The sequence below is a fragment of the Phalangium opilio genome, unplaced genomic scaffold, assembly GCF_054372755.1.
Source record: "Phalangium opilio isolate 3A_F unplaced genomic scaffold, DU_Popi_V2 ptg000017l_1, whole genome shotgun sequence".
Classification (NCBI taxonomy): domain Eukaryota; kingdom Metazoa; phylum Arthropoda; class Arachnida; order Opiliones; family Phalangiidae; genus Phalangium; species Phalangium opilio.
Window position 1 is genome coordinate 11,783,430 of NW_028324151.1, and position 144,179 is coordinate 11,927,608.

At 43.5% G+C, this 144,179-nt stretch overlaps 1 protein-coding gene, 1 long non-coding RNA gene and 29 other non-coding genes across 31 annotated transcripts; 7 read left to right on the plus strand and 24 right to left on the minus strand.

Moving 5' to 3' along the window:
- Window positions 1–14,476: 14,476 nt before the first annotated feature.
- On the plus strand, window positions 14,477–14,549 carry TRNAN-GUU (transfer RNA asparagine (anticodon GUU)). Its single transcript has one exon. It is a non-coding gene; the product is annotated as a tRNA-Asn (tRNA).
- Window positions 14,550–15,209: 660 nt separating this feature from the next.
- Window positions 15,210–15,282, plus strand: TRNAY-GUA (transfer RNA tyrosine (anticodon GUA)). The gene has a single exon. It is a non-coding gene; the product is annotated as a tRNA-Tyr (tRNA).
- A 1,048-nt stretch (window positions 15,283–16,330) lies between these two features.
- TRNAY-GUA (transfer RNA tyrosine (anticodon GUA)) lies at window positions 16,331–16,403 on the plus strand. Its single transcript has one exon. It is a non-coding gene; the product is annotated as a tRNA-Tyr (tRNA).
- A 17,817-nt stretch (window positions 16,404–34,220) lies between these two features.
- Window positions 34,221–34,293, plus strand: TRNAD-GUC (transfer RNA aspartic acid (anticodon GUC)). Its single transcript has one exon. It is a non-coding gene; the product is annotated as a tRNA-Asp (tRNA).
- A 2,357-nt stretch (window positions 34,294–36,650) lies between these two features.
- Window positions 36,651–36,723, plus strand: TRNAK-CUU (transfer RNA lysine (anticodon CUU)). The gene has a single exon. It is a non-coding gene; the product is annotated as a tRNA-Lys (tRNA).
- A 661-nt stretch (window positions 36,724–37,384) lies between these two features.
- On the plus strand, window positions 37,385–37,457 carry TRNAK-CUU (transfer RNA lysine (anticodon CUU)). Its single transcript has one exon. It is a non-coding gene; the product is annotated as a tRNA-Lys (tRNA).
- A 12,737-nt stretch (window positions 37,458–50,194) lies between these two features.
- LOC149703978 (uncharacterized) lies at window positions 50,195–51,591 on the plus strand. The gene is made up of 3 exons (XM_089867181.1): window positions 50,195–50,222; window positions 50,423–50,972; window positions 51,132–51,591. The coding sequence occupies exons 1-3, from the start codon at window positions 50,195–50,197 to the stop codon at window positions 51,589–51,591; spliced, it is 1,038 nt and encodes a 345-aa protein (XP_089723307.1).
- Window positions 51,592–52,412: 821 nt separating this feature from the next.
- Window positions 52,413–54,180, minus strand: LOC149703979 (uncharacterized). The gene is made up of 2 exons (XR_016381934.1): window positions 54,009–54,180; window positions 52,413–53,694 (listed from the first exon to the last, which is right to left on the minus strand). It is a non-coding gene; the product is annotated as an uncharacterized LOC149703979 (long non-coding RNA).
- Window positions 54,181–63,684: 9,504 nt separating this feature from the next.
- Window positions 63,685–63,757, minus strand: TRNAK-CUU (transfer RNA lysine (anticodon CUU)). The gene has a single exon. It is a non-coding gene; the product is annotated as a tRNA-Lys (tRNA).
- A 951-nt stretch (window positions 63,758–64,708) lies between these two features.
- TRNAK-CUU (transfer RNA lysine (anticodon CUU)) lies at window positions 64,709–64,781 on the minus strand. Its single transcript has one exon. It is a non-coding gene; the product is annotated as a tRNA-Lys (tRNA).
- A 1,391-nt stretch (window positions 64,782–66,172) lies between these two features.
- Window positions 66,173–66,245, minus strand: TRNAK-CUU (transfer RNA lysine (anticodon CUU)). The gene has a single exon. It is a non-coding gene; the product is annotated as a tRNA-Lys (tRNA).
- A 513-nt stretch (window positions 66,246–66,758) lies between these two features.
- On the minus strand, window positions 66,759–66,831 carry TRNAK-CUU (transfer RNA lysine (anticodon CUU)). The gene has a single exon. It is a non-coding gene; the product is annotated as a tRNA-Lys (tRNA).
- Window positions 66,832–68,223: 1,392 nt separating this feature from the next.
- TRNAK-CUU (transfer RNA lysine (anticodon CUU)) lies at window positions 68,224–68,296 on the minus strand. The gene has a single exon. It is a non-coding gene; the product is annotated as a tRNA-Lys (tRNA).
- Window positions 68,297–69,835: 1,539 nt separating this feature from the next.
- Window positions 69,836–69,908, minus strand: TRNAK-CUU (transfer RNA lysine (anticodon CUU)). Its single transcript has one exon. It is a non-coding gene; the product is annotated as a tRNA-Lys (tRNA).
- Window positions 69,909–72,179: 2,271 nt separating this feature from the next.
- TRNAK-CUU (transfer RNA lysine (anticodon CUU)) lies at window positions 72,180–72,252 on the minus strand. The gene has a single exon. It is a non-coding gene; the product is annotated as a tRNA-Lys (tRNA).
- A 1,539-nt stretch (window positions 72,253–73,791) lies between these two features.
- Window positions 73,792–73,864, minus strand: TRNAK-CUU (transfer RNA lysine (anticodon CUU)). Its single transcript has one exon. It is a non-coding gene; the product is annotated as a tRNA-Lys (tRNA).
- Window positions 73,865–76,429: 2,565 nt separating this feature from the next.
- TRNAK-CUU (transfer RNA lysine (anticodon CUU)) lies at window positions 76,430–76,502 on the minus strand. The gene has a single exon. It is a non-coding gene; the product is annotated as a tRNA-Lys (tRNA).
- A 1,539-nt stretch (window positions 76,503–78,041) lies between these two features.
- On the minus strand, window positions 78,042–78,114 carry TRNAK-CUU (transfer RNA lysine (anticodon CUU)). The gene has a single exon. It is a non-coding gene; the product is annotated as a tRNA-Lys (tRNA).
- A 1,685-nt stretch (window positions 78,115–79,799) lies between these two features.
- On the minus strand, window positions 79,800–79,872 carry TRNAK-CUU (transfer RNA lysine (anticodon CUU)). The gene has a single exon. It is a non-coding gene; the product is annotated as a tRNA-Lys (tRNA).
- A 3,495-nt stretch (window positions 79,873–83,367) lies between these two features.
- On the minus strand, window positions 83,368–83,440 carry TRNAI-GAU (transfer RNA isoleucine (anticodon GAU)). Its single transcript has one exon. It is a non-coding gene; the product is annotated as a tRNA-Ile (tRNA).
- Window positions 83,441–83,806: 366 nt separating this feature from the next.
- Window positions 83,807–83,879, minus strand: TRNAI-GAU (transfer RNA isoleucine (anticodon GAU)). Its single transcript has one exon. It is a non-coding gene; the product is annotated as a tRNA-Ile (tRNA).
- A 1,100-nt stretch (window positions 83,880–84,979) lies between these two features.
- Window positions 84,980–85,052, minus strand: TRNAK-CUU (transfer RNA lysine (anticodon CUU)). The gene has a single exon. It is a non-coding gene; the product is annotated as a tRNA-Lys (tRNA).
- Window positions 85,053–89,095: 4,043 nt separating this feature from the next.
- On the minus strand, window positions 89,096–89,168 carry TRNAK-CUU (transfer RNA lysine (anticodon CUU)). The gene has a single exon. It is a non-coding gene; the product is annotated as a tRNA-Lys (tRNA).
- An 809-nt stretch (window positions 89,169–89,977) lies between these two features.
- TRNAK-CUU (transfer RNA lysine (anticodon CUU)) lies at window positions 89,978–90,050 on the minus strand. Its single transcript has one exon. It is a non-coding gene; the product is annotated as a tRNA-Lys (tRNA).
- A 1,982-nt stretch (window positions 90,051–92,032) lies between these two features.
- TRNAK-CUU (transfer RNA lysine (anticodon CUU)) lies at window positions 92,033–92,105 on the minus strand. The gene has a single exon. It is a non-coding gene; the product is annotated as a tRNA-Lys (tRNA).
- A 3,600-nt stretch (window positions 92,106–95,705) lies between these two features.
- On the minus strand, window positions 95,706–95,778 carry TRNAK-CUU (transfer RNA lysine (anticodon CUU)). The gene has a single exon. It is a non-coding gene; the product is annotated as a tRNA-Lys (tRNA).
- An 809-nt stretch (window positions 95,779–96,587) lies between these two features.
- Window positions 96,588–96,660, minus strand: TRNAK-CUU (transfer RNA lysine (anticodon CUU)). Its single transcript has one exon. It is a non-coding gene; the product is annotated as a tRNA-Lys (tRNA).
- Window positions 96,661–97,174: 514 nt separating this feature from the next.
- TRNAK-CUU (transfer RNA lysine (anticodon CUU)) lies at window positions 97,175–97,247 on the minus strand. Its single transcript has one exon. It is a non-coding gene; the product is annotated as a tRNA-Lys (tRNA).
- Window positions 97,248–106,286: 9,039 nt separating this feature from the next.
- TRNAK-CUU (transfer RNA lysine (anticodon CUU)) lies at window positions 106,287–106,359 on the minus strand. The gene has a single exon. It is a non-coding gene; the product is annotated as a tRNA-Lys (tRNA).
- Window positions 106,360–106,873: 514 nt separating this feature from the next.
- Window positions 106,874–106,946, minus strand: TRNAK-CUU (transfer RNA lysine (anticodon CUU)). Its single transcript has one exon. It is a non-coding gene; the product is annotated as a tRNA-Lys (tRNA).
- Window positions 106,947–124,031: 17,085 nt separating this feature from the next.
- On the minus strand, window positions 124,032–124,104 carry TRNAY-GUA (transfer RNA tyrosine (anticodon GUA)). The gene has a single exon. It is a non-coding gene; the product is annotated as a tRNA-Tyr (tRNA).
- Window positions 124,105–144,179: the final 20,075 nt, after the last annotated feature.

The following is a 144,179-nucleotide window of genomic DNA, read 5'->3' on the forward strand; positions in this document are numbered from 1 at the left end:
TGTCGATAAAAAAGTGCATTCAAAAGTGTACCGAAAAAATCGCATGTTTTTTTCTTCAAGATACAAAATCCGTGACAACGATTTATTATTGAAAATTGAATTTAAACAGTTTTTAGAATGAATATCGTTACATTTGCTTTATTTAAAGCAAAAAGTACAAAAATAATGGTTTCAGTGGTCATATTTGAAAATAGTGAAAAAATGCTCAAAATGTGCTTCTCTGGTCGAGAAACGTCGAATTTGAAAATGGTATTAAAAATCGAGGTACATTTTTATTTATTGATCAATCGAGATGAAATCACTTTTAATGAGTATTTTATAGGTAATTAAGCTGAATTCGGTCAAAAATTTGTCGAGAAAAAAGTGCATTCAAAAGTGTACCGAAAAAATCGCATGTTTTTTTTCTTCAGGATACAAAATCCGTGACAACGATTTCTTATTGAAAATTGAATTTAAACAGTTTTTTGAATGAATATCGTTACATTTGCTTTATTTAAAGCAAAAAGTACAAAAATAATGGTTTCAGTGGTCATATTTGAAAATAGTGAAAAAATACTCAAAATGTGCTTCTCTGGTCGAGAAACGTCGATTTTGAAAATGGTATTAAAAATCGAGGTACATTTTTATTTATTGATCAATCGTGATGAAATCACTTTTAATGAGTATTTTATAGGTAATTAAGCTGAATTCGGTCAAAAATTTGTCCAGAAAAAAATGCATTCAAAAGTGTACCGAAAAAATCGCGTGTTTTTTTTCTTCAAGATACAAAATCCGTGACAACGATTTCTTATTGAAAATTGAATTTGAACAGTTTTTTGAATGAATATCGTTACATTTGCTTGAATTACAGCAAAAAATACAAAAATAATGGTTTCAGTGGTTATATTTGAAAATAGTGAAAAAATACTCAAAATGTGCTTCTCTGGTCGAGAAACGTCGATTTTGAAAATGGTATTAAAAATCGAGGTACATTTTTATTTATTGATCAATCGAGATGAAATCACTTTTATTGAATATTTTGTAGGTAATTAAGCTGAATACGGTCAAACATTTGTCCATAAAAAAATGCATTCAAAAGTGTACCGAAAAAATCGCATGTTTTTTTCTTCAAGATACAAAATCCGTGACAACGATTTCTTATTGAAAATTGAATTTAAACAGTTTTTCGAATGAATATCGTTACATTTGCTTGAATTAAAGCAAAAAGTACAAAAATAATGGTTTCAGTGGTCATATTTGAAAATAGTGAAAAAATACTCAAAATGTGCTTCTCTGGTCGAGAAACGTCGATTTTGAAAATGGTATTAAAATTCGAGGTACATTTTTATTTATTGATCAATCGAGATGAAATCACTTTTAATGAGTTTTTTATAGGTAATTAAGCTGAATTCGGTCAAAAATTTGTCCAGAAAAAAATGTATTCAAAAGTGTACCGAAAAAATCGCATGTTTTTTTTTCTTCAAGATACAAAATCCGTGACAACGATTTCTTATTGAAAATCGAATTTAAACAGTTTTTTCAATGAATATTTGCTTGAATTAAAGCAAAAAGTACAAAAATAATGGTTTCAGTGGTCATATTTGAAAATAGTGAAACAATACTCAAAATGTGCTTCTCTGGTCAAGAAACGTCGATTTTGAAAATGGTATTAAAAATCGAGGTACATTTTTATTTATTGATCAATCGAGATGAAATCACTTTTAATGAGTATTTTATAGGGAATTAAGCTGAATTCAATCAAAAATTCAACCAAATGTAACGATATTCATTCAAAAAACTGTTCAAATTCCATTTTCAATAAGAAATCGTTGTCACGGATTTTGTATCTTGAAGAGAAAAAACATGCGATTTTTTCGGTACACTTTTGAATGCATTTTTTTTGGACAAATTTTTGACCGAATTCAGCTTAATTACCTATAAAATACTCATTAAAAGTGATTTCATCTCGATTGATCACTAAATAAAAATGTACCTCGATTTTTAATACCATTTTCAAAATCGACGTTTCTCGACCAGAGAAGCACATTTTGAGAATTTTTTCACTATTTTCAAATATGACCATTGAAACCATTATTTTTGTACTTTTTGCTTTAATTCAAGCAAATGTAACGATATTCATTTAAAAAACTGTATAAATTCAATTTTCAATAAGAAATCGTTGTCACGGATTTTCTATCTTGAAGAAAAAAAACATGCGATTTTTTCGGTACACTTTTGAATGCATTTTTTTCTGGACAAATTTTCGACCGAATTCAGCTTAATTACCTATAAAATACTCATTAAAAGTGATTTCATCTCGATTGATCAATAAATAAAAATGTACCTCGATTTTAAATACCATTTCTAAAATCGACGTTTCTCGACCAGAGAAGCATATTTTGAGTATTTTTTCACTATTTTCAAATATGACCACTGAAACCATTATTTTTGTACTTTTTGCTTTAATTCAAGCAAATGTAACGATATTCATTCAAAAAACTGTTTAAATTTAATTTTCAATAAGAAATCGTTGTCACGGATTTTGTATCTTGAAGAAAAAAACCCTGAGATTTTTTCGGTACACTTTTGAATGCATTTTTTTCTGGACAAATGTCTGACCGTATTCAGCTTAATTACCTACAAAATATTCAATAAAAGTGATTTCATCTCGATTGATCAATAAATAAAAATGTAAATCGATTTTTAATACCATTTTCAAAATCGACGTTTCTCGACCAGAAAAGCACATTTTTAGAATAATTTCACTATTTTCAAATATAACAACTGAAACCATTATTTTTGTATTTTTTGCTGTAATTCAAGCAAATGTAACGATATTCATTCAAAAAACTGTATAAATTCAATTTTCAATAAGAAATCGTTGTCACGGATTTTGTATCTTGAAGAAAAAAACATGCGATTTTTTCGGTACACTTTTGAATGCATTTTTTTCTGGACAAATGTTTGACCGAATTCTGCTTAATTACCTATAAAATACTCATTAAAAGTGATTTCATCTCGATTGATCAATAAATAAAAATGTACCTCGATTTTTAATACCATTTTCAAAATCGACGTTTCTTGACCGGAAAAGCACGTTTTTAGAATTTTTTCACTGTTTTCAAATATAACCACTGAAACCATTATTTTTGTATTTTTTGCTGTAATTCAAGCAAATGTAACGATATTCATTCAAAAAACTGTTCAAATTCAATTTTCAATAAGAAATCGTTGTCACGGAATTTTGTATCTTGAAGAAAAAAACATGCGATTTTTTCGGTACACTTTTGAATGCATTTTTTTTGGACAAATTTTTGACCGAATTCAGCTTAATTACCTATAAAATACTCATTAAAAGTGATTTCATCTCGATTGATCACTAAATAAAAATGTACCTCGATTTTTAATACCATTTTCAAAATCGACGTTTCTCGACCAGAGAAGCACATTTTGAGAATTTTTTCACTATTTTCAAATATGACCATTGAAACCATTATTTTTGTACTTTTTGCTTTAATTCAAGCAAATGTAACGATATTCATTTAAAAAACTGTATAAATTCAATTTTCAATAAGAAATCGTTGTCACGGATTTTCTATCTTGAAGAAAAAAAACATGCGATTTTTTCGGTACACTTTTGAATGCATTTTTTTCTGGACAAATTTTCGACCGAATTCAGCTTAATTACCTATAAAATACTCATTAAAAGTGATTTCATCTCGATTGATCAATAAATAAAAATGTACCTCGATTTTAAATACCATTTCTAAAATCGACGTTTCTCGACCAGAGAAGCATATTTTGAGTATTTTTTCACTATTTTCAAATATGACCACTGAAACCATTATTTTTGTACTTTTTGCTTTAATTCAAGCAAATGTAACGATATTCATTCAAAAAACTGTTTAAATTTAATTTTCAATAAGAAATCGTTGTCACGGATTTTGTATCTTGAAGAAAAAAACCCTGAGATTTTTTCGGTACACTTTTGAATGCATTTTTTTCTGGACAAATGTCTGACCGTATTCAGCTTAATTACCTACAAAATATTCAATAAAAGTGATTTCATCTCGATTGATCAATAAATAAAAATGTAAATCGATTTTTAATACCATTTTCAAAATCGACGTTTCTCGACCAGAAAAGCACATTTTTAGAATAATTTCACTATTTTCAAATATAACAACTGAAACCATTATTTTTGTATTTTTTGCTGTAATTCAAGCAAATGTAACGATATTCATTCAAAAAACTGTATAAATTCAATTTTCAATAAGAAATCGTTGTCACGGATTTTGTATCTTGAAGAAAAAAACATGCGATTTTTTCGGTACACTTTTGAATGCATTTTTTTCTGGACAAATGTTTGACCGAATTCTGCTTAATTACCTATAAAATACTCATTAAAAGTGATTTCATCTCGATTGATCAATAAATAAAAATGTACCTCGATTTTTAATACCATTTTCAAAATCGACGTTTCTTGACCGGAAAAGCACGTTTTTAGAATTTTTTCACTGTTTTCAAATATAACCACTGAAACCATTATTTTTGTATTTTTTGCTGTAATTCAAGCAAATGTAACGATATTCATTCAAAAAACTGTTCAAATTCAATTTTCAATAAGAAATCGTTGTCACGGAATTTTGTATCTTGAAGAAAAAAACATGCGATTTTTTCGGTACACTTTTGAAAGCATTTTTTTCTGGACAAATTTTTGACCGAATTCAGCTTAATTACCTATAAAATACTCATTAAAAGTGATTTCATCTCGATTGATCAATAAATAAAAATGTACCTCGATTTTTAATACCATTTTCAAAATCGACGTTTCTCGACCAGAGAAGCACATTTTGAGTATTTTTGCACTATTTTCTATTATGACCACTGAAACCATTATTTTTGTACTTTTTGCAAGCAAATGTAACGATATTCATTCAAAAAACTGTTTAAATTTAATTTTCAATAAGAAGTCGTTGTCACGGATTTTGTATCTTGAAGAAAAAAAACATGCGATTTTTTCGGTACACTTTTGAATGCATTTTTTTCTGGACAAATGTTTGACCGTCTTCAGCTTAATTACCTACAAAATATTCAATAAAAGTGATTTCATCTCGATTGATCAATAAATAAAAATGTACCTCGATTTTTAATACCATTTTCAAAATCGACGTTTCTCGAGCGGAAAAGCACATTTTTAGAATTTTTTCACTATTTTCAAATATAGCCAATGAAACCATTATTTTTGTATTTTTTGCTGTAATTCAAGCAAATGTAACGATATTCATTCAAAAAACTGTATAAATTCAATTTTCAATAAGAAATCGTTGTCACGGATTTTGTATCTTGAAGAAAAAAAACCTGAGATTTTTTCGGTACACTTTTGAATGCATTTTTTTCTGGACAAATGTTTGAACGTATTCAGCTTAATTACCTACAAAATATTCAATAAAAGTGATTTCATCTCGATTGATCAATAAATAAAAATGTACCTCGATTTTTAATACCATTTTCAAAATCGACGTTTCTCGAGCGGAAAAGCACATTTTTAGAATTTTTTCACTATTTTCAAATATAGCCAATGAAAACATTATTTTTGTATTTTTTGCTGTAATTCAAGCAAATGTAACGATATTCATTCAAAAAACTGTTCAAATTCAATTTTCAATAAGAAATCGTTGTCACGGATTTTGTATCTTGAAGAAAAAAACCCTGAGATTTTTTCGGTACACTTTTGAATGCATTTTTTTCTGGACAAATGTCTGACCGTATTCAGCTTAATTACCTACAAAATATTCAATAAAAGTGATTTCATCTCGATTGATCAATAAATAAAAATGTAAATCGATTTTTAATACCATTTTCAAAATCGACGTTTCTCGACCAGAAAAGCACATTTTTAGAATAATTTCACTATTTTCAAATATAACAACTGAAACCATTATTTTTGTATTTTTTGCTGTAATTCAAGCAAATGTAACGATATTCATTCAAAAAACTGTATAAATTCAATTTTCAATAAGAAATCGTTGTCACGGATTTTGTATCTTGAAGAAAAAAACATGCGATTTTTTCGGTACACTTTTGAATGCATTTTTTTCTGGACAAATGTTTGACCGAATTCTGCTTAATTACCTATAAAATACTCATTAAAAGTGATTTCATCTCGATTGATCAATAAATAAAAATGTACCTCGATTTTTAATACCATTTTCAAAATCGACGTTTCTCGAGCGGAAAAGCACATTTTTAGAATTTTTTCACTATTTTCAAATATAGCCAATGAAACCATTATTTTTGTATTTTTTGCTGTAATTCAAGCAAATGTAACGATATTCATTCAAAAAACTGTATAAATTCAATTTTCAATAAGAAATCGTTGTCACGGATTTTGTATCTTGAAGAAAAAAAACCTGAGATTTTTTCGGTACACTTTTGAATGCATTTTTTTCTGGACAAATGTTTGAACGTATTCAGCTTAATTACCTACAAAATATTCAATAAAAGTGATTTCATCTCGATTGATCAATAAATAAAAATGTACCTCGATTTTTAATACCATTTTCAAAATCGACGTTTCTCGAGCGGAAAAGCACATTTTTAGAATTTTTTCACTATTTTCAAATATAGCCAATGAAAACATTATTTTTGTATTTTTTGCTGTAATTCAAGCAAATGTAACGATATTCATTCAAAAAACTGTTCAAATTCAATTTTCAATAAGAAATCGTTGTCACGGATTTTGTATCTTGAAGAAAAAAACCCTGAGATTTTTTCGGTACACTTTTGAATGCATTTTTTTCTGGACAAATGTCTGACCGTATTCAGCTTAATTACCTACAAAATATTCAATAAAAGTGATTTCATCTCGATTGATCAATAAATAAAAATGTAAATCGATTTTTAATACCATTTTCAAAATCGACGTTTCTCGACCAGAAAAGCACATTTTTAGAATAATTTCACTATTTTCAAATATAACAACTGAAACCATTATTTTTGTATTTTTTGCTGTAATTCAAGCAAATGTAACGATATTCATTCAAAAAACTGTATAAATTCAATTTTCAATAAGAAATCGTTGTCACGGATTTTGTATCTTGAAGAAAAAAACATGCGATTTTTTCGGTACACTTTTGAATGCATTTTTTTCTGGACAAATGTTTGACCGAATTCTGCTTAATTACCTATAAAATACTCATTAAAAGTGATTTCATCTCGATTGATCAATAAATAAAAATGTACCTCGATTTTTAATACCATTTTCAAAATCGACGTTTCTTGACCGGAAAAGCACGTTTTTAGAATTTTTTCACTGTTTTCAAATATAGCCAATGAAACCATTATTTTTGTATTTTTTGCTGTAATTCAAGCAAATGTAACGATATTCATTCAAAAAACTGTTCAAATTCAATTTTCAATAAGAAATCGTTGTCACGGAATTTTGTATCTTGAAGAAAAAAACATGCGATTTTTTCGGTACACTTTTGAAAGCATTTTTTTCTGGACAAATTTTTGACCGAATTCAGCTTAATTACCTATAAAATACTCATTAAAAGTGATTTCATCTCGATTGATCAATAAATAAAAATGTACCTCGATTTTTAATACCATTTTCAAAATCGACGTTTCTCGACCAGAGAAGCACATTTTGAGTATTTTTGCACTATTTTCTATTATGACCACTGAAACCATTATTTTTGTACTTTTTGCAAGCAAATGTAACGATATTCATTCAAAAAACTGTTTAAATTTAATTTTCAATAAGAAGTCGTTGTCACGGATTTTGTATCTTGAAGAAAAAAAACATGCGATTTTTTCGGTACACTTTTGAATGCATTTTTTTCTGGACAAATGTTTGACCGTCTTCAGCTTAATTACCTACAAAATATTCAATAAAAGTGATTTCATCTCGATTGATCAATAAATAAAAATGTACCTCGATTTTTAATACCATTTTCAAAATCGACGTTTCTCGAGCGGAAAAGCACATTTTTAGAATTTTTTCACTATTTTCAAATATAGCCAATGAAACCATTATTTTTGTATTTTTTGCTGTAATTCAAGCAAATGTAACGATATTCATTCAAAAAACTGTATAAATTCAATTTTCAATAAGAAATCGTTGTCACGGATTTTGTATCTTGAAGAAAAAAAACCTGAGATTTTTTCGGTACACTTTTGAATGCATTTTTTTCTGGACAAATGTTTGAACGTATTCAGCTTAATTACCTACAAAATATTCAATAAAAGTGATTTCATCTCGATTGATCAATAAATAAAAATGTACCTCGATTTTTAATACCATTTTCAAAATCGACGTTTCTCGAGCGGAAAAGCACATTTTTAGAATTTTTTCACTATTTTCAAATATAGCCAATGAAAACATTATTTTTGTATTTTTTGCTGTAATTCAAGCAAATGTAACGATATTCATTCAAAAAACTGTTCAAATTCAATTTTCAATAAGAAATCGTTGTCACGGATTTTGTATCTTGAAGAAAAAAACCCTGAGATTTTTTCGGTACACTTTTGAATGCATTTTTTTCTGGACAAATGTCTGACCGTATTCAGCTTAATTACCTACAAAATATTCAATAAAAGTGATTTCATCTCGATTGATCAATAAATAAAAATGTAAATCGATTTTTAATACCATTTTCAAAATCGACGTTTCTCGACCAGAAAAGCACATTTTTAGAATAATTTCACTATTTTCAAATATAACAACTGAAACCATTATTTTTGTATTTTTTGCTGTAATTCAAGCAAATGTAACGATATTCATTCAAAAAACTGTATAAATTCAATTTTCAATAAGAAATCGTTGTCACGGATTTTGTATCTTGAAGAAAAAAACATGCGATTTTTTCGGTACACTTTTGAATGCATTTTTTTCTGGACAAATGTTTGACCGAATTCTGCTTAATTACCTATAAAATACTCATTAAAAGTGATTTCATCTCGATTGATCAATAAATAAAAATGTACCTCGATTTTTAATACCATTTTCAAAATCGACGTTTCTCGAGCGGAAAAGCACATTTTTAGAATTTTTTCACTATTTTCAAATATAGCCAATGAAACCATTATTTTTGTATTTTTTGCTGTAATTCAAGCAAATGTAACGATATTCATTCAAAAAACTGTATAAATTCAATTTTCAATAAGAAATCGTTGTCACGGATTTTGTATCTTGAAGAAAAAAAACCTGAGATTTTTTCGGTACACTTTTGAATGCATTTTTTTCTGGACAAATGTTTGAACGTATTCAGCTTAATTACCTACAAAATATTCAATAAAAGTGATTTCATCTCGATTGATCAATAAATAAAAATGTACCTCGATTTTTAATACCATTTTCAAAATCGACGTTTCTCGAGCGGAAAAGCACATTTTTAGAATTTTTTCACTATTTTCAAATATAGCCAATGAAAACATTATTTTTGTATTTTTTGCTGTAATTCAAGCAAATGTAACGATATTCATTCAAAAAACTGTTCAAATTCAATTTTCAATAAGAAATCGTTGTCACGGATTTTGTATCTTGAAGAAAAAAACCCTGAGATTTTTTCGGTACACTTTTGAATGCATTTTTTTCTGGACAAATGTCTGACCGTATTCAGCTTAATTACCTACAAAATATTCAATAAAAGTGATTTCATCTCGATTGATCAATAAATAAAAATGTAAATCGATTTTTAATACCATTTTCAAAATCGACGTTTCTCGACCAGAAAAGCACATTTTTAGAATAATTTCACTATTTTCAAATATAACAACTGAAACCATTATTTTTGTATTTTTTGCTGTAATTCAAGCAAATGTAACGATATTCATTCAAAAAACTGTATAAATTCAATTTTCAATAAGAAATCGTTGTCACGGATTTTGTATCTTGAAGAAAAAAACATGCGATTTTTTCGGTACACTTTTGAATGCATTTTTTTCTGGACAAATGTTTGACCGAATTCTGCTTAATTACCTATAAAATACTCATTAAAAGTGATTTCATCTCGATTGATCAATAAATAAAAATGTACCTCGATTTTTAATACCATTTTCAAAATCGACGTTTCTTGACCGGAAAAGCACGTTTTTAGAATTTTTTCACTGTTTTCAAATATAGCCAATGAAACCATTATTTTTGTATTTTTTGCTGTAATTCAAGCAAATGTAACGATATTCATTCAAAAAACTGTTCAAATTCAATTTTCAATAAGAAATCGTTGTCACGGAATTTTGTATCTTGAAGAAAAAAACATGCGATTTTTTCGGTACACTTTTGAAAGCATTTTTTTCTGGACAAATTTTTGACCGAATTCAGCTTAATTACCTATAAAATACTCATTAAAAGTGATTTCATCTCGATTGATCAATAAATAAAAATGTACCTCGATTTTTAATACCATTTTCAAAATCGACGTTTCTCGACCAGAGAAGCACATTTTGAGTATTTTTGCACTATTTTCTATTATGACCACTGAAACCATTATTTTTGTACTTTTTGCAAGCAAATGTAACGATATTCATTCAAAAAACTGTTTAAATTTAATTTTCAATAAGAAGTCGTTGTCACGGATTTTGTATCTTGAAGAAAAAAAACATGCGATTTTTTCGGTACACTTTTGAATGCATTTTTTTCTGGACAAATGTTTGACCGTCTTCAGCTTAATTACCTACAAAATATTCAATAAAAGTGATTTCATCTCGATTGATCAATAAATAAAAATGTACCTCGATTTTTAATACCATTTTCAAAATCGACGTTTCTCGAGCGGAAAAGCACATTTTTAGAATTTTTTCACTATTTTCAAATATAGCCAATGAAACCATTATTTTTGTATTTTTTGCTGTAATTCAAGCAAATGTAACGATATTCATTCAAAAAACTGTATAAATTCAATTTTCAATAAGAAATCGTTGTCACGGATTTTGTATCTTGAAGAAAAAAAGCCTGAGATTTTTTCGGTACACTTTTGAATGCATTTTTTTCTGGACAAATGTTTGAACGTATTCAGCTTAATTACCTACAAAATATTCAATAAAAGTGATTTCATCTCGATTGATCAATAAATAAAAATGTACCTCGATTTTTAATACCATTTTCAAAATCGACGTTTCTCGAGCGGAAAAGCACATTTTTAGAATTTTTTCACTATTTTCAAATATAGCCAATGAAAACATTATTTTTGTATTTTTTGCTGTAATTCAAGCAAATGTAACGATATTCATTCAAAAAACTGTTCAAATTCAATTTTCAATAAGAAATCGTTGTCACGGATTTTGTATCTTGAAAAAAAAAACATGCGATTTTTTCGGTACACTTTTGAATGCATTTTTTTCTGGACAAATTTTTGACCGAATTCAGCTTAATTACCTATAAAATACTCATTAAAAGTGATTTCATCTCGATTGATCACTAAATAAAAATTTACCTCGATTTTTAATACCATTTTCAAAATCGACGTTTCTCGACCAGAGAAGCACATTTTGAGAATTTTTTCACTATTTTCAAATATGACCATTGAAACCATTATTTTTGTACTTTTTGCTTTAATTCAAGCAAATGTAACGATATTCATTCAAAAAACTGTTTAAATTTAATTTTCAATAAGATATCGTTGTCACGGATTTTGTATCTTGAAGAAAAAAAACCTGAGATTTTTTCGGTACACTTTTGAATGCATTTTTTTCTGGACAAATGTTTGAACGTATTCAGCTTAATTACCTACAAAATATTCAATAAAAGTGATTTCATCTCGATTGATCAATAAATAAAAATGTAAATCGATTTTTAATACCATTTTCAAAATCGACGTTTCTCGACCAGAAAAGCACATTTTTAGAATTTTTTCACTATTTTCAAATATAACCACTGAAACCATTATTTTTGTATTTTTTGCTGTAATTCAAGCAAATGTAACGATATTCATTCAAAAAACTGTTCAAATTCAATTTTAAATAAGAAATCGTTGTCACGGATTTTGTATCTTGAAGAAAAAAAACATGCGATTTTTTCGGTACACTTTTGAATGCATTTTTTTCTGGACAAATGTTTGACCGTCTTCAGCTTAATTACCTACAAAATATTCAATAAAAGTGATTTCATCTCGATTGATCAATAAATAAAAATGTACCTCGATTTTTAATACCATTTTCAAAATCAACGTTTCTCGACCAGAGAAGCACATTTTGAGTATTTTTGCACTATTTTCTATTATGACCACTGAAACCATTATTTTTGTACTTTTTGCAAGCAAATGTAACGATATTCATTCAAAAAACTGTTTAAATTTAATTTTCAATAAGAAGTCGTTGTCACGGATTTTGTATCTTGAAGAAAAAAAACATGCGATTTTTTCGGTACACTTTTGAATGCATTTTTTTCTGGACAAATGTTTGACCGTCTTCAGCTTAATTACCTACAAAATATTCAATAAAAGTGATTTCATCTCGATTGATCAATAAATAAAAATGTACCTCGATTTTTAATACCATTTTCAAAATCGACGTTTCTCGAGCGGAAAAGCACATTTTTAGAATTTTTTCACTATTTTCAAATATAGCCAATGAAAACATTATTTTTGTATTTTTTGCTGTAATTCAAGCAAATGTAACGATATTCATTCAAAAAACTGTTCAAATTCAATTTTCAATAAGAAATCGTTGTCACGGATTTTGTATCTTGAAGAAAAAAACATGCGATTTTTTCGGTACACTTTTGAATGCATTTTTTTCTGGACAAATTTTTGACCGAATTCAGCTTAATTACCTATAAAATACTCATTAAAAGTGATTTCATCTCGATTGATCACTAAATAAAAATTTACCTCGATTTTTAATACCATTTTCAAAATCGACGTTTCTCGACCAGAGAAGCACATTTTGAGAATTTTTTCACTATTTTCAAATATGACCATTGAAACCATTATTTTTGTACTTTTTGCTTTAATTCAAGCAAATGTAACGATATTCATTCAAAAAACTGTTTAAATTTAATTTTCAATAAGAAATCGTTGTCACGGATTTTCTATCTTGAAGAAAAAAAACATGCGATTTTTTCGGTACACTTTTGAATGCATTTTTTTCTGGACAAATTTTCGACCGAATTCAGCTTAATTACCTATAAAATACTCATTAAAAGTGATTTCATCTCGATTGATCAATAAATAAAAATGTACCTCGATTTTTAATACCATTTCCAAAATTGACGTTTCTCGACCAGAGAAGCATATTTTGAGTATTTTTTCACTATTTTCAAATATGACCACTGAAACCATTATTTTTGTACTTTTTACTTTAATTCAAGCAAATGTAACGATATTCATTCAAAAAACTGTTTAAATTTAATTTTCAATAAGAAATCGTTGTCACGGATTTTGTATCTTGAAGAAAAAAAACCTGAGATTTTTTCGGTACACTTTTGAATGCATTTTTTTCTGGACAAATGTTTGACCGTCTTCAGCTTAATTACCTACAAAATATTCAATAAAAGTGATTTCATCTCGATTGATCAATAAATAAAAATGTACCTCGATTTTTAATACCATTTTCAAAATCGACGTTTCTCGACCAGAGAAGCACATTTTGAGTATTTTTGCACTATTTTCTATTATGACCACTGAAACCATTATTTTTGTACTTTTTGCAAGCAAATGTAACGATATTCATTCAAAAAACTGTTTAAATTTAATTTTCAATAAGAAGTCGTTGTCACGGATTTTGTATCTTGAAGAAAAAAAACATGCGATTTTTTCGGTACACTTTTGAATGCATTTTTTTCTGGACAAATGTTTGACCGTCTTCAGCTTAATTACCTACAAAATATTCAATAAAAGTGATTTCATCTCGATTGATCAATAAATAAAAATGTACCTCGATTTTTAATACCATTTTCAAAATCGACGTTTCTCGAGCGGAAAAGCACATTTTTAGAATTTTTTCACTATTTTCAAATATAGCCAATGAAAACATTATTTTTGTATTTTTTGCTGTAATTCAAGCAAATGTAACGATATTCATTCAAAAAACTGTTCAAATTCAATTTTCAATAAGAAATCGTTGTCACGGATTTTGTATCTTGAAGAAAAAAACATGCGATTTTTTCGGTACACTTTTGAATGCATTTTTTTCTGGACAAATTTTTGACCGAATTCAGCTTAATTACCTATAAAATACTCATAAAAGTGATTTCATCTCGATTGATCACTAAATAAAAATTTACCTCGATTTTTAATACCATTTTCAAAATCGACGTTTCTCGACCAGAGAAGCACATTTTGAGAATTTTTTCACTATTTTCAAATATGACCATTGAAACCATTATTTTTGTACTTTTTGCTTTAATTCAAGCAAATGTAACGATATTCATTCAAAAAACTGTATAAATTCAATTTTAAATAAGAAATCGTTGTCACGGATTTTGTATCTTGAAGAAATGGTAACGTTAAAAGCCAAAGTTTTTCCTCAATACCTGACGACCTTTTATTTTTTGGCTTCCGTGGCGCAATGGTTAGCGCGTTCGGCTGTTAACCGAAAGGTTGGTGGTTCGAATCCACCCGGGAGCGGTGTTGTGAGATCTCAAATGTAACGTAAAAAGTCAAAGTTTTCCCACAATACCTGACGACCATTCAATTTCCGGGCTTCTGTGGCGCATTTTCAGCTCGTTCGTCTGTTATCGGAAAGGTTGGAGGCTCAAGCCCACCCGGGAACGTAGGTGTTAAGTTTTATAAGTAACGTAAAAAGTCATAGTTTTTCCACAATACCTGAAGACCATTTAATTTTTGAGCTTCCGTGGCGCTAAGGATAGCGCGTTCGGCTGTTAACCGAAAGGTTGTTGGTTCGAGCTCATCCGGGAGCGGTATTGTGAGGTCTCAGATGTAACGTAAAAAGTCATAGTTTTTCCACAATACCAGAAGACCATTTAATTTTTGAGCTTCCGTGGCGCTAAGGATAGCGCGTTCGGCTGTTAACCGAAAGGTTGTTGGTTCGAGCCCATCAAGGAGCGGTGTTGTGAGGTCTCAGATGTGACGTAAAAAGTCAAAGTTTTTCCACAATACCTGACGACCATTCAATTTCCGGGCTTCTGTGGCGCATTTTCAGCTCGTTCGTCTGTTATCCGAAAGGTTGGTGGCTCAAGCCCACCCGGGAACGATGGTGTTAAGTTTTATAAGTAGCGTAAAAAGTCATAGTTTTTCCACAATACCTGAAGACCATTTAAATTTTGGGCTTCCGTGGCGCAATGGTTAGCGCGTTCGGCTGTAAACCGAAAGGTTGTTGGTTCGAGCCCATCCGGGAGCGGTATTGTGAGGTCTCAGATGTAACGTAAAAAGTCATAGTTTTTCCACAATACCTGAAGACCATTTAATTTTTGAGCTTCCGTGGCGCTAAGGATTGTGGCGCTAAGTCATTGTTTTTCCAGAACACCTGACGAACATCTAATTTTTGGACTTCCGTGGCGCAATGGTTAGCGCGTTCAGCTGTTAACCGAAAGGTTGGTGGTTCAAGCTCACCCAAGAGAGGTGTTGTGGGGTCTCAGATGTAGCGTAAAAAGTCATAAGTTTTCCACAATACCTGACAACCATTGAATTTCTGAGCTTCCGTGGCTCAATGGTTAGCGCGTTCGGCTGTTAACCGAAAGGTTGATGGTTCGAGCCCACCCGGGAGCGGTGTTGTGAGGTCTCAGATGTAGCGTAAAAAGCCAAAGTTTTTCCACAATACCTGACGACCATTTAATTTTTGGCTTCCGTGGCGCAATGGTTAGCGCGTTCGGCTGTTAACCGAAAGGTTTGTGGTTCGAGTCCATCCGGGAGCGGTCATGTGAGGTCTCAGATGTGACGTAAAAGTTTGATAAGTAAGGTAAAATGTCATAGTTTTTCCACAATACCTGAAGACCATTTTATTTTTGGGCTTCCGTGGCTCAATGGTTAGCGCGTTCGGCTGTTAACCGAAAGGTTGGTGGTTTCAGCCCACCCGGGAGAGGTGTTGTGGGGTCTCAGATGTAGCGTAAAAAGTCATAAGTTTTCCACAATTCCTGACGAACGTTTAATATCTGGGCTTCCGTGGCGCAAGGGTTGGCGCGTTCAGCTGTTAACCGAAAGGTTGGTGGTTCGAGCCCACCCGGGAGAGATGTTGTGGGGTCTCAGATGTAGCATAAAAAGTCAGTGTTTTTCCACAATACCTGACGACCATTCAATTTCCGGGCTTCTGTGGCGCATTTTCAGCTCGTTCGTCTGTTATCGGAAAGGTTGGTGGCTCAAGCCCACCCGGGAACGATGGTGTTAAGTTTTATAAGTAACGTAAAAAGTCATAGTTTTTCCACAATACTTGAAGACCAGTTAATTTTTGGGCTTCCGTGGCGCAATGGTTAGCGCGTTCGGCTGTAAACCGAAAGGTTGTTGGTTCGAGCCCATCCGGGAGCGGTGTTGTGAGGTCTCAGATGTAACGTAAAAAGTCCGTGTTTTTCCACAATACCTGACGAACGTTTAATTTTTGGGCTTCCGTGGCGCAATGGTTGGCGCGTTCAGCTGTTAACCGAAAGGTTGGTGGTTCGAGCCCACCCATGAGAGGTGTTGTGGGGTCTCAGATGTAGCGTAAAAAGTCAGAGTTTTTCAGCAATACCTGACGTCCATTTCTGAGACCCCACAACACCTCTCCCGGGTGGGCTCGAACCACCAACCTTTCTGTTAACAGCTGAACGCGCCAACCCTTGCGCCACGGAAGCTCAGAAATTAAATGTTTGTCACGTATTGTGGAAAAGTTTTGACTTTTTACGCTACATCTGAGACCCCACAACACCTCTCCCGGGTGGGCTCGAACCACCAACCTTTCGGTTAACAGCTGAACGCGCCAACCCTTGCGCCACGGAAGCTCAGAAATTAAATGTTTGTCACGTATTGTGGAAAAGTTTTGACTTTTTACGCTACATCTGAGACCCCACAACACCTCTCCCGGGTGGGCTCGAACCACCAACCTTTCGGTTAACAGCCGAACGCGCTAACCATTGCGCCAAGGAAGCCCAAAAAATAAATGGTCGTCAGGTATTGTGGAAAAACTTTTCTTTTTACGTTACATTTGAGATCCCATAACACCGCTCCCGGGTGGGCTCGAACCACCAACATATTGGTAAACAGCCGAACGCGCTAACCATTGAGCCACGGAAGCTCAGAAAGTAATGGTTGTCAGGTATTGTGGAAAAATTATGACTTTTCACGCTACATCTGAGACCCCACAACACCTCTCCCGGGTGAGCTCGAATCACCAACCTTTCGGTTAACAGCCGAACGCGCTAACCATTGCGCCAAGGAAGCCCAAAAAATAAATGGTCGTCAGGTATTGTGGAAATACTTTTCTTTTTACGTTACATTTGAGATCCCATAACACCGCTCCCGGGTGGGCTCGAACCACCAACATATTGGTAAACAGCCGAACGCGCTAACCATTGAGCCACGGAAGCTTAGAAATTAAATGGTTGTCAGGTATTGTGGAAAAAGTATGACTTTCCACGCTACATCTGAGACCCCACAACACCTCTCCCGGGTGGGCTCGAACCACTAACCTTTCGGTTAACAGCCGAACGCGATAACCATTGCGCCAAGGAAGCCCAAAAAATAAATGGTCGTCAGGTACTGTGGAAAAACTTTTCTTTTTACGTTACATTTGAGATCCCATAACACCGCTCCCGGGTGGGCTCGAACCACCAACATATTGGTAAACAGCCGAACGCGCTAACCATTGAGCCACGGAAGCTCAGAAATTAAATGGTTGTCAGATATTGTGGAAAAATTATGACTTTTCACGCTACATCTGAGACCCCACAACACCTCTCCCGGGTGGGCTCGAACCACCAACCTTTCGGTTAACAGCTGAACGCGCTAACCATTGCGCCACGGAAGCCCAAAAATTAAATGTTCGTCAGGTATTGTGGAAAAACACTGACTTTTTACGTTTTATTTGAGACTTCACAACACCGCTCCCGGGTGGGCTCGAACCAGCAACCTATTGGTTAAAAGACGAACGCGATAACCATTGCGCCACGGAAGCCCAAAAATTAAATGTTCGTCAGGTATTGTGGAAAAACTCTGACTTTTTACGTTACATTTGAGATCCCACAACACCGCTCCCGGGTGGGCTCGAACCACCAACCTATTAGTTAACAGCCGAACGCGCTAACCATTTAGCCACGGAAGCTCAGAAATTAAATGGTTGTCAGGTATTGTGGAAAAGTTATGACTTTTCACGCTACATCTGAGACCCCACAACACCTCTCCCGGGTGGGCTCGAACCCCCAACCTTTCGGTTAACAGCCGTAGCGCTAACCATTGCGCCAAGGAAGCCCAAAAAATAAATGGTCGTCAGGTATTGTGGAAAAACTTTTCTTTTTACGTAACATTTGAGACTACAGAACACCGCTCCCGGGTGGGCTCGAACCACCAACCTTTCGGTTAACAGCCGAACGCGCTAACCATTGCGACGGAAGCCCAAAAATTAAATGGTCGTCAGGTATTGCGGAAAAACTCTGACTTTTTACGTTACATTTGAGATCCCATAACACCTCTCCCGGGTGGGCTCGAACCCCCAACCTATTGGTTAACAGCCGAACGCGCAAATAATTGAGCCACGGCAGCTCGGATATTAAATGTTTGTCAGGTATTGTGAAAAAGTTATGACTTTTCACGCTACATCTGTGACCCCACTATACCTCTCCTGGCTGGGCTCGAACCACCAACCTATTGGTTAACAGCCGAACGCGCTAACCATTGAGCCACGGAAGCTCAGAAATTAAATGGTTGTCAGGTATTGTGGAAAAATTATGACTTTTCACGCTACATCTGAGACCCCACAACACCTCTCCCGGGTGGGCTCGAACCACCAACCTTTCGGTTAACAGCTGAACGCGCTAACCATTGCGCCACGGAAGCCCAAAAATTAAATGTTCGTCAGGTATTGTGGAAAAACACTGACTTTTTACGTTACATTTGAAATCCCATAACAACGCTCCCGGGTGGGCTCGAACAACCAACCTATTGGTTAACAGCCGAACGCGCTAACCATTGAGCCACGGTAGCTCAGAAATTAAATGGTTGTCAGGTATTGTGGAAAAGTTATGACTTTTCACGCTACATCTGAGACCCCACAACACCTCTCCCGGGTGGGCTCGAACCCCCAACCTTTCGGTTAACAGCCGTAGCGCTAACCATTGCGCCAAGGAAGCCCAAAAAATAAATGGTCGTCAGGTATTGTGGAAAAACTTTTCTTTTTACGTAACATTTGAGACTACAGAACACCGCTCCCGGGTGGGCTCGAACCACCAACCTTTCGGTTAACAGCCGAACGCGCTAACCATTGCGACGGAAGCCCAAAAATTAAATGGGCGTCAGGTATTGCGGAAAAACTCTGACTTTTTACGTTACATTTGAGATCCCACTACACCTCTCCTGGCTGGGCTCGAACCACCAACCTATTGGTTAACAGCCGAACGCGCTTACCATTGCGCCACGGAAGCCCAAAAATTAAATGGTCGTCAGGTATTGTGGAAAAACTTTGGCTTTTTACGTTTTATTTGAGACTTCACAACACCGCTCCCGGGTGGGCTCGAACCAGCAACCTATTGGTTAACAGACGAACGCAATAACCATTGCGCCACGGAAGCCCAAAAATTAAATGTTCGTCAGGTATTGTGGAAAAACTCTGACTTTTTACGTTACATTTGAGATCCCATAACACCGCTCCCGGGTGGGCTCGAACCACCAACCTATTAGTTAACAGCCGAACGCGCTAACCATTGAGCCACGGAAGCTCAGAAATTAAATGTTTGTCACGTATTGTGGAAAAGTTTTGACTTTTTACGCTACATCTGAGACCCCACAACACCTCTCCCGGGTGGGCTCGAACCACCAACCTTTCGGTTAACAGCCGAACGCGCTAACCATTGCGCCAAGGAAGCCCAAAAAATAAATGGTCGTCAGGTATTGTGGAAAAACTTTTCTTTTTACGTTACATTTGAGATCCCATAACACCGCTCCCGGGTGGGCTCGAACAAACAACCTATTGGTTAACAGCCGAACGCGCTAACCATTGAGCCACGGAAGCTCAGAAATTAAATGGTTGTCAGGTATTGTGGAAAAATTATGACTTTTCACGCTACATCTGAGACCCCACAACACCTCTCCCGGGTGGGCTCGTACCACCAACCTTTCGGTTAACAGCTGAACGCGCGAACCATTGCGCCACGGAAGCCCAAAAATTAAATGTTCGTCAGGTATTGTGGAAAAACACTGACTTTTTACGTTACATTTGAAATCCCATAACAACGCTCCCGGGTGGGCTCGAACAACCAACCTATTGGTTAACAGCCGAACGCGCTAACCATTGAGCCACGGAAGCCCAGAAATTAAATGGTTTTCAGGTATTGTGGAAAAGTTATGACTTTTCACGCTACATCTGAGACCCCACAACACCTCTCCCGGGTGGGCTCGAACCCCCAACCTTTCGGTTAACAGCCGTAGCGCTAACCATTGCGCCAAGGAAGCCCAAAAAATAAATGGTCGTCAGGTATTGTGGAAAAACTTTTCTTTTTACGTAACATTTGAGACTACAGAACACCGCTCCCGGGTGGGCTCGAACCACCAACCTTTCGGTTAACAGCCGAACGCGCTAACCATTGCGACGGAAGCCCAAAAATTAAATGGGCGTCAGGTATTGCGGAAAAACTCTGACTTTTTACGTTACATTTGAGATCCCACTACACCTCTCCTGGCTGGGCTCGAACCACCACCCGATTGGTTAACAGCCGAACGCGCTTACCATTGCGCCACGGAAGCCCAAAAATTAAATGGTCGTCAGGTATTGTGGAAAAACTTTGGCTTTTTACGTTTTATTTGAGACTTCACAACACCGCTCCCGGGTGGGCTCGAACCAGCAACCTATTGGTTAACAGACGAACGCAATAACCATTGCGCCGCGGAAGCCCAAAAATTAAATGTTCGTCAGGTATTGTGGAAAAACTCTGACTTTTTACGTTACATTTGAGATCCCATAACACCGCTCCCGGGTGGGCTCGAACCACCAACCTATTAGTTAACAGCCGAACGCGCTAACCATTGAGCCACGGAAGCTCAGAAATTAAATGTTTGTCACGTATTGTGGAAAAGTTTTGACTTTTTACGCTACATCTGAGACCCCACAACACCTCTCCCGGGTGGGCTCGAACCACCAACCTTTCGGTTAACAGCCGAACGCGCTAACCATTGCGCCAAGGAATCCCAAAAAATAAATGTTCGTCAGGTATTGTGGAAAAACTTTTCTTTTTACGTTACATTTGAGATCCCATAACACCGCTCCCGGGTGGGCTCGAACAAACAACCTATTGGTTAACAGCCGAACGCGCTAACCATTGAGCCACGGAAGCTCAGAAATTAAATGGTTGTCAGGTATTGTGGAAAAGTTTTGACTTTTTACGCTACATCTGAGACCCCACAACACCTCTCTCGGGTGGGCTCGAACCACCAACCTTTCGGTTAACAGCCGAACAAGCTAACCATTGCGCCAAGGAAGCCCAAAAAATAAATGGTCGTCAGGTATTGTGGAAAAACTCAGACTTTTTACGTTACATTTGAGATCCCATAACACCGCTCCCGGGTGGGCTCGAACCACCAACCTATTGGTTAACAGCCGAACGCGCTAACCATTGAGCCACGGAAGCTCAGAAATTAAATGTTTGTCACGTATTGTGGAAAAGTTTTGACTTTTTACGCTACATCTGAGACCCCACAACACCTCTCCCGGGTGGGCTCGAACCACCAACCTTTCGGTTAACAGCCGAACGCGCTAACCATTGCGCCAAGGAAGCCCAAAAAATAAATGGTCGTCAGGTATTGTGGAAAAACTTTTCTTTTTACGTTACATTTGAGATCCCATAACACCGCTCCCGGGTGGGCTCGAACAAACAACCTATTGGTTAACAGCCGAACGCGCTAACCATTGAGCCACGGACAAATAAATGGTTGTCAGGTATTGTGGAAAAGTTTTGACTTTTTACGCTACATCTGAGACCCCACAACACCTCTCTCGGGTGGGCTCGAACCACCAACCTTTCGGTTAACAGCCGAACAAGCTAACCATTGCGCCAAGGAAGCCCAAAAAATAAATGGTTGTCAGGTATTGTGGAAAAACTCAGACTTTTTACGTTACATTTGAGATCCCATAACACCGCTCCCGGGTGGGCTCGAACCACCAACCTATTGGTTAACAGCCGAACGCGCTAACCATTGAGCCACGGAAGCTCAGAAATTAAATGTTTGTCACGTATTGTGGAAAAGTTTTGACTTTTTACGCTACATCTGAGACCCCACAACACCTCTCCCGGGTGGGCTCGAACCACCAACCTTTCGGTTAACAGCCGAACGCGCTAACCATTGCGCCAAGGAAGCCCAAAAAATAAATGGTCGTCAGGTATTGTGGAAAAACTTTTCTTTTTACGTTACATTTGAGATCCCATAACACCGCTCCCGGGTGGGCTCGAACCACCAACCTATTGGTTAACAGCCGAACGCGCTAACCATTGAGCCACGGAAGCTCGGAAATTAAATGTTTGTCACGTATTGTGGAAAAGTTTTGACTTTTTACGCTACATCTGAGACCCCACAACACCTCTCCCGGGTGGGCTAGAACCAAGGTCCGTAAAATCGCAAAGCTCTATTTAGGTTAGCTTGTAAAGCGGTTTGTAGAGAGGAAAATTTTCAAAATCGTCGGGGGGCAAGAAAACGGTGTATTCCCTGCCGCGTGACGCACTTGGTTACGGATTTTCGAAGAACAAGAAGTCGCTTTGAAAAACCTGAATCCGATGACAGCCCAGCTTCTTTGGAGTCGCAGTAACGGCAATATCACGGGAGTTCTCGGGAGGGAAGCCGGGAAGTTCGGGAACTTCAGTAACGTGAGCGGCGGCAGTTATCCCTAACGGCTTGAGCAGATGGTTATTTATTGTGAGTAAGTTGAAATTGCTTCTTAAATTTTCTTGCAATATACCTGTAATAATATCTAATGGGTATATTTCTAGATGCGAATCAGATCATGTGCTAATCAAATTCACCTTCAAGTTCCTTCAACATTCGGAGTCTTTTTCTGACAAAAAAACAAAGGCTTAACCCATCCGGATTGGATATTTCAAATTGCGACGGATTCGGCTAAGGCTTCTCGTGGCTTCACTTAACTTTGATTGGAAGGTGATCAAAATCAAAATGCCTCTTAAATGCGCCGTTATTGAATGTAAAAACAACTTCGTGTCAACCAGAAATCAAGATGTTTCATTTCATAGATTCCCTTCTGATAATGTTATCAGACAATCTTGGTTAAGTAAGTGTAACTTACTAATAAATGAGAGAAGCAATTTCAACGTAAAACATGCCAGAATATGTTCGCATCATTTCACTATTTATGATTATGAAAGAGACTTCAGAGCTGAACTTATGAATACTAAGCCAAAGAAAACATTGCTAAAATCGGCCATTCCGTCAGTTAATTTACCAAGTTCAGGGGTTTTGCCAGTTTGTCAACCCATGGGGAGAGTATCGAGAGACACTTCCCGCAAGGTTTCGAGAAACAGTATGGCCTATGTTAATTGCCGTTTGCTACAGGGTAAAAGTGATACATGTTTTGATATTGAACATGAAGAAATTTCTAATGAAGAAATCCTTCAAAAACGCAATAATTCACCTGAAACGTCATTCAACAGTTCCTCCTTACAAACTCAAGTACCTAACTTGCCAGACACAAATAGAGGAAATGAATTGGAAAGCTGTGATACGACAAAGAAAAACTGTGATTATACAGAATCAGTTACTAAGTCACTTAACCATGATAGTATTATTGAAAATTCTCAAATTTCATCCATGAACAATAACTGTGATACTTCTACTCCAGTTAAAGGCTTTAAGCATTTTTCTAGAATTAATCTATTTCATAATGGTTCTCCCATTATTACCTCTAAAACCCATGTTCTAAATACAAGCTCACTATTGGATGTAACCTTAAATAGTTCAATTGTGTCAGTCAGTGAAGATTTACAAAATGTTCAGGCGTAAAATCACAAGAGTCTCTGGATTTCAATTCACAAGGGGCATCTGGCTTAACAGAGGCACAAACATTTGCTTCTGATCGTCCGTTAGGTTCTATTCCAAAAGAAGGATCCCAAATTAAGAGTAAATTTAACAACCATGATTTAGTCAATACTTTTTTAAGTAGAAAATGCACACGTTGCCCTAAAAACTTTTTTCATTTGAGAAGGAATTGCCCTTGCAGAATTAGGGAGGTTTTAGAGAATGAGAAATTAAGAGCTGGCCTCAAGAAACGAGACAAATGGGTCAGTAAAATTTGTCATAGGTTAAAAAAGAAAGATAGTAAACTAAAAGATATTAGCGTTAGTTTTAAAATTGGAAAAATTGAAAACCGTTCAATTTGAAAAGACAATAAGAGACTTACAAAAAGAGTATTAGAATTAGAAAAATTAATGAACGAATATGAAGCAATTCTTGCAAAGGTTTACAGCGAGAGCCAAATTAAAATTTTGAAAGGTAAAAAGAAAGTTAGATGGAGCAAAGAGGACTTGGCCAACGCATTTGCCTTGAGGTATTTGAGTAAAAGGGCTTATGTTTACCTACGAGAAAAGCCAAAGCTCCCTTTGCCCGGCTTGTCTACTCTTAGACGTTATGCGGCAAAATTAGATCTAAGGCAGGGTTTGCTCCATGACGTCCTTAATATAATGAAATCAAATGCAACCCACATGGAAAAATTAGAAAAATTGGTAGTTTTAACTTTCGATGAGGTGCACGTTAAGTCAGTAATGGAGTATGATGTTAAAGAAGACCAAGTTATTGGTCCACATAGCCAATTACAAGTCATCATGGCCCGTGGTCTGTTTCACAGTTGGAAGCAACCAATTTATTTAGGGCTAGACCAGAAAATGACCAAAGCTATTCTATCATCAGCAATTATTGAACTTGAAAAATCAGGATTCACGGTAGTAGCTTGCGTAAATGATATGGGTGGAGGCAACCAAGGTCTTTGGAGAGAACTTGGAATTTCTGTTAATAAAACCTGGTTCACTAATCCAGCTTTACCTCCTAACCCTGATGGACTTGATGACGTCATCTATTGCTTTGCCGATGCCCCACATCTTCTTAAGTTGATCAGAAACTGGTTCCTTGATACTGGTTTTATGTTTGATAATAAAACCATTAGCAAGGACCCTGTGGTGGAAATATTTAAGAAAGACTCTGGAGAAATTAGAGCTTTACCAAAATTGACGAAACTTCATTTCGATTGTATAAAAACCCAGCGCCAAAACGTAAAGCTAGCAGCTCAACTACTGTCCCATAGCGTGGCCACAGCTGTTAAGAGAATGGGTTTGGAAAAGACCAATGGCACAGCAGAATTTATTGAAACAGTGAATCAGTGGTTTGACGTCATGAATAGCTACGTAAAGGAGAGTACTCCAGTTACTAAGAGTGGTTATGGTATTAGTTTTGAGGAGCAGAATGAAGTTTTGGATAAAATGACAGATATGATGAAAAAATCAATGTGTGTAGGAAAGAAGACTTTACAAATTTTCCAAAAAGGTGTTATCATATCAAATAAGTCTCTTCAGAGCCTGTGGTATGACCTACACAATAAGTACGGGGTTAAATACATCCTCACACATAGGTTAAACCAAGACTGCCTTGAGAATTTTTTCTCGCAACTTCGAAGTAGAGGCGGCCTAGATGACCATCCTACTCCATTAAATGCAATTTACAGAATTAGAATGATAATTTTAGGTAAAAATCCAGGAATAGTCCAGTCTAATACTAATACCATATCGCAATTATCTGATGAGTATTTCGTAACCAATATGCTAAAGATTTCAGAGATAGAAATTGACGATAATGACATAGATTTAAATGAATACATTGATGATACGTTAGATACGGTTTCTCCAGTATGTAATTTGATTACCCCAACCAGTTCACCACAGAAAAAATATCCTAGGTCAGGTGTTTGTACTGTTCTAAAGGACCTCCCAGTTAGTAATAACTTTATTTTGAAATCTTGTAATAGCAATTTTTTCTCTAATCAAAAGATCCTTTTGAAATCCCCCAATAAGAATCTGGAGAATGTCAGTGTTTTGACTTCTCACGTAGAGGGAGGAATGCAATATCTTGCAGGTTGGGTTGCAAATAAGTTTTTAGCTAAATACCCAAATATTGATCTCAAATGTCAAACTGATTCTGTGATAGACCACGACTATGGTATTCCCTCTTGGGTAGCCCATTTAAGTTATGGAGCCATTGTAGCTCCTTCTAACCAATTTTTAAAAGATACCAAATTATTTGAACACTATTTTTGCCAATATCATAAAGGTGAACAGGATTCAAAATTGCTCTTTCTAAGAAAAAGCAAGTGTGTTGTGAATGATCTTACAGATCAAATATGTCTCAAGATCTCACTATATCCTAGGGATATTATATTTTGTTATATCAAAATGCGAACCTTGATTAGGATGAAATTTATCAATATGAGTACAACCAATGAAGCTCAGGAAAGACAGAAAAATAAAAAAATTAAAAAGCTCACTAAATAATTGAGTTTCTAAGGTTTTGCTTATCAAAATGTGTTGGTTAAAAAACTATATCTCATTAAAAAAAACTAAATATCTCATTAAAAATAACTAAATATCTCATTAAAAACTAAAGACCTCATTAAAATGTTCCTCAATTTGTGAATGAATATTTATAAATTGTTAAAAAAATTAAAGTTTCTCTTGTTAAAAACTTTTTATATTAAATAAAATGTTCCCTAATTTGTGAATAAATATTTCTTAATTGTTAAAAAATTAAAGTTTCTTTTGTTAAAAATTTTTTATATTAAATTGGTCATTAATTTTTTAAAGTGTTAATTTATTTTATACTATAGGCCTAAATACCGTAAAACAATTATAGCTAACGTCTAAACTTTATCACGGCTAACGGAGTTCAGAGACAGACGAAATTGCTAATATAAATAAGCCTCCCCGAAATCGTACAGCTCGTAACCAAATACGTCATTCCCAGAGGCACGAGAGCGAACTAAGAGATTTCGAAAACTGGTCTTACTCGTTGGGCGAAAGAGCACCCGTTGGGCTAGAACCACCAACCTTTCGGTTAAAAGCTGAACGCGCTAACCATTGCGCCACGGAAGCCCAAAAATTAAATGTTCGTCAGGTATTGTGGAAAAACTCTGACTTTCTACTTTACATTTGAGATCCCATAACACCGCTCCCGGGTGGGCTCGAACAAACAACCTATTGGTTAACAGCCGAACGCGCTAACCATTGAGCCACGGAAGCTCAGAAATTAAATGGTTGTCAGGTATTGTGGAAAAGTTTTGACTTTTTACGCTACATCTGAGACCCCACAACACCTCTCTCGGGTGGGCTCGAACCACCAACCTTTCGGTTAACAGCCGAACAAGCTAACCGTTGCGCCAAGGAAGCCCAATAAATAAATTGTCGTCAGGTATTGTGGAAAAACTTTTCTTTTTACGTAACCTTTGAGACTACACAACACCGTCCCGGGTGGGCTCGAACCACCAACCTTTCGGTTAACAGCCGAATGCGCTAACCATTGCGCCACGGAAGCCCAAAAATTAAATGGTCGTCAGGTATTGTGGAAAAACTCTGAATTTTTACGTTACATTTGAGATCCCATAACACCGCTCCCGGGTGGGCTCGAACAACCAACCTATTGGTTAACAGCCGAACGCGCTAACCATTGAGCCACGGAAGCTCAGAAATTAAATGGTTGTCAGGTATTGTGGAAAAGTTATGACTTTTCACGCTACATCTGAGACCCCACTACACCTCTCCCGGGTGGGCTCTAACCACCAACCTATTGGTTAACAGGCGAACGCGCTTACCATTGCGCCACGGAAGCCCAAAAATTAGATGGTCGTCAGGTATTGTGGAAAAACTTTGGCTTTTTACGTTACATTTGAGATCCCACAACACCGCTCCCGGGTGGGCTCGAACCACCAAACTATTGGTTAACAGCTGAACGCGCTAACCATTGCGCCACGGAAGCCCAAAAATTAAATGTTCGTCAGGTATTGTGGAAAAACTCTGACTTTCTACTTTACATTTGAGATCCCATAACACCGCTCCCGGGTGGGCTCGAACAAACAACCTATTGGTTAACAGCCGAACGCGCTAACCATTGAGCCACGGAAGCGCAGAAATTAAATGGTTGTCAGGTATTGTGGAAAAGTTTTGACTTTTTACGCTACATCTGAGACCCCACAACACCTCTCTCGGGTGGGCTCGAACCACCAACCTTTCGGTTAACAGCCGAACAAGCTAACCGTTGCGCCAAGGAAGCCCAATAAATAAATTGTCGTCAGGTATTGTGGAAAAACTTTTCTTTTTACGTAACCTTTGAGACTACACAACACCGTCCCGGGTGGGCTCGAACCACCAACCTTTCGGTTAACAGCCGAATGCGCTAACCATTGCGCCACGGAAGCCCAAAAATTAAATGGTCGTCAGGTATTGTGGAAAAACTCTGAATTTTTACGTTACATTTGAGATCCCATAACACCGCTCCCGGGTGGGCTCGAACAACCAACCTATTGGTTAACAGCCGAACGCGCTAACCATTGAGCCACGGAAGCTCAGAAATTAAATGGTTGTCAGGTATTGTGGAAGAGTTATGACTTTTCACGCTACATCTGAGACCCCACTACACCTCTCCCGGGTGGGCTCTAACCACCAACCTATTGGTTAACAGCCGAACGCGCTTACCATTGCGCCACGGAAGCCCAAAAATTAGATGGTCGTCAGGTATTGTGGAAAAACTTTGGCTTTTTACGTTACATTTGAGATCCCACAACACCGCTCCCGGGTGGGCTCGAACCACCAAACTATTGGTTAACAGCCGAACGCGATAACCATTGAGCCACCGGAGATCAGAAATTAAATGGTTGTCATGTATTGTGGAAAAGTTATGACTTTTCACGCTACATCTGAGACCCCACAACACCTCTCCCGGGTGGGCTCGAACCACCAACCTTTCGGTTAACAGCTGAACGCGCTAACCATTGCGCCACGGAAGCCAAAAAATTAAATGTTCGTCAGGTATTGTGGAAAAACTCAGACTTTTTACGTTACATTTGAGATCCCATAACACCGCTCCCGGGTGGGCTCGAACCACCAACCTATTGGTTAACAGCCGAACGCGCTAACCATTGAGCCACGGAAGCTCAGAAATTAAATGTTTGTCACGTATTGTGGAAATGTTTTGACTTTTTACGCTACATCTGAGACCCCACAACACCTCTCCCGGGTGGGCTCGAACCTCCAACCTATTGGTAACAGCCGAACGTGCTTACCATTGCGCCAAGGAAGCCCAAAAAATAAATGGGCGTCAGGTATTGTGGAAAAACTTTGGCTTTTTACGTTTTATTTGAGACTTCACAACACCGCTCCCGGGTGGGCTCGAACCAGCAACCTATTGGTTAACAGCCGAACGCGCTAACCATTGAGCCACGGAAGCTCAGATATTAAATGTTTGTCACGTATTGTGGAAATGTTTTGACTTTTTACGCTACATCTGAGACCCCACAACACCTCTCCCGGGTGGGCTCGAACCACCAACCTTTCGGTTAACAGCCGAACGCGCTAACCATTGCGCCAAGGAAGCCCAAAAAATAAATGGTCGTCAGGTATTGTGGAAAAACTTTTCTTTTTACGTTACATTTGAGATCCCATAACACCGCTCCCGGGTGGGCTCGAACAAACAACCTATTGGTTAACAGCCGAACGCGCTAACCATTGAGCCACGGAAGCTCAGAAATTAAATGGTTGTCAGGTATTGTGGAAAAGTTTTGACTTTTTACGCTACATCTGAGACCCCACAACACCTCTCCCGGGTGGGCTAGAACCACCAACCTTTCGGTTAAAAGCTGAACGCGCTAACCATTGCGCCACGGAAGCCCAAAAATTAAATGTTCGTCAGGTATTGTGGAAAAACTCTGACTTTCTACTTTACATTTGAGATCCCATAACACCGCTCCCGGGTGGGCTCGAACAAACAACCTATTGGTTAACAGCCGAACGCGCTAACCATTGAGCCACGGAAGCTCAGCAATTAAATGGTTGTCAGGTATTGTGGAAAAGTTTTGACTTTTTACGCTACATCTGAGACCCCACAACACCTCTCCCGGGTGGGCTCGAACCTCCAACCTATTGGTAACAGCCGAACGTGCTTACCATTGCGCCAAGGAAGCCCAAAAAATAAATGGGCGTCAGGTATTGTGGAAAAACTTTTCTTTTTACGTAACCTTTGAGACTACACAACACCGTCCCGGGTGGGCTCGAACCACCAACCTTTCGGTTAACAGCCGAACGCGCTAACCATTGCGCCACGGAAGCCCAAAAATTAAATGGTCGTCAGGTATTGTGGAAAAACTCTGACTTTTTACGTTACATTTGAGATCCCACAACACCGCTCCCGGGTGGGCTCGAACAACCAACCTATTGTTAACAGCCGAACGCGCTAACAATTGAGCCACGGAAGCTCAGAAATTAAATGTTTGTCACGTATTTTGGAAAAGTTTTGACTTTTTACGCTACATCTGAGACCCCACAACACCTCTCCCGGGTGGGCTAGAACCACCAACCTTTCGGTTAACAGCTGAACGCGCTAACCATTGCGCCAAGGAAGCCCAAAAAATAAATGGTCGTCAGGTATTGTGGAAAAACTTTTCTTTTTACGTAACCTTTGAGACTACATAACACCGTCCCGGGTGGGCTCGAACCACCAACCTTTCGGTTAACAGCCGAACGCGCTAACCATTGCGCTACGGAAGCCCAAAAATTAAATGGTCGTCAGGTATTGTGGAAAAACTCTGACTTTTTACGTTACATTTGAGATCCCATAACACCGCTCCCGGGTGGGCTCGAACAACCAACCTATTGGTTAACAGCCGAACGCGCTAACCATTGAGCCACGGAAGCTCAGAAATTAAATGTTTGTCACGTATTGTGGAAAAGTTTTGACTTTTTACGCTACATCTGAGACCCCACAACACCTCTCCCGGGTGGGCTCGAACCTCCAACCTATTGGTAACAGCCGAACGTGCTTACCATTGCGCCAAGGAAGCCCAAAAAATAAATGGGCGTCAGGTATTGTGGAAAAACTTTTCTTTTTACGTAACCTTTGAGACTACACAACACCGTCCCGGGTGGGCTCGAACCACCAACCTTTCGGTTAACAGCCGAACGCGCTAACCATTGCGCTACGGAAGCCCAAAAATTAAATGTTCGTCAGGTATTGTGGAAAAACTCTGACTTTCTACGTTACATTTGAGATCCCATAACACCGCTCCCGGGTGGGCTCGAACAGCCAACCTATTGGTTAACAGCCGAACGCGCTAACCATTGAGCCACGGAAGCTCTGAAATTAAATGGTTGTCAGGTATTATTTAAAAGTTTTGACTTTTTACGCTACATCTGAGACCCCACAACACCTCTCCCGGGTGGGCTAGAACCACCAACCTTTCGGTTAACAGCTGAACGCGCTAACCATTGCGCCACGGAAGCCCAAAAATTAAATGTTCGTCAGGTATTGTGGAAAAACTCTGACTTTCTACGTTACATTTGAGATCCCATAACACCGCTCCCGGGTGGGCTCGAACAGCCAACCTATTGGTTAACAGCCGAACGCGCTAACCATTGAGCCACGGAAGCTCTGAAATTAAATGGTTGTCAGGTATTGTTGAAAAGTTATGACTTTTCACGCTACATCTGAGACCCCACAACACCTCTCCCGGGTGGGCTCGAACCACCAACCTTTCGGTTAACAGCCGAACGCGCTAACCATTGCGCCACGGAAGCCCAAAAATTAAATGGTCGTCAGGTATTGTGGAAAAACTCTGACTTTTTACGTTACATTTGAGATCCCATAACACCGCTCCCGGGTGGGCTCGAACCACCAACCTATTGGTTAACAGCCGAACGCGCTAACCATTGAGCCACGGAAGCTCAGAAATTAAATGGTTGTCAGGTATTTTGGAAATGTTATGACTTTTCACGCTACATCTGAGACCCCACTACACCTCTCCCGGGTGGGCTCGAACCACCAACCTATTGGTTAACAGCCGAACGCGCTTACCATTGCGCCATGGAAGCCCAAAAATTAAATGGTCGTCAGGTATTGTGGAAAAACTTTGGCTTTTTACGTTACATTTGAGACTTCACAACACCGCTCCCGGGTGGGCTCGAACCAGCAACCTCTTGGTTAACAGCCGAACGCGTTAACCATTGAACCACGGAAGTCCAAAAATTAAATAATCGTCAGGTATTGTCGAAAAACTTTGGCTTTTTACGTTACATTTGAGATCCCACAACACCGCTCCCGGGAGGGCTCGAACCACAAACCTATTGGTTAACAGCCGAACGCGATAACCATTGAGCCACCGGAGCTCAGAAATTAAATGGTTGTCACGTATTGTGGAAAAGTTATGACTTTTCACGCTACATCTGAGACCCCACAACACATCTCCCGGGTGGGCTCGAACCACCAACCTTTCGGTTAAAGTCGAACGCGCTTACCATTGCGCCACGGAAGCCAAAAAATTAAATGTTCGTCAGGTATTTTGGAAAAACTCTGACTTTTTACGTTACATTTGAGATCCCATAATACCGCTCCCGGGTGGGTCGAACCACCAACCTATTGGTTAACAGCCGAACGCGCTAACCATTGAGCCGAGGAAGCTCAGAAATTAAATGGTTGTCAGGTATTGTGGAAAAGTTATGACTTTTCACGCTACATCTGAGACCCCACAAGACCTCTCCCGGGTGGGCTCGAACCACCAACCTTTCGGTTAACAGCTGAACGCGCTAACCATTGCGCCACGGAAGCCCAAAAATTAAATGTTCGTCAGGTATTGTGGAAAAACTCTGACTTTCTACGTTACATTTGAGATCCCATAACACCGCTCCCGGGTGGGCTCGAACAACCAACCTATTGGTTAACAGCCGAACGCGCTAACCATTGAGCCACGGAAGCTCAGAAATTAAATGTTTGTCAGGTATTGTGGAAAAGTTATGACTTTTCACGCTACATCTGAGACCCCACAACACCTCTCCCGGGTGGGCTCGAACCACCAACCTTTTGGTTAACAGCTGAACGCGCTAACCATTGCGCCACGGAAGCCCAAAAATTAAATGTTCGTCAGGTATTGTGGAAAAACTCTGACTTTTTACGTTACATTTGAGATCCGATAGGATCTCAAATGTAACGTAAAAAGTCAAAGTTTTTCCACAATACCTGAAGACCTTTTCATTTCTGAGCTTGTTTGGCTCCATGGTTAGCGCGTTCGGCTGTTAACCGAAAGGTTGGTGGTTCGAGCCCACCCGGGAGAGGTGTTTCGGTGTCTCAGATGTAGCGTAAAAAGTCAAAACTTTTCCACAATACGTGACAAAAATTTAATTTCTGGGCTTCCGTGGCTCAATGGTTCGCGCGTTCGGCTGTTAACCAATAGGTTGGTGGTTCGAGCTCACCCGGGAGAGGTGACGTGGGGTCTCAGATGTAGCGTGAAAAGTCATAACTTTTCCACAATACCTGACAACCATTTAATTTCTAAGCTTCCGTGGCTCAATGGTTAGCGCGTTCGGCAGTTAACCAGTAGGTTGATGGTTCGAGCCCACCCGGGAGCGGTGTTAAGGGATATCAAATGTAACGTAAAAAGTCAGAGTTTTTCCACAATACCTGACGAACATTTAATTTTTGGGCTTCCGTGGCGCAATGGTTAGCGCGTTCGGCTGTTAACCGAAAGGTTGGTGGTTCGAGCGCACCCGGGAGCGGTGTTGTGTAGTCTCAAATGTAACGTAAAAAGTCAGAGTTTTTCCACAATACCTGACGAGCATTTAACTTTTGGGCTTCCTTGGCGCAATGGTTAGCGCGTTCAGCTGTTATCCGAATGGTTTGTGGTTCGAGCCCACCCGGGAGAGGTGTTTTGGTGTCTCAGATGTAGCGTAAAAAGTCGAAACTTTTCCACAATACGTGACAAACATTTAATTTCTGAGCTTCCGTGGCTCAATGGTAAGCGCGTTCGGCTGTTAACCAAAAGGTTGGTGGTTCGAGCCCACCCGGGAGCGGGGTTATGGGATCTCAAATGTAACGTAAAAAGAAAAGTTTTTCCACAATACCTGACGAGCATTTAATTTTTGGGCTTCCTTGGCGCAATGGTTAGCGCGTTCAGCTGTCAACCGAAAGGTTGGTGGTTCGAGCCCACCCGGGAGAGGTGTTTGGTGTCTCAGATGTAGCGTAAAAATTCAAAACTTTTCCACAATACGTGACAACCATTTAATTTCTGAGCTTCCGTGGCTCAATGGCTAGCGCGTTCGGCTGTTAACCAATAGGTTGGTGGTTCGAGCCCACCCGGGAGCGGCGTTATGGGATCTCAAATGTAACCAGAAGAAAATAGGGGACGTGGGTAGCCGTAGCCTTGAGCCATACAAGTCGTCCAGTGATTCTCACTTACAATGGTCGATTCCCCTACCACCCTTAAAATTTGAATCTGGCCAATCGGCGCGAAGCATAACATAGTACCAGATTTCATTGCGAACGCCACCATGTAGCGAACTGTGGAACTAACTTGTGTAGTCTGCTTATATTTCTGCTGTGCTTCAGTTTGAGTTAGGGTTACGTCAGGCAACGGGTTAATGCGGATATTGGTTTAATTAAGGACGAAAATTCGGTTATTTAATAAAATGAATGTCGTTAAGAGTACGCAGTGTGATTTAACTACTACCGATAAGAAAACTCAGGCTGTGTTGAAAGGAAAAGTAAGATCTACCCAAACCAATCCCAATGTTAAAAATCAAACTACAACAACTTGGAAACAACTTTATTACTTTGAACTCTTCCCTATCACAGTTTAAAACTTCGGACAAGTTAATTTTTTCCCTGAAACTTAGAAATACCATTGTATTTAAAAATAAAGACATTTTAAAATAAGTTATGAATTTAGTACTTACCACTCGATTCCAGCCTCTGCTATTCTGCCTGAGTGCCTGAGTGCCTCACTGCCTCTAGCAGACGCCTCTAGTCAGTTGGAAGGCGTAGGACCGTACTGTCCACAGAATAACGTCATTCGTGTGTTAATGCGCGTAAAAATCCTATCTCTCTTCACCCCCACGGGGAGGGAAATGGCGCGAAAAATCCGTAAACGGGACGCCTCGCGAAGTTGCCCAAGCTACCCACTTCCCCTATTTTCTTCTGATGTAACGTAAAAAGTCAGAGTTTTTCCACATTACCTGACGAACATTTAATTTTTGGGCTTCCGTGGCGCAATGGTTAGCGCGTTCAGCTGTTAACCGAAAGGTTGGTGATTCGAGCCCACCCGGAAGAGGTGTTGTGGGGTCTCAGATGTAGCGTGAAAAGTCATAACTTTTCCACAATACCTGACAACCATTTAATTTCTGAGCTTCCTTGGCTCAATGGTTAGCGCATTCGGCTGTTAACCGAAAGGTTGGTGGTTCGAGCCCACCCGGGAGCGGTGTTAAGGGATCTCAAATGTAACGCAAAAAGTCAAAGATTTTCCACAATACCTGAAGACCTTTTCATTTCTGAGCTTGTTTGGCTCCATGGTTAGCGCGTTCGGCTGTTAACCAATAGGTTGGTGGTTCGAGCCCATCCGGGAGAGGTGACGTGGGGTCTCAGATGTAGCGTGAAAAGTCATAACTTTTCCACAATACCTGACAACCATTTAATTTCTGAGCTTCCGTGGCTCAATGGTTAGCGGTTCGGCTGTTAATCAATAGGTTGGTGGTTCGAGCACACCCGGGAGCGGTGTAAAGGGATCTCAAATGTAACGTAAAAATTCAGAGTTTTTCCACAATACCTGACGAACATTTAATTTTTGGGCTTCCGTGTCGCAATGGTTAGCGCATTCAGCTGTTAACCCAAAGGTTGGTGGTTCGAGCCCACCCGGGAGAGGTGTTGTGGGGTCTCAGATGTAGCGTGAAAAGTCATAACGTTTCCACAATACCTGACAACCATTTAATTCCTGAGCTTCCGTGGCTCAATGGTTAGCGCGTTCGGCAGTTAACCAATAGGTTGGTGGTTCGAGCCCACCCGGGAGCGGTGTTATGTAGTCTCAAATTTAACGTTAAAAGAAAAGTTTTTAAACAATACCTGACGGACATTTAATTTTTGGGCTTCCGTGGCGCAATGGTTTGCGCGTTCGGCTGTTAACCGAAAGGTTGGTGGTTCGATCACACCCGGGAGCGGTGTTGTGTAGTCTCAAATGTAACGTAAAAAGAAAAGTTTTTCCACAATACCTGACGAACATTTAATTTTTGGGCTTCCGTGGCGCAATGGTTAGCGCGTTTAGCTGTTAACTGAAAGGTTGGTGGTTCGAGTCCACCCGGGAGCGGTGTTAAGGGATCTCAAATGTAACGTAAAAAGTCAAAGTTTTTCCACAATACCTGAAGACCTTTTCATTTCTGAGCTTGTTTGGCTCCATGGTTAGCGCGTTCGGCTGTTAACCAATAGGTTGGTGGTTCGAGCCCACCCGGGAGAGGTGACGTGGGGTCTCAGATGTAGCGTGAAAAGTCATAACTTTTCCACAATACCTGACAACCATTTAATTTCTGAGCTTCCGTGGCTCAATGGTTAGCGCGTTCGGCTCTTAACCAATAGGTTGGTGGTTCGAGCCCACCCGGGAGCGGTGTTAAGGGATCTCAAATGTAACGTAAAAAGTCAGAATTTTTCCACAATACCTGACGAACATTTAACTTTTGGGCTTCCGTGGCGCAATGGTTAGCGCGTTCAGCTGTTAACCAATAAGTTGGTGGTTCGAGCTCACCCGGGAGCGGTGTTATGTAGTCTCAAATGTAACGTAAAAAGAAAAGTTTTTCCACAATACCTGACAAACATTTATTTTTTGGGCTTCCTTGGCGCAATGGTTAGCGCGTTCGGCTGTTAACCGAAAGGTTGGTGGTTCGAGCCCACCCGGGAGAGGTGTTTCGGTGTCTCAGATGTAGCGTAAAAAGTCAAAACTTTTCCACAATACGTGACAACCATTAAATTTCTAAGCTTCCGTGGCTCAATGGTTAGCGCGTTCGGCTGTTAACCAATAGGTTGGTGGTTCGAGCCCACCCGGGAGCGGTGTTATGGGATCTCAAATGTAACGTAAAAAGTCAGAGTTTTTCCACAATACCTGACGAACATTTAATTTTTGGGCTTCCGTGGCGCAATGGTTAGCGCGTTCAGCTGTTAACCGAAAGGTTGGTGGTTCGAGCTCACCCGGGAGAGGTGTTGTGGGGTCTCAGATGTAGCGTGAAAAGTCATAACTTTTCCACAATACCTGACAACCATTTAATTTCTGAGCTTCCGTGGCTCAATGGTTAGCGCGTTCGGCTCTTAACCAATAGGTTGGTGGTTCGAGCCCACCCGGGAGCGGTGTTAAGGGATCTAAAATGTAACGTAAAAAGTCAGAGTTTTTCCACAATAACTGACGAACATTTAATTTTTGGGCTTCCGTGGCGCAATGGTTAGCGCGTTCAGCTGTTAACCGAAAGGTTGGTGGTTCGAGCCACCCGGGAGAGGTGTTGTGGGGTCTCAGATGTAGCGTGAAAAGTCAGAGTTTTTCCACAATACCTGACGAACATTTAACTTCTGGGCTTCCGTGGCGCAATGGTTAGCGCGTTCAGCTGTTAACCAATAGGTTGGTGGTTCGAGCCCACCCGGGAGCGGTGTTATGTAGTCTCAAATGTAACGTAAAAAGAAAAGTTTTTCCACAATACCTGACGGACATTTATTTTTTGGGCTTCCTTGGCGCAATGGTTAGCGCGTTCGGCTGTTAACCGAAAGGTTGGTGGTTCGAGCCCACCCGGGAGAGGTGTTTCGGTGTCTCAGATGTAGCGTAAAAAGTCAAAACTTTTCCACAATACGTGACAACCATTAAATTTCTAAGCTTCCGTGGCTCAATGGTTAGCGCGTTCGGCTGTTAACCAATAGGTTGGTGGTTCGAGCCCACCCGGGAGCGGTGTTATGGGATCTCAAATGTAACGTAAAAAGTCAGAGTTTTTCCACAATACCTGACGAACATTTAATTTTTGGGCTTCCGTGGCGCAATGGTTAGCGCGTTCAGCTGTTAACCGAAAGGTTGGTGGTTCGAGCCCACCCGGGAGAGGTGATGTGGGGTCTCAGATATAGCGTAAAAAGTCAAAACTTTTCCACAATACGTGACAGCCATTAAATTTCTAAGCTTCCGTGGCTCAATGGTTAGCGCGTTCGGCTGTTAACCAATAGGTTGGTGGTTCGAGCCCACCCGGGAGCGGTGTTATGGGATCTCAAATGTAACGTAAAAAGTCAGAGTTTTTCCACAATACCTGACGAACATTTAATTTTTGGGCTTCCGTGGCGCAATGGTTAGCGCGTTCAGCTGTTAACCGAAAGGTTGTTGGTTCGAGCCCACCCGGAAGAGGTGTTGTGGGGTCTAAGATGTAGCGTGAAAAGTCATAACTTTTCCCCAATACGTGACAACCATTTAATTTCTGAGCTCCCGTGGCTCAATGGTTGTCGCGTTCGGCTGTTAACCAATAGGCTGGTGGTTCGAGCCCACCCGGGAGAGGTGACGTGGGGTCTCAGATGTAGCGTAAAAAGTCAAACCTTTTCCACAATACGTGACAACCATTTAATTTCTGAGCTTCCGTGGCTCAATGGTTAGCGCGTTCGGCTGTTAACCAATAGGTTGGTGGTTCGAGCCAACCTCGGAGAGGTGACGTGGGGTCTCAGATGTAGCGTGAAAAGTCATAACTTTTCCATAATACCTGACGAACATTTAATTTTTGGGCTTCCGTGGCGCAATGGTTAGCGCGTTCAGCTGTTAACCGAAAGGTTGGTGGTTCGAGCCCACCCGGGAGAGGTGACGTGGGGTCTCAGATGTAGCGTAAAAAGTCAAAACTTTTCCACAATACGTGACTACCATTTAATTTCTGAGCTTCCGTGGCTCAATGGTTAGCGCGTTCGGTTGTTAACCAATAGGTTGGTGGTTCGAGCCCACCCGGGAGAGGTGACGTGGGGTCTCAGATGTAGCGTAAAAAGTCAAAACTTTTCCACAATACGTGACAACCATTTAATTTCTGAGCTTCCGTGGCCCAAGGGTTAGCGCGTTCGGCTGTTAACCAATAGGTTGGTGGTTCGAGCCCACCCGGGAGCGGTGTTAAGGGACCTCAAATGTAACGTAAAAAGTCAGAGTTTTTCCACAATACCTGACGAACATTTAATTTTTGGGCTTCCGTGGCGCAATGGTTAGCGCGTTCGGTTGTTAACCGAAAGGTTGGTGGTTCGAGCCCACCCGGGAGCGGTGATAAGGGATCTCAAATGTAACGCAAAAAGTCAAAGATTTTCCACAATACCTGAAGACATTTTCATTTCTGAGCTTGTTTGGCTCCATGGTTAGCGCGTTCGGCTGCTAACCAATAGGTTGGTGGTTCGAGCCCATCCGGGAGAGGTGACGTGGGGTCTCAGATGTAGCGTGAAAAGTCATAACTTTTCCACAATACCTGACAACCATTTAATTTCTGAGCTTCCGTGGCTCAATGGTTAGCGGTTCGGCTGTTAATCAATAGGTTGGTGGTTCGAGCACACCCGGGAGCGGTGTAAAGGGATCTCAAATGTAACGTAAAAATTCAGAGTTTTTCCACAATACCTGACGAACATTTAATTTTTGGGCTTCCGTGTCGCAATGGTTAGCGCATTCAGCTGTTAACCCAAAGGTTGGTGGTTCGAGCCCACCCGGGAGAGGTGTTGTGGGGTCTCAGATGTAGCGTGAAAAGTCATAACGTTTCCACAATACCTGACAACCATTTAATTTCTGAGCTTCCGTGGCTCAATGGTTAGCGCGTTCGGCAGTTAACCAATAGGTTGGTGGTTCGAGCCCACCCGGGAGCGGTGTTATGTAGTCTCAAATTTAACGTTAAAAGAAAAGTTTTTAAACAATACCTGACGGACATTTAATGTTTGGGCTTCCGTGGCGCAATGGTTAGCGCGTTCGGCTGTTAACCGAAAGGTTGGTGGTTCGATCACACCCGGGAGCGGTGTTGTGTAGTCTCAAATGTAACGTAAAAAGAAAAGTTTTTCCACAATACCTGACGAACATTTAATTTTTGTGCTTCCGTGGCGCAATGGTTAGCGCGTTTAGCTGTTAACTGAAAGGTTGGTGGTTCGAGTCCACCCGGGAGCGGTGTTAAGGGATCTCAAATGTAACGTAAAAAGTCAAAGTTTTTCCACAATACCTGAAGACCTTTTCATTTCTGAGCTTGTTTGGCTCCATGGTTAGCGCGTTCGGCTGTTAACCAATAGGTTGGTGGTTCGAGCCCACCCGGGAGAGGTGACGTGGGGTCTCAGATGTAGCGTGAAAAGTCATAACTTTTCCACAATACCTGACAACCATTGAATTTCTGAGCTTCCGTGGCTCAATGGTTAGCGCGTTCGGCTCTTAACCAATAGGTTGGTGGTTCGAGCCCACCCGGGAGAGGTGATGTGGGGTCTCAGATATAGCGTAAAAAGTCAAAACTTTTCCACAATACGTGACAACCATTAAATTTCTAAGCTTCCGTGGCTCAATGGTTAGCGCGTTCGGCTGTTAACCAATAGGTTGGTGGTTCGAGCCCACCCGGGAGCGGTGTTATGGGATCTCAAATGTAACGTAAAAAGTCAGAGTTTTTCCACAATACCTGACGAACATTTAATTTTTGGGCTTCCGTGGCGCAATGGTTAGCGCGTTCAGCTGTTAACCGAAAGGTTGTTGGTTCGAGCCCACCCGGAAGAGGTGTTGTGGGGTCTAAGATGTAGCGTGAAAAGTCATAACTTTTCCCCAATACGTGACAACCATTTAATTTCTGAGCTCCCGTGGCTCAATGGTTGTCGCGTTCGGCTGTTAACCAATAGGCTGGTGGTTCGAGCCCACCCGGGAGAGGTGACGTGGGGTCTCAGATGTAGCGTAAAAAGTCAAACCTTTTCCACAATACGTGACAACCATTTAATTTCTGAGCTTCCGTGGCTCAATGGTTAGCGCGTTCGGCTGTTAACCAATAGGTTGGTGGTTCGAGCCAACCTCGGAGAGGTGACGTGGGGTCTCAGATGTAGCGTGAAAAGTCATAACTTTTCCATAATACCTGACGAACATTTAATTTTTGGGCTTCCGTGGCGCAATGGTTAGCGCGTTCAGCTGTTAACCGAAAGGTTGGTGGTTCGAGCCCACCCGGGAGAGGTGACGTGGGGTCTCAGATGTAGCGTAAAAAGTCAAAACTTTTCCACAATACGTGACTACCATTTAATTTCTGAGCTTCCGTGGCTCAATGGTTAGCGCGTTCGGCTGTTAACCAATAGGTTGGTGGTTCGAGCCCACCCGGGAGAGGTGACGTGGGGTCTCAGATGTAGCGTAAAAAGTCAAAACTTTTCCACAATACGTGACAACCATTTAATTTCTGAGCTTCCGTGGCCCAAGGGTTAGCGCGTTCGGCTGTTAACCAATAGGTTGTTGGTTCGAGCCCACCCGGGAGCGGTGTTAAGGGACCTCAAATGTAACGTAAAAAGTCAGAGTTTTTCCACAATACCTGACGAACATTTAATTTTTGGGCTTCCGTGGCGCAATGGTTAGCGCGTTCGGTTGTTAACCGAAAGGTTGGTGGTTCGAGCCCACCCGGGAGCGGTGTTAAGGGATCTCAAATGTAACGCAAAAAGTCAAAGATTTTCCACAATACCTGAAGACCTTTTCATTTCTGAGCTTGTTTGGCTCCATGGTTAGCGCGTTCGGCTGCTAACCAATAGGTTGGTGGTTCGAGCCCATCCGGGAGAGGTGACGTGGGGTCTCAGATGTAGCGTGAAAAGTCATAACTTTTCCACAATACCTGACAACCATTTAATTTCTGAGCTTCCGTGGCTCAATGGTTAGCGGTTCGGCTGTTAATCAATAGGTTGGTGGTTCGAGCACACCCGGGAGCGGTGTAAAGGGATCTCAAATGTAACGTAAAAATTCAGAGTTTTTCCACAATACCTGACGAACATTTAATTTTTGGGCTTCCGTGTCGCAATGGTTAGCGCATTCAGCTGTTAACCCAAAGGTTGGTGGTTCGAGCCCACCCGGGAGAGGTGTTGTGGGGTCTCAGATGTAGCGTGAAAAGTCATAACGTTTCCACAATACCTGACAACCATTTAATTTCTGAGCTTCCGTGGCTCAATGGTTAGCGCGTTCGGCAGTTAACCAATAGGTTGGTGGTTCGAGCCCACCCGGGAGCGGTGTTATGTAGTCTCAAATTTAACGTTAAAAGAAAAGTTTTTAAACAATACCTGACGGACATTTAATGTTTGGGCTTCCGTGGCTCAATGGTTAGCGCGTTCGGCTGTTAACCGAAAGGTTGGTGGTTCGAGCCCACCCGGGAGCGATGTTGTGAGGTCTCAGATGTAACGTAAAAGTTTGATAAGTAAGGTAAAAAGTCATAGTTTTTCCACAATACCTGAAGACCATTTAATTTTTGGGCTTCCGTGGCTCAATGGTTAGCGCGTTCGGCTGTTAACCAATAGGTTGGTGGTTCGAGCCCACCCGGGAGCGGTGTTATGGGATTTCAAATGTAACGTAAAAAGTCTGAGTTTTTCCACAATACCTGCCGAGCATTTAATTTTTGGGCTTCGGTGGCGCAATGGTTAGCGCGTTCAGCTGTTAACTGAAAGGTTGGTGGTTCGAGCCCACCCGGGAGAGGTGTTGTGGGGTCTACGATGTGGCGTGAAAAGTCATAAATTTTCCACAATACCTGACAACCATTTAATTTCTGAGTTCCGTGGCTCAATGGTTAGCGCGTTCGGCTGTTAACCGAAAGGTTGGTGGTTCGAACCCATCCGGGAGCGGTGTTGTGTAGTCTCAAATGTAACGTAAAAAGAAAAGTTTTTCCACAATACCTGATGACCATTTATTTTTTGGACTTCCTTGGCGCAATGGTTAGCGCGTTCGGCTGTTAACCGAAAGGTTGGTGGTTCGAGCCCACCCGGGAGAGAAGTTGTGGGGTCTCAGAGGTAGCGTAAAAAGTCAAAACTTTTCCACAATACGTGACAAACATTTAATTTCTGAGCTTCCGTGGCTCAATGGTTAGCGCGTTCGGCTGTTAACCAATAGGTTGGTGGTTCGAGCCCACCCGGGAGCGATGTTATGGGATCTCAAATGTAACGTAAAAAGTCAGAGTTTTTCCACAATACCTGACGAACGTTTAATTTTTGGTCTTCCGTGGCGCAATGGTTAGCGCGTTCAGCTGTTAACCGAAAGGTTGGTGGTTCGAGCCCACCCGGGAGAGGTGTTGTGGGGTCTCAGATGTAGCGTGAAAAGTCATAACTTTTCCACAATACCTGACAACCATTTAATTTCTGAGTTCCGTGGCTCAATGGTTAGCGCGTTCGGCTGTTAACCAATAGGTTGGTTGTTCGAGCCCACCCGGGAGCGGTGTTATGGGATCTCAAATGTAACGTAGAAAGTCAGAGTTTTTCCACAATACCTGACGAACATTTAATTTTTGGGCTTCCGTGGCGCAATGGTTAGCGCGTTCAGCTGTTAACCGAAAGGTTGGTGGTTCGAGCCCACCCGGGAGAGGTGTTGTGGGGTCTCAGGTGTAGCGTAAAAAGTCAAAACTTTTCCACAATACGTGACAAACATTTAATTTCTGAGCTTCCGTGGCTCAATGGTTAGCGCGTTCGGCTGTTAACCAATAGGTTGGTGGTTCGAGCCCACCCGGGAGCGGTGTTAAGGGATTTCAAATGTAACGTAAAAAGCCAAAGTTTTTCCACAATACCTGACGACCATTTAATTTTTGGCTTCCGTGGCGCAATGGTTATCGCGTTCGGCTGTTAACCAATAGGTTGGTTGTTCGAGCCCACCCGGGAGCGGTGTTGCGAGATCTCAAATGTAACGTAAAAAGCCAAAGTTTTTCCACAATACCTGACGACCATTTAATTTTTGGGCTTCCGTGGCGCAATGGTAAGCGCGTTCGGCTGTTAACCAATAGGTTGGTGGTTCAAGCCCACCCGGGAGCGGTGTTTTGAGGTGTCAGATGTAACCCAAAATATAAAAGTTTTTCGACAATACCTGACGACCATTTAATTTTTGGGCCTGCGTGGTGCAATGGTTAGCGCGTTCTGCTGTTATCCGAAAGGTTGGTGGCTCAAGCCCACCCGGGAACGTTGGTGTTAAGTTTTATAAGTAACGTGAAAAGTCATAATTTCTCCACTATACCTGAAGACCATTTAATTTTTGAGCTTCCGTTGCGCTGTGGATAGGTCTTTATCAAAGTATAGGCCTAGATATTTGTATTTATCTACTATTTTAATTTTTTCCTTATTAAATTCGATACCATTTAGTACCCTACTGACATCTGTACCCCTATTATGGAATATTATGCATTCCGTCTTTTTTGTATTAAGGAGAAGCCCATTATCTGTGATCCACTTAAATATCTTATCTAGGTAGTGGTTTGATTGATCTATTGCATTTATTGGGTTTGCCGATTTATATAAAAGGAGCGCGTCATCTGCGTACATGAACATGTAACCAGACGGTGCCTGTTTTATGAGAGTGGTGATATTATAGAGCCCTGCGGAACTCCAGACATTAATTGACTTGGCGCAGATAAATCCCTTCCCACTCTAGTGTAGCATTGTCAATTTTCTAGGTAGCTTTTTAGCCACGCACTTGCAGTTCCTCTGATCCCTTGTTTGTATAGTTTGTCGTAGCCCTAAGTTTTTAGTATGATTGGATGGGGGACAAGTTGGACTATAACATACTCAAAGGACATCCCCGTATCTCTAGTAAAACTAGAGTTACGAGCCTCCAAATTTATTGTTAAAAATGAAAAGTAACCTAATAACAATAAGTGAGACACTAACAAAAGTTGACGAAGACATTGACGTAGCCTCAAGTTTAAAGAACCCTTGTATGGGGAGCGAAAAGGGCTTTAACATATTCAAAGGATATCCCCGTATCTCTAATAGAACAAGAGTTATGGGCCTTCAAAGGGCAGTGTTAAAAATCATAGCTAAAATAATAACAATAAGTGAGACGATAAACTAAGTTGACCGTTTTCCTTAATTACTTGGCTCCAGTTTCTCGTCGCCCTAAGTTTTTAGTATCATTGGATGGGGAACAAATTGGACTATAACATACTCAAAGGACATCCCCGTATCTCTAGTAAAACCTGAGTTATGGCATGTTTTTGAACATTTCGCTAAATTACTCGGCCCATGCTTGTCGTAGCCCTAAGTTTATAGTATGGTTGGAGGGGCGGACAAATTGGACTATAACACACTCAAAGGGTATCCCTGTATCTCTTGTAGAACCAGAGGGTAAACGAGTGCGACAGGGTGGGTTAGCTAAACGAGTGCGACAGGGTGGGTTAGCTAAACGATTGCGGCAGGGTGGGTTAGCTAAACGAGTGCGACAGGGTGGGTTAGCTAAACGAGTGCGAAAGGGTGGGTTAGCTAAACGAGTGCGACAGGGTGGGTTAGCTAAACGAGTGCGACAGGGTGGATTAGCTAAACGAGTGCGACAGGTTGGGTTAGCTAAACGAGTGCGACAGGGTGTGTTAGCTAAACGAGTGCGACAGGGTGGGTTAGCTAAACGAGTGCGACAGGGTGGGTTAGCTAAACGAGTGCGAGAGGGTGGGTTAGCTAAACGAGTGCGACAGGGTGGGTTAGCTAAACGAGTGCGACAGGGTGGGTTAGCTAAACGAGTGCGACAGGGTGGATTGGCTAAACGAGTGCTTCCGTGGCGCAATGGTTATCGCGTTCATCTGTTAACCGAAAGGTTGGTGGTTCAAGCCCACTAGGGAGCGGTGTTGTGAGGTGTCAGGTGTAACCCAAAATATAAAAGTTTTTCCACAATACCTGACGACCATTTAATTTTTGAGCTTCCGTTGCGCTATGGTTAGCGCGTTCAGCTGTTAACCGAAAGGTTGGTGGTTCCATTCCACCCGGGAGAGGTGTTGTGGGGTCTCAAATGTAACGTAAAAAGTCAGAGTTTTTCCACAATACCTGACGACCATTTATTTTCTGAGCTTCCGTGGCTCAATGGTTAGCGCGTTCGGCTGTTAACCAATAGGTTGGTTGTTCGAGCCCACCCGGGAGCGGTGTTATGGGATCTCAAATGTAACGTAGAAAGTCAGAGTTTTTCCACAATACCTGACGAACATTTATTTTTTGGGCTTCCTTGGCGCAATGGCTTTTCACGAATCTTTAACATTATTTATTATAAGACACCATTGTTAAATCTATTTTTATTTGATTAAATTAAAATTGTTATATTAAATTAAACAGATAGGCACGGGGCTTACAAGTCACAATGTGACTTAGCCCCGTGGTATACTGTATCTGTAATGCAAATAAAATAAACATTTTGAATTGAATTGAATTGAATTGAATGGTTAGCGCGTTCAGCTGTCAACCGAAAGGTTGGTGGTTCGAGCCCACCCGGGTGAGGTGTTGTGGGGTCTCAGATGTAGCGTGAAAAGTCATAACTTTTCCACAATACCTGACAACCATTAAATTTCTGAGCTTCCGTGGCTCAATGGTTAGCGCGTTCGGCTGTTAACCAATAGGTTGGTTGTTCGAGCCCACCCGGGAGCGGTGTTATGGGATCTCAAATGTAACGTAGAAAGTCAGAGTTTTTCCACAATACCTGACGAACATTTATTTTTTGGGCTTCCTTGGCGCAATGGTTAGCGCGTTCGGCTGTTAACCGAAAGGTTGGTGGTTCGAGCCCACCCGGGAGAGGTGTTGTGGGGTCTCAGATGTAGCGTGAAAAGTCAGTGTTTTTCCACAATACCTGACGAACATTTATTTTCTGAGCTTCCGTGGCTCAATGGTTAGCGCGTTCGGCTGTTAACCAATAGGTTGGTGGTTCGAGCCCACCCGGGAGCGGTGTTATGGGATCTCAAATGTAACGTAAAAAGTCAGAGTTTTTCCGCAATACCTGACGACCATTTAATTTTTGGGCTTCCTTCGCAATGGTTAGCGCGTTCGGCTGTTAACCGAAAGGTTGGTGGTTCGAGCCCACCCGGGAGCGGTGTTGTGTAGTCTCAAATGTTACGTAAAAAGAAAAGTTTTTCCCCAATACCTGACGACCATTTATTTTTTGGGCTTCCTTGGCGCAATGGTTAGCGCGTTCGGCTGTTAACCGAAAGGTTGGGGGTTCGAGCCCACCCGGGAGAGGTGTTGTGGGGTCTCAGATGAAGCGTGAAAAGTCATAACTTCAAAGTTTCAAAGTTTATTTGGCATAGTTTAGTACAAAAGCTCATGAGGAGGGACCAAGTCTTCAAGCGACTTATTGCCCTCCTTAAATTTCTTAAGATTAACGTCAATTGGACAACAAAATTAGATAAAGAGCATTAAAAGAGAATAACCATAAAAAAATATAAATTAAAATTTAAATAAAGTTTTGCAAATACATGAATATAGTTTAATATCTTTTGTAAAGCATGACTTTTTTACTTCGTTTAATATAAAATATAAAAGAGTTATTGTTTTTCTTTAAATAAAACAATCAAAATCAGGAATAAATAAATATATAAATAAAAAAATAAATAAACAAATAGATCAAAGATGATTACACACTGCCATTAAGTATATGAACTTTAAGTTTTTTTTTAACTAAAGCAAAGGATTTGGTATCACATATAAGTAAATAAATTTGGTTGTATAGTTTTACTCCTACATAAAAGATTGAGTTTAGCTTTTTTGAAGTTTTGCATTGGGGGCATTCTAAAATATTGTTTGTTCTTGTTAATATGTTAGAGGATGTTGTATTAAATAGTTTATGTACACCATTAATATTTTTATGAATAAATATTAGATTATTATACTTTATAATTTGAAATATGTCTAACGTTTTACTTTTTGCATATAATATTTTGTATGTGATAACCAGTTCACGTTATAAATACTTCTGAGAACTCTTTTTTGCAGGATATTGATTCTGTTTAAGTTGTGTTGAGAGGTATTACCCCACGCGACCAAGCCGTATATCAATAAGGAATAGAACATACTATAGTATAGTTCGAATAGAATACATCTTGGGAATAACATACTACCTTGTTTGATAAGATAGGATGTGTTAGATAATTTTTTGCAAAGATAATTTATATGCTCACAATACCTGACAACCATTTAATTTCTGAGCTTCCGTGGCTCAATGGTTAGCGCGTTCGGCTGTTAACCAATAGGTTGGTGGTTCAAGCCCACCCGGGAGCGGTGTTGTGAGGTGTCAGTTGTAATCCCAAAATATAAAAGTTTTTCGACAATACCTGACGACCATTTAATTTTTGGGCCTGCGTGGTGCTGTGGTTAGCGCGTTCTGCTGTTATCCGAAAGGTTGGTGGCTCAAGCCCACCCGGGAACGTTGGTGTTAAGTTTTATAAGTAACGTGAAAAGTCATAATTTCTCCACTATACCTGAAGACCATTTAATTTTTGAGCTTCCGTTGCGCTGTGGATAGGTCTTTATCAAAGTATAGGCCTAGATATTTGTATTTATCTACTATTTTAATTTTTTCCTTATTAAGTTCGATACCATTTAGTACCCTACTGACATCTGTACCCCTATTAATCAAAAATGTCTTGATTAGAATCAAGTCCTAAAAAGTATCGATAAGACTGAGGTTATCACTTGTCTGAAGAATCAGATATTAATTTTTCTTTTTAATTGAAACTTAAAGGCATGCTTAAGAAAAAACAACGTTCCATTACCGTTTTCCGTTGAAATAACTTATTTTACAGGTAATCAATTTCAAAAATTTACTTATCTCGGGTTTTCGGGCACAATTCCATTCCCCCAAAACATTTTATCATTACATTAATTACTTTTGAGAGAGTACGTGTATGACATTGAGTTTTAAAAGGTTCCCTCATTTGTGCCCGGTATGCTTCGCAGTGGATACGTTTTAAAACAATGGCGGAAAATTAAGTAGGGACAGTTAGATTTTTACTCGTGGTTATGCAAAATGATGTAATGTCTAGTGTACTTCAGTCAACAGTCATACTGTTCATTCTCATAGCTCAGGACATGATTAATGCTGATCACTATTTCTCTCTCTAGTTTCAAACAATGGTTAGAGACCATTCAGTGCCGCAGGTCGCACATGAATATATTTCAACTACAGTTTACATCAATTCTCCGTGGTCGTACTATTAGAGGGTTAAGCACTAATTTGTTCAGAACATGTCTCGAAAGTGTGCTTATTTTAAGTTTTTAAAGTAGTGTTGCCAATGTGTGGGTAATTTCCCACATCGTGGGAGATTTAGGTTTGGTTTTAGGCTCTGTGGGGAAAAAGTAATATTTTTCCGAAATCAATCAAATGTCGGAATTTTCCTGTTCAAGGGTTAATAGTGCAAAATTTTCAAAAATGCACTAATTTTAACTGCACAGTTAAAATTAGTGCATTTTCGAGATTATCAATTTCGAACTTTTTTTGTAGCATTAACTAACGTCTGTTTGATATTAAGCTTAAAAACCTTAAACACAAAATAGTCAGGGCAATGCCGACTCAGTTTATAAGGGCTACCCTAAAAGTCCACAAAAGTGATCCAAGATTGTTAATAAATACGCCTAAAAAGTGCCCTCTTCAAAATATGTAGCCGGGGAAAAGAGAGCGTGATCGAGTGGGCTATGCTAGTGGGTATTTTGGTAGTAAGTAACGGGGGTTGGGACTCCAGGCATAGCCCGCTCCATCACGCACTCGACAACGCAAAGCAACTCGCGCCAGCGTGGGAAATGAGGCGGTAACACAGGGCAAATGACGAGTTTAAAAATTGCCTGGTACAGTTCAAAAATTAAATCGGAGGGGGGTCAGTGGTCCACGAGACTACTAAAAAATTCAAGGGTAACCAGAGTCCACACATTAAAATTCTAATATTTTAATTATCCACTTCCTTAGCTTAGCAGACGACGTGCTCTGGCCAATTGTCACGGACCAGTTTATTTATTCCAAGTCAGGAGGGTCTCTGGCCTAATGTCCAGTTTAAAAAAATCCTTATTTCCCACCCTGACTCGCGCTATAGCGCAAGCAGCTTGCGACGTGTTGCGCGTGATTGAGTAGGCTATGGTCCGGTCAAAAGAAATCTTCAGTTCAGCGTTGCAAATAACGCGGTGGCACAGGGAAAATGACCAGTTTAAAAATTAAATCGAAGGGTGAGCACAGGACCACTAAGGAAATTCTAGGGTAACCAGGGTCCAGACATTATCTCAACTATTTTAATTACCCACTTCTTTAGTTTAGCAGACGCCGCGCCCTGGTCAATGGTCATGGACCAGTTCATTTATTCCTGGGCAGGGGGTCGCTGGCCCAATGTCTAGTTTTAAAAAAATCCCTATTTCCCACCCTGATTCAGTTGGGAGTCCTGGAGCTCCTGGTTTTTTGATGAAACGGTCGTGTTTCACAAACTTGTTGAGCACCCTTGAGAACGCCTCCCGTTGCCTCGATTCGGGAGCCTCGGTCGACTTAATCTACCTTGATTTGCGCAAAGCTTTTGACACGGTCCCGCATTCGTTGTTGCTTCGGAAACTAGAATGGCTTGGCGTGCCCTTCACGCTTGTGACCTGGATTGCGGCCTTTCTCCGCCATCGGCTTCAGCGCGTGGCTCTTCGGGGTGTTTACTCCTCGTGGTGTGAAGTGGCCAGTGGTGTGCCTCAGGGTTCGGTACTGGGGCCCACGCTCTTTATTGTTTACATCAACGACCTCCCGCGTGCTATCCGACACTCGTTTGTGAGCCTGTTTGCGGACGATTCCAAGGTTGGACGCGGCATTCGCACGACTGCTGACTCTCTCGCACTGCAGCGGGACGTGGATGCTCTCGAGGTGTGGGCCAGCTCGAACGGCATGAGTTTCAACCCCACCAAATCCGTGGTCCTGCATTGCGGAAAAAATAACCCTCGCTTTCAGTAACGTTTGGCGGGTAGGCCAATTGCGGCTCAGTCTGTTGTGAGGGACCTCGGGGTTATGTTGGCTGGTGGTATGCTGGGGGATACCCATAGTAGGGTAGCGGCGGCCCGTGGCTCCCGTGCTCTTTACATTTTAAAACGCTCCTTTTCGCATTTTAGCGTCAGGTCATTCGGCGTCCTATATAAAACTTACATCCGCCCTCATCTTGACTACTGTTCAAGCATATGGTCTCCCCACCTCGTCAGGGACATTGAAAATGTTGAACGGGTCCAGCGCAGGGCCACAAAACTTGTTTCTGGCCTACGAACTTTGCCCTATCCGGAGCGCCTCAGACGGCTGGGCCTTATGTCCCTAGCTGATAGGCGGCTGCGTCAGGATTTGGTGGAAACCTTCAAATTGGTCCATGGCCACTACGACGTGGATGCCAATGCGTTCTTTACCGTTCGCTGGACTGGGAGGAGAGCGCCCACTCTTTCCAAGTTCCGCTGTACGTCCCTACCTCGGCGTGTCTTTTTCACGCAACGGGTAATTAACTCGTGGAATGGTCTCCCTAGTGAGGTGAAGCGGAACTCGTCCGTACAAGCGTTCAAGGCCCGGTTGGACAAATTCGTCCACTGAGTCGCATCATTGTATTTTTTTGTGTTTTGGTTTTTTATTTATTTTTCACTCTGTTCTGTTGTTCGACACTTGTTTTGTTTTTTAATTTATTTGTTTTTTTTTATTATTATTATTATTATTTCTTTTGTTCACCTCATTGTTCCGTTCTTATGTATTTATTATTTTTATTACTTTTTTTTCAATTTGTTTGTAACTGAGTCGGGCCACAATAAGCCTCTGGCTTTCTTTTTACCCGTCAATAAACATTATTATTATTATTATAGTCCAGAGATGCATATGACAAGGATTCATTTCTCATAAGCGAGAATGGCCAACTCTGTTGTGTAAAGAGACAGCCTGGCAGCCTGGTATTTTTTTACTTCTAAGTCAGCTGGGTTTTCACCTTTAAAAGTTAATACAGCCCTTTGAATTTAAATAATTAGAAATGAGAAATGTTATTAAATGAATGAATCTATACGGTTGCAGTTGTGTCGAAATGAGAGCAATTAAATATGTGTCTTTGATATTTAGCTCTGATAATTTCAGAAACTTAATAAAAAGTAGTGTTATGTATTTAACCAGTATTTATTTTATTGAAATTTATTAATAATTATTTAATTAAAAAAATTGTAATACTATTTTATGTTTTAAATTTTACAAATAAAATTCAAAACAGTAAACATAGGGCAAAGGTTATATTGTATTATAAATAGCCAGTGGGATTGATTTTAGCTATATCGCTATTAGAGCTCGACATTTTCTCTCCATTATCCAAAAATTAGTAATTAATTTGAATGAAAATAGGTGGATATCTTTTATTAATTGTGAAATAATGCACACACTTTACATTTAAATTTTAGAAGTTAATTTATTATTTACTTTGTGTATATAATATTCAGCATTAATTTCACTAAGGAAATAAACTAATTACCTACGAGGAATTAACTAGTATATATGTTTAAAATTATAATTTAATCGTTTCAAAACTAATATGGTTTTGAACTGGTCTTTGTAATTTAGTTATTAAAATTTGTGATTATCGATTGGTCAATATTGAAAATTAACCAATGGTGGAACTAATTTTTTTTAAACTCAATGAAACTGAAATATCAATGAATAATCTACAGAAAGAGGTATCAACCTATTATTTTTTCAAAAGAAGGTAAATAAGGATTAGATGGCTTGCTGCTTCAAACAAGATTTTTAACCATGAATAGAATATTTGGTTAATTTTAGTCAAATTTAGATATCCGGTAATCGAGTTGATATGACTTGAAGCACTTTTTGCTCATGTCTATTTTAAACTTTAATCACAGATTTCGCTTACCATTTCACAAGCATAATAAACACTACTGAAGGGCGCAAATCTATCTGTGATCGGTAATGGTGACCAATATAGCAATTTGCCCAATTAATCAGTTAGAACTTCATTTGCACATTTCTATTCGTTAATTTGAAATGTTGCGAGAAATTTGAATGGAATATAAGTAGATATCTCTTTCAGAAGATAATTTTTGATGTTGATATTCAAGATTCATTGAGTTAAAAAAATTGGTATTGGTATTTCAAGTAAGCTTAGATATGAACATCGGTGAATTTACGATATGGGCTTATGATGTTAGTCTGTTTATAAGATTAAGTCGTTACTTTAAGTGTCACTAGACAGTATCTACCTCCAAAATCGAGAGTTAGTAACTTTATAACCATCTCCTAGTCAGAGGATATCCGAGGGTCAATTTCTTATATCATTGACTGACGAAGGCTCACTATAGCAGCTTAGTCAACTTTTGGCAAGGCCTAATACCGTTTTTGCATGACTGTCGCCGTCAAATTCCTTTTAAAGCATAGATCATTAGATCATATAGTATCCACCCTTGATTTTCATTACGCAACACACGTTGGATTCGTAAACCTCGACGTGCACCACGATTAGAAGCATTAAAATGCAAAAACAACACACTGACCGCATACATTTTTGGTAAATAACAGACTCAAACAGAGTCACTACAGCTGTTTTCAGGGCTGAACGAGCGACCGAGAGGGCTTTAAAGAAAAAGCCTCCGGCGGCCGGTCTCTTAAAGGGGGTAGTTTCGAGGGAACGAAATTCAAATGCAAGGCGCGTCCCTTCAACAAAAAACATTGAATTCGTTAATACGGACGTTTTAGGCAATTATAATAATGAAATTTTATACAATTAAGTAATATTTAAGAAAACTAAGCACTACTTTCAAAGTCTAAACTTTAAAAACACGACGATACGAGAAGGCGAAGTAACAACAAGAGGTAAACATTTTTATAAATGGCAAAAATTAAAGGTAAGCCAAGGCTTAGCGCAATTTCACCGCCTTAAAGAAAGTGCCAAGTTTAGAAATAGATTGTGGGACAATAAAAAGGTGGAAAATTATGAAATTAGGCTTATATTAAAGCTTGAAACCTACTTTATATTATATTTAAAATCCATCCATGAGCAAATCCTCAAAAAATATGAAAATGGCAACGAAAAAGGACCCACTCTCAAATTTTTTTCCCCTTAAAAAAATGGCGGCCACAAACGGGGTAATTTGTCACGGCGGCAATATTAAAGCAGTCTTATCTCACTATCGATAGGCCATTTCAACCAAAGGCATTAAGAAAAAACAATCGGATTATTATGACGCAACTATACGTAAAAAAAGGCCAATATTGGTCGCGCTGATAATTACCAATAAAACAGCGTATCCATGCTAAAATATCGCAGATTGGGGTAGTTTTTAAAATTTAAAATTAAACATACTTAAAATTAATTTTTCTCAAAAACCTTAAAAATGGTCCTAGAAAAAGGTTTAAATTTTGATATAAAACCGTTCCCAAACGTAACAAACGAATATTTCATTTCAAAAGGGTGGCGACAAAATGGCTAAATTTGAAAAAAACTCCATGTTATTTCTATGGGAAAATTTAACTTTTTCACCAAAAGGGCTGATTAATTTTATGGAAATGAAAACCACCCTTAGCAACTTTATTTTTTATACAATAAACTAATGGGTGGATCTTCTTGAAATTTTAACCACATATTGAGGGCCCGAATTGTAGTTCTGTGGATTATTTTCAAAGCAGTTAATACGATACAAAAAAAGTTATAACCAATCAAAAAACCATCCTTATACATTAAAGTCGGTATGAGGTCTTATCTAAGAGAGCTATCGCTCTCCTAGAATTATGGAATATTATGCATTCCGTCTTTTTTGTATTAAGGAGAAGCCCATTATCTGTGATCCACTTCAATATCTTATCTAGGTAGTGGTTTGATTGATCTATTGCATTTATTGGGTTTGCCGATTTATATAAAAGGAGCGCGTCATCTGCGTACATGAACATGTAACCAGACGGTGCCTGTTTTATGAGGTCATTTATAAATAGATTAAATAAGAGTGGTGATATTATAGAGCCCTGCGGAACTCCAGACATTAATTGACTTGGCGCAGATAAATCCCTTCCCACTCTAGTGTAGCATTGTCAATTTTCTAGGTAGCTTTTTAGCCACGCACTTGCAGTTCCTCTGATCCCTTGTTTGTATAGTTTGTCGTAGCCCTAAGTTTTTAGTATGGTTGGATGGGGGACAAGTTGGACTATAACATACTCAAAGGACATCCCCGTATCTCTAGTAAAACTAGAGTTACGAGCCTCCAAATTTATTGTTAAAAATGAAAAGTAACCTAATAACAATAAGTGAGACACTAACAAAAGTTGACGAAGACATTGACGTAGCCTCAAGTTTAAAGAGCCATTGTATGGGGAGCGAAAAGGGCTATAACATATTCAAAGGAGATCCCCGTATCTCTAATAGAACAAGAGTAATGGGCCTTCAAAGGGCAGTGTTAAAAATCATAGCTAAAATAATAACAATAAGTGAGACGATAAACTAAGTTGACCGTTTTCCTTAATAACTTGGCTCCAGTTTTTCGTCGCCCTAAGTTTTTAGTATCATTGGATGGGGAACAAATTGGACTATAACATACTCAAAGGACATCCCCGTATCTCTAGTAGAACCTGAGTTATGGCATGTTTTTGAACATTTCGCTAAATTACTCGGCCCATGCTTGTCGTAGCCCTAAGTTTATAGTATGGTTGGATGGGCGGACAAATTGGACTATAACACACTCAAAGGGTATCCCTGTATCTCTTGTAGAACCAGAGGGTAAACGAGTGCGACAGGGTGGGTTAGCTAAACGAGTGCGACAGGGTGGGTTAGCTAAACGATTGCGGCAGGGTGGGTTAGCTAAACGAGTGCGACAGGGTGGGTTAGCTAAACGAGTGCGAAAGGGTGGGTTAGCTAAACGAGTGCGACAGGGTGGGTTAGCTAAACGAGTGCGACAGGGTGGGTTAGCTAAACGAGTGCGAAAGGGTGGGTTAGCTAAACGAGTGCGACAGGGTGGGTTAGCTAAACGAGTGCGACAGGGTGGGTTAGCTAAACGAGTGCGACAGGTTGGGTTAGCTAAACGAGTGCGACAGGGTGTGTTAGCTAAACGAGTGCGACAGGGTGGGTTAGCTAAACGAGTGCGACAGGGTGGGTTAGCTAAGGGAGTGCGAGAGGGTGGGTTAGCTAAACGAGTGCGACAGGGTGGGTTAGCTAAACGAGTGCGACAGGGTGGGTTAGCTAAACGAGTGCGACAGGGTGGGTTAGCTAAACGAGTGCGACAGGGTGGGTTGGCTAAACGAGTGCTTCCGTGGCGCAATGGTTATCGCGTTCATCTGTTAACCGAAAGGTTGGTGGTTCCATTCCACCCGGGAGAGGTGTTGTGGGATCTCAAATGTAACGTAAAAAGTCAGAGTTTTTCCACAATACCTGACGACCATTTAATTTTTGGGCTTCTGTGGCGCAAAGGTTAGCGCGTTCGGCTGTTAACCGAAAGGTTGGTGGTTCGAGCCCACCCGGGAGCGGTGTTGTGTAGTCTCAAAGGTTACGTAAAAAGAAAAGTTTTTCCACAATACCTGCCGAGCCTTTAATTTTTGGGCTTCGGTGGCGCAATGGTTAGCGCGTTCAGCTGTTAACCGAAAGGTTGGTGGTTCGAGCCCACCCGGGTGAGGTGTTGTGGGGTCTCAGATGTAGCGTGAAAAGTCATAACTTTTCCACAATACCTGACAACCATTAAATTTCTGAGCTTCCGTGGCTCAATGGTTAGCGCGTTCGGCTGTTAACCAATAGGTTGGTTGTTCGAGCCCACCCGGGAGCGGTGTTATGGGATCTCAAATGTAACGTAGAAAGTCAGATATTTTCCACAATACCTGACGAACATTTATTTTTTGGGCTTCCTTGGCGCAATGGTTAGCGCGTTCGGCTGTTAACCGAAAGGTTGGTGGTTCGAGCCCACCCGGTAGAGGTGTTGTGGGGTCTCAGATGTAGCGTAAAAAGTCAAAACTTTTCCACAATATGTGACAAACATTTAATTTCTGAGCTTCCGTGGCTCAATGGTTAGCGCGTTCGGCTGTTAACCAATAGGTTGGTTGTTCGAGCCCACCCGGGAGCGGTGTTATGGGATCTCAAATGTAACGTAAAAAGTCAGAGTTTTTCCACAATACCTGACGGACGTTTAATTTTTGGTCTTCCGTGGCGCAATGGTTAGCGCGTTCAGCTGTTAACCGAAAGGTTGGTGGTTCGAGCCCACCCGGGAGAGGTGTTGTGGGGTCTCAGATGTAGCGTGAAAAGTCAGTGTTTTTCCACAATACCTGACGAACATTTATTTTCTGAGCTTCCGTGGCTCAATGGTTAGCGCGTTCGGCTGTTAACCAATAGGTTGGTGGTTCGAGCCCACCCGGGAGCGGTGTTATGGGATCTCAAATGTAACGTAAAAAGTCAGAGTTTTTCCGCAATACCTGACGACCATTTAATTTTTGGGCTTCCGTCGCAATGGTTAGCGCGTTCGGCTGTTAACCGAAAGGTTGGTGGTTCGAGCCCACCCGGGAGAGGTGTTGTGGGGGTCTCAGATGTAGCGTGAAAAGTCATAATTTTTCCACAATACCTGACAACCATTTAATTTCTGAGCTTCCGTGGCTCAATGGTTAGCGCGTTCGGCTGTTTACCAATATGTTGGTGGTCCGAGCCCACCCGGGAGCGGTGTTATGGGATCTCAAATGTAACGTAAAAAGAAAAGTTTTTCCACAATACCTGACGACCATTTATTTTTTGGGCTTCCTCGGCGCAATGGTTAGCGCGTTCGGCTGTTAACCGAAAGGTTGGTGGTTCGAGCCCACGCGGGAGAGGTGTTGTGGGGTCTCAGATGTAGCGTAAAAAGTCAAAATTTTTCCACAATACGTGACAAACATTTAATTTCTGAACTTCCGTGGCTCAATGTTTAGCGCGTTCGGCTGTTAACTAATAGGTTGGTGGTTCGAGCCCACCCGGGAGCGGTGTTATGGGATCTCAGATGTAGCGTAAAAAGTCAAAGTTTTTCCACAATACCTGACGACCATTTAATTTTTGGGCTTCCGTCGCAATGGTTAGCGCGTTCGGCTGTTAACCGAAAGGTTGGTGGTTCGAGCCCACCCGGGAGCGGTGTTGTGTAGTCTCAAATGTTACGTAAAAAGAAAAGTTTTTCCACAATACCTGACGACCATTTATTTTTTGGGCTTCCTTGGCGCAATGGTTAGCGCGTTCGGCTGTTAACCGAAAGGTTGAAGGTTCGAGCCCACCCGGGAGAGGTGTTGTGGGGTCTCAGATGAAGCGTGAAAAGTCATAACTTCAAAGTTTCAAAGTTTATTTGGCATAGTTTAGTACAAAAGCTCATGAGGAGGGACCATGTCTTCAAGCGACTTATTGCCCTCCTTAAATTTCTTCAGATTAACGTCAATTGGACAACAAAATTAGATAAAGAACATTGAAAGAGAATAACCATAAAAAAATATAAATTAAAATTTAAATAAAGTTTTGCAAATACATGAATATAGTTTAATATCTTTTGTAAAGCATGACTTTTTTACTTCGTTTAATATAAAATATAAAAGAGTTATTGTTTTTCTTTAAATAAAACAATCAAAATCAGGAATAAATAAATATATAAATAAAAAAATAAATAAACAAATAGATCAAAGATGATTACACACTGCCATTAAGTATATGAACTTTAAGTTTTTTTTAACTAAAGCAAAGGATTTGGTATCACATATAAGTAAATAAACTTGGTTGTATAGTTTTACTCCTACATAAAAGATTGAGTTTAGCTTTTTTGAAGTTTTGCATTGGGGGCATTCTAAAATATTGTTTGATCTTGTTAATATGTTAGAGGATGTTGTATTAAATAGTTTATGTACACCATTAATATTTTTATGAATAAATATTAGATAATTATACTTAATAATTTGAAATATGTCTAACGTTTTACTTTTTGCATGTAATATTTTGTATGTGATAACCAGTTCACGTTATAAATACTTCTGAGAATTTTTTTTTGCAGGATATTGATTCTGTTTAAGTTGTGTTGAGAGGTATTACCCCACGCGACCAAGCCGTATATCAATAAGGAATAGAACATACTATAGTATAGTTCGAATAGAATACATCTTGGGAATAACATACTACTTTGTTTGATAAGATAGGATGTGTTAGATAATTTTTTGCAAAGATAATTTATATGCTCACAATACCTGACAACCATTTAATTTCTGAGCTTCCGTGGCTCAATGTTTAGCGCGTTCGGCTGTTAACCAATAGGTTGGTTGTTCGAGCCCACCCGGGAGCGTTGTTATTGGATCTCAAATGTAACGTAAAAAGTCAGTGTTTTTCCACAATACCTGACGAACATTTAATTTTTGGGCTTCCGTGGCCCAACCGAAAGGTTGGTGGTTCGAGCCCACCCGGGAGAGGTGTTGTGGGGTCTCAGATGTAGCGTGAAAAGTCATAATCTTTCCACAATACCTGACAACCATTTAATTTCTGAGCTTCCGTGGCTCAATGGTTAGCGCGTTCGGCTGTTAACCATTTGGTTGGTTGTTCGAGCCCACCCGGGAGCTGTGTTAAGGGATTTCAAAAGTAACGTAAAAAGCCAAAGTTTTTCCACAATACCTGACGACCATTTAATTTTTGGCTTCCGTGGCGCAATGGTTAGCGCGTTCGGCTGTTAACCAATAGGTTGGTGGTTCGAGCCCACCCGGGAGCGGTGTTGCGAGATCTCAAATGTAACGTAAAAAGCCAAAGTTTTTCCACAATACCTGACGACCATTTAATTTTTGGCTTTCGTGGCGCAATGGTTAGCGCGTTCGGCTGTTAACCGAAAGGTTGGTGGTTCAAGCCCACCCGGGAGCGGTGTTGTGAGGTGTCTGATGTAACCCAAAATATAAAAGTTTTTCCACAATACCTGACGACCATTTAATTTTTGGGCCTGCGTGGTGCAATGGTTGGCGCGTTCTGCTGTTATCCGAAAGGTTGGTGGCTCAAGCCCACCCGGGAACGTTGGTGTTAAGTTTTATAAGTAACGTGAAAAGTCATAATTTCTCCACTATACCTGAAGACCATTTAATTTTTGAGCTTCCGTTGCGCTGTGGATAGGTCTTTATCAAAGTATAGGCCTAGATATTTGTATTTATCTACTATTTTAATTTTTTCCTTATTAAGTTCGATACCATTTAGTACCCTACTGACATCTGTACCCCTATTATGGAATATTATGCATTCCGTCTTTTTTGTATTAAGGAGAAGCCCATTATCTGTGATCCACTTAAATATCTTATCTAGGTAGTGGTTTGATTGATCTATTGCATTTATTGGGTTTGCGGATTTATATAAAAGGAGCGCGTCATCTGCGTACATGAACATGTAACCAGACGGTGCCTGTTTTATGAGGTCATTTATAAATAGATTAAATAAGAGTGGTGATATTATAGAGCCCTGCGGAACTCCAGACATTAATTGACTTGGCGCAGATAAATCCCTTCCCACTCTAGTGTAGCATTGTCTATTTTCTAGGTAGCTTTTTAGCCACGCACTTGCAGTTCCTCTGATCCTTGTTTGTAAAGTTTGTCGTAGCCCTAAGTTTTTAGTATGGTTGGATGGGGGACAAGTTGGACTATAACATACTCAAAGGACATCCCCGTATCTCTAGTAAAACTAGAGTTACGAGCCTCCAAATTTATTGTTAAAAATGAAAAGTAACCTAATAACAATAAGTGAGACACTAACAAAAGTTGACGAAGACATTGACGTAGCCTCAAGTTTAAAGAACCCTTGTATGGGGAGCGAAAAGGGCTATAACATATTCAAAGGAGATTCCCGTATCTCTAATAGAACAAGAGTTATGGGCCTTCAAAGGGCAGTGTTAAAAATCATAGCTAAAATAATAACAATAAGTGAGACGATAAAATAAGTTGACCGTTTTCCTTAATTACTTGGCTCCAGTTTTTCGTCGCCCTAAGTTTTTAGTATCATTGGATGGGGAACAAATTGGACTATAACATACTCAAAGGACATCCCCGTATCTCTAGTAGAACCTGAATTATGGCATGTTTTTGAACATTTCGCTAAATTGCTCGGCCCATGCTTGTCGTAGCCCTAAGTAGTACGGTTGGATGGGCGGACAAATTGGACTATAACACACTCAAAGGGTATCCCTGTATCTCTTGTAGAACCAGAGGGTAAACGAGTGCGACAGGGTGGGTTAGCTAAACGAGTGCGACAGGGTGGGTTAGCTAAACGAGTGCGGTGGGGTGGGTTACCTAAACGAGTGCGACAGGGTGGGTTAGCTAAACGAGTGCGAAAGGGTGGGTTAGCTAAACGAGTGCGACAGGGTGGGTTAGCTAAACGAGTGCGACAGGGTGGGTTAGCTAAACGAGTGCGAAAGGGTGGGTTAGCTAAACTAGTGCGACAGAGTGGGTTAGCTAAACGAGTGCGACAGGGTGGGTTAGCTAAACGAGTGCGACAGGTTGGGTTAGCTAAACGAGTGCGACAGGGTGTGTTAGCTAAACGAGTGCGACAGGGTGGGTTAGCTAAACGAGTGCGAGAGGGTGGGTTAGCTAAACGAGTGCAACAGGGTGGGTTAGCTAAACGAGTGCGAGAGGGTGGGTTAGCTAAACGAGTGCGACAGGGTGGGTTAGCTAAACGAGTGCGACAGGATGGGTTAGCTAAACGAGTGCGAGAGGGTGGGTTAGCTAAACGAGTGCGACAGGGTGGGTTAGCTAAACGAGTGCGACAGGGTGGGTTAGCTAAACGAGTGCTTCCGTGGCGCAATGGTTATCGCGTTCATCTGTTAACCGAAAGGTTGGTGGTTCAAGCCCACCCGGGAGCGGTGTTGTGTAGTCAATGGTTAGCCAAAAAATTAAATGTTCGTCAGGTATTGTAGAAAAACTCTGACTTTTTACGTTACATCTGAGACCTCACAATACCGCTCCTGGATGGGCTCGAACCAACAACCTTTCGGTTAACAGCCGAACGCGCTATCCTTAGCGCAACGGAAGCTCAAAAATTAAATGGTCTTGAGGTATTGTGAAGAAACTTTGACTTTTTACGTTACTTATAAAACTTAACAACAACGTTTCCGGGTGGGCTGGACCCACCAACCTTTCGGTAAACAGATGTACGCGATAACCATTGCGCCTCGGAAGCCCAAAAATTAAATGGACGTCAGGTATTGTGGAAAAACTTTGACTTTTTACGTCACATCTGAGACCCCACAACACCGCTCCGGGATGGGCTCGAACCACCAACCTTTCGGTAAACAGATGAACGCGATAACCATTGCGCCCCGGAAGCCCAAAATTTAAATGGACGTCAGGTATTGTGGAAAAACACTGACTTTTTATGCTTCATCTGGGACCCCAGAACATCTCTCCCGGGTGGGCTCGAACTACCAACCTTTCGGTTAACAGCTGAACGCGCCAACCCTTGCGCCACGGAAGCCCAAAAATTAAATATTCGTCAGGAATTGTGGAAAAACACTGACTTATTACGTTACATCTGAGACCTCACAACACCGCTCCCGGGTGGGCTCGAACTACCAACCTTTCGGTTAACAGCTGAACGCGCCAACGATTGCGCCACGGAAGCCCAAAAATTAATCGTTCGTCAGGAATTGTGGAAAAACACTGACTTATTACGTTACATCTGAGACCTCACAACACCGCTCCCGGGTGGGCTCGAACCACCAACCTTTCGGTTAACAGCCGAACGCGCTAACCATTTAGCCACGGAAGCTCAGATATTCAATGGTTGTCAGGTATTGTGGAAAACTTATGACTTTTTACGCTACATCTGAGACCCCACAACACCTCTCCTGGGCGGGCTCGAACCACCAACCTTTCGGTTAACAGCTGAACGCGCCAACCATTGCGCCAGGGAAGACCAAAAATTAAACGTTCGTCAGGAATTGTGGAAAAACTCTGACTTTTTACGTTACATTTGAGATCCCATAACACCGCTCCCGGGTGGGCTCGAAAAACAAACCTATTGGTTAACAGCCGAACGCGCTAACCATTGAGCCATGGAAGCTCAGAAATTAAATGGTTGTCAGGTACTGTGGAAAAGTTATGACTTTTCACGCTACATCTGAGACCCCACAACACCTCTCCCGGGTGGGCTCGAACCACCAACCTTTCGGTTAACATCTGAACGCGCTAACCATTGCGCCACGGAAGCCCAAAAATTAAATGTTCGTCAGGTATTGTGGAAAAACTCTGACTTTTTACGTTACATTTGAGATCCCATAACACCGCTCCCGGGTGGGCTCGAACCACCAACCTATTGGTTAACAGCCGAACGCGCAAACCACTGAGCCACGGCATCTCAGAAATTAAATGGTTGTCAGGTATTGTGAAAAAGTTATGACTTTTCACGCTACATCTGAGACCCCACTACACCTCTCCCGGCTGGGCTCGAACCACCAACCTATTGGTTAACAGCCGAACGCGCTTACCATTGCGCCACGGAAGCCCAAAAATTAAATGGTCGTCAGGTATTGTGGAAAAACTTTGGCTTTTTACGTTACATTTGAGATTTCACAACACCGCTCCCGGGTGGGCTCGAACCAGCAACCTATTGGTTAACAGCCGAACGCGATAACCATTGCGCCACGGAAGCCCAAAAATTAAATGTTCGTCAGGTATTGTGGAAAAACTCTGACTTTTTACGTTACATTTGAGATCCCATAACACCGCTCCCGGGTGGGCTCGAACCACCAACCTATTGGTTAAGAGCCGAACGTGCTAACCATTGCGCCACGGAAGCCCAAAAATAAAATGGTCGTCAGGTATTGTGGAAAACTCTGACTTTTTACGTTACATTTGAGATCCCATAACACCGCTCCCGGGTGGGCTCGAACCCCCAACCTTTCGGTTAACAGCCGAACGCGCTAACCATTGCGCCAAGGAAGCCCAAAAAATAAATGGTCGTCAGGTATTGTGGAAAAACTCTTCTTTTTACGTAACATTTGAGACTACACAACACCGCTCCCGGGTGGGCTCGAACCACCAACCTTTCGGTTAACAGCCGAACGTGCTAACCATTGCGCCACGGAAGCCCAAAAATAAAATGGTCGTCAGGTATTGTGGAAAACTCTGACTTTTTACGTTACATTTGAGATCCCATAACACCGCTCCCGGGTGGGCTCGAACCACCAACCTATTGGTTAACAGCCGAACGCGCTTACCATTGCGCAACGGAAGCCCAAAAATTAAATGGTCGTCAGGTATTGTGGAAAAACTTTGGCTTTTTACGTTACATTTGAGACTTCACAACACCGCTCCCGGGAGAGCTCGAACCACCAACCTTTCGGTTAACAGCCGAACGTGCTAACCATTGCGCCACGGAAGCCCAAAAATTAAATGGTCGTCAGGTATTGTGGAAAACTCTGACTTTTTACGTTACATTTGAGATCCCATAACACCGCTCCCGGGTGGGCTCGAACCACCAACCTATTGGTTAAGAGCCGAAAGCGCTAAGGATTGAGCCACGGAAGCTCAGAAATTATATGTTTGTCACGTATTGTTTAAAAGTTTTGACTTTTTACGCTACATCTGAGACCCCACAACACCTCTCCCGGGTGGGCTCGAATCCCCAACTTTTCGGTTAACAGCCGCACGCGCTAACCATTGTGCCACGGAAGCCCAAAAATTAAATGGTCGTCAGGTATTGTGGAAAACTCTGACTTTTTACGTTACATTTGAGATCCCATAACACCGCTCCCGGGTGGGCTCGAACCACCAACCTATTGGTTAAGAGCCGAAAGCGCTAACCATTGAGCCACGGAAGCTCAGAAAATATATGTTTGTCACGTATTGTTTAAAAGTTTTGACTTTTTACGCTACATCTGAGACCCCACACAACCTCTCCCGGGTGGGCTCGAATCCCCAACTTTTCGGTTAACAGCCGCACGCGCTAACCATTGCGCCACGGAAGCCCAAAAATTAAATGGTCGTCAGGTATTGTGGAAAACTCTGACTTTTTACGTTTCATTTGAGATCCCATAACACCGCTCCCGGGTGGGATCGAACCACCAACCTATTGGTAACATCCGAACGTGCTTACCATTGCGCCACCGAAGCCCAAAAATTAAAAGGTCGTCAGGTATTGTGGAAAAACCTTGGCTTTTTACGCTACATCTGAGACCCCACAACACCACTCCCGGGTGGGCTCGAACCCCCAACCTTTCAGTTAACAGCCGAACGCGCTAACCATTGCGCAACGGAAGCCCAAATATTAAATGGTCGTCAGGTATTGTGGAAAACTCTGACTTTTTACGTTACATTTGAGATCCCATAACACCGCTCCCGGGTGGGATCGAACCACCAACCTATTGGTTAACAGCCGAACGCGCAAATAATTGAGCCACGGCAGCTCAGATATTAAATGGTTGTCAGGTATTGTGAAAAAGTTATGACTTTTCACGCTACATCTGTGACCCCACTACACCTCTCCCGGCTGGGCTCGAACCACCAACCTATTGGTTAACAGCCGAACGCGCTTACCATTGCGCAACGGAAGCCCAAAAATTAAATGGTCGTCAGGTATTGTGGAAAAACTTTGGCTTTTTACGTTTCATTTGAGACTTCACAACACCGCTCCCGGGAGGGCTCGAACCACCAACCTTTCGGTTAACAGCCGAACGTGCTAACCATTGCGCCACGGAAGCCCAAAAATTAAATGGTCGTCAGGTATTGTGGAAAACTCTGACTTTTTACGTTTCATTTGAGATCCCATAACACCGCTCCCGGGTGGGATCGAACCACCAACCTATTGGTTAACAGCCGAACGCGCAAACCATTGAGCCAAGGAAGCTCAGAAATTAAATGGTTGTCAGGTATTGTGGAAAAGTTATGACTTTTCACGCTACATCTGAGACCCCACTACACCTCTCCCGGGTGGGCTCGAACCTCCAAGCTATTGGTAACAGCCGAACGTGCTTACCATTGCGCCACCGAAGCCCAAAAATTAAAAGGTCGTCAGGTATTGTGGAAAAACTTTGACTTTTTACGTTACATTTGAGACTTCACAACACCGCTCCCGGGAGAGCTCGAACCACCAACCTTTCGGTTAACAGCCGAACGTGCTAACCATTGCGCCACGGAAGCCCAAAAATTAAATGGTCGTCAGGTATTGTGGAAAACTCTGACTTTTTACGTTACATTTGAGATCCCATAACACCGCTCCCGGGTGGGTTCGAACCACCAACCTATTGGTTAAGAGCCGAAAGCGCTAACCATTGAGCCACGGAAGCTCAGAAATTATATGTTTGTCACGTATTGTTTAAAAGTTTTGACTTTTTACGCTACATCTGAGACCCCACAACACCTCTCCCGGGTGGGCTCGAACCTCCAAGCTATTGGTAACAGCCGAACGTGCTTACCATTGCGCCACCGAAGCCCAAAAATTAAAAGGTCGTCAGGTATTGTGGAAAAACTTTGGCTTTTTTTGTTACATTTGAGACTTCACAACACCGCTCCCGGGTGGTCTCGAACCAGCAACCTATTGGTTAACAGCCGAACGCGCTAACCATTGAGCCACTGAAGTCCAAATATTAAATAATCGTCAGGTATTGTGGAAAAACTCGGACTTTTTACGTTACATTTGAGACTTCATAACACCGCTCCCGGGAGAGCTCGAACCACCAACCTTTCGGTTAACAGCCGAACGTGCTAACCATTGCGCCACGGAAGCCCAAAAATTAAATGGTCGTCAGGTATTGTGGAAAACTCTGACTTTTTACGTTACATTTGAGATCCCATAACACCGGTCCCGGGTGGGTTCGAACCACCAACCTTTTGGTTAAGAGCCGAAAGCGCTAACCATTGAGCCACGGAAGCTCAGAAATTATATGTTTGTCACGTATTGTTTAAAAGTTTTGACTTTTTACGCTACATCTGAGACCCCACAACACCTCTCCCGGGTGGGCTCGAATCCCCAACTTTTCGGTTAACAGCCGCACGCGCTAACCATTGCGCCACGGAAGCCCAAAAATTAAATGGTCGTCAGGTATTGTGGAAAACTCTGACTTTTTACGTTTCATTTGAGATCCCATAACACCGCTCCCGGGTGGGATCGAACCACCAACCTATTGGTAACAGCCGAACGTGCTTACCATTGCGCCACCGAAGCCCAAAAATTAAAAGGTCGTCAGGTATTGTGGAAAAACCTTGGCTTTTTACGCTACATCTGAGACCCCACAACACCTCTCCCGGGTGGGCTCGAACCCCCAACCTTTCGGTTAACAGCCGAACGCGCTAACCATTACGCAACGGAAGCCCAAATATTAAATGGTCGTCAGGTATTGTGGAAAACTCTGACTTTTTACGTTACATTTGAGATCCCATAACACCGCTCCCGGGTGGGATCGAACCACCAACCTATTGGTTAACAGCCGAACGCGCAAATAATTGAGCCACGGCAGCTCAGATATTAAATGGTTGTCAGGTATTGTGAAAAAGTTATGACTTTTCACGCTACATCTGTGACCCCACTACACCTCTCCCGGGTGGGCTCGAACCACCAACCTATTGGTTAACAGCCGAACGCGCTTACCATTGCGCAACGGAAGCCCAAAAATTAAATGGTCGTCAGGTATTGTGGAAAAACTTTGGCTTTTTACGTTACATTTGAGACTTCACAACACCGCTCCCGGGAGGGCTCGAACCACCAACCTTTCGGTTAACAGCCGAACGTGCTAACCATTGCGCCACGGAAGCCCAAAAATTAAATGGTCGTCAGGTATTGTGGAAAACTCTGACTTTTTACGTTTCATTTGAGATCCCATAACACCGCTCCCGGGTGGGATCGAACCACCAACCTATTGGTTAACAGCCGAACGCGCAAACCATTGAGCCAAGGAAGCTCAGAAATTAAATGGTTGTCAGGTATTGTGGAAAAGTTATGACTTTTCACGCTACATCTGAGACCCCACTACACCTCTCCCGGGTGGGCTCGAACCTCCAAGCTATTGGTAACAGCCGAACGTGCTTACCATTGCGCCACCGAAGCCCAAAAATTAAAAGGTCGTCAGGTATTGTGGAAAAACTTTGGCTTTTTTTGTTACATTTGAGACTTCACAACACCGCTCCCGGGTGGTCTCGAACCAGCAACCTATTGGTTAACAGCCGAACGCGCTAACCATTGAGCCACGGAAGTCCAAATATTAAATAATCGTCAGGTATTGTGGAAAAACTCGGACTTTTTACGTTACATTTGAGATCCCATAACACCGCTCCCGGGTGGGCTCGAACCACCAACCTATTGGTTAAGAGCCGAACGCGCTAACCATTGAGCCACGGAAGCTCAGAAATTATATGTTTGTCACGTATTGTTTAAACGTTTTGACTTTTTACGCTACATCTGAGACCCCACAACACCTCTCCCGGGTGGGCTCGAACCCCCAACCTTTCGGTTAACAGCCGAACGCGCTAACCATTGCGCCACGGAAGCCCAAAAATTAAACGGTCGTCAGGTATTGTGTAAAACTCTGACTTTTTACGTTACATTTGAGATCCCATAACACCGCTCCCGGGTGGGATCGAACCAACAACCTATTGGTTAACAGCCGAACGCGCAAATAATTGAGCCACGGCAGCTCAGATATTAAATGGTTGTCAGGTATTGTGAAAAAGTTATGACTTTTCACGCTACATCTGTGACCCCACTACACCTCTCCCGGCTGGGCTCGAACCACCAACCTATTGGTTAACAGCCGAAAGCGCTTACCATTGCGCAACGGAAGCCCAAAAATTAAATGGTCGTCAGGTATTGTGGAAAAACTTTGGCTTTTTACGTTACATTTGAGACTTCACAACACCGCTCCCGGGTGGGCTCGAACCAGAAACCTATTGGTTAAGAGCCGAACGCGCTAACCATTGAGCCACGGAAGCTCAGAAATTATATGTTTGTCACGTATTGTTTAAAAGTTTTGACTTTTTACGCTACATCTGAGACCCCACAACACCTCTCCCGGGTGGGCTCGAATCCCCAACTTTTCGGTTAACAGCCGCACGCGCTAACCATTGCGCCACGGAAGCCCAAAAATTAAATGGTCGTCAGGTATTGTGGAAAACTCTGACTTTTTACGTTTCATTTGAGATCCCATAACACCGCTCCCGGGTGGGATCGAACCACCAACCTATTGGTAACAGCCGAACGTGCTTACCATTGCGCCACCGAAGCCCAAAAATTAAAAGGTCGTCAGGTATTGTGGAAAAACCTTGGCTTTTTACGCTACATCTGAGACCCCACAACACCTCTCCCGGGTGGGCTCGAACCCCCAACCTTTCGGTTAACAGCCGAACGCGCTAACCATTGCGCAACGGAAGCCCAAATATTAAATGGTCGTCAGGTATTGTGGAAAACTCTGACTTTTTACGTTACATTTGAGATCCCATAACACCGCTCCCGGGTGGGATCGAACCACCAAAGTATTGGTTAACAGCCGAACGCGCAAATAATTGAGCCACGGCAGCTCAGATATTAAATGGTTGTCAGGTATTGTGAAAAAGTTATGACTTTTCACGCTACATCTGAGACCCCACTACACCTCTCCCGGGTGGGCTCGAACCTCCAAGCTATTGGTAACAGCCGAACGTGCTTACCATTGCGCCACCGAAGCCCAAAAATTAAAAGGTCGTCAGGTATTGTGGAAAAACTTTGGCTTTTTTTGTTACATTTGAGACTTCACAACACCGCTCCCGGGTGGTCTCGAACCAGCAACCTATTGGTTAACAGCCGAACGCGCTAACCATTGAGCCACGGAAGTCCAAATATTAAATAATCGTCAGGTATTGTGGAAAAACTCGGACTTTTTACGTTACATTTGAGATCCCATAACACCGCTCCCGGGTGGGCTCGAACCACCAACCTATTGGTTAAGAGCCGAACGCGCTAACCATTGAGCCACGGAAGCTCAGAAATTATATGTTTGTCACGTATTGTTTAAACGTTTTGACTTTTTACGCTACATCTGAGACCCCACAACACCTCTCCCGGGTGGGCTCGAACCCCCAACCTTTCGGTTAACAGCCGAACGCGCTAACCATTGCGCCACGGAAGCCCAAAAATTAAACGGTCGTCAGGTATTGTGTAAAACTCTGACTTTTTACGTTACATTTGAGATCCCATAACACCGCTCCCGGGTGGGATCGAACCAACAACCTATTGGTTAACAGCCGAAAGCGCTTACCATTGCGCAACGGAAGCCCAAAAATTAAATGGTCGTCAGGTATTGTGGAAAAACTTTGGCTTTTTACGTTACATTTGAGACTTCACAACACCGCTCCCGGGTGGGCTCGAACCAGAAACCTATTGGTTAAGAGCCGAACGCGCTAACCATTGAGCCACGGAAGCTCAGAAATTATATGTTTGTCACGTATTGTTTAAAAGTTTTGACTTTTTACGCTACATCTGAGACCCCACAACACCTCTCCCGGGTGGGCTCGAACCCCCAACCTTTCGGTTAACAGCCGAACGCGCTAACCATTGCGCCAAGGAAGCCCAAAAAATAAATGGTCGTCAGGTATTGTGGAAAAACTTTTCTTTTTACGTAACATTTGAGACTACACAACACCGCTCCCGGGTGGGCTCGAACCACCAACCTTTCGGTTAACAGCCGAACGTGCTAACCATTGCGCCACGGAAGCCCAAAAATTAAATGGTTGTCAGGTATTGTGGAAAAATCTGACTTTTTACGTTACATTTGAGATCCCATAACACCGCTCCCGGGTGGGATCGAACCACCAACCTATTGGTTAACAGCCGAACGCGCAAATAATTGAGCCACGGCAGCTCAGATATTAAATGGTTGTCAGGTATTGTGAAAAAGTTATGACTTTTCACGCTACATCTGTGACCCCACTACACCTCTCCCGGCTGGGTTCGAACCACCAACCTATTGGTTAACAGCCGAACGCGCTTACCATTGCGCAACGGAAGCCCAAAAATTAAATGGTCGTCAGGTATTGTGGAAAGATCTGACTTTTTACGTTTCATTTGAGATCCCATAACACCGCTCCCGGGTGGGATCGAACCACCAACCTATTGGTTAACAGCCGAACGCGCAAACCATTGAGCCACGGAAGCTCAGAAATGAAATGGTTGTCAGGTATTGTGGAAAAGTTATGACTTTTCACGCTACATCTGAGACCCCACTACACCTCTCCCGGGTGGGCTCGAACCTCCAACATATTGGTAACAGCCGAACGTGCTTACCATTGCGCCACCGAAGCCCAAAATTTAAAAGGTCGTCAGGTATTGTGGAAAAACTTTGGCTTTTTACGTTACATTTGAGACTTCACAACACCGCTCCCGGGTGGTCTCGAACCAGCAACCTATTGGTTAACAGCCGAACGCGCTAACCATTGAGCCACGGAAGTCCAAATATTAAATAATCGTCAGGTATTGTGGAAAAACTCGGACTTTTTACGTTACATCTGAGACCACACAACACCACTCCCGGGTGGGCTCGAACCCCCAACCTTTCGGTTAACAGCCGAACGCGCTAACCATTGCGCCACGGAAGCCCAAAAATTAAACGGTCGTCAGGTATTGTGTAAAACTCTGACTTTTTACGTTACATTTGAGATCCCATAACACCGCTCCCGGGTGGGATCGAACCACCAACCTATTGGTTAACAGCCGAACGCGCTAACCATTCCGCAACGGAAGCCCAAATATTAAATGGTCGTCAGGTATTGTGGAAAACTCTGACTTTTTACGTTACATTTGAGATCCCATAACACCGCTCCCGGGTGGGATCGAACCACCAACCTATTGGTTAACAGCCGAACGCGCAAATAATTGAGCCACGGCAGCTCAGATATTAAATGGTTGTCAGGTATTGTGAAAAAGTTATGACTTTTCACGCTACATCTGAGACCCCACTACACCTCTCCCGGGTGGGCTCGAACCTCCAAGCTATTGGTAACAGCCGAACGTGCTTACCATTGCGCCACCGAAGCCCAAAAATTAAAAGGTCGTCAGGTATTGTGGAAAAACTTTGGCTTTTTTTGTTACATTTGAGACTTCACAACATCGCTCCCGGGTGGTCTCGAACCAGCAACCTATTGGTTAACAGCCGAACGCGCTAACCATTGAGCCACGGAAGTCCAAATATTAAATAATCGTCAGGTATTGTGGAAAAACTCGGACTTTTTACGTTACATTTGAGATCCCATAACACCGCTCCCGGGTGGGCTCGAACCACCAACCTATTGGTTAAGAGCCGAACGCGCTAACCATTGAGCCACGGAAGCTCAGAAATTATATGTTTGTCACGTATTGTTTAAACGTTTTGACTTTTTACGCTACATCTGAGACCCCACAACACCTCTCCCGGGTGGGCTCGAACCCCCAACCTTTCGGTTAACAGCCGAACGCGCTAACCATTGCGCCACGGAAGCCCAAAAATTAAACGGTCGTCAGGTATTGTGTAAAACTCTGACTTTTTACGTTACATTTGAGATCCCATAACACCGCTCCCGGGTGGGATCGAACCAACAACCTATTGGTTAACAGCCGAACGCGCAAATAATTGAGCCACGGCAGCTCAGATATTAAATGGTTGTCAGGTATTGTGAAAAAGTTATGACTTTTCACGCTACATCTGTGACCCCACTACACCTCTCCCGGCTGGGCTCGAACCACCAACCTATTGGTTAACAGCCGAAAGCGCTTACCATTGCGCAACGGAAGCCCAAAAATTAAATGGTCGTCAGGTATTGTGGAAAAACTTTGGCTTTTTACGTTACATTTGAGACTTCACAACACCGCTCCCGGGTGGGCTCGAACCAGAAACCTATTGGTTAAGAGCCGAACGCGCTAACCATTGAGCCACGGAAGCTCAGAAATTATATGTTTGTCACGTATTGTTTAAAAGTTTTGACTTTTTACGCTACATCTGAGACCCCACAACACCTCTCCCGGGTGGGCTCGAATCCCCAACTTTTCGGTTAACAGCCGCACGCGCTAACCATTGCGCCACGGAAGCCCAAAAATTAAATGGTCGTCAGGTATTGTGGAAAACTCTGACTTTTTACGTTTCATTTGAGATCCCATAACACCGCTCCCGGGTGGGATCGAACCACCAACCTATTGGTAACAGCCGAACGTGCTTACCATTGCGCCACCGAAGCCCAAAAATTAAAAGGTCGTCAGGTATTGTGGAAAAACCTTGGCTTTTTACGCTACATCTGAGACCCCACAACACCTCTCCCGGGTGGGCTCGAACCCCCAACCTTTCGGTTAACAGCCGAACGCGCTAACCATTGCGCAACGGAAGCCCAAATATTAAATGGTCGTCAGGTATTGTGGAAAACTCTGAAATTTTACGTTACATTTGAGATCCCATAACACCGCTCCCGGGTGGGATCGAACCACCAAAGTATTGGTTAACAGCCGAACGCGCAAATAATTGAGCCACGGCAGCTCAGATATTAAATGGTTGTCAGGTATTGTGAAAAAGTTATGACTTTTCACGCTACATCTGAGACCCCACTACACCTCTCCCGGGTGGGCTCGAACCTCCAAGCTATTGGTAACAGCCGAACGTGCTTACCATTGCGCCACCGAAGCCCAAAAATTAAAAGGTCGTCAGGTATTGTGGAAAAACTTTGGCTTTTTTTGTTACATTTGAGACTTCACAACACCGCTCCCGGGTGGTCTCGAACCAGCAACCTATTGGTTAACAGCCGAACGCGCTAACCATTGAGCCACGGAAGTCCAAATATTAAATAATCGTCAGGTATTGTGGAAAAACTCGGACTTTTTACGTTACATTTGAGATCCCATAACACCGCTCCCGGGTGGGCTCGAACCACCAACCTATTGGTTAAGAGCCGAACGCGCTAACCATTGAGCCACGGAAGCTCAGAAATTATATGTTTGTCACGTATTGTTTAAACGTTTTGACTTTTTACGCTACATCTGAGACCCCACAACACCTCTCCCGGGTGGGCTCGAACCCCCAACCTTTCGGTTAACAGCCGAACGCGCTAACCATTGCGCCACGGAAGCCCAAAAATTAAACGGTCGTCAGGTATTGTGTAAAACTCTGACTTTTTACGTTACATTTGAGATCCCATAACACCGCTCCCGGGTGGGATCGAACCAACAACCTATTGGTTAACAGCCGAAAGCGCTTACCATTGCGCAACGGAAGCCCAAAAATTAAATGGTCGTCAGGTATTGTGGAAAAACTTTGGCTTTTTACGTTACATTTGAGACTTCACAACACCGCTCCCGGGTGGGCTCGAACCAGAAACCTATTGGTTAAGAGCCGAACGCGCTAACCATTGAGCCACGGAAGCTCAGAAATTATATGTTTGTCACGTATTGTTTAAAAGTTTTGACTTTTTACGCTACATCTGAGACCCCACAACACCTCTCCCGGGTGGGCTCGAACCCCCAACCTTTCGGTTAACAGCCGAACGCGCTAACCATTGCGCCAAGGAAGCCCAAAAAATAAATGGTCGTCAGGTATTGTGGAAAAACTTTTCTTTTTACGTAACATTTGAGACTACACAACACCGTTCCCGGGTGGGCTCGAACCACCAACCTTTCGGTTAACAGCCGAACGTGCTAACCATTGCGCCACGGAAGCCCAAAAATTAAATGGTTGTCAGGTATTGTGGAAAAATCTGACTTTTTACGTTACATTTGAGATCCCATAACACCGCTCCCGGGTGGGATCGAACCACCAACCTATTGGTTAACAGCCGAACGCGCAAATAATTGAGCCACGGCAGCTCAGATATTAAATGGTTGTCAGGTATTGTGAAAAAGTTATGACTTTTCACGCTACATCTGTGACCCCACTACACCTCTCCCGGCTGGGTTCGAACCACCAACCTATTGGTTAACAGCCGAACGCGCTTACCATTGCGCAACGGAAGCCCAAAAATTAAATGGTCGTCAGGTATTGTGGAAAGATCTGACTTTTTACGTTTCATTTGAGATCCCATAACACCGCTCCCGGGTGGGATCGAACCACCAACCTATTGGTTAACAGCCGAACGCGCAAACCATTGAGCCACGGAAGCTCAGAAATGAAATGGTTGTCAGGTATTGTGGAAAAGTTATGACTTTTCACGCTACATCTGAGACCCCACTACACCTCTCCCGGGTGGGCTCGAACCTCCAACATATTGGTAACAGCCGAACGTGCTTACCATTGCGCCACCGAAGCCCAAAATTTAAAAGGTCGTCAGGTATTGTGGAAAAACTTTGGCTTTTTACGTTACATTTGAGACTTCACAACACCGCTCCCGGGTGGTCTCGAACCAGCAACCTATTGGTTAACAGCCGAACGCGCTAACCATTGAGCCACGGAAGTCCAAATATTAAATAATCGTCAGGTATTGTGGAAAAACTCGGACTTTTTACGTTACATCTGAGACCACACAACACCACTCCCGGGTGGGCTCGAACCCCCAACCTTTCGGTTAACAGCCGAACGCGCTAACCATTGCGCCACGGAAGCCCAAAAATTAAACGGTCGTCAGGTATTGTGTAAAACTCTGACTTTTTACGTTACATTTGAGATCCCATAACACCGCTCCCGGGTGGGATCGAACCACCAACCTATTGGTTAACAGCCGAACGCGCAAATAATTGAGCCACGGCAGCTCAGATATTAAATGGTTGTCTGGTATTGTGGAAAAGTTTTGACTTTTTACGCTACATCTGAGACCCCACAACACCTCTCCCGGGTGGGCTCGAACCACCAACCTTTCGGTTAACAGCCGAACGCGCTAACCATTGCGCCACGGAAGCCCAAAAATTAAATGGTTGTCAGGTATTGTGGAAAACTCTGACATTTTACGTTACATTTGAGACTTCACAACACCGCTCCCGGGTGGGCTCGAACTAGCAACCTATTGGTTAACAGCCGAACGCGATAACCATTGCGCCACGGACGCCCAAAAATTAAATGTTCGTCAGGTATTGTGGAAAAACTCTGACTTTTTACGTTACATTTGAGATCCCATAACACCGCTCCCGGGTGGGATCGAACCACCAACCTATTGGTTAACAGCCGAACGCGCAAATAATTGAGCCACGGCAGCTCAGATATTAAATGGTTGTCAGGTATTGTGAAAAAGTTATGACTTTTCACGCTACATCTGAGACCCCACTACACCTCTCCCGGGTGGGCTCGAACCTCCAAGCTATTGGTAACAGCCGAACGTGCTTACCATTGCGCCACCGAAGCCCAAAAATTAAAAGGTCGTCAGGTATTGTGGAAAAACTTTGGCTTTTTTTGTTACATTTGAGACTTCACAACACCGCTCCCGGGTGGTCTCGAACCAGCAACCTATTGGTTAACAGCCGAACGCGCTAACCATTGAGCCACGGAAGTCCAAATATTAAATAATCGTCAGGTATTGTGGAAAAACTCGGACTTTTTACGTTACATTTGAGATCCCATAACACCGCTCCCGGGTGGGCTCGAACCACCAACCTATTGGTTAAGAGCCGAACGCGCTAACCATTGAGCCACGGAAGCTCAGAAATTATATGTTTGTCACGTATTGTTTAAACGTTTTGACTTTTTACGCTACATCTGAGACCCCACAACACCTCTCCCGGGTGGGCTCGAACCCCCAACCTTTCGGTTAACAGCCGAACGCGCTAACCATTGCGCCACGGAAGCCCAAAAATTAAACGGTCGTCAGGTATTGTGTAAAACTCTGACTTTTTACGTTACATTTGAGATCCCATAACACCGCTCCCGGGTGAGATCGAACCAACAACCTATTGGTTAACAGCCGAACGCGCAAATAATTGAGCCACGGCAGCTCAGATATTAAATGGTTGTCAGGTATTGTGAAAAAGTTATGACTTTTCACGCTACATCTGTGACCCCACTACACCTCTCCCGGCTGGGCTCGAACCACCAACCTATTGGTTAACAGCCGAAAGCGCTTACCATTGCGCAACGGAAGCCCAAAAATTAAATGGTCGTCAGGTATTGTGGAAAAACTTTGGCTTTTTACGTTACATTTGAGACTTCACAACACCGCTCCCGGGTGGGCTCGAACCAGAAACCTATTGGTTAAGAGCCGAACGCGCTAACCATTGAGCCACGGAAGCTCAGAAATTATATGTTTGTCACGTATTGTTTAAAAGTTTTGACTTTTTACGCTACATCTGAGACCCCACATCACCTCTCCCGGGTGGGCTCGAATCCCCAACTTTTCGGTTAACAGCCGCACGCGCTAACCATTGCGCCACGGAAGCCCAAAAATTAAATGGTCGTCAGGTATTGTGGAAAACTCTGACTTTTTACGTTTCATTTGAGATCCCATAACACCGCTCCCGGGTGGGATCGAACCACCAACCTATTGGTAACAGCCGAACGTGCTTACCATTGCGCCACCGAAGCCCAAAAATTAAAAGGTCGTCAGGTATTGTGGAAAAACCTTGGCTTTTTACGCTACATCTGAGACCCCACAACACCTCTCCCGGGTGGGCTCGAACCCCCAACCTTTCGGTTAACAGCCGAACGCGCTAACCATTGCGCAACGGAAGCCCAAATATTAAATGGTCGTCAGGTATTGTGGAAAACTCTGACTTTTTACGTTACATTTGAGATCCCATAACACCGCTCCCGGGTGGGATCGAACCACCAACCTATTGGTTAACAGCCGAACGCGCAAATAATTGAGCCACGGCAGCTCAGATATTAAATGGTTGTCAGGTATTGTGAAAAAGTTATGACTTTTCACGCTACATCTGAGACCCCACTACACCTCTCCCGGGTGGGCTCGAACCTCCAAGCTATTGGTAACAGCCGAACGTGCTTACCATTGCGCCACCGAAGCCCAAAAATTAAAAGGTCGTCAGGTATTGTGGAAAAACTTTGGCTTTTTTTGTTACATTTGAGACTTCACAACACCGCGCCCGGGTGGTCTCGAACCAGCAACCTATTGGTTAACAGCCGAACGCGCTAACCATTGAGCCACGGAAGTCCAAATATTAAATAATCGTCAGGTATTGTGGAAAAACTCGGGTTTTTTACGTTACATTTGAGATCCCATAACACCGCTCCCGGGTGGGCTCGAACCACCAACCTATTGGTTAAGAGCCGAACGCGCTAACCATTGAGCCACGGAAGCTCAGAAATTATATGTTTGTCACGTATTGTTTAAACGTTTTGACTTTTTACGCTACATCTGAGACCCCACAACACCTCTCCCGGGTGGGCTCGAACCCCCAACCTTTCGGTTAACAGCCGAACGCGCTAACCATTGCGCCACGGAAGCCCAAAAAATAAATGGTCGTCAGGTATTGTTGAAAAACTTTTCTTTTTACGTAACATTTGAGACTACACAACACCGCTCCCGGGTGGGCTCGAACCACCAACCTTTCGGTTAACAGCCGAACGTGCTAACCATTGCGCCACGGAAGCCCAAAAATTAAATGGTTGTCAGGTATTGTGGAAAAATCTGACTTTTTACGTTACATTTGAGATCCCATAACACCGCTCCCGGGTGGGATCGAACCACCAACCTATTGGTTAACAGCCGAACGCGCAAATAATTGAGCCACGGCAGCTCAGATATTAAATGGTTGTCAGGTATTGTGAAAAAGTTATGACTTTTCACGCTACATCTGTGACCCCACTACACCTCTCCCGGCTGGGTTCGAACCACCAACCTATTGGTTAACAGCCGAACGCGCTTACCATTGCGCAACGGAAGCCCAAAAATTAAATGGTCGTCAGGTATTGTGGAAAGATCTGACTTTTTACGTTTCATTTGAGATCCCATAACACCGCTCCCGGGTGGGATCGAACCACCAACCTATTGGTTAACAGCCGAACGCGCAAACCATTGAGCCACGGAAGCTCAGAAATGAAATGGTTGTCAGGTATTGTGGAAAAGTTATGACTTTTCACGCTACATCTGAGACCCCACTACACCTCTCCCGGGTGGGCTCGAACCTCCAACATATTGGTAACAGCCGAACGTGCTTACCATTGCGCCACCGAAGCCCAAAATTTAAAAGGTCGTCAGGTATTGTGGAAAAACTTTGGCTTTTTACGTTACATTTGAGACTTCACAACACCGCTCCCGGGTGGTCTCGAACCAGCAACCTATTGATTAACAGCCGAACGCGCTAACCATTGAGCCACGGAAGTCCAAATATTAAATAATCGTCAGGTATTGTGGAAAAACTCGGACTTTTTACGTTACATCTGAGACCACACAACACCACTCCCGGGTGGGCTCGAACCCCCAACCTTTCGGTTAACAGCCGAACGCGCTAACCATTGCGCCACGGAAGCCCAAAAATTAAACGGTCGTCAGGTATTGTGTAAAACTCTGACTTTTTACGTTACATTTGAGATCCCATAACACCGCTCCCGGGTGGGATCGAACCACCAACCTATTGGTTAACAGCCGAACGCGCAAATAATTGAGCCACGGCAGCTCAGATATTAAATGGTTGTCAGGTATTGTGAAAAAGTTATGACTTTTCACGCTACATCTGAGACCCCACTACACCTCTCCCGGGTGGGCTCGAACCTCCAAGCTATTGGTAACAGCCGAACGTGCTTACCATTGCGCCACCGAAGCCCAAAAATTAAAAGGTCGTCAGGTATTGTGGAAAAACTTTGGCTTTTTTTGTTACATTTGAGACTTCACAACACCGCGCCCGGGTGGTCTCGAACCAGCAACCTATTGGTTAACAGCCGAACGCGCTAACCATTGAGCCACGGAAGTCCAAATATTAAATAATCGTCAGGTATTGTGGAAAAACTCGGACTTTTTACGTTACATTTGAGATCCCATAACACCGCTCCCGGGTGGGCTCGAACCACCAACCTATTGGTTAAGAGCCGAACGCGCTAACCATTGAGCCACGGAAGCTCAGAAATTATATGTTTGTCACGTATTGTTTAAACGTTTTGACTTTTTACGCTACATCTGAGACCCCACAACACCTCTCCCGGGTGGGCTCGAACCCCCAACCTTTCGGTTAACAGCCGAACGCGCTAACCATTGCGCCACGGAAGCCCAAAAAATAAATGGTCGTCAGGTATTGTTGAAAAACTTTTCTTTTTACGTAACATTTGAGACTACACAACACCGCTCCCGGGTGGGCTCGAACCACCAACCTTTCGGTTAACAGCCGAACGTGCTAACCATTGCGCCACGGAAGCCCAAAAATTAAATGGTTGTCAGGTATTGTGGAAAAATCTGACTTTTTACGTTACATTTGAGATCCCATAACACCGCTCCCGGGTGGGATCGAACCACCAACCTATTGGTTAACAGCCGAACGCGCAAATAATTGAGCCACGGCAGCTCAGATATTAAATGGTTGTCAGGTATTGTGAAAAAGTTATGACTTTTCACGCTACATCTGTGACCCCACTACACCTCTCCCGGCTGGGTTCGAACCACCAACCTATTGGTTAACAGCCGAACGCGCTTACCATTGCGCAACGGAAGCCCAAAAATTAAATGGTCGTCAGGTATTGTGGAAAGATCTGACTTTTTACGTTTCATTTGAGATCCCATAACACCGCTCCCGGGTGGGATCGAACCACCAACCTATTGGTTAACAGCCGAACGCGCAAACCATTGAGCCACGGAAGCTCAGAAATGAAATGGTTGTCAGGTATTGTGGAAAAGTTATGACTTTTCACGCTACATCTGAGACCCCACTACACCTCTCCCGGGTGGGCTCGAACCTCCAACATATTGGTAACAGCCGAACGTGCTTACCATTGCGCCACCGAAGCCCAAAATTTAAAAGGTCGTCAGGTATTGTGGAAAAACTTTGGCTTTTTACGTTACATTTGAGACTTCACAACACCGCTCCCGGGTGGTCTCGAACCAGCAACCTATTGATTAACAGCCGAACGCGCTAACCATTGAGCCACGGAAGTCCAAATATTAAATAATCGTCAGGTATTGTGGAAAAACTCGGACTTTTTACGTTACATCTGAGACCACACAACACCACTCCCGGGTGGGCTCGAACCCCCAACCTTTCGGTTAACAGCCGAACGCGCTAACCATTGCGCCACGGAAGCCCAAAAATTAAACGGTCGTCAGGTATTGTGTAAAACTCTGACTTTTTACGTTACATTTGAGATCCCATAACACCGCTCCCGGGTGGGATCGAACCACCAACCTATTGGTTAACAGCCGAACGCGCAAATAATTGAGCCACGGCAGCTCAGATATTAAATGGTTGTCTGGTATTGTGGAAAAGTTTTGACTTTTTACGCTACATCTGAGACCCCACAACACCTCTCCCGGGTGGGCTCGAACCACCAACCTTTCGGTTAACAGCCGAACGCGCTAACCATTGCGCCACGGAAGCCCAAAAATTAAATGGTTGTCAGGTATTGTGGAAAACTCTGACATTTTACGTTACATTTGAGACTTCACAACACCGCTCCCGGGTGGGCTCGAACTAGCAACCTATTGGTTAACAGCCGAACGCGATAACCATTGCGCCACGGACGCCCAAAAATTAAATGTTCGTCAGGTATTGTGGAAAAACTCTGACTTTTTACGTTACATTTGAGATCCCATAACACCGCTCCCGGGTGGGCTCGAACCACCAACCTATTGGTTAACAGCCGAACGCGCTAACCATTGAGCCACGGAAGCTCAGAAATTAAATAATTGTCACGTATTGTGGAAAAGTTTTGACTTTTTACACTACATCTGAGACCCCACAACACCTCTCCCGGGTGGGCTCGAACCACCAACCTTTCGGTTAACAGCTGAACGCGCTAACCATTGCGCCACGGAAGCCCAAAAATTAAATGTTCGTCAGGTATTTTGGAAAAACACTGACTTTTTACGTTACATTTGAGATCCCTTAACAACGCTCCCGGGTGGGCTCGAACAACCAACCTATTGGTTAACAGCCGAACGCGCTAACCATTGAGCCACGGAAGCTTAGAAATTAAATGGTTGTCAGGTATTGTGGAAAAACACTGACTTTTTACGTTACATTTGAGATCCCTTAACAACGCTCCCGGGTGGGCTCGAACAACCAACCTTTCGGTTAACAGCTGAACGCGCTAACCATTGCGCCACGGAAGCCCAAAAAATAAACGTTCGTCAGGTATTGTGGAAAAACTCTGACTTTTTACGTTACATTTGAGATCCCATAACACCGCTCCCGGGTGGGCTCGAACCACCAACCTATTGGTTAACAGCCGAACGCGCTAACCATTGAGCCACGGAAGCTCAGAAATTAAATGTTTGTCACGTATTGTGGAAAAGTTTATAATTTGTCATTTAGAGACGATACCCAAGAGTATATTACTAGGGCAAAAATTTTAAACATACAAGAGAGTATACAGTATAATAGCTTATGTTTCATATACAAAAACATTAGGCGGGAAAATAGCCTACTAAAACAGAAGCAGTAAAATAGACATACTAGATCACTAGAGCTATTAGATTTACCTAAATGTAACACCTCAAAAAAATTCACGTCTATCTTTTATACGGGAATAAAATTATATAACACAATATCACCTGAAATTCAAGCAAAACCGACTTTAACTAGATTTAAAAAGACTATTAAATCACTAATATTAGAAAAAAATAGTAAAACCTTTACTTTTTTATTTAATTTGTTTTTATAAAGCCACTTTTGGCATAACCAATTGTTAAATATTTTATATTATACCATGCCACTGTTCAATTTTAAGTGGATATAACATATATTCATTAATTCTTTTTTCATGAATCTTTAACACGAATTATTATAAGACACCATTGTTAAATCTATTTTTTATTTGATTAAATTAAATTGTTATATTAAATTAAGCAGATAGGCACGGGGCTTACAAGTCACAATGTGACTTAGCCCCGTAGCAAACTGTATATGTAATGAAAAGTAAAAAATAAACATTTTTTGAATTTGAATTTTGAATTTTTGAATTTGAAGTTTTGACTTTTTACGCTACATCTGAGACCCCACAACTTCTCTCCCGGGTGGGCTCGAACCACCAACCTTTCGGTCCAAAAAATAAATGGTCGTCAGGCATTGTGGAAAAACTTTTCTTTTTACGTTACATTTGAGCCTACACAACACCGCTCCTGGGTTTGTTCGAACCACAAACCTTTCGGTTAACAGCCGAACGCGCTAACCATTGAGCCACGGAAACACAGAAAATAGATGTTTGTCAGGTATTGTGGAAAAGTTATGACTTTTCACGCTACATCTGAGACCCCACTACACCTCTCCCGGGTGGGCTCGAACCACCAACCTGTTGGTTAACAGCCGAACGCGCTTACCATTGCGCCACGGAAGCCCAAAAATTAAATGGTCGTCAGGTATTGTGGAAAAACTTTTCTTTTTACGTTACATTTGAGACTACACAACACCGCTCCCGGGTGGGCTCGAACCACCAACCTTTCGGTTATCAGCCGAACGCGCTAACCATTGAGCCACGGAAGCTCAGAAATTAAATGGTTGTCAGGTAATGTGGAAAAATTATGACTTTTTACGTTACATTTGAGATACCATAACACCGCTCCCGGGTGGGCTCGAACCACCAACCTATTGGTTAACAGCCGAACGCGCTAACCAATGAGCCACGGAAGCTCAAAAATGAAATGGTTGTCAGGTATTGTGGAAAAGTTATGACTTTTCACGCTACATCTGAGACCCCACTACACCTCTCCCGGGTGGGCTCGAACCACCAACCTATTGGTTAACAGCCGAACGCGCTTACCATTGCGCCACGGAAGCCAAAAATTAAATGGTCGTCAGGTATTGTGGAAAAACTTTTCTTTTTACGTTACATATGAGACTACACAACACCGCTCCCGGGTGGGCTCGAACCACCAACCTTTCGGTTATCAGCCGAACGCGCTAACCATTGAGCCACGGAAGCTCAGAAATTAAATGGTTGTCAGGTAATGTGGAAAAATTATGACTTTTTACGTTACATTTGAGATACCATAACACCGCTCCCGGGTGGGCTCGAACCACCAACCTATTGGTTAACAGCCGAACGCGCTAACCATTGAGCCACGGAAGCTCAGAAATTAAATGGTTGTCAGGTATTGTGGAAAAGTTATGACTTTTCACGCTACATCTGAGACCCCACAACACCTATCCCGGGTGGGCTCGAACCACCAACGTTTCGGTTAACAGCTGAACGCGCTAACCATTGCGCCACGGAAGCCCAAAAATTAAATGTTCGTCAGGTATTGTGGAAAAACTCTGACTTTCTACGTTACATTTGATATCCCATAACACCGCTCCCGGGTGGGCTCGAACAACCTACCTATTGGTTAACAGCCGAACGCGCTAACCATTGAGCCACGGAAGCTCAGAAATTTAATGGTTGTCAGGTATTGTGGAAAAGTTATGACTTTTCACGCTACATCTGAGACCCCACAACACCTCTCCCGGGTGGGCTCGAACCACCAACCTTTCGGTTAACAGCTGAACGCGCTAAACATTGCGCCACCGAAGCCCAAAAATTAAATGCTCGGCAGGTATTGTGGAAAAACTCAGACTTTCTACGTTACATTTGAGATCCCATAACACCGCTCCCGGGTGGGCTCGAACCACTAACCTATTGCTTAACAGCCGAACGCGCTAACCATTGAGCCTAGGTAGCTCAGAAATTAAATGTTTGTCAAGTATTGTGGAAAAGTTTTGACTTTTTACGCTACATCTGAGACCCCACAGCACCTCTCCCGGGTATGCTCGAACCACCAACCTTTCGGTTAACAGCCGAACGCGCTAACCATTGCACCAAGGAAGCCCAAAAAATAAATGGTCGTCAGGTATTGTGGAAAAACTTTTCTTTTACGTAACATTTGAGACTACACAACACCGCTCCCGGGTGGGCTCGAACCACCAACCTTTCGGTTAACAGCCGAACGTGCTAACCATTGCGCCAAGGAAGCCCAAAAATTAAATGGTCGTCAGGTATTAAGGAAAACTCTGACTTTTTACGTTACATTTGAGATCCCATAACACCGCTCCCGGGTGGGCTCGAACCACCAACCTATTGGTTAAGAGCCGAACGCGCTAACCATTGAGCCACGGAAGCTCAGAAATTAAATATTTGTCACGTATTGTTTAAAAGTTTTGACTTTTTACGCTACATCTGAGACCCCACAACACCTGTCCCGGGTGGGTTAGAACCACCAACCTTTGGGTTAACAGCTGAACGCGCTAACCATTGCGCCACGGAAGCCCAAAAATTAAATGTTCGTCAGGTATTGTGGAAAAACTCTGTCTTTTTACGTTACATTTGAGATCCCATAACACCGCTCCCGGGTGGGTCGAACCACCAACCTATTGGTTAACAGCCGAACGCGCTAACCATTGAGCCACGGAATCTCAAAATTTAAATGGTTGTCAGGTATTGTGGAAAAGTTATGACTTTTCACGCTACATCTGAGACCCCACAACACCTCTCCCGGGTGGGCTCGAACCACCAACCTTTCGGTTAACAGCTGAACGCGCTAACCATTGCGCCACGGAAGCCCAAAAATTAAATGTTCGTCAGGTATTGTGGAAAAACTCTGACTTTCTACGTTACACTTGAGATCCCATAACACCGTTCCCGGGTGGGCTCGAACAACCAACCTATTGGTTAACAGCCGAACGCGCTAACCATTGAGCCACGGAAGCTCAGAAATTAAATGGTTGTCGGGTATTGTGGAAAAGTTATGACTTTAAAGGCTACATCTGAGACCCCACAACACCTCTCCCGGGTGGGCTCGAACTACAAACCTTTCGGTTAACAGCTGAACGCGCTAACCATTGCGCCACGGAAGCCCAAAAATTATATGTTCGTCAGGTATTGTGGAAAAACTCTGACTTTTTACGTTACATTTGAGATCCCATAACACCGCTCCCGGGTGGGCTCGAACCACCAACTTATTGGTTAACAAGCCGAACGCGCTAACCATTGAGCCACGGAAGCTCAGAAAATAAATGTTTGTCATGTATTGTGGAAAAGTTTTGACTTTTTACGCTACATCTGAGACCCCACAACACCTCTCTCGGGTGGGCTCGAACCACCAACCTTTCGGTTAACAGCCGAACAAGCTAACCATTGCGCCAAGGAAGCCCAAAAAATAAATGGTCGTCAGGTATTGTGGAAAAACTTTTCTTTTTACGTAACTTTTGAGACTACACAACACCGCTCCCGGGTGGGCTCGAACCACCAACCTTTCGGTTAACAGCCGAACGTGCTAACCATTGCGCCACGGAAGCCCAAAAATAAAAATGGTCGTCAGGTATTGTGGAAAAGTTATGACTTTTCACGCTACATCTGAGACCCCATAACACCTCTCCCGGGTGGGCTCGAACCACCAACCTTTCGGTTAACAGCTGAACGCGCTAACCATTGCGCCACGGAAGCCCAAAAATTAAATGTTCGTCAGGTATTGTGGAAAAACTCTGACTTTCTACGTTACATTTGAGATCCCATAACACCGCTCCCGGGTGGGCTCGAACAACCAACCTATTGGTTAGCAGCCGAACGCGCTAACCATTGAGCCACGGAAGCTGAGAAAATAAATGGTTGTCAGGTATTGTGGAAAAGTTATGACTTTTCACGCTACATCTGAGACCCCACTACACCTCTCCCGGGTGGGCTCTAACCACCAACCTATTGGTTAACAGCCGAACGCGCTTACCATTGCGCCACGGAAGCCCAAAAATTAGATGGTCGTCAGGTATTGTGGAAAAACTTTGGCTTTTTACGTTACATTTGAGATCCCACAACACCGCTCCCGGGTGGGCTCGAACCACCAAACTATTGGTTAACAGCCGAACGCGATAACCATTGAGCCACCGGAGATCAGAAATTAAATGGTTGTCATGTATTGTGGAAAAGTTATGACTTTTCACGCTACATCTGAGACCCCACAACACCTCTCCCGGGTGGGCTCGAAACACCAACCTTTCGGTTAACAGCTGAACGCGCTAACCATTGTGCCACGGAAGCCCAAAAATTAAATGTTCGTCAGGTATTGTGGAAAAACTCTGACTTTTTACGTTACATTTGAGATCCCATAACACCGCTCCCGGGTGGGCTCGAACCACCAACTTATTGGTTAACAAGCCGAACGCGCTAACCATTGAGCCACGGAAGCTCAGAAAATAAATGTTTGTCACGTATTGTGGAAAAGTTATGACTTTTCACGCTACATCTGAGACCCCACTACACCGCTCCCGGGTGGGCTCGAACAACCAACCTATTGGTTAACAGCCGAACGCGCTAACCATTGAGCCACGGAAGCTCAGAAAAAAAATGGTTGTCAGGTATTGTGGAAAAGTTATGACTTTTCACGCTACATCTGAGACCCCACTACACCTCTCCCGGGTGGGCTCTAACCACCAACCTATTGGTTAACAGCCGAACGCGCTTACCATTGCGCCAAAGAAGCCCAAAAATTAGAGGGTCGTCAGGTATTGTGGAAAAACTTTGGCTTTTTACGTTACATTTGAGATCCCACAACACCGCTCCCGGGTGGGCTCGAACCACCAAACTATTGGTTAACAGCCGAACGCGATAACCATTTTGCCACCGGAGATCAGAAATTAAATGGTTGTCATGTATTGTGGAAAAGTTATGACTTTTCACGCTACATCTGAGACCCAACAACACCTCTCCCGGGTGGGCTCGAAACACCAACCTTACGGTTAACAGCTGAACGCGCTAACCATTGTGCCACGGAAGCCCAAAAATTAAATGTTCGTCAGGTATTGTGGAAAAACTCTGACTTTTTACGTTACATTCGAGATCCCATAACACCTCTCCCGGGTGGGCTCGAACCACCAACCTTTCGGTTAACAGCTGAACGCGCTAACCATTGCGCCACGGAAGCCCAAAAATTAAATGTTCGTCAGGTATTGTGGAAAAACTCTGACTTTTTACGTTACATTTGAGATCCCATAACACCGCTCCCGGGTGGGCTCGAACCACCAACCTATTGGTTAACAGCCGAACGCGCTAACAATTGAGCCACGGAAGCTCAGAAATTAAATGGATGTCAGGTATTGTGAAAAAGTTATGACTTTTCACGCTACATCTGAGACCCCACGTCACCTCTCCCGGGTGGGCTCGAACCACCAACCTATTGGTTAACAGCCGAACGCGACAACCATTGAGCCAAGGGAGCTCAGAAATTAAATGTTCGTCAGGTATTGTGGAAAACCTCTGACTTTTTACGTTACATTTGAGGTCCCTTAACACCGCTCCCGGGTGGGCTCGAACCACCAACCTATTGGTTAACAGCCGAACGCGCTAACCATTGAGCCACGGAAGCTCAGAAATTAAATGGTTGTCAGGTATTGTGGAAAAGTTATGACTTTTCACGCTACATCTGAGACCCCACGTCACCTCTCCCGGGTGGGCTCGAACCACCAACCTATTGGATAACAGCCGAACAAGCTAACCATTGCGCCAAGGAAGCCCAAAAAATAAATGGTCGTCAGGTATTGTGGAAAAACTTTTCTTTTTACGTAACCTTTGAGACTACACAACACCGCTCCCGGGTGTGCTCGAACCACCAACCTTTCGGTTAACAGCCGAACGTGCTAACCATTGCGCCACGGAAGCCCAAAAATAAAAATGGTCGTCAGGTATTGTGGAAAAGTTATGACTTTTCACGCTACATCTGAGACCCCACAACACCTCTCCCGGGTGGGCTCGAACCACCAACTTTTCGGTTAACAGCTGAACGCGCTAACCATTGCGCCACGGAAGCCCAAAAATTAAATGTTCGTCAGGTATTGTGGAAAAACTCTGTCTTTTTACGTTACATTTGAGATCCCATAACACCGCTCCCGGGTGGGTCGAACCACCAACCTATTGGTTAACAGCCGAACGCGCTAACCATTGAGCCACGGAATCTCAAAAATTAAATGGTTGTCAGGTATTGTGGAAAAGTTATGACTTTTCACGCTACATCTGAGACCCCACAACACCTCTCCCGGGTGGGCTCGAACCACCAACCTTTCGGTTAACAGCTGAACGCGCTAACCATTGCGCCACGGAAGCCCAAAAATTAAATGTTCGTCAGGTATTGTGGAAAAACTCTGACTTTCTACGTTACATTTGAGATCCCATAACACCGCTCCCGGGTGGGCTCGAACCACCAACCTATTGGTTAAGAGCCGAACGCGCTAACCATTGAGCCACGGAAGCTCAGAAATTAAATATTTGTCACGTATTGTTTAAAAGTTTTGACTTTTTACGCTACATCTGAGACCCCACAACACCTCTCCCGGGTGGGTTAGAACCACCAACCTTTGGGTTAACAGCTGAACGTGCTAACCATTGCGCCACGGAAGCCCAAAAATTAAATGTTCGTCAGGTATTGTGGAAAAACTCTGTCTTTTTACGTTACATTTGAGATCCCATAACACCGCTCCCGGGTGGGTCGAACCACCAACCTATTGGTTAACAGCCGAACGCGCTAACCATTGAGCCACGGAATCTCAAAAATTAAATGGTTGTCAGGTATTGTGGAAAAGTTATGACTTTTCACGCTACATCTGAGACCCCACAACACCTCTCCCTGGTGGGCTCGAACCACCAACCTTTCGGTTAACAGCTGAACGCGCTAACCATTGCGCCACGGAAGCCCAAAAATAAAATGTTCGTCAGGTATTGTGGAAAAACTCTGACTTTCTACGTTACATTTGAGATCCCATAACACCGCTCCCGGGTGGGCTCGAACAACCAACCTTTCGGTTAACAGCCGAACGTGCTAACCATTGCGCCACGGAAGCCCAAAAATAAAAATGGTCGTCAGGTATTGTGGAAAAGTTATGACTTTTCACGCTACATCTGAGACCCCACAACACCTCTCCCGGGTGGGCTCGAACCACCAACCTTTCGGTTAACAGCTGAACGCGCTAACCATTGCGCCACGGAAGCCCAAAAATTAAATGTTCGTCAGGTATTGTGGAAAAACTCTGACTTTCTACGTTACATTTGAGATCCCATAACACCGCTCCCGGGTGGGCTCGAACCACCAACCTATTGGTTAAGAGCCGAACGCGCTAACCATTGAGCCACGGAAGCTCAGAAATTAAATATTTGTCACGTATTGTTTAAAAGTTTTGACTTTTTACGCTACATCTGAGACCCCACAACACCTCTCCCGGGTGGGTTAGAACCACCAACCTTTGGGTTAACAGCTGAACGCGCTAACCATTGCGCCACGGAAGCCCAAAAATTAAATGTTCGTCAGGTATTGTGGAAAAACTCTGTCTTTTTACGTTACATTTGAGATCCCATAACACCGCTCCCGGGTGGGTCGAACCACCAACCTATTGGTTAACAGCCGAACGCGCTAACCATTGAGCCACGGAATCTCAAAAATTAAATGGTTGTCAGGTATTGTGGAAAAGTTATGACTTTTCACGCTACATCTGAGACCCCACAACACCTCTCCCGGGTGGGCTCGAACCACCAACCTTTCGGTTAACAGCTGAACGCGCTAACCATTGCGCCACGGAAGCCCAAAAATTAAATGTTCGTCAGGTATTGTGGAAAAACTCTGACTTTCTACGTTACATTTGAGATCCCATAACACCGCTCCCGGGTGGGCTCGAACCACCAACCTATTGGTTAAGAGCCGAACGCGCTAACCATTGAGCCATGGAAGCTCAGAAATTAAATATTTGTCACGTATTGTTTAAAGTTTTTGACTTTTTACGCTACATCTGAGACCCCACAACACCTCTCCCGGGTGGGTTAGAACCACCAACCTTTGGGTTAACAGCTGAACGCGCTAACCATTGCGCCACGGAAGCCCAAAAATTAAATGTTCGTCAGGTATTGTGGAAAAACTCTGTCTTTTTACGTTACATTTGAGATCCCATAACACCGCTCCCGGGTGGGTCGAACCACCAACCTATTGGTTAACAGCCGAACGCGCTAACCATTGAGCCACGGAATCTCAAAAATTAAATGGTTGTCAGGTATTGTGGAAAAGTTATGACTTTTCACGCTACATCTGAGACCCCACAACACCTCTCCCGGGTGGGCTCGAACCACCAACCTTTCGGTTAACAGCTGAACGCGCTAACCATTGCGCCACGGAAGCCCAAAAATTAAATGTTCGTCAGGTATTGTGGAAAAACTCTGACTTTCTACGTTACATTTGAGATCCCATAACACCGCTCCCGGGTGGGCTCGAACAACCAACCTATTGGTTAACAGCCGAACGCGCTAACCATTGAGCCACGGAAGCTGAGAAAATAAATGGTTGTCAGGTATTGTGGAAAAGTTATGACTTTTCACGCTACATCTGAGACCCCACTACACCTCTACCGGGTGGGCTCTAACCACCAACCTATTGGTTAACAGCCGAACGCGCTTACCATTGCGCCACGGAAGCCCAAAAATTAGATGGTCGTCAGGTATTGTGGAAAAACTTTGGGTTTTTACGTTACATTTGAGATCCCACAACACCGCTCCCGGGTGGGCTCGAACCACCAAACTATTGGTTAACAGCCGAACACGCTAACCATTGAGCCACGGAAGCTCAGAAAATAAATGTTTGTCACGTATTGTGGAAAAGTTATGACTTTTCACGCTACATCTGAGACCCCACAACACCTCTCTCGGGTGGGCTCGAACCACCAACCTTTGGGTTAACAGCTGAACGCGCTAACCATTGCGCCACGGAAGCCCAAAAATTAAATGTTCGTCAGGTATTGTGGAAAAACTCTGTCTTTTTACGTTACATTTGAGATCCCATAACACCGCTCCCGGGTGGGTCGAACCACCAACCTATTGGTTAACAGCCGAACGCGCTAACCATTGAGCCACGGAATCTCAAAAATTAAATGGTTGTCAGGTATTGTGGAAAAGTTATGACTTTTCACGCTACATCTGAGACCCCACAACACCTCTCCCGGGTGGGCTCGAACCACCAACCTTTCGGTTAACAGCTGAACGCGCTAACCATTGCGCCACGGAAGCCCAAAAATTAAATGTTCGTCAGGTATTGTGGAAAAACTCTGACTTTCTACGTTACATTTGAGATCCCATAACACCGCTCCCGGGTGGGCTCGAACCACCAACCTATTGGTTAAGAGCCGAACGCGCTAACCATTGAGCCACGGAAGCTCAGAAATTAAATATTTGTCACGTATTGTTTAAAGTTTTTGACTTTTTACGCTACATCTGAGACCCCACAACACCTCTCCCGGGTGGGTTAGAACCACCAACCTTTGGGTTAACAGCTGAACGCGCTAACCATTGCGCCACGGAAGCCCAAAAATTAAATGTTCGTCAGGTATTGTGGAAAAACTCTGTCTTTTTACGTTACATTTGAGATCCCATAACACCGCTCCCGGGTGGGTCGAACCACCAACCTATTGGTTAACAGCCGAACGCGCTAACCATTGAGCCACGGAATCTCAAAAATTAAATGGTTGTCAGGTATTGTGGAAAAGTTATGACTTTTCACGCTACATCTGAGACCCCACAACACCTCTCCCGGGTGGGCTCGAACCACCAACCTTTCGGTTAACAGCTGAACGCGCTAACCATTGCGCCACGGAAGCCCAAAAATTAAATGTTCGTCAGGTATTGTGGAAAAACTCTGACTTTCTACGTTACATTTGAGATCCCATAACACCGCTCCCGGGTGGGCTCGAACAACCAACCTATTGGTTAACAGCCGAACGCGCTAACCATTGAGCCACGGAAGCTGAGAAAATAAATGGTTGTCAGGTATTGTGGAAAAGTTATGACTTTTCACGCTACATCTGAGACCCCACTACACCTCTACCGGGTGGGCTCTAACCACCAACCTATTGGTTAACAGCCGAACGCGCTTACCATTGCGCCACGGAAGCCCAAAAATTAGATGGTCGTCAGGTATTGTGGAAAAACTTTGGGTTTTTACGTTACATTTGAGATCCCACAACACCGCTCCCGGGTGGGCTCGAACCACCAAACTATTGGTTAACAGCCGAACACGCTAACCATTGAGCCACGGAAGCTCAGAAAATAAATGTTTGTCACGTATTGTGGAAAAGTTATGACTTTTCACGCTACATCTGAGACCCCACAACACCTCTCTCGGGTGGGCTCGAACCACCAACCTTTGGGTTAACAGCTGAACGCGCTAACCATTGCGCCACGGAAGCCCAAAAATTAAATGTTCGTCAGGTATTGTGGAAAAACTCTGACTTTCTACGTTACATTTGAGATCCCATAACACCGCTCCCGGGTGGGCTCGAACAACCAACCTATTGGTTAACAGCCGAACGCGCTAACCATTGAGCCACGGAAGCTGAGAAAATAAATGGTTGTCAGGTATTGTGGAAAAGTTATGACTTTTCACGCTACATCTGAGACCCCACTACACCTCTACCGGGTGGGCTCTAACCACCAACCTATTGGTTAACAGCCGAACGCGCTTACCATTGCGCCACGGAAGCCCAAAAATTAGATGGTCGTCAGGTATTGTGGAAAAACTTTGGGTTTTTACGTTACATTTGAGATCCCACAACACCGCTCCCGGGTGGGCTCGAACCACCAAACTATTGGTTAACAGCCGAACACGCTAACCATTGAGCCACGGAAGCTCAGAAAATAAATGTTTGTCACGTATTGTGGAAAAGTTATGACTTTTCACGCTACATCTGAGACCCCACAACACCTCTCTCGGGTGGGCTCGAACCACCAACCTTTGGGTTAACAGCTGAACGCGCTAACCATTGCGCCACGGAAGCCCAAAAATTAAATGTTCGTCAGGTATTGTGGAAAAACTCTGTCTTTTTACGTTACATTTGAGATCCCATAACACCGCTCCCGGGTGGGTCGAACCACCAACCTATTGGTTAACAGCCGAACGCGCTAACCATTGAGCCACGGAATCTCAAAAATTAAATGGTTGTCAGGTATTGTGGAAAAGTTATGACTTTTCACGCTACATCTGAGACCCAACAACACCTCTCCCGGGTGGGCTCGAAACACCAACCTTTCGGTTAACAGCTGAACGCGCTAACCATTGCGCCACGGAAGCCCAAAAATTAAATGTTCGTCAGGTATTGTGGAAAAACTCTGACTTTTTACGTTACATTTGAGATCCCATAACACCGCTCCCGGGTGGGCTCGAACCACCAACCTATTGGTTAACAGCCGAACGCGCTAACAATTGAGCCACGGAAGCTCAGAAATTAAATGGATGTCAGGTATTGTGAAAAAGTTATGACTTTTCACGCTACATCTGAGACCCCACGTCACCTCTCCCGGGTGGGCTCGAACCACCAACCTATTGGTTAACAGCCGAACGCGACAACCATTGAGCCAAGGGAGCTCAGATATTAAATGTTCGTCAGGTATTGTGGAAAACCTCTGACTTTTTACGTTACATTTGAGGTCCCTTAACACCGCTCCCGGGTGGGCTCGAACCACCAACCTATTGGTTAACAGCCGAACGCGCTAACCATTGAGCCACGGAAGCTCAGAAATTAAATGGTTGTCAGGTATTGTGGAAAAGTTATGACTTTTCACGCTACATCTGAGACCCCACGTCACCTCTCCCGGGTGGGCTCGAACCACCAACCTATTGGATAACAGCCGAACAAGCTAACCATTGCGCCAAGGAAGCCCAAAAAATAAATGGTCGTCAGGTATTGTGGAAAAACTTTTCTTTTTACGTAACCTTTGAGACTACACAACACCGCTCCCGGGTGTGCTCGAACCACCAACCTTTCGGTTAACAGCCGAACGTGCTAACCATTGCGCCACGGAAGCCCAAAAATAAAAATGGTCGTCAGGTATTGTGGAAAAGTTATGACTTTTCACGCTACATCTGAGACCCCACAACACCTCTCCCGGGTGGGCTCGAACCACCAACTTTTCGGTTAACAGCTGAACGCGCTAACCATTGCGCCACGGAAGCCCAAAAATTAAATATTTGTCACGTATTGTTTAAAAGTTTTGACTTTTTACGCTACATCTGAGACCCCACAACACCTCTCCCGGGTGGGTTAGAACCACCAACCTTTGGGTTAACAGCTGAACGCGCTAACCATTGCGCCACGGAAGCCCAAAAATTAAATGTTCGTCAGGTATTGTGGAAAAACTCTGTCCTTTTACGTTACATTTGAGATCCCATAACACCGCTCCCGGGTGGGTCGAACCACCAACCTATTGGTTAACAGCCGAACGCGCTAACCATTGAGCCACGGAATCTCAAAAATTAAATGGTTGTCAGGTATTGTGGAAAAGTTATGACTTTTCACGCTACATCTGAGACCCCACAACACCTCTCCCGGGTGGGCTCGAACCACCAACCTTTCGGTTAACAGCTGAACGCGCTAACCATTGCGCCACGGAAGCCCAAAAATAAAATGTTCGTCAGGTATTGTGGAAAAACTCTGACTTTCTACGTTACATTTGAGATCCCATAACACCGCTCCCGGGTGGGCTCGAACAACCAACCTTTCGGTTAACAGCCGAACGTGCTAACCATTGCGCCACGGAAGCCCAAAAATAAAAATGGTCGTCAGGTATTGTGGAAAAGTTATGACTTTTCACGCTACATCTGAGACCCCACAACACCTCTCCCGGGTGGGCTCGAACCACCAACCTTTCGGTTAACAGCTGAACGCGCTAACCATTGCGCCACGGAAGCCCAAAAATTAAATGTTCGTCAGGTATTGTGGAAAAACTCTGACTTTCTACGTTACATTTGAGATCCCATAACACCGCTCCCGGGTGGGCTCGAACCACCAACCTATTGGTTAAGAGCCGAACGCGCTAACCATTGAGCCACGGAAGCTCAGAAATTAAATATTTGTCACGTATTGTTTAAAAGTTTTGACTTTTTACGCTACATCTGAGACCCCACAACACCTCTCCCGGGTGGGTTAGAACCACCAACCTTTGGGTTAACAGCTGAACGTGCTAACCATTGCGCCACGGAAGCCCAAAAATTAAATGTTCGTCAGGTATTGTGGAAAAACTCTGTCTTTTTACGTTACATTTGAGATCCCATAACACCGCTCCCGGGTGGGTCGAACCACCAACCTATTGGTTAACAGCCGAACGCGCTAACCATTGAGCCACGGAATCTCAAAAATTAAATGGTTGTCAGGTATTGTGGAAAAGTTATGACTTTTCACGCTACATCTGAGACCCCACAACACCTCTCCCTGGTGGGCTCGAACCACCAACCTTTCGGTTAACAGCTGAACGCGCTAACCATTGCGCCACGGAAGCCCAAAAATAAAATGTTCGTCAGGTATTGTGGAAAAACTCTGACTTTCTACGTTACATTTGAGATCCCATAACACCGCTCCCGGGTGGGCTCGAACAACCAACCTTTCGGTTAACAGCCGAACGTGCTAACCATTGCGCCACGGAAGCCCAAAAATAAAAATGGTCGTCAGGTATTGTGGAAAAGTTATGACTTTTCACGCTACATCTGAGACCCCACAACACCTCTCCCGGGTGGGCTCGAACCACCAACCTTTCGGTTAACAGCTGAACGCGCTAACCATTGCGCCACGGAAGCCCAAAAATTAAATGTTCGTCAGGTATTGTGGAAAAACTCTGACTTTCTACGTTACATTTGAGATCCCATAACACCGCTCCCGGGTGGGCTCGAACCACCAACCTATTGGTTAAGAGCCGAACGCGCTAACCATTGAGCCACGGAAGCTCAGAAATTAAATATTTGTCACGTATTGTTTAAAAGTTTTGACTTTTTACGCTACATCTGAGACCCCACAACACCTCTCCCGGGTGGGTTAGAACCACCAACCTTTGGGTTAACAGCTGAACGCGCTAACCATTGCGCCACGGAAGCCCAAAAATTAAATGTTCGTCAGGTATTGTGGAAAAACTCTGTCTTTTTACGTTACATTTGAGATCCCATAACACCGCTCCCGGGTGGGTCGAACCACCAACCTATTGGTTAACAGCCGAACGCGCTAACCATTGAGCCACGGAATCTCAAAAATTAAATGGTTGTCAGGTATTGTGGAAAAGTTATGACTTTTCACGCTACATCTGAGACCCCACAACACCTCTCCCGGGTGGGCTCGAACCACCAACCTTTCGGTTAACAGCTGAACGCGCTAACCATTGCGCCACGGAAGCCCAAAAATTAAATGTTCGTCAGGTATTGTGGAAAAACTCTGACTTTCTACGTTACATTTGAGATCCCATAACACCGCTCCCGGGTGGGCTCGAACCACCAACCTATTGGTTAAGAGCCGAACGCGCTAACCATTGAGCCACGGAAGCTCAGAAATTAAATATTTGTCACGTATTGTTTAAAGGTTTTGACTTTTTACGCTACATCTGAGACCCCACAACACCTCTCCCGGGTGGGTTAGAACCACCAACCTTTGGGTTAACAGCTGAACGCGCTAACCATTGCGCCACGGAAGCCCAAAAATTAAATGTTCGTCAGGTATTGTGGAAAAACTCTGTCTTTTTACGTTACATTTGAGATCCCATAACACCGCTCCCGGGTGGGTCGAACCACCAACCTATTGGTTAACAGCCGAACGCGCTAACCATTGAGCCACGGAATCTCAAAAATTAAATGGTTGTCAGGTATTGTGGAAAAGTTATGACTTTTCACGCTACATCTGAGACCCCACAACACCTCTCCCGGGTGGGCTCGAACCAGCAACCTTTCGGTTAACAGCTGAACGCGCTAACCATTGCGCCACGGAAGCCCAAAAATTAAATGTTCGTCAGGTATTGTGGAAAAACTCTGACTTTCTACGTTACATTTGAGATCCCATAACACCGCTCCCGGGTGGGCTCGAACAACCAACCTATTGGTTAACAGCCGAACGCGCTAACCATTGAGCCACGGAAGCTGAGAAAATAAATGGTTGTCAGGTATTGTGGAAAAGTTATGACTTTTCACGCTACATCTGAGACCCCACTACACCTCTACCGGGTGGGCTCTAACCACCAACCTATTGGTTAACAGCCGAACGCGCTTACCATTGCGCCACGGAAGCCCAAAAATTAGATGGTCGTCAGGTATTGTGGAAAAACTTTGGGTTTTTACGTTACATTTGAGATCCCACAACACCGCTCCCGGGTGGGCTCGAACCACCAAACTATTGGTTAACAGCCGAACACGCTAACCATTGAGCCACGGAAGCTCAGAAAATAAATGTTTGTCACGTATTGTGGAAAAGTTTTGACTTTTTACGCTACATCTGAGACCCCACAACACCTCTCTCGGGTGGGCTCGAACCACCAACCTTTGGGTTAACAGCTGAACGCGCTAACCATTGCGCCACGGAAGCCCAAAAATTAAATGTTCGTCAGGTATTGTGGAAAAACTCTGTCTTTTTACGTTACATTTGAGATCCCATAACACCGCTCCCGGGTGGGTCGAACCACCAACCTATTGGTTAACAGCCGAACGCGCTAACCATTGAGCCACGGAATCTCAAAAATTAAATGGTTGTCAGGTATTGTGGAAAAGTTATGACTTTTCACGCTACATCTGAGACCCCACAACACCTCTCCCGGGTGGGCTCGAACCACCAACCTTTCGGTTAACAGCTGAACGCGCTAACCATTGCGCCACGGAAGCCCAAAAATTAAATGTTCGTCAGGTATTGTGGAAAAACTCTGACTTTCTACGTTACATTTGAGATCCCATAACACCGCTCCCGGGTGGGCTCGAACAACCAACCTATTGGTTAACATCCGAACGCGCTAACCATTGAGCCACGAAAGCTGAGAAAATAAATGGTTGTCAGGTATTGTGGAAAAGTTATAACTTTTCACGCTACATCTGAGACCCCACTACACCTCTCCCGGGTGGGCTCTAACCACCAACCTATTGGTTAACAGCCGAACGCGCTTACCATTGCGCCACGGAAGCCCAAAAATTAGATGGTCGTCAGGTATTGTGGAAAAACTTTGGCTTTTTACGTTACATTTGAGATCCCACAACACCGCTCCCGGGTGGGCTCGAACCACCAAACTATTGGTTAACAGCCGAACGCGCTAACCATTGAGCCACGGAAGCTCAGAAAATAAATGTTTGTCACGTATTGTGGAAAAGTTTTGACTTTTTACGCTACATCTGAGACCCCACAACACCTCTCTCGGGTGGGCTCGAACCACCAACCTTTCGGTTAACAGCCGAACAAGCTAACCATTGCGCCAAGGAAGCCCAAAAAATAAATGGTCGTCAGGTATTGTGGAAAAACTTTTCTTTTTACGTAACCTTTGAGACTACACAACACCGCTCCCGGGTGTGCTCGAACCACCAACCTTTCGGTTAACAGCCGAACGTGCTAACCATTGCGCCACGGAAGCCCAAAAATAAAAATGGTCGTCAGGTATTGTGGAAAAGTTATGACTTTTCACGCTACATCTGAGACCCCACAACACCTCTCCCGGGTGGGCTCGAACCACCAACCTTTCGGTTAACAGCTGAACGCGCTAACCATTGCGCCACGGAAGCCCAAAAATTAAATGTTCGTCAGGTATTGTGGAAAAACTCTGACTTTCTACGTTACATTTGAGATCCCATAACACCGCTCCCGGGTGGGCTCGAACAACCAACCTATTGGTTAACAGCCGAACGCGCTAACCATTGAGCCACGGAAGCTCAGAAATTAAATGGTTGTCAGGTATTGTGGAAAAGTTATGACTTTAAACGCTACATCTGAGACCCCACAACACCTCTCCCGGGTGGGCTCGAACCACCAACCTTTCGGTTAACAGCTGAACGCGCTAACCATTGCGCCACGGAAGCCCAAAAATTATATGTTCGTCAGGTATTGTGGAAAAACTCTGACTTTTTACGTTACATTTGAGATCCCATAACACCGCTCCCGGGTGGGCTCGAACCACCAACTTATTGGTTAACAAGCCGAACACGCTAACCATTGAGCCACGGAAGCTCAGGAAATAAATGTTTGTCATGTATTGTGGAAAAGTTTTGACTTTTTACGCTACATCTGAGACCCCACAACACCTCTCTCGGGTGGGCTCGAACCACCAACCTTTCGGTTAACAGCCGAACAAGCTAACCATTGCGCCAAGGAAGCCCAAAAAATAAATGGTCGTCAGGTATTGTGGAAAAACTTTTCTTTTTACGTAACCTTTGAGACTACACAACACCGCTCCCGGGTGGGCTCGAACCACCAACCTTTCGGTTAACAGCCGTACGTGCTAACCATTGCGCCACGGAAGCCCAAAAATAAAAATGGTCGTCAGGTATTGTGGAAAAGTTATGACTTTTCACGCTACATCTGAGACCCCACAACACCTCTCCCGGGTGGGCTCGAACCACCAACCTTTCGGTTAACAGCTGAACGCGCTAACCATTGCGCCACGGAAGCCCAAAAATTAAATGTTCGTCAGGTATTGTGGAAAAACTCTGACTTTCTACGTTACATTTGAGATCCCATAACACCGCTCCCGGGTGGGCTCGAACAACCAACCTATTGGTTAACAGCCGAACGCGCTAACCATTGAGCCACGGAAGCTGAGAAAATAAATGGTTGTCAGGTATTGTGGAAAAGTTATGACTTTTCACGCTACATCTGAGACCCCACTACACCTCTCCCGGGTGGGCTCTAACCACCAACCTATTGGTTAACAGCCGAACGCGCTTACCATTGCGCCACGGAAGCCCAAAAATTAGATGGTCGTCAGGTATTGTGGAAAAACTTTTCTTTTTACGTATCCTTTGAGACTACACAACACCGCTCCCGGGTGTGCTGGAACCACCAACCTTTCGGTTAACAGCCGAACGTGCTAACCATTGCGCCACGGAAGCCCAAAAATAAAAATGGTCGTCAGGTATTGTGGAAAAGTTATGACTTTTCACGCTACATCTGAGACCCCACAACACCTCTCCCGGGTGGGCTCGAACCACCAACCTATTGGATAACAGCCGAACAAGCTAACCATTGCGCCAAGGAAGCCCAAAAAATAAATGGTCGTCAGGTATTGTGGAAAAACTTTTCTTTTTACGTAACCTTTGAGACTACACAACACCGCTCCCGGGTGTGCTCGAACCACCAACCTTTCGGTTAACAGCCGAACGTGCTAACCATTGCGCCACGGAAGCCCAAAAATAAAAATGGTCGTCAGGTATTGTGGAAAAGTTATGACTTTTCACGCTACATCTGAGACCCCACAACACCTCTCCCGGGTGGGCTCGAACCACCAACCTTTCGGTTAACAGCCGAACGCGCTTACCATTGCGCCACGGAAGCCCAAAAATTAGATGGTCGTCAGGTATTGTGGAAAAACTTTGGCTTTTTACGTTACATTTGAGATCCCACAACACCGCTCCCGGGTGGGCTCGAACCACCAAACTATTTGTTAACAGCCGAACGCGCTAACCATTGAGCCACGGAAGCTCAGAAAATAAATGTTTGTCACGTATTGTGGAAAAGTTTTGACTTTTTACGCTACATCAGAGACCCCACAACACCTCTCTCGGGTGGGCTCGAACCACCAACCTTTCGGTTAACAGCCGAACAAGCTAACCATTGCGCCAAGGAAGCCCAAAAAATAAATGGTCGTCAGGTATTGTGGAAAAGTTATGACTTTTCACGCTACATCTGAGACCCCACAACACCTCTCCCGGGTGGGCTCGAACCACCAACCTTTCGGTTAACAGCTGAACGCGCTAACCATTGCGCCACGGAAGCCCAAAAATTAAATGTTCGTCAGGTATTGTGGAAAAACTCTGACTTTCTACGTTACATTTGAGATCCCATAACACCGCTCCCGGGTGGGCTCGAACAACCAACCTATTGGTTAACAGCCGAACGCGCTAACCATTGAGCCACGGAAGCTCAGAAAATAAATGGTTGTCAGGTATTGTGGAAAAGTTATGACTTTTCACGCTACATCTGAGACCCCACTACACCTCTCCCGGGTGGGCTCTAACCACCAACCTATTGGTTAACAGCCGAACGCGCTTACCATTGCGCCACGGAAGCCCAAAAATTAGAGGGTCGTCAGGTATTGTGGAAAAACTTTGGCTTTTTACGTTACATTTGAGATCCCACAACACCGCTCCCGGGTGGGCTCGAACCACCAAACTATTGGTTAACAGCCGAACGCGATAACCATTGAGCCACCGGAGATAAGAAATTAAATGGTTGTCATGTATTGTGGAAAAGTTATGACTTTTCACGCTACATCTGAGACCCCACAACACCTCTCCCGGGTGGGCTCGAAACACCAACCTTTCGGTTAACAGCTGAACGCGCTAACCATTGTGCCACGGAAGCCCAAAAATTAAATGTTCGTCAGGTATTGTGGAAAAACTCTGACTTTTTACGTTACATTCGAGATCCCATAACACCTCTCCCGGGTGGGCTCGAACCACCAACCTTTCGGTTAACAGCTGAACGCGCTAACCATTGCGCCACGGAAGCCCAAAAATTAAATGTTCGTCAGGTATTGTGGAAAAACTCTGACTTTTTACGTTACATTTGAGGTCCCTTAACACCGCTCCCGGGTGTGCTCGAACCACCAACCTATTGGTTAACAGCCGAACGCGCTAACCATTGAGCCACGGAAGCTCAGAAATTAAATGGTTGTCAGGTATTGTGGAAAAGTTATGACTTTTCACGCTACATCTGAGACCCCACGTCACCTCTCCCGGGTGGGCTCGAACCACCAACCTATTGGATAACAGCCGAACAAGCTAACCATTGCGCCAAGGAAGCCCAAAAAATAAATGGTCGTCAGGTATTGTGGAAAAACTTTTCTTTTTACGTAACCTTTGAGACTACACAACACCGCTCCCGGGTGTGCTCGAACCACCAACCTTTCGGTTAACAGCCGAACGTGCTAACCATTGCGCCACGGAAGCCCAAAAATAAAAATGGTCTTCAGGTATTGTGGAAAAGTTATGACTTTTCACGCTACATCTGAGACCCCACAACACCTCTCCCGGGTGGGCTCGAACCACCAACCTTTCGGTTAACAGCTGAACGCGCTAACCATTGCGCCACGGAAGCCCAAAAATTAAATGTTCGTCAGGTATTGTGGAAAAACTCTGACTTTCTACGTTACATTTGAGATCCCATAACACCGCTCCCGGGTGGGCTCGAACAACCAACCTATTGGTTAACAGCCGAACGCGCTAACCATTGAGCCACGGAAGCTCAGAAAATAAATGGTTGTCAGGTATTGTGGAAAAGTTATGACTTTTCACGCTACATCTGAGACCCCACTACACCTCTCCCGGGTGGGCTCTAACCACCAACCTATTGGTTAACAGCCGAACGCGCTTACCATTGCGCCACGGAAGCCCAAAAATTAGAGGGTCGTCAGGTATTGTGGAAAAACTTTGGCTTTTTACGTTACATTTGAGATCCCACAACACCGCTCCCGGGTGGGCTCGAACCACCAAACTATTGGTTAACAGCCGAACGCGATAACCATTGAGCCACCGGAGATAAGAAATTAAATGGTTGTCATGTATTGTGGAAAAGTTATGACTTTTCACGCTACATCTGAGACCCCACAACACCTCTCCCGGGTGGGCTCGAAACACCAACCTTTCGGTTAACAGCTGAACGCGCTAACCATTGTGCCACGGAAGCCCAAAAATTAAATGTTCGTCAGGTATTGTGGAAAAACTCTGACTTTTTACGTTACATTCGAGATCCCATAACACCTCTCCCGGGTGGGCTCGAACCACCAACCTTTCGGTTAACAGCTGAACGCGCTAACCATTGCGCCACGGAAGCCCAAAAATTAAATGTTCGTCAGGTATTGTGGAAAAACTCTGACTTTTTACGTTACATTTGAGGTCCCTTAACACCGCTCCCGGGTGTGCTCGAACCACCAACCTATTGGTTAACAGCCGAACGCGCTAACCATTGAGCCACGGAAGCTCAGAAATTAAATGGTTGTCAGGTATTGTGGAAAAGTTATGACTTTTCACGCTACATCTGAGACCCCACGTCACCTCTCCCGGGTGGGCTCGAACCACCAACCTATTGGATAACAGCCGAACAAGCTAACCATTGCGCCAAGGAAGCCCAAAAAATAAATGGTCGTCAGGTATTGTGGAAAAACTTTTCTTTTTACGTAACCTTTGAGACTACACAACACCGCTCCCGGGTGTGCTCGAACCACCAACCTTTCGGTTAACAGCCGAACGTGCTAACCATTGCGCCACGGAAGCCCAAAAATAAAAATGGTCTTCAGGTATTGTGGAAAAGTTTTGACTTTTTACGCTACATCTGAGACCCCACAACACCTCTCTCGGGTGGGCTCGAACCACCAACCTTTGGGTTAACAGCTGAACGCGCTAACCATTGCGCCACGGAAGCCCAAAAATTAAATGTTCGTCAGGTATTGTGGAAAAACTCTGTCTTTTTACGTTACATTTGAGATCCCATAACACCGCTCCCGGGTGGGTCGAACCACCAACCTATTGGTTAACAGCCGAACGCGCTAACCATTGAGCCACGGAATCTCAAAAATTAAATGGTTGTCAGGTATTGTGGAAAAGTTATGACTTTTCACGCTACATCTGAGACCCCACAACACCTCTCCCGGGTGGGCTCGAACCACCAACCTTTCGGTTAACAGCTGAACGCGCTAACCATTGCGCCACGGAAGCCCAAAAATTAAATGTTCGTCAGGTATTGTGGAAAAACTCTGACTTTTTACGTTACATTTGAGATCCCATAACACCGCTCCCGGGTGGGCTCGAACCACCAACCTATTGGTTAACAGACGAACGCGCTAACAATTGAGCCACGGAAGCTCAGAAATTAAATGGATGTCAGGTATTGTGAAAAAGTTATGACTTTTCACGCTACATCTGAGACCCCACGTCACCTCTCCCGGGTGGGCTCGAACCACCAACCTATTGGTTAACAGCCGAACGCGACAACCATTGAGCCAAGGGAGCTCAGAAATTAAATGTTCGTCAGGTATTGTGGAAAACCTCTGACTTTTTACGTTACATTTGAGGTCCCTTAACACCGCTCCCGGGTGGGCTCGAACCACCAACCTATTGGTTAACAGCCGAACGCGCTAACCATTGAGCCACGGAAGCTCAGAAATTAAATGGTTGTCAGGTATTGTGGAAAAGTTATGACTTTTCACGCTACATCTGAGACCCCACGTCACCTCTCCCGGGTGGGCTCGAACCACCAACCTATTGGATAACAGCCGAACAAGCTAACCATTGCGCCAAGGAAGCCCAAAAAATAAATGGTCGTCAGGTATTGTGGAAAAACTTTTCTTTTTACGTAACCTTTGAGACTACACAACACCGCTCCCGGGTGTGCTCGAACCACCAACCTTTCGGTTAACAGCCGAACGTGCTAACCATTGCGCCACGGAAGCCCAAAAATAAAAATGGTCGTCAGGTATTGTGGAAAAGTTATGACTTTTCACGCTACATCTGAGACCCCACAACACCTCTCCCGGGTGGGCTCGAACCACCAACTTTTCGGTTAACAGCTGAACGCGCTAACCATTGCGCCACGGAAGCCCAAAAATTAAATATTTGTCACGTATTGTTTAAAAGTTTTGACTTTTTACGCTACATCTGAGACCCCACAACACCTCTCCCGGGTGGGTTAGAACCACCAACCTTTGGGTTAACAGCTGAACGCGCTAACCATTGCGCCACGGAAGCCCAAAAATTAAATGTTCGTCAGGTATTGTGGAAAAACTCTGTCCTTTTACGTTACATTTGAGATCCCATAACACCGCTCCCGGGTGGGTCGAACCACCAACCTATTGGTTAACAGCCGAACGCGCTAACCATTGAGCCACGGAATCTCAAAAATTAAATGGTTGTCAGGTATTGTGGAAAAGTTATGACTTTTCACGCTACATCTGAGACCCCACAACACCTCTCCCGGGTGGGCTCGAACCACCAACCTTTCGGTTAACAGCTGAACGCGCTAACCATTGCGCCACGGAAGCCCAAAAATAAAATGTTCGTCAGGTATTGTGGAAAAACTCTGACTTTCTACGTTACATTTGAGATCCCATAACACCGCTCCCGGGTGGGCTCGAACAACCAACCTTTCGGTTAACAGCCGAACGTGCTAACCATTGCGCCACGGAAGCCCAAAAATAAAAATGGTCGTCAGGTATTGTGGAAAAGTTATGACTTTTCACGCTACATCTGAGACCCCACAACACCTCTCCCGGGTGGGCTCGAACCACCAACCTTTCGGTTAACAGCTGAACGCGCTAACCATTGCGCCACGGAAGCCCAAAAATTAAATGTTCGTCAGGTATTGTGGAAAAACTCTGACTTTCTACGTTACATTTGAGATCCCATAACACCGCTCCCGGGTGGGCTCGAACCACCAACCTATTGGTTAAGAGCCGAACGCGCTAACCATTGAGCCACGGAAGCTCAGAAATTAAATATTTGTCACGTATTGTTTAAAAGTTTTGACTTTTTACGCTACATCTGAGACCCCACAACACCTCTCCCGGGTGGGTTAGAACCACCAACCTTTGGGTTAACAGCTGAACGTGCTAACCATTGCGCCACGGAAGCCCAAAAATTAAATGTTCGTCAGGTATTGTGGAAAAACTCTGTCTTTTTACGTTACATTTGAGATCCCATAACACCGCTCCCGGGTGGGTCGAACCACCAACCTATTGGTTAACAGCCGAACGCGCTAACCATTGAGCCACGGAATCTCAAAAATTAAATGGTTGTCAGGTATTGTGGAAAAGTTATGACTTTTCACGCTACATCTGAGACCCCACAACACCTCTCCCGGGTGGGCTCGAACCACCAACCTTTCGGTTAACAGCTGAACGCGCTAACCATTGCGCCACGGAAGCCCAAAAATTAAATGTTCGTCAGGTATTGTGGAAAAACTCTGACTTTCTACGTTACATTTGAGATCCCATAACACCGCTCCCGGGTGGGCTCGAACCACCAACCTATTGGTTAAGAGCCGAACGCGCTAACCATTGAGCCACGGAAGCTCAGAAATTAAATATTTGTCACGTATTGTTTAAAAGTTTTGACTTTTTACGCTACATCTGAGACCCCACAACACCTCTCCCGGGTGGGTTAGAACCACCAACCTTTGGGTTAACAGCTGAACGCGCTAACCATTGCGCCACGGAAGCCCAAAAATTAAATGTTCGTCAGGTATTGTGGAAAAACTCTGTCTTTTTACGTTACATTTGAGATCCCATAACACCGCTCCCGGGTGGGTCGAACCACCAACCTATTGGTTAACAGCCGAACGCGCTAACCATTGAGCCACGGAATCTCAAAAATTAAATGGTTGTCAGGTATTGTGGAAAAGTTATGACTTTTCACGCTACATCTGAGACCCCACAACACCTCTCCCGGGTGGGCTCGAACCACCAACCTTTCGGTTAACAGCTGAACGCGCTAACCATTGCGCCACGGAAGCCCAAAAATTAAATGTTCGTCAGGTATTGTGGAAAAACTCTGACTTTCTACGTTACATTTGAGATCCCATAACACCGCTCCCGGGTGGGCTCGAACAACCAACCTATTGGTTAACAGCCGAACGCGCTAACCATTGAGCCACGAAAGCTGAGAAAATAAATGGTTGTCAGGTATTGTGGAAAAGTTATAACTTTTCACGCTACATCTGAGACCCCACTACACCTCTCCCGGGTGGGCTCTAACCACCAACCTATTGGTTAACAGCCGAACGCGCTTACCATTGCGCCACGGAAGCCCAAAAATTAGATGGTCGTCAGGTATTGTGGAAAAACTTTGGCTTTTTACGTTACATTTGAGATCCCACAACACCGCTCCCGGGTGGGCTCGAACCACCAAACTATTGGTTAACAGCCGAACGCGCTAACCATTGAGCCACGGAAGCTCAGAAAATAAATGTTTGTCACGTATTGTGGAAAAGTTTTGACTTTTTACGCTACATCTGAGACCCCACAACACCTCTCTCGGGTGGGCTCGAACCACCAACCTTTCGGTTAACAGCCGAACAAGCTAACCATTGCGCCAAGGAAGCCCAAAAAATAAATGGTCGTCAGGTATTGTGGAAAAACTTTTCTTTTTACGTAACCTTTGAGACTACACAACACCGCTCCCGGGTGTGCTCGAACCACCAACCTTTCGGTTAACAGCCGAACGTGCTAACCATTGCGCCACGGAAGCCCAAAAATAAAAATGGTCGTCAGGTATTGTGGAAAAGTTATGACTTTTCACGCTACATCTGAGACCCCACAACACCTCTCCCGGGTGGGCTCGAACCACCAACCTTTCGGTTAACAGCTGAACGCGCTAACCATTGCGCCACGGAAGCCCAAAAATTAAATGTTCGTCAGGTATTGTGGAAAAACTCTGACTTTCTACGTTACATTTGAGATCCCATAACACCGCTCCCGGGTGGGCTCGAACAACCAACCTATTGGTTAACAGCCGAACGCGCTAACCATTGAGCCACGGAAGCTCAGAAATTAAATGGTTGTCAGGTATTGTGGAAAAGTTATGACTTTAAACGCTACATCTGAGACCCCACAACACCTCTCCCGGGTGGGCTCGAACCACCAACCTTTCGGTTAACAGCTGAACGCGCTAACCATTGCGCCACGGAAGCCCAAAAATTAAATGTTCGTCAGGTATTGTGGAAAAACTCTGACTTTCTACGTTACATTTGAGATCCCATAACACCGCTCCCGGGTGGGCTCGAACAACCAACCTATTGGTTAACAGCCGAACGCGCTAACCATTGAGCCACGGAAGCTCAGAAAATAAATGGTTGTCAGGTATTGTGGAAAAGTTATGACTTTTCACGCTACATCTGAGACCCCACTACACCTCTCCCGTGTGGGCTCTAACCACCAACCTATTGGTTAACAGCCGAACGCGCTTACCATTGCGCCACGGAAGCCCAAAAATTAGAGGGTCGTCAGGTATTGTGGAAAAACTTTGGCTTTTTACGTTACATTTGAGATCCCACAACACCGCTCCCGGGTGGGCTCGAACCACCAAACTATTGGTTAACAGCCGAACGCGATAACCATTGAGCCACCGGAGATCAGAAATTAAATGGTTGTCATGTATTGTGGAAAAGTTATGACTTTTCACGCTACATCTGAGACCCCACAACACCTCTCCCGGGTGGGCTCGAAACACCAACCTTTCGGTTAACAGCTGAACGCGCTAACCATTGTGCCACGGAAGCCCAAAAATTAAATGTTCGTCAGGTATTGTGGAAAAACTCTGACTTTTTACGTTACATTCGAGATCCCATAACACCTCTCCCGGGTGGGCTCGAACCACCAAACTTTCGGTTAACAGCTGAACGCGCTAACCATTGTGCCACGGAAGCCCAAAAATTAAATGTTCGTCAGGTATTATGGAAAAACTCTGACTTTTTACGTTACATTTGAGATCCCATAACACCGCTCCCGGGTGGGCTCGAACCACCAACCTATTGGTTAACAGCCGAACGCGCTAACAATTGAGCCACGGAAGCTCAGAAATTAAATGGATGTCAGGTATTGTGAAAAAGTTATGACTTTTCACGCTACATCTGAGACCCCACGTCACCTCTCCCGGGTGGGCTCGAACCACCAACCTATTGGTTAACAGCCGAACGCGACAACCATTGAGCCAAGGGAGCTCAGAAATTAAATGGTTGTCACGTATTGGGGAAAAGTTATGACTTTTCACGCTACATCTGAGACCCCACAACACCTCTCCCGGGTGGGCTCGAACCACCAACCTTTCGGTTAACAGCTGAACGCGCTAACCATTGCGCCACGGAAGCCCAAAAATTAAATGTTCGTCAGGTATTGTGGAAAAACTCTGACTTTCTACGTTACATTTGAGATCCCATAACACCGCTCCCGGGTGGGCTCGAACAACCAACCTATTGGTTAACAGCCGAACGCGCTAACCATTGAGCCACGGAAGCTCAGAAAATAAATGGTTGTCAGGTATTGTGGAAAAGTTATGACTTTTCACGCTACATCTGAGACCCCACTACACCTCTCCCGTGTGGGCTCTAACCACCAACCTATTGGTTAACAGCCGAACGCGCTTACCATTGCGCCACGGAAGCCCAAAAATTAGAGGGTCGTCAGGTATTGTGGAAAAACTTTGGCTTTTTACGTTACATTTGAGATCCCACAACACCGCTCCCGGGTGGGCTCGAACCACCAAACTATTGGTTAACAGCCGAACGCGATAACCATTGAGCCACCGGAGATCAGAAATTAAATGGTTGTCATGTATTGTGGAAAAGTTATGACTTTTCACGCTACATCTGAGACCCCACAACACCTCTCCCGGGTGGGCTCGAAACACCAACCTTTCGGTTAACAGCTGAACGCGCTAACCATTGTGCCACGGAAGCCCAAAAATTAAATGTTCGTCAGGTATTGTGGAAAAACTCTGACTTTTTACGTTACATTCGAGATCCCATAACACCTCTCCCGGGTGGGCTCGAACCACCAAACTTTCGGTTAACAGCTGAACGCGCTAACCATTGTGCCACGGAAGCCCAAAAATTAAATGTTCGTCAGGTATTATGGAAAAACTCTGACTTTTTACGTTACATTTGAGATCCCATAACACCGCTCCCGGGTGGGCTCGAACCACCAACCTATTGGTTAACAGCCGAACGCGCTAACAATTGAGCCACGGAAGCTCAGAAATTAAATGGATGTCAGGTATTGTGAAAAAGTTATGACTTTTCACGCTACATCTGAGACCCCACGTCACCTCTCCCGGGTGGGCTCGAACCACCAACCTATTGGTTAACAGCCGAACGCGACAACCATTGAGCCAAGGGAGCTCAGAAATTAAATGGTTGTCACGTATTGGGGAAAAGTAATGACTTTTCACGCTACATCTGAGACCCCACAACACCTCTCCCGGGTGGGCTCGAACCACCAACCTTTCGGTTAACAGCTGAACGCGCTAACCATTGCGCCACGGAAGCCCAAAAATTAAATGTTCGTCAGGTATTGTGGAAAAACTCTGACTTTTTACGTTACATTTGAGGTCCCTTAACACCGCTCCCGGGTTGGCTCGAACCACCAACCTATTGGTTAACAGCCGAACGCGCTAACCATTGAGCCACGGAAGCTCAGAAATTAAATGGTTGTCAGGTATTGTGGAAAAGTTATGATTTTCACGCTACATCTGAGACCCCACGTCACCTCTCCCGGGTGGGCTCGAACCACCAACCTATTGGATAACAGCCGAACGCGCTAACCATTGAGCCACGGAAGCTCAGTAATTAAATGGTTGTCACGTATTGTGGAAAAGTTTTGACTTTTTACGCTACATCTGAGACCCCACGTCACCTCTCCCGGGTGGGCTCGAACCACCAACCCTTCGGTTAACAGCTGAACGCGCTAACCATTGCGCCACGGAAGCCCAAAAATTAAATGTTCGTCAGGTATTGTGGAAAAACTTTTCCTTTTACGTTACATTTGAGACTACACAACACCGCTCCAGGGTGCGCTCGAACCACCAACCTTTTGGTTAACAACCGAACGCGCTAACCATTGCGCCACGGAAGCCCAACAATTAAATATTCGTCAGGTATTGTGGAAAAACTCTGACTTTTTACGCTACATCTGAGACCCCACAACACCTCTCCCGGGTGGGCTAGAACCACCAACCTTTGGGTTAACAGCTGAACGCGCTAACCATTGCGCCACGGAAGCCCAAAAATTAAATGTTCGTCAGGTATTGTGGAAAAACTCTGTCTTTTTACGTTACATTTGAGATCCCATAACACCGCTCCCGGGTGGGTCGAACCACCAACCTATTGGTTAACAGCCGAACGCGCTAACCATTGAGCCACGGAATCTCAAAAATTAAATGGTTGTCAGGTATTGTGGAAAAGTTATGACTTTTCACGCTACATCTGAGACCCCACAACACCTCTCCCGGGTGGGCTCGAACCACCAACCTTTCGGTTAACAGCTGAACGCGCTAACCATTGCGCCACGGAAGCCCAAAAATTAAATGTTCGTCAGGTATTGTGGAAAAACTCTGACTTTCTACGTTACATTTGAGATCCCATAACACCGCTCCCGGGTGGGCTCGAACAACCAACCTATTGGTTAACAGCCGAACGCGCTAACCATTGAGCCACGGAAGCTCAGAAAATAAATGGTTGTCAGGTATTGTGGAAAAGTTATGACTTTTCACGCTACATCTGAGACCCCACTACACCTCTCCCGGGTGGGATCTAACCACCAACCTATTGGTTAACAGCCGAACGCGCTTACCATTGCGCCACGGAAGCCCAAAAATTAGATGGTCGTCAGGTATTGTGGAAAAACTTTGGCTTTTTACGTTACATTTGAGATCCCACAACACCGCTCTCGGGTGGGCTCGAACCACCAAACTATTGGTTAACAGCCGAACGTGATAACCATTGAGCCACCGGAGATCAGAAATTAAATGGTTGTCATGTATTGTGGAAAAGTTATGACTTTTCACGCTACATCTGAGACCCCACAACACCTCTCCCGGGTGGGCTCGAAACACCAACCTTTTGGTTAACAGCTGAACGCGCTAACCATTGTGCCACGGAAGCCCAAAAATTAAATGTTCGTCAGGTATTGTGGAAAAACTCTGACTTTTTACGTTACATTCGAGATCCCATAACACCTCTCCCGGGTGGGCTCGAACCACCAACCTTTCGGTTAACAGCTGAACGCTCTAACCATTGCGCCACGGAAGCCCAAAAATTAAATGTTCGTCAGGTATTGTGGAAAAACTCTGACTTTTTACGTTACATTTGAGATCCCATAACACCGCTCCCGGGTGGGCTCGAACCACCAACCTATTGGTTAACAGCCGAACGCGCTAACAATTGAGCCACGGAAGCTCAGAAATTAAATGGATGTCAGGTATTGTGAAAAAGTTATGACTTTTCACGCTACATCTGAGACCCCACGTCACCTCTCTCGGGTGGGCTCGAACCACCAACCTATTGGTTAACAGCCGAACGCGACAACCATTGAGCCAAGGGAGCTCAGAAATTAAATGGTTGTCACGTATTGGGGAAAAGTTATGACTTTTCACGCTACATCTGAGACCCCACAACACCTCTCCCGGGTGGGCTCGAACCACCAACCTTTCGGTTAACAGCTGAACGCGCTAACCATTGCGCCACGGAAGCCCAAAAATTAAATGTACGTCAGGTATTGTGGAAAAACTCTGACTTTCTACGTTACATTTGAGATCCCATAACACCGCTCCCGGGTGGGCTCGAACAACCAACCTATTGGTTAACAGCCGAACGCGCTAACCATTGAGCCACGGAAGCTCAGAAAATAAATGGTTGTCAGGTATTGTGGAAAAGTTATGACTTTTCACGCTACATCTGAGACCCCACTACACCTCTCCCGGGTGGGCTCTAACCACCAACCTATTGGTTAACAGCCGAACGCGCTTACCATTGCGCCACGGAAGCCCAAAAATTAGATGGTCGTCAGGTATTGTGGAAAAACTTTGGCTTTTTACGTTACATTTGAGATCCCACAACACCGCTCCCGGGTGGGCTCGAACCACCAAACTATTGGTTAACAGCCGAACGCGATAACCATTGAGCCACCGGAGATCAGAAATTAAATGGTTGTCATGTATTGTGGAAAAGTTATGACTTTTCACGCTACATCTGAGACCCCACAACACCTCTCCCGGGTGGGCTCGAAACACCAACCTTTCGGTTAACAGCTGAACGCGCTAACCATTGTGCCACGGAAGCCCAAAAATTAAATGTTCGTCAGGTATTGTGGAAAAACTCTGACTTTTTACGTTACATTCGAGATCCCATAACACCTCTCCCGGGTGGGCTCGAACCACCAACCTTTCGGTTAACAGCTGAACGCGCTAACCATTGCGCCACGGAAGCCCAAAAATTAAATGTTCGTCAGGTATTGTGGAAAAACTCTGACTTTTTACGTTACATTTGAGATCCCATAACACCGCTCCCGGGTGGGTCGAACCACCAACCTATTGGTTAACAAGTTGGGAAAACCAAAATATTACCTCTCCGTGTCGAGAAGATTATATAATCTTAAGTATCCAATGAAAACGTCGACCTTTTTGCCCTCATCCTTTCCCGCGCTTTGCGCTTCCACATTTCATCCTTAGTCTCAACATTATCTTCCTCCATTTTACATACAAAAATCAAATACTCACAAAAAGAAGTGGCAAAAACCTGCTGGCTCTTTACAACCACTTAATATCCAATTTCCAACAACAATAATATACCGCTAGTTTAATTGACAACCTACTAGCATCGAAATTCTCATTAAGAATGGCTCCCGCGGATAAAAAAAGGGCAATTTTCAACTAGGTGGGCGTTATCTCATTAGATTTGAAAAATATCATTTGTCTTTTTTACCAACGCCTAACCGTTTGGATTTTTTAAAAGCAATCTTAGCAGCAAAAAATATTTTTTGATACAAAATAAATGTTTTATATTCTTATTAAAAATAAAACAAGAGGATAAAAAAGGTCTGTCCTCTCGTAATTTTTTAAGCTTTTATCATGATTACTCTATACAACAGTAACAAGGAGTATAAACCCATTAGTGGAAGCAGTATTTTTTTTTCCGAAACAATCTCGCTTATGTTTATCCTCTCTAAACTTCGCTAAAAACGTATTACTCCTACGTAAAATATTAATAGACAGGCAAGGATTCATACCATTAAAGGAGCGCAATATTATCCATATTTTCATTTCATATACAGAGAAATGAAATTATTATGTTTCTGAGAGGAGCTTCCCATTTTTGTTGTTGTTTTGAAAAATATATCGCAATGATAGATATAGGAGGCAATGAATGAAATATATCACAATGCACGGGCCTTGATAGATATAGGAGGCAATGAAGGAAATATATCGCATGCACGGGCCTTGGTAGATATAGGAGGCAATGATAATCTCTCTCTTTGCACGAGAGGTTTATCTTTAATATTTAAATAAATATAATTATTTTTAATTATTTTAATCTTCAATAATTAACATTAATAATAGTTAAATCGTTTAAAATAAAGTTATACTTATTATCTTCTCAAACTTTGCTAATATTGACGTTTAAAGTGAAGGGTACCCCTCTTCCCGCTTTCTTCAAATTTTGGGGTATATATACGATTCGTTTCCATTATAATAGTAAGGAAAAACCGCAAATGCGAAAACCTTTGGTAGCGATCCTACCTTAGGGAGGCTAGACGTTTCTCGTAACCCTAGCTGATCGCCGCGTATATCCTAAAACCAAACGATGATAATGGAGTAGAAGCCAATGATACAGATTGGTGTCTATGTGGAATAGACGGAAGACCAGTGGATGGTGGTGTTAGATGGCAGTGTAAGTGCAGACGGGTGTCAATGTGGAATTGACAAAGAACAGAAGATGGTGGTGATTAGAAGCCAGTATGTACAGACTGGTGTCCACGTGGAATGGACGAAGACCAGAAGATGGTGGTGATTAGCAGCCAGTAAGAACAGACTAGTGTCCGTGTGGTATGGACAAAGACCAGAAGATTGGTGGTGTGAGAACTCAAGTAGAGGAGCCATTTCCGTGACTGTGAAAGCAGTTCGGAAATGGCGAACACGTTTGCTCCGATACGCAAACTGCGAACGCGGTCACGTGGGTGTAACAACGGACAGACAGACACACAGACACACACACACACACAGACACGGCCGTTACAGAACCTCTCCTGGACTACGTCACACGGAGAGGTAACAGCCGAACGCGCTAACCATTGAGCCACGGAATCTCAAAAATTAAATGGTTGTCAGGTATTGTGGAAACGTTATGACTTTTTACGCTACATCTGAGACCCCACAACACCTCTCCCGGGTGGGCTCGAACCACCAACCTTTCGGTTAACAGCTGAACGCGCTAACCATTGCGCCACGGAAGCCCAAAAATTAAATGTACGTCAGGTATTGTGGAAAAACTCTGACTTTCTACGTTACATTTGAGATCCCATAACACCGCTCCCGGGTGGGCTCGAACAACCAACCTATTGGTTAACAGCCGAACGCGTTAACCATTGAGCCACGGAAGCTCAGAAAATAAATGGTTGTCAGGTATTGTGGAAAAGTTATGACTTTTCACGCTACATCTGAGACCCCACTACACCTCTCCCGGGTGGGCTCTAACCACCAACCTATTGGTTAACAGCCGAACGCGCTTACCATTGCGCCACGGAAGCCCAAAAATTAGATGGTCGTCAGGTATTGTGGAAAAACTTTGGCTTTTTACGTTACATTTGAGATCCCACAACACCGCTCCCGGGTGGGCTCGAACCACCAAACTATTGGTTAACAGCCGAACGCGATAACCATTGAGCCACCGGAGATCAGAAATTAAATGGTTGTCATGTATTGTGGAAAAGTTATGACTTTTCACGCTACATCTGAGACCCCACAACACCTCTCCCGGGTGGGCTCGAAACACCAACCTTTCGGTTAACAGCTGAACGCGCTAACCATTGTGCCACGGAAGCCCAAAAATTAAATGTTCGTCAGGTATTGTGGAAAAACTCTGACTTTTTACGTTACATTCGAGATCCCATAACACCTCTCCCGGGTGGGCTCGAACCACCAACCTTTCGGTTAACAGCTGAACGCGCTAACCATTGCGCCACGGAAGCCCAAAAATTAAATGTTCGTCAGGTATTGTGGAAAAACTCTGACTTTTTACGTTACATTTGAGATCAAATAACACCGCTCCCGGGTGGGTCGAACCACCAACCTATTGGTTAACAGCCGAACGCGCTAACCATTGAGCCACGGAATCTCAAAAATTAAATGGTTGTCAGGTATTGTGGAAAAGTTATGACTTTTCACGCTACATCTGAGACCCCACAACACCTCTCCCGGGTGGGCTCGAACCACCAACCTTTCGGTTAACAGCTGAACGCGCTAACCATTGCGCCACGGAAGCCCAAAAATTAAATGTTCGTCAGGTATTGTGGAAAAACTCTGACTTTCTACGTTACATTTGAGATCCCATAACACCGCTCCCGGGTGGGCTCGAACAACCAACCTATTGGTTAACAGCCGAACGCGCTAACCATTGAGCCACGGAAGCTCAGAAAATAAATGGTTGTCAGGTATTGTGGAAAAGTTATGACTTTTCACGCTACATCTGAGACCCCACTACACCTCTCACGGGTGGGCTCTAACCACCAACCTATTGGTTAACAGCCGAACGCGCTTACCATTGCGCCACGGAAGCCCAAAAATTAGATGGTCGTCAGGTATTGTGGAAAAACTTTGGCTTTTTACGTTACATTTGAGATCCCACAACACCGCTCCCGGGTGGGCTCGAACCACCAAACTATTGGTTAACAGCCGAACGCGATAACCATTGAGCCACCGGAGATCAGAAATTAAATGGTTTTCATGTATTGTGGAAAAGTTATGACTTTTCACGCTACATCTGAGACCCCACAACACCTCTCCCGGGTGGGCTGGAAACACCACCCTTTCGGTTAACAGCTGAACGCGCTAACCATTGTGCCACGGAAGCCCAAAAATTAAATGTTCGTCAGGTATTGTGGAAAAACTCTGACTTTTTACGTTACATTCGAGATCCCATAACACCGCTCCCGGGTGGGCTCGAACCACCAACCTTTCGGTTAACAGCTGAACGCGCTAACCATTGCGCCACGGAAGCCCAAAAATTAAATGTTCGTCAGGTATTGTGGAAAAACTCTGACTTTTTACGTTACATTTGAGATCCCATAACACCGCTCCCGGGTGGGCTCGAACCACCAACCTATTGGTTAACAGCCGAACGCGCTAACAATTGAGCCACGGAAGCTCAGAAATTAAATGGATGTCAGGTATTGTGAAAAAGTTATGACTTTTCACGCTACATCTGAGACCCCACGTCACCTCTCCCGGGTGGGCTCGAACCACCAACCTATTGGTTAACAGCCGAACGCGACAACCATTGAGCCAAGGGAGCTCAGAAATTAAATGGTTGTCACGTATTGGGCAAAAGTTATGACTTTTCACGCTACATCTGAGACCCCACAACACCTCTCCCGGGTGGGCTCGAACCACCAACCTTTCGGTTAACAGCTGAACGCGCTAACCATTGCGCCACGGAAGCCCAAAAATTAAATGTTCGTCAGGTATTGTGGAAAAACTCTGACTTTCTACGTTACATTTGAGATCCCATAACACCGCTCCCGGGTGGGCTCGAACAACCAACCTATTGGTTAACAGCCGAACGCGCTAACCATTGAGCCACGGAAGCTCAGAAAATAAATGGTTGTCAGGTATTGTGGAAAAGTTATGACTTTTCACGCTACATCTGAGACCCCACTACACCTCTCACGGGTGGGCTCTAACCACCAACCTATTGGTTAACAGCCGAACGCGCTTACCATTGCGCCACGGAAGCCCAAAAATTAGATGGTCGTCAGGTATTGTGGAAAAACTTTGGCTTTTTACGTTACATTTGAGATCCCACAACACCGCTCCCGGGTGGGCTCGAACCACCAAACTATTGGTTAACAGCCGAACGCGATAACCATTGAGCCACCGGAGATCAGAAATTAAATGGTTGTCATGTATTGTGGAAAAGTTATGACTTTTCACGCTACATCTGAGACCCCACAACACCTCTCCCGGGTGGGCTCGAAACACCAACCTTTCGGTTAACAGCTGAACGCGCTAACCATTGTGCCACGGAAGCCCAAAAATTAAATGTTCGTCAGGTATTGTGGAAAAACTCTGACTTTTTACGTTACATTCGAGATCCCATAACACCTCTCCCGGGTGGGCTCGAACCACCAACCTTTCGGTAAACAGCTGAACGCGCTAACCATTGCGTCACGGAAGCCCAAAAATTAAATGTTCGTCAGGTATTGTGGAAAAACTCTGACTTTTTACGTTACATTTGAGATCCCAAAACACCGCTCCCGGGTGGGCTCGAACCACCAACCTATTGGTTAACAGCCGAACGCGCTAACAATTGAGCCACGGAAGCTCAGAAATTAAATGGATGTCAGGTATTGTGGAAAAGTTATGACTTTTCACGCTACATCTGAGACCCCACTACACCTCTCCCGGGTGGGCTCTAACCACCAACCTATTGGTTAACAGCCGAACGCGCTTACCATTGCGCCACGGAAGCCCAAAAATTAGATGGTCGTCAGGTATTGTGGAAAAACTTTGGCTTTTTACGTTACATTTGAGATCCCACAACACCGCTCCCGGGTGGGCTCGAACCACCAAACTATTGGTTAACAGCCGAACGCGATAACCATTGAGCCACCGGAGATCAGAAATTAAATGGTTGTCATGTATTGTGGAAAAGTTATGACTTTTCACGCTACATCTGAGACCCCACTACACCTCTCCCGGGTGGGCTCGAAACACCAACCTTTCGGTTAACAGCTGAACGCGCTAACCATTGTGCCACGGAAGCCCAAAAATTAAATGTTCGTCAGGTATTGTGGAAAAACTCTGACTTTTTACGTTACATTCGAGATCCCATAACACCTCTCCCGGGTGGGCTCGAACCACCAACCTTTCGGTTAACAGCTGAACGCGCTAACCATTGCGCCACGGAAGCCCAAAAATTAAATGTTCGTCAGGTATTGTGGAAAAACTCTGACTTTTTACGTTACATTTGAGATCAAATAACACCGCTCCCGGGTGGGTCGAACCACCAACCTATTGGTTAACAGCCGAACGCGCTAACCATTGAGCCACGGAATCTCAAAAATTAAATGGTTGTCAGGTATTGTGGAAAAGTTATGACTTTTCACGCTACATCTGAGACCCCACAACACCTCTCCCGGGTGGGCTCGAACCACCAACCTTTCGGTTAACAGCTGAACGCGCTAACCATTGCGCCACGGAAGCCCAAAAATTAAATGTTCGTCAGGTATTGTGGAAAAACTCTGACTTTCTACGTTACATTTGAGATCCCATAACACCGCTCCCGGGTGGGCTCGAACAACCAACCTATTGGTTAACAGCCGAACGCGCTAACCATTGAGCCACGGAAGCTCAGAAAATAAATGGTTGTCAGGTATTGTGGAAAAGTTATGACTTTTCACGCTACATCTGAGACCCCACTACACCTCTCACGGGTGGGCTCTAACCACCAACCTATTGGTTAACAGCCGAACGCGCTTACCATTGCGCCACGGAAGCCCAAAAATTAGATGGTCGTCAGGTATTGTGGAAAAACTTTGGCTTTTTACGTTACATTTGAGATCCCACAACACCGCTCCCGGGTGGGCTCGAACCACCAAACTATTGGTTAACAGCCGAACGCGATAACCATTGAGCCACCGGAGATCAGAAATTAAATGGTTTTCATGTATTGTGGAAAAGTTATGACTTTTCACGCTACATCTGAGACCCCACAACACCTCTCCCGGGTGGGCTCGAAACACCACCCTTTCGGTTAACAGCTGAACGCGCTAACCATTGTGCCACGGAAGCCCAAAAATTAAATGTTCGTCAGGTATTGTGGAAAAACTCTGACTTTTTACGTTACATTTGAGATCCCATAACACCGCTCCCGGGTGGGCTCGAACCACCAACCTATTGGTTAACAGCCGAACGCGCTAACAATTGAGCCACGGAAGCTCAGAAATTAAATGGATGTCAGGTATTGTGAAAAAGTTATGACTTTTCACGCTACATCTGAGACCCCACGTCACCTCTCCCGGGTGGGCTCGAACCACCAACCTATTGGTTAACAGCCGAACGCGACAACCATTGAGCCAAGGGAGCTCAGAAATTAAATGGTTGTCACGTATTGGGCAAAAGTTATGACTTTTCACGCTACATCTGAGACCCCACAACACCTCTCCCGGGTGGGCTCGAACCACCAACCTTTCGGTTAACAGCTGAACGCGCTAACCATTGCGCCACGGAAGCCCAAAAATTAAATGTTCGTCAGGTATTGTGGAAAAACTCTGACTTTCTACGTTACATTTGAGATCCCATAACACCGCTCCCGGGTGGGCTCGAACAACCAACCTATTGGTTAACAGCCGAACGCGCTAACCATTGAGCCACGGAAGCTCAGAAAATAAATGGTTGTCAGGTATTGTGGAAAAGTTATGACTTTTCACGCTACATCTGAGACCCCACTACACCTCTCACGGGTGGGCTCTAACCACCAACCTATTGGTTAACAGCCGAACGCGCTTACCATTGCGCCACGGAAGCCCAAAAATTAGATGGTCGTCAGGTATTGTGGAAAAACTTTGGCTTTTTACGTTACATTTGAGATCCCACAACACCGCTCCCGGGTGGTTTCGAACCACCAAACTATTGGTTAACAGCCGAACGCGATAACCATTGAGCCACCGGAGATCAGAAATTAAATGGTTGTCATGTATTGTGGAAAAGTTATGACTTTTCACGCTACATCTGAGACCCCACAACACCTCTCCCGGGTGGGCTCGAAACACCAACCTTTCGGTTAACAGCTGAACGCGCTAACCATTGTGCCACGGAAGCCCAAAAATTAAATGTTCGTCAGGTATTGTGGAAAAACTCTGACTTTTTACGTTACATTCGAGATCCCATAACACCTCTCCCGGGTGGGCTCGAACCACCAACCTTTCGGTAAACAGCTGAACGCGCTAACCATTGCGTCACGGAAGCCCAAAAATTAAATGTTCGTCAGGTATTGTGGAAAAACTCTGACTTTTTACGTTACATTTGAGATCCCAAAACACCGCTCCCGGGTGGGCTCGAACCACCAACCTATTGGTTAACAGCCGAACGCGCTAACAATTGAGCCACGGAAGCTCAGAAATTAAATGGATGTCAGGTATTGTGAAAAAGTTATGACTTTTCACGCTACATCTGAGACCCCACGTCACCTCTCCCGGGTGGGCTCGAACCACCAACCTATTGGTTAACAGCCGAACGCGACAACCATTGAGCCAAGGGAGCTCAGAAATTAAATGGTTGTCACGTATTGGGGAAAAGTTATGACTTTTCACGCTACATCTGAGACCCCACAACACCTCTCCCGGGTGGGCTCGAACCACCAACCTTTCGGTTAACAGCTGAACGCGCTAACCATTGCGCCACGGAAGCCCAAAAATTAAATGTTCGTCAGGTATTGTGGAAAAACTCTGACTTTTTACGTTACATTTGAGATCCCATAACACCGCTCCCGGGTGGGCTCGAACCACCAACCTATTGGTTAACAGCCGAACGCGCTAACAATTGAGCCACGGAAGCTCAGAAATTAAATGGATGTCAGGTATTGTGAAAAAGTTATGACTTTTCACGCTACATCTGAGACCCCACGTCACCTCTCCCCGGTGGGCTCGAACCACCAACCTATTGGTTAACAGCCGAACGCGAAAACCATTGAGCCAAGGGAGCTCAGAAATTAAATGGTTGTCACGTATTGGGGAAAAGTTATGACTTTTCACGCTACATCTGAGACCCCACAACACCTCTCCCGGGTGGGCTCGAACCACCAACCTTTCGGTTAACAGCTGAACGCGCTAACCATTGTGCCACGGAAGCCCAAAAATTAAATGTTCGTCAGGTATTGTGGAAAAACTCTGACTTTTTACGTTACATTCGAGATCCCATAACACCTCTCCCGGGTGGGCTCGAACCACCAACCTTTCGGTTAACAGCTGAACGCGCTAACCATTGCGCCACGGAAGCCCAAAAATTAAATGTTCGTCAGGTATTGTGGAAAAACTCTGACTTTTTACGTTACATTTGAGATCCCATAACACCGCTCCCGGGTGGGCTCGAACCACCAACCTATTGGTTAACAGCCGAACGCGCTAACAATTGAGCCACGGAAGCTCAGAAATTAAATGGATGTCAGGTATTGTGAAAAAGTTATGACTTTTCACGCTACATCTGAGACCCCACGTCACCTCTCCCGGGTGGGCTCGAACCACCAACCTATTGGTTAACAGCCGAACGCGACAACCATTGAGCCAAGGGAGCTCAGAAATTAAATGGTTGTCACGTATTGGGGAAAAGTTATGACTTTTCACGCTACATCTGAGACCCCACATCACCTCTCCCGGGTGGGCTCGAACCACCAACCTTTCGGTTAACAGCTGAACGCGCTAACCATTGCGCCACGGAAGCCCAAAAATCAAATGTTCGTCAGGTATTGTGGAAAAACTCTGACTTTTTACGTTACATTTGAGGTCCCTTAACACCGCTCCCGGGTGGGCTCGAACCACCAACCTATTGGTTAACAGCCGAACGCGCTAACCATTGAGCCACGGAAGCTCAGAAATTACATGGTTGTCAGGTATTGTGGAAAAGTTATGACTTTTCACGCTACATCTGAGACCCCACGTCACCTCTCCCGGGTGGGCTCGAACCACCAACCTATTGGTTAACAGCCGAACGCGCTAACCATTGAGCCACGGAAGCTCAGAAATTAAATGGTTGTCACGTATTGTGGAAAAGTTTTGACTTTTTACGCTACATCTGAGACCCCACGTCACCTCTCCCGGGTGGGCTCGAACCACCAACCTTTCGGTTAACAGCTGAACGCGCTAACCATTGCGCCACGGAAGCCCAAAAATTAAATGTTCGTCAGGTATTGTGGAAAAACTCTGACTTTTTACGTTACATTTAAGATCCCTTAACACCGCTCCCGGGTGGGCTCGAACCACCAACCTATTGGTTAACAGCCGAACGCGCTAAACATTTAGCCACGCAAGCTTAGAAATTTAATGGTTGTCACGTATTGTGGAAAAGTTTTGACTTTTTACGCTACATCTGAGACCCCACAACACCTCTCCCGGGTGGGCTCGAACCACCAACCTATTGGTTTACAGCCGAACGCGCTAACCATTGAGCCACGGAAGCTCAGAAATTAAATGGTTGTCAGGTATTGTGGAAAAGTTATGACTTTAAACGCTACATCTGAGACCCAACAACACCTCTCCCGGGTGGGCTCGAACCACCAACCTTTCGGTTAACAGCTGAACGCGCTAACCATTGCGCCACGGAAGCCCAAAAATTATATGTTCGTCAGGTATTGTGGAAAAACTCTGACTTTTTACGTTACATTTGAGATCCCATAACACCGCTCCCGGGTGGGCTCGAACCACCAACTTATTGGTTTACAGCCGAACGCGCTAACCATTGAGCCACGGAAGCTCAGAAAATAAATGTTTGTCACGTATTGTGGAAAAGTTTTGACTTTTTACGCTACATCTGAGACCCCACAACACCTCTCTCGGGTGGGCTCGAACCACCAACCTTTCGGTTAACAGCCGAACAAGCTAACCATTGCGCCAAGGAAGCCCAAAAAATAAATGGTCGTCGGGTATTGTGGAAAAACTTTTCTTTTTACGTAACCTTTGAGACTACACAACACCGCTCCCGGGTGGGCTCGAACCACCAACCTTTCGGTTAACAGCCGAACGTGCTAACCATTGCGCCACGGAAGCCCAAAAATAAAAATGATCGTCAGGTATTGTGGAAAAGTTATGACTTTTCACGCTACATCTGAGACCCCACAACACCTCTCCCGGGTGGGCTCGAACCACCAACCTTTCGGTTAACAGCTGAACGCGCTAACCATTGCGCCACGGAAGCCCAAAATTTAAATGTTCGTCAGGTATTGTGGAAAAACACTGACTTTCTACGTTACATTTGAGATCCCATAACACCGCTCCCGGGTGGGCTTGAACAACCAACCTATTGGTTAACAGCCGAACGCGCTAACCATTGAGCCACGGAAGCTCAGAAAATAAATGGTTGTCAGGTATTGTGGAAAAGTTATGACTTTTCACGCTACATCTGAGACCCCACTACACCTCTCCCGGGTGGGCTCTAACCACCAACCTATTGGTTAACAGCCGAACGCGCTTACCATTGCGCCACGGAAGCCCAAAAATTAGATGGTCGTCAGGTATTGTGGAAAAACTTTGGCTTTTTACGTTACATTTGAGATCCCACAACACCGCTCCCGGGTGGGCTCGAACCACCAAACTATTGGTTAACAGCCGAACGCGATAACCATTGAGCCACCAGAGATCAGAAATTAAATGGTTGTCATGTATTGTTGGAAAAGTTATGACTTTTCACGCTACATCTGAGACCCCACAACACCTCTCCCGGGTGGGCTCGAAACACCAACCTTTCGGTTAACAGCTGAACGCGCTAACCATTGTGCCACGGAAGCCCAAAAATTAAATGTTCGTCAGGTATTGTGGAAAAACTCTGACTTTTTACGTTACATTCGAGATCCCATAACACCTCTCCCGGGTGGGCTCGAACCACCAACCTTTCGGATAACAGCTGAACGCGCTAACCATTGCGCCACGGAAGCCCAAAAATTAAATGTTCGTCAGGTATTGTGGAAAAACTCTGACTTTTTACGTTACATTTGAGGTCCCTTAACACCGCTCCCGGGTGGGCTCGAACCACCAACCTATTGGTTAACAGCCGAACGCGCTAAACATTTAGCCACGCAAGCTTAGAAATTAAATGTTTGTCACGTATTGTGGAAAAGTTTTGACTTTTTACGCTACATCTGAGACCCCACAACACCTCTCCCGGGTGGGCTCGAACCACCAACCTTTCGGTTAACAGCTGAACGCGCTAACCATTGCGTCACGGAAGCCCAAAAATTAAATGTTCGTCAGGTATTGTGGAAAAACTCTGACTTTTTACGTTACATTTGAGATCCCTTAACACCGCTCCCGGGTGGGCTTGAACAACCAACCTGTTGGTTAACAGCCGAACGCGCTAACCATTGAGCCACGGAAGCTCAGAAATTAAATGGTTGTCAGGTATTGTGGAAAAGTTATGATTTTCACGCTACATCTGAGACCCCACAACACCTCTCCCGGGTGGGCTCGAACCACCAACCTTTCGGTTAACAGCTGAACGCGCTAACCATTGCGCCACGGAAGCCCAAAAATTAAATGTTCGTCAGGTATTGTGGAAAACTTTTCTTTTTACGTTACATTTGAGACTACACAACACCGCTCCCGGGTGCGCTCGAACCACCAACCTTTCGGTTAACAACCGAACGCGCTAACCATTGCTTCACGGAAGCCCAAAAATTAAATGTTCGTCAGGTATTGTGGAAAAACTCTGACTTTTTACGTTACATTTAAGATCCCTTAACACCGCTCCCGGGTAGGCTCGAACCACGAACCTATTGGTTAACAGCCGATCGCGCTAACTATTGAGCCACGGAAGCTCAGAAATTAAATGGTTGTCACGTATTGTGGAAAAGTTTTGACTTTTTACGCTACATCTGAGACCCCACGTCACCTCTCCCGGGTGGGCTCGAACCACCAACCTATTGGTTAACAGCCGAACGCGACAACCATTGAGCCACGGGAGCTCAGAAATTAAATGGTTGTCACGTATAGGGGAAAAGTTATGACTTTTCACGCTACATCTGAGACCCCACGTCACCTCTCCCGGGTGGGCTCGAACCACCAACCTATTGGTTAACAGCCGAACGCGCTAACCATTGAGCCACGGAAGCTCAGAAATTAAATGGTTGTCACGTATTGTGGAAAAGTTTTGACTTTTTACGCTACATCTGAGACCCCACGTCACCTCTCCCGGGTGGGCTCGAACCACCAACCTATTGGTTAACAGCCGAACGCGACAACCATTGAGCCACGGGAGCTCAGAAATTAAATGGTTGTCACGTATAGGGGAAAAGTTATGACTTTTCACGCTACATCTGAGACCCCACGTCACCTCTCCCGGGTGGGCTCGAACCACCAACCTATTGGTTAACAGCCGAACGCGCTAACCATTGAGCCACGGAAGCTCAGAAATTAAATGGTTGTCACGTATTGTGGAAAAGTTTTGACTTTTTACGCTACATCTGAGACCCCACGTCACCTCTCCCGGGTGGGCTCGAACCACCAACCTTTCGGTTAACAGCTGAACGCGCTAACCATTGCGCCACGGAAGCCCAAAAATTAAATGTTCGTCAGGTATTGTGGAAAAACTCTGACTTTTTACGTTACATTTGAGGTCCCTTAACACCGCTCCCGGGTGGGCTCGAACCACCAACCTATTGGTTAACAGCCGAACGCGCTAACCATTGAGCCACGGAAGCTCAGAAATTAAATGGTTGTCAGGTATTGTGGAAAAGTTATGACTTTTCACGCTACATCTGAGACCCACGTCACCTCTCCCGGGTTGGCTCGAACCACCAACCTTTTGGTTAACAGATGAACGCGCTAACCATTGCGCCACGGAAGCCCAAAAATTAAATGTTCGTCAGGTATTGTGGAAAAACTTTTCTTTTTACGTTACATTTGAGACTACACAACACCGCTCCAGGGTGCGCTCGAACCACCAAACTTTCGGTTAACAACCGAACGCGCTAACCATTGCGCCACGGAAGCCCAACAATTAAATATTCGTCAGGTATTGTGGAAAAACTCTGACTTTTTACGTTACATTTGAGATCCCTTAACACCGCTCCCGGGTGGGCTTGAACAACCAACCTGTTGGTTAACAGCCGAACGCGCTAACCATTGAGCCACGGAAGCTCAGAAATTAAATGGTTGTCAGGTATTGTGGAAAAGTTATGACTTTTCACGCTACATCTGAGACCCCACAACACCTCTCCCGGGTGGGCTCGAACCACCAACCTTTCGGTTAACAGCTGAACGCGCTAACCATTGCGCCACGGAAGCCCAAAAATTAAATGTTCGTCAGGTATTGTGGAAAACTTTTCTTTTTACGTTACATTTGAGACTACACAACACCGCTCCCGGGTGCGCTCGAACCACCAACCTTTCGGTTAACAACCGAACGCGCTAACCATTGCTTCACGGAAGCCCAAAAATTAAATGTTCGTCAGGTATTGTGGAAAAACTCTGACTTTTTACGTTACATTTAAGATCCCTTAACACCGCTCCCGGGTAGGCTCGAACCACGAACCTATTGGTTAACAGCCGATCGCGCTAACTATTGAGCCACGGAAGCTCAGAAATTAAATGGTTGTCACGTATTGTGGAAAAGTTTTGACTTTTTACGCTACATCTGAGACCCCACGTCACCTCTCCCGGGTGGGCTCGAACCACCAACCTATTGGTTAACAGCCGAACGCGACAACCATTGAGCCACGGGAGCTCAGAAATTAAATGGTTGTCACGTATAGGGGAAAAGTTATGACTTTTCACGCTACATCTGAGACCCCACGTCACCTCTCCCGGGTGGGCTCGAACCACCAACCTATTGGTTAACAGCCGAACGCGCTAACCATTGAGCCACGGAAGCTCAGAAATTAAATGGTTGTCACGTATTGTGGAAAAGTTTTGACTTTTTACGCTACATCTGAGACCCCACGTCACCTCTCCCGGGTGGGCTCGAACCACCAACCTTTCGGTTAACAGCTGAACGCGCTAACCATTGCACCACGGAAGCCCAAAAATTAAATGTTCGTCAGGTATTGTGGAAAAACTCTGACTTTTTACGTTACATTTGAGGTCCCTTAACACCGCTCCCGGGTGGGCTCGAACCACCAACCTATTGGTTAACAGCCGAACGCGCTAACCATTGAGCCACGGAAGCTCAGAAATTAAATGGTTGTCAGGTATTGTGGAAAAGTTATGAGTTTTCACGCTACATCTGAGACCCCACGTCACCTCTCCCGGGTGGGCTCGAACCACCAACCTTTTGGTTAACAGCTGAACGCGCTAACCATTGCGCCACGGAAGCCCAAAAATTAAATGTTCGTCAGGTATTGTGGAAAAACTTTTCTTTTTACGTTACATTTGAGACTACACAACACCGCTCCCGGGTGGGCTCGAACCACCAACCTATTGGTTAACAGCCGAACGCGCTAAACATTTAGCCACGCAAGCTTAGAAATGTAATGGTTGTCACGTATTGTGGAAAAGTTTTGACTTTTTACGCTACATCTGAGACCCCACAACACCTCTCCCGGGTGGGCTCGAACCACCAACCTTTCGGTTAACAGCTGAACGCACTAACCATTGCTTCACGGAAGCCCAAAAATTAAATGTTCGTCAGGTATTGTGGAAAAACTCTGACTTTTTACGTTTCATTTAAGATCCCTTAACACCGCTCCCGGGTAGGCTCGAACCACGAACCTATTGGTTAACAGCTGAACGCGCTAACCATTGCGCCACGGAAGCCCAAAAATTAAATGTTCGTCAGGTATTGTGGAAAACTTTTCTTTTTACGTTACATTTGAGACTACACAACACCGCTCCTGGGTGCGCTCGAACCACCAACCTTTCGGTTAACAACCGAACGCGCTAACCATTGCTTCACGGAAGCCCAAAAATTAAATGTTCGTCAGGTATTATGGAAAAACTCTGACTTTTTACGTTACATTTAAGATCCCTTAACACCGCTCCCGGGTAGGCTCGAACCACGAACCTATTGGTTAACAGCCGAACGCGCTAACAATTGAGCCACGGAAGCTCAGAAATTAAATGGTTGTCACGTATTGTAGAAAAGTTTTGACTTTTTACGCTACATCTGAGACCCCACGTCACCTCTCCCGGGTGGGCTCGAACCACCAACCTATTGGTTAACAGCCGAACGCGACAACCATTGAGCCACGGGAGCTCAGAAATTAAATGGTTGTCACGTATAGGGGAAAAGTTATGACTTTTCACGCTACATCTGAGACCCCACGTCACCTCTCCCGGGTGGGCTCGAACCACCAACCTATTGGTTAACATACGAACGCGCTAACCATTGAGCCACGGAAGCTCAGAAATTAAATGGTTGTCACGTATTGTGGAAAAGTTTTGACTTTTTACGCTACATCTGAGACACCAAGTCACCTCTCCCGGGTGGGCTCGAACCACCAACCTTTCGGTTAACAGCTGAACGCGCTAACCATTGCGCCTCGGAAGCCCAAAAATTAAATGTTCGTCAGGTATTGTGGAAAAACCCTGACTTTTTACGTTACATTTGAGGTCCCTTAACACCGCTCCCGGGTGGGCTCGAACCACCAACCTATTGGTTAACAGCCGAACGCGCTAACCATTGAGCCACGGAAGCTCAGAAATTAAATGGTTGTCAGGTATTGTGGAAAAGTTATGACTTTTCACGCTACATCTGAGACCCCACGTCACCTCTCCCGGGTGGGCTCGAACCACCAACCTTTTGGTTAACAGCTGAACGCGCTAACCATTGCGCCACGGAAGCCCAAAAATTAAATGTTCGTCAGGTATTGTGGAAAAACTCTGACTTTTTACGTTTCATTTAAGATCCCTTAACACCGCTCCCGGGTGGGCTTGAACAACCAACCTGTTGGTTAACAGCCGAACGCGCTAACCATTGAGCCACGGAAGCTCAGAAATTAAATGGTTGTCAGGTATTGTGGAAAAGTTATGATTTTCACGCTACATCTGAGACCCCACAACACCTCTCCCGGGTGGGCTCGAACCACCAACCTTTCGGTTAACAGCTGAACGCGCTAACCATTGCGCCACGGAAGCCCAAAAATTAAATGTTCGTCAGGTATTGTGGAAAACTTTTCTTTTTACGTTACATTTGAGACTACACAACACCGCTCCCGGGTGCGCTCGAACCACCAACCTTTCGGTTAACAACCGAACGCGCTAACCATTGCTTCACGGAAGCCCAAAAATTAAATGTTCGTCAGGTATTGTGGAAAAACTCTGACTTTTTACGTTACATTTAAGATCCCTTAACACCGCTCCCGGGTAGGCTCGAACCACGAACCTATTGGTTAACAGCCGATCGCGCTAACTATTGAGCCACGGAAGCTCAGAAATTAAATGGTTGTCACGTATTGTGGAAAAGTTTTGACTTTTTACGCTACATCTGAGACCCCACGTCACCTCTCCCGGGTGGGCTCGAACCACCAACCTATTGGTTAACAGCCGAACGCGACAACCATTGAGCCACGGGAGCTCAGAAATTAAATGGTTGTCACGTATAGGGGAAAAGTTATGACTTTTCACGCTACATCTGAGACCCCACGTCACCTCTCCCGGGTGGGCTCGAACCACCAACCTATTGGTTAACAGCCGAACGCGCTAACCATTGAGCCACGGAAGCTCAGAAATTAAATGGTTGTCACGTATTGTGGAAAAGTTTTGACTTTTTACGCTACATCTGAGACCCCACGTCACCTCTCCCGGGTGGGCTCGAACCACCAACCTATTGGTTAACAGCCGAACGCGACAACCATTGAGCCACGGGAGCTCAGAAATTAAATGGTTGTCACGTATAGGGGAAAAGTTATGACTTTTCACGCTACATCTGAGACCCCACGTCACCTCTCCCGGGTGGGCTCGAACCACCAACCTATTGGTTAACAGCCGAACGCGCTAACCATTGAGCCACGGAAGCTCAGAAATTAAATGGTTGTCACGTATTGTGGAAAAGTTTTGACTTTTTACGCTACATCTGAGACCCCACGTCACCTCTCCCGGGTGGGCTCGAACCACCAACCTTTCGGTTAACAGCTGAACGCGCTAACCATTGCGCCACGGAAGCCCAAAAATTAAATGTTCGTCAGGTATTGTGGAAAAACATTTCTTTTTACGTTACATTTGAGACTACACAACACCGCTCCAGGGTGCGCTCGAACCACCAAACTTTCGGTTAACAACCGAACGCGCTAACCATTGCGCCACGGAAGCCCAACAATTAAATATTCGTCAGGTATTGTGGAAAAACTCTGACTTTTTACGTTACATTTGAGATCCCTTAACACCGCTCCCGGGTGGGCTTGAACAACCAACCTGTTGGTTAACAGCCGAACGCGCTAACCATTGAGCCACGGAAGCTCAGAAATTAAATGGTTGTCAGGTATTGTGGAAAAGTTATGACTTTTCACGCTACATCTGAGACCCCACAACACCTCTCCCGGGTGGGCTCGAACCACCAACCTTTCGGTTAACAGCTGAACGCGCTAACCATTGCGCCACGGAAGCCCAAAAATTAAATGTTCGTCAGGTATTGTGGAAAACTTTTCTTTTTACGTTACATTTGAGACTACACAACACCGCTCCCGGGTGCGCTCGAACCACCAACCTTTCGGTTAACAACCGAACGCGCTAACCATTGCTTCACGGAAGCCCAAAAATTAAATGTTCGTCAGGTATTGTGGAAAAACTCTGACTTTTTACGTTACATTTAAGATCCCTTAACACCGCTCCCGGGTAGGCTCGAACCACGAACCTATTGGTTAACAGCCGATCGCGCTAACTATTGAGCCACGGAAGCTCAGAAATTAAATGGTTGTCACGTATTGTGGAAAAGTTTTGACTTTTTACGCTACATCTGAGACCCCACGTCACCTCTCCCGGGTGGGCTCGAACCACCAACCTATTGGTTAACAGCCGAACGCGACAACCATTGAGCCACGGGAGCTCAGAAATTAAATGGTTGTCACGTATAGGGGAAAAGTTATGACTTTTCACGCTACATCTGAGACCCCACGTCACCTCTCCCGGGTGGGCTCGAACCACCAACCTATTGGTTAACAGCCGAACGCGCTAACCATTGAGCCACGGAAGCTCAGAAATTAAATGGTTGTCACGTATTGTGGAAAAGTTTTGACTTTTTACGCTACATCTGAGACCCCACGTCACCTCTCCCGGGTGGGCTCGAACCACCAACCTTTCGGTTAACAGCTGAACGCGCTAACCATTGCACCACGGAAGCCCAAAAATTAAATGTTCGTCAGGTATTGTGGAAAAACTCTGACTTTTTACGTTACATTTGAGGTCCCTTAACACCGCTCCCGGGTGGGCTCGAACCACCAACCTATTGGTTAACAGCCGAACGCGCTAACCATTGAGCCACGGAAGCTCAGAAATTAAATGGTTGTCAGGTATTGTGGAAAAGTTATGAGTTTTCACGCTACATCTGAGACCCCACGTCACCTCTCCCGGGTGGGCTCGAACCACCAACCTTTTGGATAACAGCTGAACGCGCTAACCATTGCGCCACGGAAGCCCAAAAATTAAATGTTCGTCAGGTATTGTGGAAAAACTTTTCTTTTTACGTTACATTTGAGACTACACAACACCGCTCCCGGGTGGGCTCGAACCACCAACCTATTGGTTAACAGCCGAACGCGCTAAACATTTAGCCACGCAAGCTTAGAAATGTAATGGTTGTCACGTATTGTGGAAAAGTTTTGACTTTTTACGCTACATCTGAGACCCCACAACACCTCTCCCGGGTGGGCTCGAACCACCAACCTTTCGGTTAACAGCTGAACGCACTAACCATTGCTTCACGGAAGCCCAAAAATTAAATGTTCGTCAGGTATTGTGGAAAAACTCTGACTTTTTACGTTTCATTTAAGATCCCTTAACACCGCTCCCGGGTAGGCTCGAACCACGAACCTATTGGTTAACAGCTGAACGCGCTAACCATTGCGCCACGGAAGCCCAAAAATTAAATGTTCGTCAGGTATTGTGGAAAACTTTTCTTTTTACGTTACATTTGAGACTACACAACACCGCTCCTGGGTGCGCTCGAACCACCAACCTTTCGGTTAACAACCGAACGCGCTAACCATTGCTTCACGGAAGCCCAAAAATTAAATGTTCGTCAGGTATTATGGAAAAACTCTGACTTTTTACGTTACATTTAAGATCCCTTAACACCGCTCCCGGGTAGGCTCGAACCACGAACCTATTGGTTAACAGCCGAACGCGCTAACTATTGAGCCACGGAAGCTCAGAAATTAAATGGTTGTCACGTATTGTAGAAAAGTTTTGACTTTTTACGCTACATCTGAGACCCCACGTCACCTCTCCCGGGTGGGCTCGAACCACCAACCTATTGGTTAACAGCCGAACGCGACAACCATTGAGCCACGGGAGCTCAGAAATTAAATGGTTGTCACGTATAGGGGAAAAGTTATGACTTTTCACGCTACATCTGAGACCCCACGTCACCTCTCCCGGGTGGGCTCGAACCACCAACCTATTGGTTAACATACGAACGCGCTAACCATTGAGCCACGGAAGCTCAGAAATTAAATGGTTGTCACGTATTGTGGAAAAGTTTTGACTTTTTACGCTACATCTGAGACCCCAAGTCACCTCTCCCGGGTGGGCTCGAACCACCAACCTTTCGGTTAACAGCTGAACGCGCTAACCATTGCGCCTCGGAAGCCCAAAAATTAAATGTTCGTCAGGTATTGTGGAAAAACCCTGACTTTTTACGTTACATTTGAGGTCCCTTAACACCGCTCCCGGGTGGGCTCGAACCACCAACCTATTGGTTAACAGCCGAACGCGCTAACCATTGAGCCACGGAAGCTCAGAAATTAAATGGTTGTCAGGTATTGTGGAAAAGTTATGACTTTTCACGCTACATCTGAGACCCCACGTCACCTCTCCCGGGTGGGCTCGAACCACCAACCTTTTGGTTAACAGCTGAACGCGCTAACCATTGCGCCACGGAAGCCCAAAAATTAAATGTTCGTCAGGTATTGTGGAAAAACTCTGACTTTTTACGTTTCATTTAAGATCCCTTAACACCGCTCCCGGGTAGGCTCGAACCACGAACCTATTGGTTAACAGCTGAACGCGCTAACCATTGCGCCACGGAAGCCCAAAAATTAAATGTTCGTCAGGTATTGTGGAAAACTTTTCTTTTTACGTTACATTTGAGACTACACAACACCGCTCCTGGGTGCGCTCGAACCACCAACCTTTCGGTTAACAACCGAACGCGCTAACCATTGCTTCACGGAAGCCCAAAAATTAAATGTTCGTCAGGTATTATGGAAAAACTCTGACTTTTTACGTTACACTTAAGATCCCTTAACACCGCTCCCGGGTAGGCTCGAACCACGAACCTATTGGTTAACAGCCGAACGCGCTAACTATTGAGCCACGGAAGCTCAGAAATTAAATGGTTGTCACGTATTGTAGAAAAGTTTTGACTTTTTACGCTACATCTGAGACCCCACGTCACCTCTCCCGGGTGGGCTCGAACCACCAACCTATTGGTTAACAGCCGAACGCGACAACCATTGAGCCACGGGAGCTCAGAAATTAAATGGTTGTCACGTATAGGGGAAAAGTTATGACTTTTCACGCTACATCTGAGACCCCACGTCACCTCTCCCGGGTGGGCTCGAACCACCAACCTATTGGTTAACATACGAACGCGCTAACCATTGAGCCACGGAAGCTCAGAAATTAAATGGTTGTCACGTATTGTGGAAAAGTTTTGACTTTTTACGCTACATCTGAGACCCCAAGTCACCTCTCCCGGGTGGGCTCGAACCACCAACCTTTCGGTTAACAGCTGAACGCGCTAACCATTGCGCCTCGGAAGCCCAAAAATTAAATGTTCGTCAGGTATTGTGGAAAAACCCTGACTTTTTACGTTACATTTGAGGTCCCTTAACACCGCTCCCGGGTGGGCTCGAACCACCAACCTATTGGTTAACAGCCGAACGCGCTAACCATTGAGCCACGGAAGCTCAGAAATTAAATGGTTGTCAGGTATTGTGGAAAAGTTATGACTTTTCACGCTACATCTGAGACCCCACGTCACCTCTCCCGGGTGGGCTCGAACCACCAACCTATTGGTTAACAGCCGAAAGCGCTAACCATTGAGCCACGGAAGCTCAGAAATTAAATGTTTGTCACGTATTGTGGAAAAGTTTTGACTTTTTACGCTACATCTGAGACCCCACGTCACCTCTCCCGGGTGGGCTCGAACCACCAACCTTTCGGTTAACAGCTGAACGCGCTAACCATTGCGCCACGGAAGCCCAAAAATTAAATGTTCGTCAGGTATTGTGGAAAAACTTTTCTTTTTACGTTACATTTGAGACTACACAACACCGCTCCAGGGTGCGCTCGAACCACCAACCTTTCGGTTAACAACCGAACGCGCTAACCATTGCGCCACGGAAGCCCAACAATTAAATATTCGTCAGGTATTGTGGAAAAACTCTGACTTTTTACGTTACATTTAAGATCCCTTAACACCGCTCCCGGGTGGGCTCGAACCACCAACCTATTGGTTAACAGCCGAACGCGCTAAACATTTAGCCACGGAAGCTCAGAAATTAAATGGTTGTCACGTATTCTGAGGGAGCGGTAGCTCCCTTAGATAAGGCCTGATGACGGCTCTAATGTATAGGGAAGGTTTTTGGATTGGATTTAACTTTTTTCGTATTAAGTTGATTGTTTTGAAATGTTTCTACTGAACTAACATCCGGGCCCTTAATATGTGGTAAATATTTCAAGATGATCCATCCAATAGTTTATTTTATAATGCACAAAGTTGCTAAGGGTGGTTTTCATTTCCATAAAATTAATCACAGATTTTGGCGAAAAACTAGAGAATCTCCATAGAAATAACATGGGAAATTTTCCAAACTTACCCATTTTGTAACTACCCTTACAAAAATAACTATACGTTTGATAGATTTGAAAATGGTCTTAAATGAAAGCCCCATTTTTAAAGTGGGCGCCAATTTTTGTTTCATTAAGAAAAACAAAGTATAAGAATTGTTTTTAATAGTTTTAAGTACCTGCTCCGAATTACGTGGTTTACCTTTAAACTGTGGAACTTAAGACTTTTTTGCTTGGGTTAAGTAATGAAGACAGTCATTCTAGGACTTACGTCGTTTTACTGCAGATAATCAAATTAGCTAGCTTAATTGTCATTATAACTTTTACGCGTCCAACTAATTTAGTTGCGAAGTACAGATTAAATTTAATTAAACAAAATAAGCAATTAAAGATAATTACCAATTATAGGTAATTAAATTTTTACACGAGTCTAAACTATAACATCTGTTTGTGTACAAGTCTACGGAATCTGTCTAAGCACAGACCTACAGTATATTTTTGTGCAAAGGGGTATAAAATCTCTTTGTGCAGAGGCCTATGCAATCTTTTTGTGCACAGGTCAGCGGAATATTTTTGTTTCCAGGGCTATGGAATCTTTTCGTGCACAGGCCTATGGAATATGGTTTTAAACAGGTCTACGGAATGTTTTTGTGCAAATCAGCATGGAATCCTTTTGAGTATAGGAGTATGGAATCTTCTGTGCACAGGTCTATGGAATTTTTTGTTCATGGGTCTATGGCATATTTATGTGCACAAGTTTGAAGAATCTTTATGTGCACACAAGTCTGAAGAATCTGTATGTGCACACAAGTCTGAAGAATCTTTATGTGCACACAAGTCTGAAGAATCTTTATGTGCACACAAGTCTGAAGAATCTTTATGTGCACACAAGTCTGAAGAATCTTTATGTGCCCAAGTGAAAAATCTTTATTTGCACAGGTCTACGACTTCTGTTTGTGCAAAGGTCTACGACCTCTGATTGTGCACAGGTCTTTGGAATCTTATTTGCTCATTTCTATTTTGGCACAAGTCAATAACATTTGTTTATGCACAAGTCTAAAACATCTGTTTGTGCACAAGACTAAAACATCCGTTTGTGCACAAGTCTAAATCATCTGTTTGTGAACAAGTCTATAACACCTGTTTGTGAGCAATTCTTTAACACCTGTTTGTGAGCAATTCTATAACACCTGTGTGTGAACAAGTCTGTAACACCTGTGTGTGAACAAGTCTATAACATCTCTTTGGGCACAAGTCTATAACATCTGTTTATTCACAAGTCTATGACATCTGTTTGTGCACACGCGAGTGACCTCTGTCTGAGCAAGGGTCTACGGAATATTTTTGAGCACGGGTCTACGGATTATTTTTGTGCAAATGGGTATGGAATCTTTTTGAGCATAAGGGTTTGAAATCTGTTTGAGCATAGGGGTATTGAAAATGTTTGTGCATAACTCTATGGAATCTGATGTGCACATGTCTATAACATCTCTTTTTGCGCGAGTCTACGACATTTTTTTGTGCACAAGCCCGTGATTTTTATTTGTGCACAAGTGTACGAAATATTTTTATGCATAGGTGTACGGAATAATTTTTTTGCATAGGTGTACGGAATATTATAGGTGAAAATGGATTTGGAATATTTTTGTGCACAGGTTTACGAACTGTTTTTGTTCACAGGTGTACGGAATATTATGGTGAAAATGGATTTGGAATATTTTTGTGCACAGGTGTACGAAATATTTTTGTGAAAATGGATACCGAATATTTTTGTGCACAGGTGTACGTGATATTTTTGTGCACAGGTGTACGTGATATTTTTGTGCACAGGTGTACGTGATATTTTTGTGCACAGGTGTACGTGATATTTTGTGCACAGGTGTACGTGATATTTTTGTGCACAGGTGTACGTGATATTTTTGTGCACAGGTGTACGCGATATTTTTGTGCACAGGTGTACGTGATATTTTTGTGCACAGGTGTACGTGATATTTTTGTGCAAATGGGTAAGGAAAATTTTTGAGCATAGGGTTATGGAATGTTTTTGTGAAAATGGATACCGAATATTTTTGTGCACAGGTATATGGAATGTTTTTGTGCAGAAGTCCGCGAAATATTTTTTGTGTACAGGTATATGACTCATGTTTGTGCACAAATCTATAGAATATTTTGTACACCGGTCTAGGACATATGATTCTGCACAAGTCTATGGCATCAGTTTGTGCAAAAGTCTAAGGGATGTGTTTTTGCACAAATATTTGACATCTATTTTTGCACACGTCTATGGTATTTCTGTGTGTACAGGTCTACAAAATATGTTTGTGCACAAGTCTGAAGAATCTTTATGTGCACAAGTCTACGAAATCTCTTGTGCAAATGTCGATGACATCTCTTTTTGAGCAAGTATATGAAATCAGTTTTTACACAAGCATATGACATCTGTTTGTGCACAAGTCTATAACATCGGATTGTGCAAAACCGTGTGACTTCCGTTTGTGTACAAGTCTGTGGAATCTATTTGTGCACGAGTCTACGTAATATATTTGTGCGGAAATCTATGGAATCTGTTTATGCGCTAGTCTACGGACTCTGTTTGTGCACGGGTCTACGGAAAATGTTTGTGCAAATGGGTGTGAAATATTTTTGAGCATATAGGGGTATGGAATGTTTCTGAACAGGTCCAAGGCATGTTTTTGTGCACAGGTCCATGGATTATTTTTGTACACAGGTCTATGTCACATGTTTATACAAAAGCCAATAGAATATTTTGTGCATAGGTAAATGGAATCTTTTTGTGCACAGTTTTATGAAATATATTTGTGCGCAGGTCTAGGAAATATTTCTGTGCAAATGGTTATGGAATAGTTTTGTGCTATGGGTATGAAATCTTTATGTACACAGGTCTAAGGAATCTTTATGTGCACAAGCCTATATAATGTTTTGTGTACAGTTCCATGAAATCTTTTATGCGCATCTCCATGAGATCTTTTGTGCACAGGTCTATGGAAACTTGATGTGCACAAGTCTATAGAATGTTTTTTGTGCACAGGTCTATGACTTCTGTTTGTGCACAAAGATATGGAATCTGGTTTGAACATGTCTATGACATCTGTTGTGCACAAGCCTGTGACTTCCACTTGTGTACAAGTCTACGGAATTTGTTTGTGCACATGGCTACGGAATCTGTGCACAGATCTCCGGTATCTGTTTGTACATAGGTTTACGGAATCTGTCTCTTTACAGGTCTACGGCATCTGTTTGTGCACAGGCCTACGGCATATTTTTTGGGCACAGGTCTATGGAATATTTTTGTGCACAGGTCTATGGAATCGTTTTGGGCAAATGGGTATGGAATCGTTTTGTGCTATTGGGTATGGAATTGTTTTGTGCAAATGGGTATGAAATCTTTTTGTAAACAGGTCTATGGAATCTTTATGTATTCAGGTCTATGACTTCTGTTTGTAAACAAGCCTTAGACTTCTGTTTGTAAACAAGTCTAAGACTTCTGTTTGTAAACGAGTCTAAGACTTCTGTTTTTGCACTAGTCCATGGAATCTGATGTGCACATATCCATGACATCTCTTTTTGCGCAAGTCTATGATGTATTTTTTGCGCAAGTCTATGACATCTGTTCGTGCACAACCCTGTGACTTCCGTTTGTGTACAAGTCTCCGGAATCTGTTTGTGCACATGTCTACGGTATCTGTTTGTGCACAGGTCTACGGAATATTTTAGTGCTTAGGTCTACGGAATATTTTTGTGCACAGGCCTACTGAATCGGTTTGTGCAGAGGCCTAAGGAATCTGTTTTTGCAAAGGCCACTGCATCTGTTTGTACACAGGTCTGCAACATTTTTCTGCAAATGGATACGGGATATTTTAGTGCATATGGATATGCAGTATTTTTGTGCACTGGTGTACGAGATATTCTTGAGCATATTTTTGAGCATAGGGGTATGGAATTTTTTTCTGCTGAGGCCCATGGAATCTTTTTGTGTACAGGTATATATCATCTCTTTTTGCACAAGTTTATGACATCTGTTTGTGCGTAAGTCTATGACATCAGTGTGTGCGCAAGTCTATGACATCATTTTGTGCGCAAGTCTATTACATCAGTTTGTGCACAATTCTAAGGGATCTGTTTGTGCACAAGTCTACGGGATCAGTTTGTACACAATTATATGACATGTGTTTTCACAAGTCTATGTTATCTACGAAATATGTTTGTTTACTCATGGTGACCACAAATAACCTTGTAATAGTTATAGGAAAATAGGAAATTTACAGGAAATTATAAAAGACTAGCTGTTACCCGCGGCATCGCTTGAGTGTAGTTAGAACTTCCATCAAGTATGGGTACATTTTACTGATTCGACTAATATTTTTGTAGCATCCTAGGAGCGAAGGCACTCGGCATCGCCCCTCAGCTCGTTGGGACATTTTTTATTACATTACACACAGACATTCTATAAAGAAAGGTTTTTAAATATCTGGCCGCCATTTCAAATGATGGCAACAAATCGATCCGGAAAGACCATTCAGCTCGTCTATAGGTTAAAGGAATCCAGTGTACTAAATATTTGTGAAATCGGTTGAAACTCGCGGACTTTCTTACAAAGAGAAGATTTGTTACACTTCTGGGCGCCATTTATGAAGATGGCGGCGGATTGGAAAAATCGTTCTTAGTACGCGCCTACTACTTACGAGTAACGTTCCTCCAAATTTTCAGCCTTCTGGGGCCAGCGGTTTGGGCTGGGCGATGATTATCAGTCAGTCTGTCAGTCAGTCAGGACTTTGATTTATAGATGTATAATTAAAAAAACAGGAAAAGACAAGAGAACTACTCTTGAAAAAATAGCAAAATATAGGTTGCAAATGCTTTGAAAGTAATAAAACAAGATTTACAAAGGAGCTTTGGTTTTGTTATAACCATAAGTTCGTAAGATATGTTACATAAATTTGTCACTGTTAACTGAGAGCTTGTCTCGAAGTGACGTAAATGAAACGTCATAGATTCTCGTAAAGCGACGCCTGATGAGGCCCTGTCAAAGGCTTAGTACAGACTAAATAGGAAGATGGAGTAGAAAATCGCGTGTAGTCAATTCTTGCGTCGTTCTCGAACTAGCTCTCATTAAGTCTCTAGCGTTTTGAAATATAGGAAGTGTCATACTTATGAAACGTAATCTTAGAAACATATGCTATAAATTTAAAACATCACAGACTTCCGTTACAAATATTTTTAGAGGCTTCCATAGCTTTGGTGATATATAACAAAACCAAAAGTGAGAGCGCACAAAATATCTACAATTTCAAAAAATAGGAAAATATAGGAAAATAATCGAAATTATAGGAACTAATAGGAAGACATCCGAAAATAGGAAAAATTATAAAATTTAGGAAATGTGGTCACCCAGCGCAGGTCTATGGAATATGTTTGTGCACAGGTGTATAGATTGTTTTTGTGCACAGGTCTACGAATCTATTTGTATTATTGCATCCACTGTGCTTTGCACGTGAAAACGACGGGAAGGCAATTTGAGTTGGACTGGGCGTTGAAGCAATCAAGTTCAAACGCGGTAACTAATAAACGCGCAACACCACAAGACTTAAATGGAGCGCCTGCTTTTCAGTATACGTTTTAAAATACTAGTTTCTGAACAGTTTCAATTCATATTAAGACTGAAGTTACAGATATTAATAAAAACTGTCTTTGTACACAAAGACGCGAAAAAGTAAGAGATAAGTGTAGAAAATTAATTGTTTGAAGTAACAGATATTCAAATTTTCATTTTTGAAGACGTGATTATAAAACATCAATTATTTGAAAAAATTTCTTATCTTAGTTTTTTTCACAAAAATTTCAGAGAAACTACCTTGATACTACTGTTTATTTTCGAGAAACATTTGCTTCGAGGAAGTTCAAATACTCGGATATCTGAAAAATAGAGCTAGAAATATTTATTTTTATATTTAAAAATTGAAAATATTGCGAACCGAGAATTACATTCGCCCTTTGACTGTGATGTAGTTATTAGAGTCAAAAGGATCTGTAGCTTGATTGTGATCTTTTGAGAGATATACAACACGTCAATTTTTGAAACCTCGAAAACTTCAAAATAAACGAACACGTTTTGTTAAGTTTTCATGCTTGTTTTATTCTGTCTGCTATAAACAATTTTCTGCCAGTTTATTCTCCTTATAGGCCCGAATACTCAAACTAACTCTAAATTTTAAAAATAAATAAAATGCATAAGTTTTCTACTTCTAAAATGATGCACATGTTTAAGGATAAAATATTTAACTTAAGGAATTTTGGTGAAAAAAACTAAGATAAGAAATTTTTTAAAATAATTGATGTTTTATAATCACGTCTTCAAAAATGAAAATTTGAATATCTGTTACTTCAAACAATTAATTTTCTACACTTATCTCTTACTTTTTCGCGTCTTTGTGTACAAAGACAGTTTTTATTAATTGTAGAAAAGTTTTGACTTTTTACGCTACATCTGAGACCCCACGTCACCTCTCCCGGGTGGGCTCGAACCACCAACCTATTGGTTAACAGCCGAACGCGACAACCATTGAGCCACGGGAGCTCAGAAATTAAATGGTTGTCACGTATAGGGGAAAAGTTATGACTTTTCACGCTACATCTGAGACCCCACGTCACCTCTCCCGGGTGGGCTCGAACCACCAACCTATTGGTTAACATACGAACGCGCTAACCATTGAGCCACGGAAGCTCAGAAATTAAATGGTTGTCAGGTATTGTGGAAAAGTTATGACTTTTCACGCTACATCTGAGACCCCACGTCACCTCTCCCGGGTGGGCTCGAACCACCAACCTTTTGGTTAACAGCTGAACGCGCTAACCATTGCGCCACGGAAGCCCAAAAATTAAATGTTCGTCAGGTATTGTGGAAAAACTCTGACTTTTTACGTTACATTTGAGGTCCCTTAACACCGCTCCCGGGTGGGCTCGAACCACCAACCTATTGGTTAACAGCCGAAAGCGCTAACCATTGAGCCACGGAAGCTCAGAAATTAAATGTTTGTCACGTATTGTGGAAAAGTTTTGACTTTTTACGCTACATCTGAGACCCCACGTCACCTCTCCCGGGTGGGCTCGAACCACCAACCTTTCGGTTAACAGCTGAACGCGCTAACCATTGCGCCACGGAAGCCCAAAAATTAAATGTTCGTCAGGTATTGTGGAAAAACTTTTCTTTTTACGTTACATTTGAGACTACACAACACCGCTCCAGGGTGCGCTCGAACCACCAACCTTTCGGTTAACAACCGAACGCGCTAACCATTGCGCCACGGAAGCCCAACAATTAAATATTCGTCAGGTATTGTGGAAAAACTCTGACTTTTTACGTTACATTTAAGATCCCTTAACACCGCTCCCGGGTGGGCTCGAACCACCAACCTATTGGTTAACAGCCGAACGCGCTAAACATTTAGCCACGCAAGCTTAGAAATTTAATGGTTGTCACGTATTGTGGAAAAGTTTTGACTTTTTACGCTACATCTGAGACCCCACAACACCTCTCCCGGGTGGGCTCGAACCACCAACCTTTCGGTTAACAGCTGAACGCGCTAACCATTGCGTCACGGAAGCCCAAAAATTAAATGTTCGTCAGGTATTGTGGAAAAACTCTGACTTTTTACGTTACATTTGATATCCCTTAACACCGCTCCCGGGTGGGCTTGAACAACCAACCTGTTGGTTAACAGCCGAACGCGCTAACCATTGAGCCACGGAAGCTCAGAAATTAAATGGTTGTCAGGTATTGTGGAAAAGTTATGACTTTTCACGCTACATCTGAGACCCCACAACACCTCTCCCGGGTGGGCTCGAACCACCAACCTTTCGGTTAACAGCTGAACG

What these genes read in the sequence shown, in the direction of transcription:
- LOC149703978 (XM_089867181.1), top strand. Translation starts at nt 50,195, where the DNA reads ATGACCAGTTTAAAAATTAAATCGAAGG. An exon ending in TTTAAAAATTAAATCGAAGG is followed by an intron (nt 50,223 to 50,422) that starts GTGAGCACAGGA and finishes ACCCTGATTCAG; the next exon opens with TTGGGAGTCCTGGAGCTCCT. An exon ending in AAAAATAACCCTCGCTTTCA is followed by an intron (nt 50,973 to 51,131) that starts GTAACGTTTGGC and finishes TTCGCATTTTAG; the next exon opens with CGTCAGGTCATTCGGCGTCC.